Source organism: Stegostoma tigrinum, chromosome 47 (genome assembly GCF_030684315.1).
Source record: "Stegostoma tigrinum isolate sSteTig4 chromosome 47, sSteTig4.hap1, whole genome shotgun sequence".
Lineage (NCBI taxonomy): Eukaryota > Metazoa > Chordata > Chondrichthyes > Orectolobiformes > Stegostomatidae > Stegostoma > Stegostoma tigrinum.
In genome coordinates, this window is record NC_081400.1 from 2,176,987 (window position 1) to 2,294,184 (window position 117,198).

Sequence of the window (117,198 nt, forward strand, 5' to 3'; positions counted from 1 at the left end):
ATGGCAGGGGGTTATGAGCTGGTTTAACTTGTTGGTTAGACCTCCATTTGGAGTACTGCATACAGCTGTGGGTAACAGATGATAGGAACGATGTGAATGAATTGGAAAGGGTTTACAATGGTGCATACTCAGTAGTATGAAATAATACTGGAGGTAAAATTGAACACTACTTTTTTCTTGAAAAAGACAGCTACGAGGACATTTGATAGTTCTGAAAATCATGAAGTCTGGATAGGGAAAACCTGTTCCCATTTGCAACAGACTGAGGATTAGTGTAACAAGGTGTAGAGCTGGACAAACACAGCAGGCCAAGCAGCAGGAAAGCTGACGTTACGGGTCTAGACCCTTTTCTGAGGGTCTAGGTCCGAAACGTCAGCTTTCCTGCTCCTCTGATGCTGCTTTAGCCTGCTGTGTTCATCAAGTTCTACAACTTGCTATCTTTGATTCTCCAGCATCTGTAGCTCCTATTATCTCTGAGGACTAGGGTACTTGCTTTTACAAAAGCAAAAGCAAGGCGAGGAAACTCCCACCCCTCCCCCCCCCCCCACCGCCGTAGATGCGGTGGTGGTATACGAGATGACAAAGTGTGAAGCTGAATGAACACAGCAGGCCGAGCAGGAGCTCAGGAGCTGACATTTCGGGCCTAGACCCTTCATCAGAGCCTGCTGTGTTCATCCAGCTTCACAGTTTGTCATCTTGGATTCTCCAGCATCTGCAGTCCCCATTATCTCTGATCACAATTTTAACAAAGTGTGGGGCTGGATGAACACAGCAGGCCAAGCAGCGTTATAGGAGCACAATGACGTTTCGGGCCTAGACCCTTCATCAGAAAAATCCTTTATGCGTGGTCGAGGCAGGTTCGATCGTGGTATTGCAGAGGACATCGGATAGTTGCCTTCCACCTTCTCTCCCCCACCCCACCACCCCCAAAAAAATAACTTGGGCGGTTACGGGAGGGATCGGCGGCAAAATAAGGTAGAAACAGGGCCCCAATCGTCGTCACGGTCTCAGTCAGTCCTTCGGCTCGCCAAATAAAGTCTGGATATTTCTAAGTCAGTTATAAGATTATAGTCTCTCAACTTCCGTCTTTTGGGGTTGGGGGGGAGGGGAGCTACAGCTTGGTAAATACCGCCTCGCGTCTTCCCTTCCCTAACCCCCGAAGACACCCTCGATGTATGGACCAGCCTTGCCTTGATCAAAGATGGCCGCTGCACATCTTTCAAGAAAGTTTCAACGCGGACGGGTACATTATGCAATTTCCGGTTCGGCCTCCGGCGGTGATGGAGGGTGAGGGTGGGGGAGGGGAGGAGCGAGCGGCGGAGGCGGGGAGGGTAGAAGGAAGGAAAGTGGGGGGAGGGGAGGTTGTTGTCATTTGAAGGCAGAACACAATAGGAGAAGGTGGTGTGTACATGAGAGATTTGGGAGGGAGAAGGTCTTTTATTTAAGCTAATGTCCGAACATTTGAATCTGTACGTTTGAAGCGGGGGGGAGAAAATAAACGAACAGGAAACGGGAGCAGAATGGAGGCGCCACCTCGACGATGCGGAGCGTAGGTAAGGAGCTTGAGGGCGGGAAGAGGAGGAGGGAAAAAGCCGAGGCCTAGCCGGTCACTGTGTCTCTCTGTCTCTCACGCTCGCTCATTGACACTGACACACAAGTCAGTTAGTCGGTCACCGCGCCGCCGAACACTCCGCCTCGCACGCGATGGCGGTCGCCGCTTCGCTGTGAAAGCCGGTTGATCGGAGGTGAGGAGGCGCGTTTCAAACCGGTGGCCTTACCTGAGGAGACGGAGGAGGTTTCATCCTTCAGGAGCCGTCAGCCCGCCCGCGAGGCCAACCGTCACTGGGACGCGGGGTCGCCCGGCGCGAGCGAAGCAGGAGGGGTTGGGGTGGGCGCATTGCTTGGGGTTGGGGGGGGGGTGCCCCCGGGAGTCAGGGTCAAGAGGTGCCCGGAACGGGGTACGTTGATTTTTTTTGGGGGGGGGGAATGGGCTAAGTTGATATTTGTGGGGAGAAGGGATCCCCGGTAGTGAGGGTCAATAGGTGCCGGGAGGGGGGGTTGGTACATTGATATTGTGGGGGTGGGGGGGGAGATACCGGGTAGTGAGGGTCAATAGGTGCCGGGAGGGGGGGGGTTGGTACATTGATAGTGTGGGGGTGGGGGGGGAGATACCGGGTAGTGAGGGTCAATAGGTGCCGGGAGGGGGGGGGTTGGTACATTGATATTGTGGGGGTGGGGGGGGGAGATACCGGGTAGTGAGGGTCAATAGGTGCCGGGAGGGGGGGTTGGTACATTGATACTGTGGGGGTGGGGGGTGGGATACCGGGTAGTGAGGGTCAATAGGTGTCGGGAGGGGGGGGGGTTGGTACATTGATAGTGTGGGGGTGGGGGGGGATCCCCGGTAGTGAGGGTCAATAGGTGCCGGGAGGGGGGGGGTTGGTACATTGATAGTGTGGGGGTGGGGGGGGATCCCCGGTAGTGAGGGTCAATAGGTGCCGGGAGGGGCGGGGGTTGGTACATTGATATCGTGGGGGTGGGGGTGGGATACCGGGTAGTGAGGGTCAATAGGTGCCGGGAGGGGGGGGTTGGTACATTGATATCGTGGGGGTGGGGGGGGAGATACCGGGTAGTGAGGGTCAATAGGTGCCGGGAGGGGGGGGTTGGTACATTGATATCGTGGGGGTGGGGGTGGGATACCGGGTAGTGAGGGTCAATAGGTGCCGGGAGGGGGGGGTTGGTACATTGATATCGTGGGGGTGGGGGGGGGGATACCGGGTAGTGAGGGTCAATAGGTGCCGGGAGGGGGGGGTTGGTACATTGATATCGTGGGGGTGGGGGGGGAGATACCGGGTAGTGAGGGTCAATAGGTGCCGGGAGGGGGGGGTTGGTACATTGATATCGTGGGGGTGGGGGGGGGAGATACCGGGTAGTGAGGGTCAATAGGTGCCGGGAAGCCCGGGGGGGGCCTCTCCGGCACTGAGGTATCTGGGGGTGGGTGCATCGTGGACGGGGGGGGATGGGAGGCGGAATTGCCGGTAGTGAGGATCAGCAGGTCCCGGGAGCGGCGGGGGGGGTGCTCTAGGTACATTGTGCGATATTGTCGGGGTGGTCCCCGGGAGGGTCAGTAGGTGCCGGCTGGGAGCTAGGGCACATTGTGTGATATTTTGGTTGGGGGGCGGTGGTGGTCACACTGTGTGTGTATTCATATCCGTGAGGTGGGGGTGGGGGTGGGGAGGGGGAAGGAAATGGCAGCGTGGAGCCGGCCGCATCGTGGTTATGCCTCGTGTTTTGGAACCGGTGGTTTTTTTTTGGTGAACGCTTTATCTTTCACGTGTCCGTCCACATGGCGCTTCGGGAGTATAATTTCTTTTCCTCACTGTAAACATAACATACTCGAGTAAAATGTAACAGAATTGCGGGTGCTGGAGATCTGAAACGAAAGAAAAACAGAAATTGCTGGAGAGGGAAAACGCTGGGTCACTTTTCACAGATACTCTTAGAATTCCCTAATAATGTGAAAGTAAGCTATTCAGCCCATCAGGTAGGCAACGACCGCCCCCCCCCCCCCCCCCGCAAACAGCATCCCACCCAGAACCCCCCCCCCTTCTCAATCCCTGTAACTCTGCGTTTCCCATGGCCAAAACCCTAATCTGCACATCTTTGGACTGTGGGAGGAAACCCACCCAGACGTGGGGAGGCATTCACATTCACCTGAGGGTGAGATCAAACCCAGTTCCCTGGCGTTGAGGCCAGCAGTGCTAACCACTGAGCCATCATACCGCCCCTACTTCCAGACCTGTTGTGTTTCTCCTGCAATCTGTGTTTGCTTATGATATATTCAAGCCTTCTTTTTGTCATTGCCTTCTGTTGTACTAATCAGAGTTGGCAAGGTCAGAGGTGAGGAATATTGCAGCGCCTAACTCATCTCCAGACTCCCCAGAGCCTGTTCACCACTTACAAGGTACAAGTTAGGAGTGTGATGGAATACTCCCCACTTGCCTGGATGGGTGTAGCCCCAACAACAGTCAAGCTTATTGTCCCAGGACAAAGCAATTTGCTTGATTGGCACCATATCCACAGATATCCTGTTCATCCACCACTGATGCTCAGTAGCAGCATTGTGCACCATATCCACCTTCAATCACTCGCATACAATCTGCAATATGCTCTGCAGAAATTCACTAAAGACCTTTAGACAGCACCTTCCAAATGCGTGACCACTTGTATCTAAAATGATAAAGGCAGCAGATATGTGGGAACACCAACGCTTGCAAATTTCCCTCCAAGCCTCTCACTGCCCTGACTTGGAATTATATTGGTATTCCTTCAGTGTCACAGAGTCAAAATTCTGGAATTCCTTCCCTAATGGCATTATGAGTCCGTCTGAAGCACGTACCGCAGCAGCTCAAGAAGGTAGCTCATCGTCATCTTCTCAAAAGGTGGCTTCTTCTTGGGGATTGGTTAATTTCCTCATGAAGACATTTTGCAAAGCAAACCATTGGGTGATTGTGGCTGCTACGAGTTTTCATTTTGCAAAGCAGGCAATGTTTTGCACACTGGCAGGATGCTTCTTCACAACCCCCCAAAAAACTCTGGAGTTGCTGATCACTAATGGTTCTAGGGTAACTAGCCAAATCCCCCATGCATTGTTTTGCAGCTAAGCTGAAGATGTTGAGCAATTGTGCTGTTGATGTGGACAGGTTCAAGAATGGTATTATTCTGTTGCTAAGGAGGATGAATTAAGAAACGTTATCATACGAAAAAGAAACATGACTATGCCGTTTAGCCCCTCAAACCTATTCCAGCACTCGCACTTCCACTTTCCTGCCCTTTTCCCCATAACACTTGGTTCCATTACTGATCAAGGATCTGTCTCTCTTAGCCATAAATATACACAAGGACTCTTCCCCACAGCTCTCTGTGGCAAGGAGTTCCAAAGACTCGCAACTTTCACAAGAAATTTGTCCTCATCACAGTCTAAAGCCTTAAATTGGCACCCCATATTATATTGCTGAGTTGGGACACGTTAACATGTGGTACAGATCTGCTGCCCAGGAGGACATGCTATGGAGTAGAATTTGCTGTTCAGGTGGAGGAGCTAAGGAACAATATTCTGCAGACCTGCACAGATAAAAAGGCCTCTATAATTCTGCTCAAGTGAACATATTGAGTGATTTTATTCTGCCCAGATGGCCATATCAAGAAGCAGTGGTTCAACAAAGCAACTCGCCACTACCCAGTCAAGGAGTAGTTTGGGATGGATAATAAGTGCTGATCCAGCCAACGATGCCCATGTCCCATGAACAAATTTTAAAAATCTATTCTGCGATGGATGCATTAAGGAACAGTAGTATTCAACTGCTCAGGTGGATGTAGGGACAGCATTATGCTGCTAAGATGGACATCAGTGCTATTCTGCTGCTGCTTGGACACTTTACAGAGTGGTATTGTTTTGCTGATGGGGTGGATACTTAAAGGAGTTGTGTTTCTCCACTGGCGAAGCAATCAAGTTGAGGAGCAGTATTATTCAACTGCTTGTGATGTACTCATGTGTTAGACTGGTATAACAGCATTGTATCTTTTCCTGCAGGGATGTATTATCCACAGCTGAGGTAGAACTGTTGTGGCAGAATATGTACTGCTGCTGTTGTGGAACATAATGTATCTGCTAAAATTGAACAGAGTTGTGTTCAGGATATTATGCTATAAAGGTGGAGCTGTTAGACCTCTATTATTACCTGTGGCATTGATGTTTATTCTGGTGCTGTGGTGATGCAATATTATTCTGCCAAGTAGATATACTCCACATAGTCCTTTTATAAGGCTTCAGAAACAAGATTCTGAAGCCAACTTCCATTCTATGGAAGTTTGACTTGGGTGACTGCTTGTAAATTCCATTCCAGAGAGGAACCAGCGTCAACTAGTTGACTGACGTGAAACAAGAAAATGCCAGGAAACTCGGCAGTCTGGCAGCACCTGTAGAGTGAGAAACAAAGTTAACTTTGCTTTGTTAAGATAATAAAATGTGAGGCTGGATGAACACAGCAGGCCAAGCAGCATCTCAGGAGCACAAAAGCTGACGTTTCGGGCCTAGACCCTTCATCAGAGAGGGGGTTGGGGTGAGGGTTCTGGAATAAATAGGGAGAGAGGGGGAGGCGGACCGAAGATGGAGAGAAAAGAAGATAGGTAGGGAGGGGATAGGTCAGTCCAAGGAAGACGGACAGGCCAAGGAGGTGGGATGAGGTTAGTAGGTAGGAAATGGAGGTGCAGCTTGGGGTGGGAGGAAGGGATGGGTGAGGAAGAACAGGTTAGGGAGGCAGAGACGGGTTGGACTGGTTTTGGGATGCAGTGGGTGGAGGGGAAGAGCTGGGCTGGTTTAGGGATGCGGTGGGGGAAGGGGAGATTTTGAATCTGGTGAAGTCCACATTGATACCATTAGACTGCAGGGTTCCCAGGCGGAATATGAGTTGCTGTTCCTGCAACCATTGGGTGGCATCATTGTGGCAGTGCAGGAGGCCCATGATGGACATGTCATCTAAAGAATGGGAGGGGGAGTGGAAATGGTTTGCGACTGGGAGGTGCAGTTGTTTGTTGCGAACTGAGCGGAGGTGTTCTGCAAAGCGGTCCCCAAGCCTCCGCTTGGTTTCCCCAATGTAGAGAAAGCCACACCGGGTACAGTGGATGCAGTAGACCACATTGGCAGATGTGCAGGTGAACCTCTGCTTAATGTGGAATGTCATCTTGGGGCCTGGGATAGGGGTCATGATCGAGGGGGCGGTAGGAGGTGGTGTCGGAGAGTTGGTGTCTGGCCTCGGTGATGTAGAGGTCAGTGCGCCATACAACCACTGCGCCACCCTTGTCTGCGGGTTTGATACCCCACACCCGAGCACCAAACCATCATCTCCAACACCATTCATAACCTCATCACCTCAGGGCACCTCCCACCCACAGCCGCCAGCCTCATTGTTCCCCAACCCCGCACGGCCCGTTTCTATCTCCTTCCCAAAATCCACAAACCTGCCTGCCCTGGTCGACCCATCGTCTCAGCCTGCTCCTGCCCCACCGAACTCATCTCCACCTACCTGGACTCCATTTTCTCCCCTTTGGTCCAGGATCTCCCTACCTACGTCCGTGACACCACCCACGCCCTCCACCTCCTCCAGGACTTCCAATTCCCTGGCCCCCAACACCTCATCTTCACCATGGACGTCCAGTCCCTATACACCTGCATTCCGCATGCAGATGGCCTCAAGGCCCTCCGCTTCTTCCTGTCCCGCAGGCCCAACCAGTCCTCCTCCACCGACACCCTAATCCGCCTAGCCGAACTCATCCTCACCCTCAACAACTTCTCTTTTGACTCCTCCCACTTCCTACAGACTAAGTGGGTGGCCATGGGCACCCGCATGGGCCCCAGCTATGCCTGCCTCTTTGTAGATTACGTGGAACAGTCCCTCTTCCGCACCTACACAGGCCCCAAACCCCACCTCTTCCTCCGGTACATTGATGACTGTATCGGCGCCGCCTCTTGCTCCCCAGAGGAGCTCGAACAGTTCATCCACTTCACCAACACCTTCCACCCTAACCTTCAGTTCACCTGGGCCATCTCCAGCACATCCCTCACCTTCCTGGACCTCTCAGTCTCCATCTCAGGCAACCAGCTTGTAACTGATGTCCATTTCAAGCCCACCGACTCCCACAGCTACCTGGAATACACCTCCTCCCACCCACCCTCCTGCAAAAATTCCAACCCCTATTCCCAATTCCTCTGCCTCCGCCGCATCTGCTCCCACGATAAGACATTCCACTCCCGCACATCCCAGATGTCCAAGTTCTTCAAGGACCGCAACTTTCCCCCCACAGTGATCGAGAACGCCCTTGACCGCGTCTCCCACATTTCCCGCAACACATCCCTCACACCCCGCCCCCGCCACAACCGCCCTAAGAGGATCCCCCTCGTTCTCACACACCACCCCACCAACCTCCGGATACAATGCATCATCCTCCGACACTTCCGCCATCTACAAGCCGACCCCACAACCGAAGACATTTTTCCATCCCCACCCCTGTCTGCTTTCCGGAGAGACCACCCTCTCCGTGACTCCCTTGTTCGCTCCACACTGCCCTCCAACCCCACCACACCCGGCACCTTCCCCTGCTACCGCAGGAAATGCTACACTTGCCCCCACACCTCCTCCCTCACCCCTATCCCAGGCCCCAAGATGACATTCCACATTAAGCAGAGGTTCACCTGCACATCTGCCAATGTGGTATACTGCATCCACTGTACCCAGTGCGGCTTCCTCTACATTGGGGAAACCAAGCGGAGGCTTGGGGACCGCTTTGCAGAACACCTCCGCTCAGTTCGCAACAAACAACTGCACCTCCCAGTCGCAAACCATTTCCACTCCCCCTCCCATTCTTTAGATGACATGTCCATCATGGGCCTCCTGCAGTGCCACAATGATGCCACCCAAAGGTTGCAGGAACAGCAACTCATATTCCGCCTGGGAACCCTGCAGCCTAATGGTATCAATGTGGACTTCACCAGTTTCAAAATCTCCCCTTCCCCCACTGCATCCCTAAACCAGCCCAGTTCGTCCCCACCCCCCACTGCACCACACAACCAGCCCAGCTCTTCCCCTCCACCCACTGCATCCCAAAACCAGTCCAACCCGTCTCTGCCTCCCTAACCTGTTCTTCCTCACCCATCCCTTCCTCCCACCCCAAGCTGCACCTCCATTTCCTACCTACTAACCTCATCCCACCTCCTTGACATGTCCGTCTTCCTTGGACTGACCTATACTCTCCCCACCTATCTTCTTTTCTCGCCATCTTCAGTCCGCCTCCCCCTCTCTCCCTATTTATTCCAGAACCCTCACCCCAACCCCCTCTCTGATGAAGGGTCTAGGCCCGAAACGTCAGCTTTTGTGCTCCTGAGATGCTGCTTGGCTGCTGTGTTCATCCAGCCTCACATTTTATTATCTTGGATTCTCCAGCATCTGCAGTTCCAATTATCTCTTAACTTTGCTTTGGGTTCCTAAACAAAATAGATAGAAGTGATGTTTTGACACAGCCAGCTCAGCTGTTGAGTGGTGGAGCAGATCCTACTCTTGCTCCTCAGTACTATGTCTTTGTGACTGGTCAGGAAAGAAAGTGTAATTTGTAATTCTGGATCTTGTAGGAAACGTGTTGTTAGTTGTATTAAATGATAAGAAATTCTTTATTTTGAAACACTTAAATTCTTTATAATAGTTCCCTTGTGCCCTTTTATTTCATTTTATAGTTAATGTAAAATAATTAAACCGTGGGTGTATTCTTCGGTGAATATATTCTGATTTTAAACTCCAGGACACTCGCTTCTGTATATATTTGCTTGTTTCTTTTAATTCTAAATAGATTTATATGACTGCACTTCTGGGTGTCTCAACACCAACAGCAGTTTTCTTTTTATGCATTTAAATGCTAGAGCTAATTTTGAATGTTTTCAATTATGAATCACAGGTATTGCAGTACCTCACCAGTGTTGTGCATTTCTCTCTTTTCTATTTCTATAAATCACATGCGTTAATATTTGCTGTTCTGGGCTGTCGTATGCACTGGAAGCTATACTTGCTACTTTGGGAAAAAAATGTGCCAACTTTTTCTTTTTATTTTTGAGACTCGCAGTTTTTTTTTAAACTTCATTTAATGGATTTTTATTTTGATTATAGTTGGGCTGTGGATGATGCTGGCTAAGTGTTTTATCATTTGTTTGGTCAGAAAAGGTTTTGAGTCAGATTGATTGTCAGCTAGTCTGTGGGGCGGCAGAAGAATCCTTGATCTGAAATGCATCAATGTGTTTGGTTTTAGTGAACTGGTGGTTAGTTTATAAAACTCCTAAGTTTTTTAAAGTAGGACGTAGCAAATCAGGGGTTACATAATTATGTAAAATTATGTGCTGCGTGGCTGTCCATGTTTCTGTGTCAATTATAAGCCAATTGGTGTCTTGTTGAGAACTATTCAAGGACGTATGTTTGGTTTGTGTGTGAAGGGGCCTGAGCTGGAGCGACAGCTAGGGTAGCATTTGACCTCCCATCCCAATATGAGAGATATGGACCAAGGCTTCTGTTTTTCTGTTCACTATCCTGTGATGTGCAGGCCAGAGATTATGTGCAGTGTCATTGCATACTAGGAGGATTAGGTGCTAGTGCGACAGTACATCCAACATTTCTTCCTCTCCAATGGTTAGCCTTTGCACATAATCACTTGGCTGTGATCCTGTTGTGTGCCTTGTGTCTGTATTTGACCCTGGCGACATCACGAGGTAAAGGGAGAGACGCAAAAAACTGTCAGGTGTAACATCAAAAATTTGCATTTTGTACAGTTCCTCCTTATCTCACTACACACCCTCTCAAAGCACTTCAAGTACTATGAATTCAAAATGTGCAATTGCGGTTTTATTGGCAAAGTGGCTATTTGTAGGACAGCACGGATCCAGAAACAGGACTGAGAAATGTCAGCTAATCTATTGTTATCAGAATTTTTTTTCTTCTTGTTCTCTTTTCACAACTAATCTCAAATTCGCTGATGTAACAAGAGCAAAATGCAGCAGATAACAGAACCCTGAAATAAATAGATGGGTCCTGATTTCTGAATGGGGAATATGGGAACAAGATCCCATATTATTATTAATTTTAAGGATCTGACCTGCAAATGCATATTCGTAATTACAAATGGATACTTCATACAATACTGTATTGTGTTCCACTTTGCACACAAATTGACTTAAGAACGTACTGTGGAATGGAACCCATTTGTAACCTGGAGACAGACTGTACAGGAAATGCTGAAATTACTCTGTACGTCTGTGGAAATAGCAACAGTTTCATGTTGAGGATCTATTTTGCTGTGTACCTAATCCTGTGCTAGGAATGTTTGATGGAAGATAGTGAATGGGAGGCTTTACTTACAGCTTGAAGGAGTAGAGGAAGCTTTGCTCTTTCTTTATTTAGCTCTGTGTTGTACCTGCCCTGGGGTATTTTGGATAGTGTAATATAGCGAGAGCGTTACAGCATATGATAGATATATAACGATTACTAAGTGATGGCACAACCAATGGATCAGATCTCCGTTCTGCAATCCGGCCACATCTTGGTCAAAGTCAAATAACACCAGATTATACCCAAAGGTTCATGTGAAATCATAAGCTTTTGGAGCACTGCTCTTTCATCAGGAAGTGAGCAGCTCTCCAAAAGCTTGTGATTTCAAATAAACATATTGGATTCTAACTTGGTGTTGTGTGAATTATGACTTTGTCCACTCCAGTCAAACAATGGCAGTGTCACATCTAGTCATCGGTGGTGGTGGGTAGAATTAAACAACCAATATGTTGAGGAGAGCGCTCCGGAAATTTTTCTACCCTCAGTGATGGGAGAGCCAGCACATTAGTGCAAAAGATGACACAGAAGCATCAGCAGTCATTTTTAGCGGCAAGTGGCAAGTACATAATCCATCTCTGCCTCCTCTGGAAGTCACCAACATTATTGATGCCGACCTTCAGGCAAATCAATTCATACCATGTGACATCAAGAATCAGTTGGAGGTGCTGCGTACGACTTAGGCTGTGGTCCTCACAACATTCCACCAACAGCAGGAATGAAGACATAATTTGGAAGTAGCTACGCCTCCTAAACAAGCTGCTGCAGTGCAGCTACACCTCTAGACGTGTTGGTCCAGCATAACTATAACACTGGCACCTACCTGACAATGTGGGAAATTGCCCAGGTATGTCCTGTACTGGAAAGCGGGGCAAATCCAAACTGGTGAATTACCATTACTCTACTCTGGGTCATCAGCAAAGTGATGGAAGGTGTCCTTGACAGTGCTACTAATCCTGCACTTACAGAACATAACCTGTTCGCGGGCTCTCGGTGTGGATTCCGCTATGGCTGCTGACCTCATTGTAGACTTTGATCACAAGGAAAAACAGCTTACCTCCAAAAGTGAAGTGAGTGTTACTGCCCTTTGATGTCAAGGCAGCATCTGAGTGACTACAAGGTAAAGGAACCGTAACAGAACTGGAGTCAATGGGAATTGATGGGCAAAGCATTCCACTAGTTGGAGTCAGTCGTGGCGCAAATGAATTTGGTGGCAGTCAGTCATCCCATTCCCAGGACATTACAGGAGTACCTCATAAGTGTAGTATCATAGACCCTACTATTTTTGGCCATTTTGTCAATGGCCTTCCTTCTATCGTGAAGCCAGGGGTAGGGACATTTGCTGATTATTGCAGCAGCATTTGCAACTTCTCAGATACAATATGTGCAGCAAGACCTGAACAATGTTTGGGTTTGGGATGTGCAGCAAATAACATTTCATGCCATGCAAGTAGCAAGCAATGACCATCTTCCCACAGAAGAGAATTTTCACTCTCTTCCCTTGAAATGACATTACCATTAGTTAAACGTCATAACCAACATTGTGGGGTTACCATACAACAGAAACTGACTTGGACCAGCCATGTTAACACATTGGCTGCAAGACCAGGTATGAAGGTCAGGATCTGCAGTAAGAAACTCCTCACCTGATTCTTGAAAGTCTGTCCACTATCTACAAGGTACAAGTCAGAAGAGTGATGGAATTCTCCTCACTTGCCTGGGTGGGTGCAACTTCAAACAACACAACGTGCTTGACACCACCCAAGATACAGCGCCCCACGTGAATGGCAACATATCTGTCACAGCAGTGTTCATTCCACTCATCACCTGAGGACCAATTGTAGCAGTGTGCCATCCATTAGGTGCATTACAGCAACTCACCCAGTCTCCTTTTGACAGCACCTTCCAAAACCATGACCTCAACCATCAAATAAGACAGGGTAGCAGTTACATTGGAGCAGCACAGTCACCTGCAGGCTTCCCTCCAATTTGCACATCCACCTATACTGGGTTTATATCAGAGATAATGGGAACTGCAGATGCTGGAGATTCCAAGATAATAAAATGTGAGGCTGGATGAACACAGCAGGCCAAGCAGCATCTCAGGAGCACAAAAGCTGACGTTTCGGGCCTAGACCCTTCATCAGAGAGGGGGATGGGGGGAGGGAACTGGAATAAATAGGGAGAGAGGGGGAGGCGGACCGAAGATGGAGAGTAAAGAAGATAGGTGGAGAGGGTGTAGGTAGGGAGGGGATAGGTCAGTCCAGGGAAGACGGACAGGTCAAGGAGGTGGGATGAGGTTAGTAGGTAGCTGGGGGTGCGGCTTGGGGTGGGAGGAAGGGATGGGTGAGAGGAAGAACCGGTTAGGGAGGCAGAGACAGGTTGGACTGGTTTTGGGATGCAGTGGGTGGGGGGGAAGAGCTGGGCTGGTTGTGTGGTGCAGTGGGGGGAGGGGATGAACTGGGCTGGTTTAGGGATGCAGTAGGGGAAGGGGAGATTTAGAAACTGGTGAAGTCCACATCGATACCATATGGCTGCAGGGTTCCCAGGCGGAATATGAGTTGCTGTTCCTGCAACCTTCGGGTGGCATCATTGTGGCAGTGCAGGAGGCCCATGATGGACATGCCATCAAGAGAATGGGAGGGGGAGTGGAAATGGTTTGCGACTGGGAGGTGCAGTTGTTTGTTGCGAACTGAGCGGAGGTGTTCTGCAAAGCGGTCCCCAAGCCTCCGCTTGGTTTCCCCAATGTAGAGGAAGCCGCACCGGGTACAGTGGATGCAGTATACCACATTGGCAGATGTGCAGGTGAACCTCTGCTTAATGTGGAATGTCATCTTGGGGCCTGGGATGGGGGTGAGGGAGGAGGTGTGGGGACAAGTGTAGCATTTCCTGCGGTTGCAGGGGAAGGTGCCGGGTGTGGTGGGGTTGGAGGGCAGTGTGGAGCGAACAAGGGAGTCACGTAGAGAGTGGTCTCTCCGGAAAGCAGACAGGGGAGGGGATGGAAAAATGTCTTGGGTGGTGGGGTCGGATTGTAAATGGCGGAAGTGTCGGAGGATAATGCGTTGTATCCGGAGGTTGGTAGGGTGGTGTGTGAGAACGAGGGGGATCCTCTTGGGGCGGTTGTGGCGGGGGCGGGGTGTGAGGGAAGTGTCGCAGGAAATGCGGGAGACGCGGTCAAGGGCGTTCTCGATCACTGTGGGGGGAAAGTTGCGGTCCTTAAAGAGCTTGGACATCTGGGATGTGCGGGAGTGGAATGTCTTATCGTGGGAGCAGATGCGGCGGAGGCGGAGGAATTGGGAATAGGGGATGGAATTTTTGCAGGAGGGTGGGTGGGAGGAGGTGTATTCTAGGTAGCTGTGGGAGTCGGTGGGCTTGAAATGGACATCAGTTACAACCATTTCCACTCCCCCTCCCATTCTCTTGATGACATGTCCATCATGGGCCTCCTGCACTGCCACAATGATGCCACCCGAAGGTTGCAGGAACAGCAACTCATATTCCGCCTGGGAACCCTGCAACCATATGGTATCAATGTGGACTTCACCAGTTTCTAAATCTCCGCTTCCCCTACTGCATCCCTAAACCAGCCCAGTTCATCCCCTCCCCCCACTGCACCACACAACCAGCCCAGCTCTTCCCCCCCCACCCACTGCATCCCAAAACCAGTCCAACCTGTCTCTGCCTCCCTAACCGGTTCTTCCTCTCACCCATCCCTTCCTCCCACCCCAAGCCGCACCCCCAGCTACCTACTAACCTCATCCCACCTCCTTGACCTGTCTGTCTTCCCTGGACTGACCTATCCCCTCCCTACCTCCCCACCTACACCCTCTGCACCTATCTTCTTTACTCTCCATCTTCGGTCCGCCTCCCCCTCTCTCCCTATTTATTCCAGTTCCCTCCCCCCATCCCCCTCTCTGATGAAGGGTCTAGGCCCGAAACGTCAGCTTTTGTGCTCCTGAGATGCTGCTTGGCCTGCTGTGTTCATCCAGCCTCATTTTATTATCTGGGTTTATATCATGTTCTTTCACTGCAGGCTCAAAATCTTGGAATTCTTCCTATCACACTCTCTCATATGAATTGCTGCTGTTGAAGAACATGGTTCACCCCTATCTTCAGAGACAAAAAGAGATACATGGCCATGCTGTCCACATTCCATGAGAGAATAGAGTCGTAGATTGGAAATAGCATGGAAACAGATCTTTTTGGGTCAAACTAGTCCACACTGCTCATGTTTCCAAATTAAACTCATCCCACTTGCTTGCATTTAGCCCATATCCCTCCAAACTTTTCCTGTTCATGTACTTAACCAAATATCTTTTAAATGTTGTAACTGTACCTGCACCCACCACTTCCCCTGGGAGTTCATTCCAGACATGAATCACTCTGTAGACAAAAAAAAATGCCGTACATGTCTGTCTTAATACTTTCTCCTCTCTTACTTGTCAGTTGTTCCTTTTAACTGTGAACAGTCTATGCCAATCAACTTTTGCAAGTTCTTGTCACATCCCATTAAAATTTGCTGTCCTTTAATAGAAAACTTTAATATTTATGGAAGGCTTATCTTTTCCTATAACTGTTAAAACGAATAGAATTATGATCACCAGTCCCAAAGTGTTTCCCTACTAACACTTCAGTCGCTTACCCTGCCTTATTTCCCAAGAGCAGGTCAAGTTTTGGTTCTCTAGTAGTTAAATTTACATATTGATAAAGAAAATTTTCTCCAACCCATTTAACAACTCCTCACCATCTAAGCCTTTAACACTATGGCAGTCCCAGTAAAGTTCCACAGTTTTGAAATTTCAAAAATTGAAATCTGCTATGATTACAACACGTCTGAGAGCTCAGTACGTATTTGCTCCTCAATTTCCCTCGGACTTTTGGGAGGCCTGTAGTACAAGCCCATCAAGGTGATCGTCCTTTCTTGTTTCTAATTACCCATATAGTTTCACTGGAAGATCCCTCAGAAATATCCTTGCTAATTACAATAGTAATGTTTTCCTTAATCAAAATTGCCACTCTTCCCTCCTCTCACCTCTCTCTTTCTAACCCTCCTATAGCATCTAAAACACACAACACTGAGCTGCCAGTCCTGTCCTTCCCTCAGCAAAGTTTCTATGATAGCTTTAATGTCTCAGTCACACATTCCTGTGCATGCCCTGAGTTCCTCAACTTTACCTGTAAGACCCCTTGCACTGAAATGTGGGTAGTTTAAATCTTTAGAGATACCTCATTCCCTGACTTTGTTGTGTGCCTTTTCTGAGCAATTTTTACTGATTTAGAATCATCCTTGTGTCATTCAATTTTTTTTCTGCCACCCACCCCATCTCTGAGTTTAAATTGTCCCAAAACAGTACTAGCAAATCTCCTGCAAGAATGTTTGTCCCTTTCAAATTTAAGGTGAGCCCCATCCTTTTTGAACAGGTCTTTTCTGTCTCTTCTGAGATTTCAATGATTCAAAAATCTGGATCTTAGTGCAATGTACAATCTCTTCAGCCATTAATTTATCTGCCCTATCTTTTTATTCCTACTCAGTAGAATGTATCGCTGGGAGTAAAACAGAGATTGCTACTTTTGAGGTTGTTCTTTTTAGTCTTTCTAACCTGTTATTATTTGCTCTGGAAAGCCTGAACCCTTTCCCTAACTATATCGTTTCTACCAACGTGTACAGCAACTTCTGGCTTCTTGCTCTTCCCTTTGACAGTATGCTTCAACTGCTTTAAGACATCTTTAATCCTGGCACCAGGAAGGCAGCATAATATCTGGGATTCTTGCTCATGGCTTTCAGAATCTCCTGTCTGTGCCCCTGATAGGAAAATACCCTTTAATAATTATTCTTTTAAATCTTGACAAACCCCACTGAACATAAGATTCATTCTTGGTACCCAAGATCTGACTGCCACTTATGTTTTCCTCTGAGAGATTGACCACTTTAAGATGGCGTATCTGTTTGAGAAATGAATAGCCACAGAAGATTTCTGAACTAGCTTCATGCCTTTCCTGACAGTCCCCTATTTATCTGACCTGATCCTACTGTGTAACCACCTTTGTAAATCTACTAACCATCACACTCTGTGTCTCTTTAAATGCCCTCAGTGACATTAAGCCGAGAAAGAAGTTCATAAATGCACCTTTTATATTTTGAAAAAAATCTTCCTTACCTGCAGATTTTAATCTTAAGCATGCAAAAGATTTTTAAAAAATTAAAATTTAAAATCTTAAAGAAAAATCAAGCACTTAGTTGAAACTCTCTCCATCCAAAAAGCAAGCCTCTATGTCAAGTCAATAGATTACTTTTTATCTGCTTGATAGGGACAGTGTAGAAGGAACCTTATTCTGCATCAAACCCCTTGGAGTATACCTAATGGCAGCATTGGCTGCCTGACTGGAAAAGCTGAAGTTTTAGCTGGGATTGAAATGCTTGGTTTGAGTATATGGTTAATAAAGCACAGAGCAGAGTGCTGCTTCTGCATCGCATGTCCCAGCGACAGTCTTTGACCTTGGAATGCCAGTATTGACGTCAAGTGTCAGAATCGGAAGAGGTGCCTGTTCATAAATGTCCAGGCAGTGCAGTGATTTGAGCTAGAACTTGCTACAGAGTGGTGGATTAAGCTCTCCTGTGTTACGGCATTCTAACCTGAGCCTGCTGTTCTGAGTCACTCAAGGTGAGTTTTGACCCTCCAAAACCCGAGGGCTGCTCGCTGCCTTTAAACACCACCCAGGAAAAAAAAACTGCACATGATATTTGTCTCAATGTTTGTAGGATCTTTGTGTGAAGCAGCTATAAAATGCACATATATTTCAGATAAATACCCCTGCTCGTCTCTATTTCAAAATCTGTATGCCCAATGTTTGTAACAAAAGTAGAGATTGCTGGAAATGCTCAGCGGGTCTGGTAGCATCTGTGGAGAGGAATCAGAGTTAACATTTTGGGTTGAGTGCCCCTTCGTCAGAATTGCCTAATGTTTGTACTTGGCAAATCTTTTGCATCAATGAGACTGTATAAATGCAGTTCATTCAGGTCATTACTTTTCCCTCGGAGGGGAAGTTTACATTTTCCCCACCCCTTCCATGCTACCTTCTCTCCTATTCCCCCAACTCAAAGTGGTATTGACACAGACCTAAAAAGATTGCAGGGTCCATTCTTCGTGATGGCAGTGGAAGAAGTGCTAATGATCAAGTATGAGGCAAATAATATCACTAATGGACATAAAATAATTCACCAAAATTATCAACAATTATTTCGACCTCAAGATACCCCTCCTGCCAACGTAACAGTTAAAAATATCCACTTTATTTTGTTACTTGGAAGCTTGTGTGCCTTCAGAATTCTCTACTACAGAGAGCTGTGGAAGCTCATTCTGAGGTATGTTCCAAGTAGAGTTTGATAGATTTCTGAGTGCAGTATGTATAGGGTTATGGGAAATGGATGGGTAAAAGTCATGGCCTTATTTGGTGTTGGGGGAGGCTCAGTGGGCTACTCCTGTCCCTATGTTTCCATCCTCTGGGACTGAAACGTACGGACCCAAATGTCCCAAACTTCTGTTATAATTGGAAAATCATGTAATTACTGCAAAGAGCACCTGGGACATTGCAATTAATGTTAGGGTTTAAAGAAAATTTAAATAAACCCCCAAATTCCTGCTGTCAGTAAAGTATATCTGCTAGCGCTTTGAGATGAATGGGGACTTTGTCTTGTCCGTGACTACTTCCCGTTCTTTCCTACCAACCTCTCCTTCCGAGATGCACCTACTAGAAAAGTACACATGTGTTGGTCACTTAGGGCCAGGCTGACCCTGAATCAAATAGTTTGTCAGTATTTGTTGTCTGAATTGCAACATGTGAGTGTTGGAGGTGTTAGAGAGAAGCTGGTGACTAAATCTGTGCTGTATTGTTATGTATTTTCTGAAGAGGAGTGAAAATTAGACAAGGTGATGGAGGAGTATGTAAATTGATTACTCAGATTTTGATCAGACGATCCTTGTGCTCATCAAGTGCGATTGGTCAATGTACGTAGGTAAGTAGTCAAAATAACTGTACGGCCTCAGCTGTTGTCAGGCTGTGACAGTGGGGGCAACGTGCAGCCCCTTGCCAAGTCTGTCACAGTCAAAAATCACAGTTGTGAGCGAAGAAATTTTGCTTTTGTTAATTTTTACTGGCTCATTTGTTACAGTCTTAACAACTCCACATGTAAATTCTTTACCATTGCCATTTTTATATCTATATGCCTTTTTTAAACATGTCTGACGTTCCCTTATCACACAATCAGAAGCAGTAAATGAATGCAATTGATTGACTTTGACTTTGCAAACTGTTTAGATAATTTCACTGCATTGATTCCATGATGTCCTTGTAACTTCTGTAATTTAATTGCTGGAAGCAATATGTCAGGAATGCAGCAAGCATTGCTAGATACTGACATTAAAAGTGTAATTTGGATACAGCAAAACCTATTATATTGGTCTGAGTCAGCCTGGTTGCTGCATTGCTTTTTCAAAGTAAATATGCGGAGGTGCTTGTCACCTCTCTCTGATGGGTTTGTTTTCTAGCGATAATTAAAACTTTAATGTTGTTAGTGGGCAGCTGAGAGAGTGGTGTTCAATCTGGAGGCCTGTAATTTTGGGGATGGTAAGAATGCCAGTAGGATTGGAGGCGCTTGCTCCTCTGGCACGTGCAGTCCATTATCTTGGAGATGATTCACCTCCTTTACTTTCTGTGATATCCTGCACACCTCATTCTCATGACAGAAAAGGATGTAAAGTGTCTTTTAAATACCTTGGTCGCCTCCCAGTGTTGGATCAGGTATGCTATGTTTCTAGGTCCTGATTTTGTCTGCTCGTGTTGAGACAAATATCGATGCTTTGAGTCTTTTGGTGGGGATGGTCTTGCGTGCAGGCTGAGAAAATTGCATGCCTGAAATAACAGCACAGGGGCTTTATCCCATCACCACATCACCCTTTATTTACTTGTGCACAGTACATTGGCAGCGGCCAGCCAGTTCAGAGTCGGTTCTCTGAACTGGGGAGATTCTAAATCCCCTGGTGTTTTTTTTTTGTGAAAATAACTTTATCAATGTGCAACTGCCAGGAAAAACACCCGTGTGACCAAAGAATCAGTATCAAGCAGAGCTCTGGGGCAAAGCCTACTTGAAAGAAAAAGTGAGGGTGGGGGCGACTCTAGGGATCGAATCAAACTGGAATTGGAAGGGGACATAAGGTTGTCCTCACCCTGCAGTGCCCACCTCTCCCAAAAGGCATAGAGAGTGCCAGTACACACCACATGCTCATTCTCCAGGGACACCCAGACTGCTGCGTGCAACATCTCTACCCGAGATCCCCAAGAGAAAGAAGGAGAAATCCTGTGTAGAGAGCCTGCTGCTGGGGATCCCCACCGTCCAGTGGCAAATGGGCACGCTAAGGTATGTCCAGGCAGCGGATGAAGGAAAAGAGTGGATAGTGTGCAGTAGTAGCAGTCTGGAAAGGGTCTGCTGTATCCCCTGTGTTTTTTTTGTCCTTTTTGTTTTTGTTTTTCCTCCCCCTAGTTATATTGGCCAGCCAGGGTTCCTGATTGGCCCAGGTTAATGACCCCAATCAAGGATCTCATCAACAAGATCCACCTGGTTCTAATCACTTCAATGCTGAACATCTTCCACTTTGATTTACTCTTTGCGGAGGAGATGACGGATCTGTCCGTTGTAATGCTTTAAATAAGAACCTGTGATATGTGAGCAATGCCTTATCCAAGTGAGCTTAAAACACTAAGTATGGAGCTGGAGGAACACAGCAGGCCAAGCAGCATCAGATGAGCAGGAAAGCTGACATTTCGGGTCCGGACCCTTCTTCAGAAAAAGGATCCTGACCCAAAACGTCAGCTTTCCTGCTCCGCTGCTGCCTGGCCAGCTCCACACTTTGCTGTGTCTGACTCCTGCATCCGCAGTTCTTGCTATCTCAAGCATGAAGTTGAGTTGCTGCGTATTAACTAGATGATCTGCTGAGTAATATCTGCTCAAGATCTTTTCTGTCTGGTAGAGACTGTGGTTAACTTAGATTGCTGTCCAGTAGCAGCGTGCAGAATTGAATTGTCTAGAGTGGAATTTTAGCCCGATATGACTGAAAGAAGGGATGCTGTCCAAGATTGATCTAGAAAGGAACATGTGGGTGTTGCACTTTTAATCCAAATCCTCCTCTTCTGTAAAAGTAACAAGCTTTGTTTCCAAATGTCAAATCTCCTTGAGGAGTGGGAACTTTATAAATCTTTTGATGGGTCTGGCTCTGGGTCTGTATATGCACAAGACAAATATTAATTACTCAGCACTACCGTCTCTTCTCCTCCCCCCACCCCCCGGCCGCTGCCGCCCAACACCTCCAGAGTGGGGATAATAAAATGTGAGGCTGGATGAACACAGCAGGCCAAGCAGCATCTCAGGAGCACAAAAGCTGACGTTTCGGGCCTAGACCCTTCATCAGAGAGGGGGATGGGGGGAGGGAACTGGAATAAATAGGGAGAGAGGGGGAGGCGGACCGAAGATGGAGAGTAAAGAAGATAGGTGGTCTCCACCTATCTTCTTTACTCTCCATCTTCGGTCCGCCTCCCCCTCTCTCCCTATTTATTCCAGTTCCCTCCCCCCATCCCCCTCTCTGATGAAGGGTCTAGGCCCGAAACGTCAGCTTTTGTGCTCCTGAGATGCTGCTTGGCCTGCTATGTTCATCCAGCCTCACATTTTATTATCTTGGAATTCTCCAGCATCTGCAGTTCCCATTACCTCCAGAGTGGGTATAACTTTGATCTGATCTGAAATGCCTGGACCAATTACATTACTGACTGCAGGAGGTAAATTTCAGTGACAGTTCTACATGCCATTTAGGGGCCTCATTTAATTCGAATTTGAATTGCAAGTGAAACTGCCTTTGTAAATCAGGATCAAAAGCAAAATCAGGTGACCTTTTAATGTCATTTGTTGTTGTACAGGGTATTATCCTACTGTCACACTCTCTCTTCTTCCCCAACGCCCCTGAGAGTAAAAGTGTGAAGGGCGCCACTTTTTGAGCAATAGGTAAGGTGTGGAAACAGGCTCTGATGAACTACTGTCAGTGATCTTCTGCGTCACACTCTAGCTATCTAGCCAGCTGCTATTTGGATAATTGTACAATTGTTACAGCCCAACTGGAGGCATTGTCTCCTCTATTCTGAATCTCTGCAGTGGCAATTCAATTTGTCCTGCTTTTCCAACCTTTGTAGCCCTGCAGGGTTTTCCTTTCCCTTTAGGTGCTTGTACCTGCTTTTGAAAGCCACAAGTGAGTATATACCTCACCCTACACTCACTCTCAACATTCCAGATCCTAACCATTTTCATCCTAAAAAGACTTTACCTGCTAGCGAGTTTTGAGAAGATTTGTAGCTCAAGTTGAGGTTCTGGATGTGAGTTTGCTCGCTGAGCTGGAAGGTTAGTTTTCAGACGTTTCGTCACCATTCTACGTAACAACATCAGTGAGCCTTCGACGAAGCGCTGGTGTTATGTCCCGGTTTCTATTTATCTGGTTAGGTTTCCTTGGGTTGGCGATGTCATTTCCTGTTCTTTTTCTCAGGGGATGGTAGATGGGCTCCAAGTCAATGTGTTTGTTGATGGAATTCCGGTTGGAACGCCATGCTTCTAGGAATTCTCATGCATGTCTCTGTTTGGCTTGGCCTAGGATGGATGTGTTGTCCCAATCAAAGTGGTGTCCTTCCTTATCTGTATGTAAGGATTCGAGTGATAGTGGGTCATGTCGTTTTGTGGCTAGTTGATGTTCATGTATCCTGGTGACTAGTTTCCTGCCAGCTTGTCCAATGTAGTGTTTGTCACAGTTCTTGCAAGGTATTTTGTAGATGACGTTCGCTTTATTGTTGTCTGTATAGGGTCTTTTAAGTTCATTAGCTGCTGTTTTAGTGTGTTGGTGGGTTTGTGGGCTACCCTGATGCCAAGGGGTCCGAGTAGTCAGGCAGTCATTTCGGAAATGTCTTTGATGTAGGGGAGAGCGGTTATGGTTTCTGATCCCGTTTTGTCTGTTTGTTTGGGTTTGTTGCTGCGAAATCGGCAGACTGTGTTCATAGGGTACCCATTCTTTTTGAATACGCTGTATAGGTGATTTTCCTCTGCTCTGCGTAGTTCCTCTGTGCTGCAGTGTGTGGTGGCTCGTTGGAATAAACCGTCCCAACACCCACAAACGAAGCTGCATTAGAACATTATTCCAAGGAGCCGCCACGCACTGCAGCACAAAGGAACTACGCAGAGCAGAGGAAAATCACCGATACAGCGTATTCAAAAAGAATGGGTACCCTATGAACACAGTCCGTCGATTTCTCAGCGACAAACCCAAACAAACAGACAAAACGGGCTCAGAAACCATAACCACTCTCCCCTACATCAAAGACATTTCCAAAATGACTGCCAGACTACTCGGACCCCTTGGCATCAGGGTAGCCCACAAACCCACCAACACACTAAAACAGCAGCTAATGAACTTAAAAGACCCTATACAGACAACAAATAAAGCGAACGTCATCTACAAAATACCTTGCAAGAACTGTGACAAACACTACATTGGACAAGCTGGCAGGAAGCTAGTCACCAGGATACATGAACATCAACTAGCCACAAAACGACATGACCCACTATCACTCGTATCCTTACATACAGATAAGGAAGGACACCACTTTGATTGGGACAACACATCCATCCTAGGACAAGCCAAACAGAGACATGCACGAGAATTCCTAGAAGCATGGCGTTCCAACCGGAATTCCATCAACAAACACATTGACTTGGAGCCCATCTATCATCCCCTGAGAAAAAGAACAGGAAATGACATCACCAATGCAGGAAATGACATCACCAACCCAAGAAAACCTAACCAGATAAATAGAAAGCGGGACATAACACCAGCGCTTCGTCGGAGGCTCACTGATGTTGTTACCTAGAATGGTGATGAAACGTCTGAAAACTAACCTTCCAGCTCAGCGAGCAAACTCACATCCAGAACTTTACCTGCTATTTCCATGGTTGTTTTACCATTTATCTTTATATCTGTGTCTTCTGATTCTTGACCATCCTACCAATAGGAACAGTTCTTTTCTTCCTCAGCTGTCATTGATCATCTCAATGAAAATCTTCTCTCTGATGTATTGAAGAGGAACAACCAGCTTCTCCAAACCTCCCTCCAGTCCCTGGAATCATTCTTGTGAATCTTTTCTGTGGCCTTTCTAAAGCCTGTTATCTTTCCTAAAGATCTGTGCCCAAACCTGGACACAGTACTGCTGCTGAGGCTAAACCAATGCTTTTATAAAAGCTTGTTGTAACTTCCTTGCTTGTGTTCTGTGCCTGGGATGTCTCATGCCTTTTTAATCAACCATCTCAACTTGCCTTGCCACGTTCAATGTGTGCATGTGTATACATTCCAGATCTGTCTTCCTAACTCCTTTTAGGGTTTTATTCAGGTTTGCCATGTGTAGATTTTTTTAAACCTTATTCAGCCTTTAATTCACCACTTGATAGTTTCAATTTTTCAACCATTTACCAGCATTGACCCTAGCCTTTATGTATTCCCTTTCATTCAATCACGTACTTTTTTAATTTTGTGGGCAGGGAATACTTAATTTATGCCTTTTGTTTTACAGGTGCTGGCTGATGGCTTTGTCTTTTGTATGTTTTCTCTTCCATTCAGATTCCAACTATTCATGAGGCTGCTGTCAATCTGGTTTGTGTAGATCTTCATTCTAGTTTTCACTCTTCATCTCTTTGCTCACTCGATTATGGCATCCTGCATATCTGTTACATCCTTTGCTCAGCCTTCAGTGGCCATGAAGCTAGCTGCTAATATTGAGCGCAACGGCTTACCAGCCTCTGAGTTCGAAAACTGGGGCCTGAGCACATCAATTCAGGCCAACACTGCAATGCAGTACTAAGTAGGTGCCTTTCTTTTTTGAGGTTCAACCAAGCTGCTGCCTATTCTGACAGATAAACGTGAGAGAAAGTACCACTTTCATCATTTTGAAGTTGAGGAGGTGAGTTCCTGCTTGCTTCTTGATTTTTGACATGTCTTGTGATTTGTTTTCAAAGTTCTACATCATTAGCACTTCTAAGCAAATGAAATTGGCATGTAGAGGCAGGGTAGCAAGGGGCTGCAGTGCTTGGACAGTGGGTAATGGTCAGATCTTGGAAAAGTGTGGTTTTGATTTGGCAGGGGGTGGGAGGAGTGAGCTGAAGCTGCAAAGAGTAGATAGGGAGCAGGTGCAGAGGCATTAAGAACTGGGATAAAGTCAGATTGATCAAGAAAGCTGGTTAAGTTCTGGTTAAATTCATTACCTGCAACTGGGGTGGTGGAGAGAATGAAACTCAGGAACATTGAGACTGTTATATTGGTTTGAAACTTCCTGTTTATAGGCATTGTTCTTGTTTTACTTAATTTAGAAGACAGGAAGTAAGGCTTTCCAATTTAATGTAAAAAAACTTTGGCCTTCCAATCAGCTGTATACATGGTGTAACGGTTACCTAAAGTAAAGGATAAGTTTGAAGTGTAATGGGCAAAAGTAGATGATGGACTGTTATTAGGAGAGTTACATGCATATGTTGGAAGTTGACCAAATATTACTGTTCACCCTGCACATACTGCTAATGTTTGTTGCAGTTGCCTTCATTGTGTTTTGAAATCTTCTCGATCTCCAAGTCTACACTTGATTACTGACTAAACTACTTTGTCTGTGTTATTATTGCAGTAATTTATGCTTGTGCATTAATTTGTTTTGAGTTGCAGAATTGTCAAGGCCATATTGGGGCTGGTGTTGTGCAGTGTTAGGTGGTTGAGTTCGGGACAAATGATTCCATTCTCTGAGATTTTGACAGCGGTGAGGTCATTCATAAATGGGTCTGCTGAATTGGCTGAGTAGAACAGTGGTGCACAGTTAGCAGTTTCCTTGGATGCCCTCAACTTGACATTGGAACCCATGAAGTCTCATAGCATTAGGTCAAAAATGCAATGAAACACCCTGCTGATTACCATTTAACCTCTCATTGCGAGCTAATGAATGAGTACTTTTCCACATTGAACATCACTTTGCCAACTTCTTCGGTATTTCCTGCAAAGGGACAGGATGCACTATACTTCAATGTCCATCACCAAGGGTGGCTCAGCAGTACTGCTACTGATTTTGAGCTGGTTGAGTTGTAAGGAACATAGCTGCTAAACTGGCTTCTTGTCAAGTGATGAAGGAATTGACAAAAGGGAAAAACATACTTGGACTTCATTCTCATAATAGTCCAACAATCGTACTGAAGACGTGCTCTGTGGAATTTGTAGTGCCCCTGTGCAAACTGTTCCAGTACGCCTACAACACTGGCATCTATCCAGCAGTATTGAAAATTGTTTGGGTATGTCCTGTCCCTGAGGAAAGCAAGACAAATTCAACAGGCCAATTGTGACCCCACCAGTCAATGCTCAAGCATCAGTGAAGTGATGGAAGGGCTTATCAACAGTACTATGTGTAATGCTTGTAATGAGGTCAGCCACTTCTCTAGTTCAGATTAACAGCCTCAATTGGGGAGCCCAGGCTGATCGATATAAACAGGAGTGTCAGAAGTTTGTTCTGACACTCTTGAGGGAGCTGGATCATTGTCAAAGACTCTCCACGTGTTAACGTGACTTGGTGATGGGATACTGTCCTCGTGGAGTGATTTTAGTATGGAACAGCACTCGATTAGTAAAGACCTGCTCAGTTTGAGATCCGCCAGGCCACTCGGTGGAGCTTGAGGTGACCCAGCAAAACTGGAAGCAATGGGAATGGGTTGGGGGAGGGGGGTGTTGGGTGAGTCCTTAGTTGTTTGCAGCCAGCCATACTTGGCATTTTAAAAAAAAGTTTGTGGAAGTCAGCCATCTTAGCTCCTGGGCGTCACTGCAGCAGTTCCTCAAGGTAATGTCCGTCTTCAGCTGCTGCGATCAATGTCCTTCTCTCCAGCATAAAGTCAGAAACATGGATGATTACACAATATTCTACAACATTTTCAATTCCTCAGACACTGAAGCAGTTCATCTCCAAATGCAGCAGGACTTGCACCCAGCCAGCAAACCCCACATTACTAAGTGAATTTTTTAAGTGTTCACTTTTCCTGTGTAAAGGACTTGTGCAAATATTGATGAATTCCCGTAGAATCTCCTGTTCTAGCTTTCAAAAGATGGCAATGTCAAGATATCGAGCAGAAAACAGTGCTTGTTGAAGAAAATGTTTCAGGAGAATCTGTGGGAACATAAATCATAGGTAAAAATTGTCCCAAAAATCCCAGTAATCTAAGGCAGCAGACACAGTCTTAAAACTCTCTTTGTATTCAGTTCTCCTTCTTTTGGGTTATTTTGCAAGGATTCATAATGCAGTAAGCTGGACGATAATATATTATCTGTTTCAAAATGCCAAAGCAGGTGGTGTTTGAAATGTAACCTTGTCCAAGAAGATGGTGGCCTCTAGAATTTCAACTTTGAGAGGCATAGAAGGGTCGGTGGCTTAAACTTTGCCAATGTTGGTGGTTACTGATAACCACATCACCTGCCAGTATTGTCTATTCCAGTGCCAAAGAAACAATGAAGTGAAGGGTCATGGACTTGGAAACATTAGCTCTCTTTCTCCTCACAGATACTGCCTGACTACTGTTTACTGTTTTTAGTTTATATCAGTCAACTGGAAGCTGTTTGCTACCTATGATGCATGGTGATAAATTTTAATTACCAAATTTAAATTCTTCCTTTAGCTCAGAAATGCAATCAACTATTCATAACTGTAGTTAGTTGGAATTTGAAGTAACTGGCAGAACTGCACCAGTATTTTCGAAATTTTCATTGTCTCATGGCTTGCTACCTCCTGGTGTAGTAGTTGAGACGGTGACATTGAGACAAAACACCAAGTCATCTTGACCCATCAGGTGTATGCTGGAGTTAATTCCACTGTGAGGGAGAAGGTGGAATGATAACAGGAGGAGGAGTGGTGGGTGTGTGTGTGTCTGTGTATACCAGAGTCACAGGATGGTATTCAGCAGCTGACTTGTGTTACTTTTGTACTGCTTTCTCTCTGTTCTCGGGCACTCGGACTGATCAGTTTCCCCATTGCTAATTTGTGCAGAGGCAGCAGAGACCCAGGAAACCAGCCTGGCCCCATGTAATTTCTGGGTCTTTAGTTACTCATGTTTCTGTCACCTGAGTAGTCGAAACTTAATTTACTTTTGAAATCTCACTGAAGGGATTGAGAAACTAGAGCTGTTCTCTGGTTTCTCACATTTTTAAATTCTCCTGCACATCTCAACAAAATAAACCTAGTTCCATACTGGTATGGTTTTCCATCCTACTCCCTTTTAGTTTGTTTTCAGTTTGAATTTGTGACGACACAGGTTTAAAGTAATTGGCAAAGGTGGCATGAGAAACTTTTTCACACAGTGAAAGGTTAGGATTTGGTCCATACTACCTGACACAGTGGTAGAAGCAGGTTCAGTTGAGGGATCCAAAGTGGAATGAGACTTATTTGAAAAGGAACGAAGTGAGGGAAGGCAATGGCTTAGTGGTATTGTCGCTGGATTGTTAATCCAGAGACCCAGATAATGTTATGGGGACCTGGATTTGAATCCTGTCCTGGCAGATGGTAGAATTTGAATTCAATAAATATCTGGAATTGAGAAACTAATGATGACAATGAATCCATTGTTGTTTGTCACGAAAAACCCATCTGGTTCACTAATGTCCTTTAGGGAAGGAAACTGCCATCCTTACCTGGTCTGGCCTACATGTGACTCCAGACCCATGGCAATTAGGGATGGGCAATAAATACTACCTTAGCCAGCGATACCCTCATCCCTTGAATGAATAAAGAAGAAGGAATGAATGAAGGGTTATGGGGAGAAGGCAGGAGAGAAGCATGAAGTGAACTCCTCAGAGGCTGAAGGGCAACCTGAGAAACATAAAGAAATCATGAAAAACACGGATAAGGGAGATAATTGGAGTCTTTTCTTCCCCAGGGTGACAATGTCAAATATCAGGAGGCATTGGTTTAATGTGAGATGGGAAATCTTTAAACAAAATATGAGGCAAGAGGATGGTAGGTGCCTGAAACCCTCTGCCAGGGAGATGTTAGAAACAGATATGATAGCAATGTTTTAATAGCTTTTCTGGACCAGAAATAGAAGGAAGGGGCCACGTGCAGACAGATGGGATTAGTTTAGAATGGAATCATGGTCAACAGGTCAAAGGGCCTGTTCCTATGTTGTACTGTTCTTTATTCTATTCAAAGTGTCAGTGCAGACATAACAGTCTAAAAGGCCTCCTTTTGTGGTGATAATTCTGTGACTTTATGTACTGTACTCCTGAGCTGTAGAGGAATTTCCATGCTCAATAAGGTCACTATGTTATTGAGTAAACTGTGTTTTGTAAGTCATGTGGTACTTAGCAGTTTTTACATTTGGGATCCTTCATAGCATATGGTGCTGCTCCTTGGGAATCTGAATAATATTAAACAGGGTCATTCCTTGGCTAGGTACACAATTTATGCTTGAGGGCAGTGGTTTTGGGGAGTGTTCCTAGGCATGTGATAGTAATTGACCTGTGTGGGAGTCTTGCAAATTGGAAGTGTAAAGGATCTTGTTGGGTCACTCGCACTCTTTAGTTCCAGCAAATTGGTGTGCCAGTGAAAATGAAATGTGAAATGATCTAGTGTGTTCCAAAATAAACAACCATCTGCTTTGCACATGTAAACTGCAGTAAGTTTGAGAAGTTGTCTGGAGCTTTAATTCAGGATGCTGAAAAAATTATCATATCGATCCAAACAGTAAATAGCCTGCAATTTGTATTCATTGCTGTCACATGCTGTTATTCTAGCACGTTTCAGGCCTCGTCCATGCATCAACAGTTACTTTTTTAAAGAAAGGAGCAATTTATATGCAACACAGCTTTTATTTTGACTATGTTCACATAAGAGTGGAAAGACACTAAGTTAAGTTAGTTAGATGTTTAGCAGCCATGAACATGTATGCAGGGTGTTGAGCTGGGTTATTTGCCCTGTTTGATTTGAGAAGGACTATATATGACGGGGAAAACCAGAATCTTAATATAGCTTGGACTGTGAGGAAAGAAATTAAAACTGGAAAATACAAACTGAACAGAGCAAACTTCTCCACTGGGAACCAACCCAATTACCACTTCATCTGTGTTTTCTGTATTTGAAACCAGGAGAGACCCAGTACAATTTCAAACAGTCACTTGGTATTAAGGAACTTGAGCATTGCTTAAAAGAAAGACATACTGAAGGAGAAATGGGCACTGATTGACCCTAAAATGTAGGAGTAGATGTAGGCCATTCAGCCCATTGTGTCTGGTCTGCCATTCGATGTGATCACAGCTGTTCTGATCATCTTCACCTCCAATTTCCTGCCTTATCCCCATACCCTTTGGAGCCTTTACTGACTTAAAAGGCCATCTATCTCAGCCTTGAATACACTTAACAAACCAACCTCAATTCCTCTGCAGTGAACACTTCCACAGATTGACTGACTACCTCTGTCTTTAAATGTGCAAACCCTTACTGAGATTATGCCCTCTGCTCCTAGATTCTGTAAGAGCAAGTGACCACTCCATGTCAATCTTACATGCTCAGCTAGCAAGTGAAATTTCATTGGCTGAGATATTGCCATGGAGAAAATAACTGGGGAACGCAAGATCTCTAAGCTCCCAAGTGATTCAACAAAAGTGTGAAGCATGAACATCTTCCTTTGGTGAAAACAGGTCTCTTTGTATAAACATGTATTGCTTTCAACATGCTTATGTTTAAGCTTTGAGCTTGTTGAATTTCCCAGTAAAGTAGAGAGCCTGTAGTCCACTGTCTTCTCTGTGGCAATACATAGTCAATCAAAGTTGAGTTGCCAGCCAGTCAGGCCCCTTTTACTCTTGCAGTTGAAGTTGTTATGATTTGAAATCTGACAATCTTGCATGTTGTCTTGTCGGTAAGGTGTTTCTCATCTCAGCCAGATTCGAGATTGACGTTAGATGTCCTTCAACTGCCAACAAAATTTACATACTAAACATCAATCATGTTGCCTTATTACCAAAGGTTGCAGAATTTTTGATTCAATTCTCACACTCTTTTGCGTGCAGGCTCTTTCGCTCTGCCCAAGGCCACTGTGTTCTGTATATCAGTCGCCACTTTAAAAATAATGATTTTCCAACTTCTGAGTTGGCTGCTGTCAGTGGTTAGGGCTTGGTGCTCTGTAGTGGGGATGGAAGAATAGCTTTATTATTATCTTAACCTTTAGCACGTGGGTTAAATCAGTAGCTGTATTTCACTTATGTCCCTTAACCAAACTAGTGCTTAGGCCACTCCTTATTAATGCAGTGCTGTTTATACCTGCCATGGGATCAGGGTGCCAGCCTTTGGGTTTGAAACCCTGCTCATGCTACCTTGGCACCAGCTTTGTGCAAACTTAATGTTACAGCTGTGGCAAAACACAGCAGAACAGAATTAATGCTCTTGATTCATCCTGTCAAATTGCTTTCACTGCTACTGTTTGAGATGTTAATGGGTTAACATCCCACCACTAGTGACTGACCAGTAACCACCACGCTTATTCACCTTATGTAACATACATCAAATTCTCCAGGCACCAACCACTCTTGTTTAGGAGCGTCGATTCTAAGTGTACCGCTGAATGTTTTTCAAACTCGAGTGGACGGTGTGTTTGAATATCACATTCCTTGCCGTACTACCCACCACATTAACAGACCATCAAGGAGAAAATAAAGCCTGTGGTTGAATCTCTGATCACAAAATTACTGCTGCCTGTGCATTCCCATCTATTCATTGGTATATTGGCTGTGTATAAAAATTCTCCTAAATTTATTCTGTATTCTGAGCAATACTGGTGCTCGTGTATAGTATCCAACCTCCAGTTTCAAGATATGCCTTTTCTGTTTATTTTCACCCACAAGCAAAAGCTCATGAGTATTTCAAGACCAGTAGAGAATGCCAAAGTGACTGATTATTGAGGCAATAAAGAGTGGAGCTGGATGAACACAGCAGGCAAGCAGCATCTCTGGAGCACAAAAGCTGACATTTCGGGCCTAGACCCTTCTTCAGAGAGGGGGATGGGGTGAGGGTTCTGGAATGAATAGGGAGAGAGGGGGAGGCGGACCAAAGATGGATAGAGGAGAAGATAAGTGGAGAGGAGAGTATAGGTGGGGAGGGGATAGGTCAGTCCAGGGAAGACGGACAGGTCGATGAGGTTAGTAGGTAGGAAATGGAGGTGCGGCTTGGGGTGGGAGGAAGGGATGGGTGAGAGGAAGAAGAACAGGTTAAGGAGGCAGAGACAGGCTGGGCTGGTTTTGGGATGCAGTGGGGGGGAGGGGACGAACTGGGCTGGTTTTGGGATGCATAGAACATTACAGCACAGTACAGGCCCTTTGGCCCTCGATGTTGTGCCGACCTGTCATACCGATCTTAAGCCCATCTAACCTACACTATTCCATGTACGTCCATATGCTTGTCCAATGACAACATAAATGTACCTAAAGTTGGCGAATCTACTACCATTGCAGGCAAAGCGTTCCATTCCCTTACTACTCTGAGTAAAGAAACTACCTCTGACATCTGTCCTATATCTTTCATCCCTCAATTTAAAGCTATGCCTGCTCGTGCTCGCCGTCACCATCCTAGGAAAAAGGCTCTCCCAATCCACCCTATCTAACCCTCTGATTATTTTATATGTTTCAATTAAGTCACTTCTCAACCACCGTCTCTCTAATGAAAACAGCCTCAAGTCCCTCAGCCTTTCCTCGTAAGACCTTCCCTCCATACCAGGCAACATCCTAGTAAATCTCCTCTGCACCCTTTCCAAAGCTTCCACATCCTTCTTATAATGCGGTGACCAGAAATGTACACAATACTCCAAGTGCGGCCGCACCAGAGTTTTGTACAGCTTCACCACAACCTCTCGGTTCCGGAACTCGATCCCTCTATTAATAAAAGCTAAAACACTGTATGCCTTCTTAACAGCCCTGTCAACCTGGGTGGCAACTTTCAAGGCATTAGCCCTGTACTTTGCATTCCGGTTACTCCTACCAAAGTGCATCACCTCACACTTGTCTGCATTAAACTCCATTTGCCACCTCTCAGCCCAGCTCTGCAGCTTATCTATGTCTCTCTGCAACCTACAGCATCCTTTGTCACTATCCACAACTCCACCGACCTTAGTGTCGTCTGCAAATTTACTAACCAATCCTTTTACGCCCTCATCCAGGTCATTTATAAAAATGGCAAACAGAGGTGGACCCAACACCGACCCTTGCGGTACACCACTAGTAACTGGTCTCTAGGATGAACATTTCCCATCAACTACCACCCTCTGTCTTCTTTCAGCAAGCCAGTTTCCAATCCAAACTGCTATATCTCCCACAATCCCATTCCTCCGCATTTTGTACAATAGCCTATGTAGGGAACCTTATCGAACGCCTTGCTGAAATCCATATACACCACATCAACCGGTTTACTCTCATCTACCTGTTTGGTCACCTCCTCAAAGAACTCAGTAAGGTTTGTGAGGCACGACCTTCCCTTCACAAAACCGTGCTGACTATCCATAATCAATTTATTATTTTCCAGATGATTATAAATCCTATCCCTTATAACCTTTTCCAACACTTTACCAACAACTGATGCAGTGGGGGAAGGGGAGATTTTGAAGCTGGTGAAGTCCACATTGATACCATTGGGCTGCAGGGTTCCCAAGCGGAATATGAGTTGCTGTTCCTGCAACCTTTGGGTGGCATCATTGTGGCACTGCAGGAGGCCCATGATGGACATGTCATCTAAAGAATGGGAGGGGGAGTTGAAATGGTTCGCGACTGGGAGGTGCAGTTGTTTATTGCGAACCGAGCAGAGGTGTTCTGCAAAGCGGTCCTCAAGCCTCTGCTTGGTTTCCCCAATGGAGAGGAAGCCACACCGGGTACAATGGATACAGTATACCACATTGGCAGATGTGCAGGTGAACCTCTGCTTAATATGGAAAGTCATCTTGGGGCCTGGGATGGTGGTGTGGGGGCAAGTGTAGCATTTCCTGCGGTTGCAGGGAAAGGTGCTGGATGTGGTGGGGTTGGAGGGCAGTGTTGGGCGAACAAGGGAGTCACAGAGAGTGGTCTCTCCAGATAGCAGACAAGGGTGGGGATGGAAAAATGTCTTGGGTGGTGGGGTCGGATTGTAGATGGCGAAGTGTCGGAGGATGATGCATTGTATCCGGAGGTTGGTGGGGTGGTGTGTGAGAATGAGGGGGATCCTCTTTAGGCGGTTGTGGCGGGGGCGGGGTGTGAGGGATGTGTTGCGGGAGACGCGGTCAAGGGCGTTCTCGACCACTGTGGGGGGGAAGTTTGCGGTCCTTGAAGAACTTGGACATCTGGGATGTGCGGGAGTGGAATGCCTCATCGTGGGAGCAGATGTGGCAGAGGCGGAGGAATTGGGACTAGGGAATGGAATTTTTGCAGGAGGGTGGGTGGGAGGAGGTGTATTCCAGGTAGCTGTGGGAGTCGGTGGGCTTGAAATGGACATCAGTTACAAGCTGGTTGCCTGAGATGGCGACTGGGAGATCCAGGAAGGTGAGGGATGTGCTGGAGATGGCCCAGGTGAACTGAAGGTTGGGGTGGAAGGTGTTGGTGAAGTGGATGAACTGTTCGAGCTCGTCTGGGGAGCAAGAGGCGGTGCTGATACAGTCATCAATGTAACTGAGGAAGAGGTGGGGTTTGGGGCCTGTGTAGGTGCGGAAGAGGGACTGTTCCACGTAACCTACGAAGAGGCAGGCATAGCTGGGGCCCCTGCGGGTGCCCATGCCCTCCCATTCTTTAGATGACATGTCCATCATGGGCCTCCTGCAGTGCCACAATGATGCCACCCGAAGGTTGCAGGAACAGCAACTCCTATTCTGCTTGGGAACCCTGCAGTCTAATGGTATCAATGTGGACTTCACCCGCTTCAAAATCTCCCCTCTCCCCCCCCCCCCCCATCCCAAAACCAGCCCAGCCTGTCTCTGCCTCCCCAACCTGTTCTTCCTCCCACCCATCCCTTCCTCCCACCTCAAGCCGCACCCCCATCTCCTACCTACTAACCTCATCCCGCCTCCTTGACCTGTTCGTCTTCCCTGGACTGACCTACCCCCTCCCTACCTCCCCACCTACTCTCCTCTCCACCTATCTTCTTTTCTCTCCACCTTCAGTCCGCCTCTCTCCCTACTTCTTTCAGAACCCTCCCCCCATCCCCTTCTCTGATGCAGGGTCTAGGCCCGAAACGTCAGCTTTTGTGCTCCTGAGATGCTGCTTGGCCTGCTGTGTTCATCCAGCCTCACATTTTATTATCTTGGATTCTCCAGCATCTGCAGTTCCCATTATCTCTGATTATTGAGGCAACCTTTTGAGTGCTCAGGAAAATTTTCATCTTGGAGGAAAGGCAACAAGTCCTCTAACTGACGTTCTTTGTCGTTTTCCTGTACCTCCCTCCCTAAATGACATAGAATTCACAAATGATTTGTGGCAGCCTTCACGCCCCACACACGTCCCCTCTTTGAACATTCTCTTGAATTGTTCTTAATCCATTCCTGGATGTGTCTAAGAATCTTAACTCGTCAGTTCGTACCCTTTTGCTCAAGGTGCCAGTTTTTCTGTGACTGGCGTGACACACTTTGTAGAAAGGGTGTTATTAAACTGGAAAACGTGCAAAAAAAGTTTACGAGGATGTTACTGAGACTGGAAAGTTCTGAGCTATAGGCAGAGGCTGGATAGGCTTGGGCTGTTTTTGCCTGGAGGAACCCACGCATACGCGGTGAGACTATGTAAACGCCACACAGATAAGTCGCCCGACGATGGAATGGAACCTGGGTCCCCGGTGCTGTGAGGCAGCTGTGGCATCCACCGTGCCTGAAATGCTCACACCATTGCTGTATTGTCATCGATCAAATGTGTGGACCTGCAGCTGGGACACTTTATGTTGATTCTGCAACAGACCAGTGAGGGTTGCCTGTCCATTGCACTGCAGTTAAGTGCCATTTTGAAAAAAAATCTGTCCACCGGTAGCGATCAACCTGTTAAATTAAAACTTGTGCAAAGTTTGGAGAGACCGAAGGCACGAGTGTGGCTTCAGAGTGAGCGCGCGGACAGAAAATGTTGACTAGCTACTTGCTATCTTCTTGGGTGTGCTGAATGTTGCAGGCGAGTCTTGAGCCGCTGAACCGAATGTGTTCTCTTTTTCAGGAAACGAAAGTGAAACTCGCCCGGACGGGTTTTATGGATAGGGGAGGTGGGGCTTCTTTTTAATCAGTCAGCCAGTGTCCGGGGATGTTTGTAAATCCCCACCCGGGAGAGCAAACCACTCTGTCCATTGTGACCAAACAGGGCGGATCAGAAACAAAACTGAAACTGGGGCCTTGCTGTAGGGACGGTTCAGAACAGCATCCAGCGCCGAGCAACTGCAGCTTATTCTGCTTAAAAGCAAGTAGGATTCTTCTTGTGAAAACTGTGCTAGTTAGACTTTTAACTGATCAATTCAAAAGATAAGTGACTTGCCCATGAGAGATGAGTTACTTGTTTGGGGCTTGTTCCTTAGTGGAATGAACTGGACAGTGTGGGGCTTCTGGAATATCCTGTTCTGGGGATCAAGTTTTGAAATCTTGGTGTGCTCTGCCTTGTTCAGTAAATTTTAGGCTCCCAAAAGTTCCAAGTCAGGATTCACCTGACTTTCATTAGCTAGGAATCTGGAATCTTGCTAATTTCCAGCAAGGAGACTCAAAAACCTGCTACTCCCAACACAGATCCTCCCACCTCTGAAAAGGTTCTGCTGTTCCAGGAGCATATTCGATCGCAGGTACTCCTCAACTTTTGAAGCATGTTTGTTTTGTAACTTGCAGTTCATTCGGCGCTGATGCATTTTGTTAAAACCTTCTGAGCTGTTTGTTCTTGATTTGTTTCACTAAATCTCTGATCATCTAAATCTGTGCCTGGTCACAGTGTTTTAGATATTTTCTAATCAACCTGTTCAGGGATGTTATTAAACACCTCTGGAACAGGTGGGACTTGAACCCAAAGAACATCACGTCATTTTCTGAGATAACAAGGTGTAGAGCTGGATGAACACAGCAAGCCGAGCAGGAAGACTGACGTTTCGGGCCTAGTCCCTTCTTCAGAAATGGAGGAGGGGAAGCGACTGGGAGGTGCAATTGTTAAGTGCGAACTGAGCCATTTCAACTCCCCCTCCCATTTCTCAGACGACCTGTTCATCCTGGGCCTCCTGCAGTGCCACAAGGATGCTACCTGAAGGTTGCAGGAACAGCAACTCCTATTCCACTTGGGAACCCTGCCAATGGTATCAATGTGGACTTCACAAGCTTCAAAATCTCTCCTCCCCCTACCGCATCCAAAACCAGCCCATATCCCTAACCTGTCCTTCCTCTCACCTATCCCCTCCCCCCAAGCCCCACCCCCATCTCCTACCTACTAACCTCGTCCTGTCCCCTTGACCTGTCCATCCTCCCTGGACTGACCTATCCCCTCCCTACCTCCCCACCTACACTCACCTCTACTGGCTCCATCACCGCCTCTTTGACCTGTCTGTCTCATCTCCTCCTCCTATCTTCTCCTCTATCCACTTTCTATCCGCCTCCCCATCTCTTCCCTATTTATTTCAGAACCCCCTTCCCCTCCGCCATTTCTGAAGAAGGGTCTAGGCCCGAAACGTCAGCTTTCCTGCTCCTCTGATGCTGCTTGGCCTGCTGTGTTCATCCAGTTCTACACCTTGTTATCTCCGATTCACCAGCATCTGCAGTTCCTGGTAGCTCTGAAACAATTTTAACCTCTTTCTGCTTGGGAACCCTGCAGCTTTCTGGCTTTCATATGGACTTCAATAACTTCAGGGCTTAAGCTCTCCCATGTCCTTAACTCAACTCTCTCACATCTCGGCCTTGTTATCAAAAAATCTGCTATTACACACAACCCGTTGTTAGCCACTAACGGTTCCCAGTAATAGCTGTTGACTCTCCTAGCAAGATCATTATTCACTCCTTTGCCTGTCCAAGTGTTCTCTCTCTTTAGGCTCTATCTCTACCTAAGGTTGACTTCTTATCCCCTCCCTCAACCCTATTTTCTGTATATAAACCAATATTTCCCAGCTACCATCAATTCTCAGGGTCACTCAACTCAAAATGTTAAATCTGATTACTCTCCACAGATGCTGCCAGACTTGCTGACCTTTGCCAGCAATTTGTTTTTGAACCTGAGCCTTTTGACTCAGAGGTAGAGACACTGCCATGGCACCACAAGACCCCTCAAGCTGTTTTATTCTGTTTCACTGTTGGCTTGTACTTGCTGTGGCAACACGCAAGCAAAAATTGACATGATACCGAGAAGCTTCCTGGCACGAAACCACATAATTTTTTAAAAAATGTCAGGAACATGAAGCCAGCCAGTCTACCTTTCTTCTGTGCGTTGGCTTTGGATAATTATTGTAGAATATATACAGTGTGACCAACCATTTGGCCCAGCTGATCTGATGCTGGTGTTTATGACCACCTGATGTGTGCCCTATTTCATCTTGTACAAAAATGAAGCAAAATAGTGTGTGGATGCTGTACATCTGAAGCAGTCGTAAAATGTTGGAGAAGTTCAACAGGTCTGGCAGCATCTTTGGAGAGAGAAACAGCGTTAATGCTCTGAGTCTGGTATCATGACACTTCAAAACTTATTAAAAAAATTACACCTAGGTAGAAGCGAGGCAAAGGAAATCGACGGTGTGGAGGCCCAGTGCAAAAGCTTAATAATACTAAAAAGAGGAAGAGTGGTGTAAAATGGGTGTAAATTAAGGTGTGAAAGGGAGAGAATGGGCCTGCTGTAGTGAGATCAAAGAGCTATTTCAATTCTCCTTAGAATGCCCCCCCTTAAAGACATGTATTCTGTTAGCCTCAGAAACTGCCTTTGGTAATACCATTCTCTGAGAAAAAGAGTTTCTTCCTAATATCTGAGATAACAAGGCATGGAGCTGGATGAACACAGCAGGCTGAGCAGCAGGAAAGCTGACGTTTCGAGCCTAGACCCTCCTTCAGTAAAATCATTTCCTGAAGAAGGGTCTAGGCCCAAAACATTAGCTTTGCTGCTTGGCCTGCTGTGTTCATCCATCTCTACACCTTGTTATCTCAGATTGTCCAGCGTTTGCAGTTCCTACTATTTCTTCCTAATATCTTTGTGGATTAATTAGGGCCTTCAAGCCCCTGGCTTTGAATTTACCTCACCGCATGGAGAGAGCGCATTGAGGTACTAGCTCACTGGCCCACCCGATTAAATGAGCTTGAGTGTGATATTTCAGCAATATTGAAATGGTTTCAGCATAGAATCAATGCTGTAGCAGTCAAGAATACTGCATGGGAATAGGAGCGTGGTGATTCTGTCTCTGGAACTGGGAACAGGGGCTAAAATCCTCAAACAGCAGCTGGAAAGTTAACCGAGTCCAGGATTGAAAAAGGCCACGGTGACCCACATAACTACTGATTTCCCTTAAAAAAAGAATCAGTCTGGTTTACTAATGATTCTCTTAAAATAAACCTATTGTCCTCATCAATACTCAACTCTAGACTCTCAACAATGAAAATTTTGTTCAAGGCATTCGGACGTTTAAAAGGTGAGTCACTGCCAGCGATCTGTCAAGGCTGAATAACGACTGGCAGTTAAATGTTGGACTTAATCAACACGCTTGTATCCATTAATTAAAAAAAACATACTGGAGCTAACAGCCTACAGAGTGTGAAGTGACATGCATTCTTATATTTAAAAATAAAATTACAGGATAAATTTTATTTCCAAGTTCTTTAATTCCCACAGTCTCCTCTTGACATACAGTTAAGATGAGTCCAGTGCTGTAACAGTTAATACTTGGTGTGCTGAAATTACTGCTGATGTCCAGTTAGAACATACAGTCATTCTTTCCACCAGCACCACTCACTAGTTACCTGACTTGAAGAAAAATGAATTCTTGCATTGTTGGGGTTGTGTTGCCTTCTTTGCTTTCCATGGCACTGTTTTTAGAAATTTTAATTGTTTTGTTCTCTGGAGGGTTGTGGAGACTGGTAATTGAAGCAGTAGGTTTAAATACATTTTCTTAATTAAAATATAATTGTGCAGCAGATAACTTGCAACAGTCGTTTTGTTCTCTATGGTCTTGCAGCTCTGAGTTTACTACCTCTTGCTATTTGCCTGAGAGCGTAGTTGATGGCTTAGCACCAACACACACCAGGTGAAGCTGGTTACCTCTACGAGAAAAGATGTTATGGAAAAATATGTTGGTGGGGTGAGGCATAAGCACCGGCCTGGTCTGCTTGGGCTGTATTCTGTGTGCAAAGCAGTTATGAATGTGCTGCAAAATACTAGGGGATTGTGCAGAATGAATAGTGCAATGAAAAGATTTGTAGAACAGTGTGGTCAGGAATCATTTAGTGGCTTACACCAGCTGGCAGGTGGAAGCTCCACTGACCAAAAGCAAGCTTCTTACTTAGTTTGTCATGTTTGTTTCCCTAATGGATCATTGGTATGATGTGCCATGGAGGACTGAGGTCCTGTTTACTGCTGGTTACTGCCAAACTAAAAGGACAAGCTCTTAGAATTTCTTAGCATCCTGGACTGAATTGTACTGGGAGCTGTGGATAGTGGTAGCACAAAATATAGACTTCTCATTTCTCATTTCTCTCTCTCTCTCTCTCTCTCTCTCTCTCTCTCTCTCTCTCTCTCTCTCTCTCTCTCTCTCTCTCTCTCTCTCTCTTTCTTTCTTTTTCCTTTTCTCTCTCTCTCTCTCTTTCTTTCTCCTTTTCTCTCTCTTTCTTTCTCCTTTTCTCTCTCTTTCTTTCTCCTTTTCTCTCTCTTTCTTTCTCCTTTTCTCTTTCTTTCTCCTTTTCTCTCTCTCTTTCTCCTTTTCTCTCTTTCTTTCTCCTTTTCTCTCTTTCTTTCTCCTTTTCTCTCTCTCTTTCTCCTTTTCTCTCTCTCTCTCTTTCTCCTTTTCTCTCTCTCTCTCTCTCTCTCTCTCTCTCTCTCTCTCTCTCTCTCTCTCTCTCTCTCTCTCTCTCTCCTTTTCTCTCTCTTTCTCCTTTCTCTCTCTTTCTCCTTTCTCTTCCTCTCTCCTCTCTCCTCTCTCCCTCTCTCTCGCAATTGTGGAACTCGTTCCATGTTGTGCTTTATGCAGGGTTTTGTTCCACCTTCGATGGTATTGAGCTTACAATGCTGCTTTGCAGGCACCAGCAATCCTTCAGTCCCTTGTCCTAATGACTGTTCTAGCCGATGAGCATTTGGGGCAGGGATCATAAGTTTTCCAGTCAACACTCCCAAATCCTCTGTGCTTGTTTTCCAGCAAGAGTTGCCAGTGGCCATCGGTTCTGGCAATCCTGGCTTATTTTACGCTGCATATATTTTCTATTAGTATAATTTTAATTTTCTCTTTTTGTTTCAGGTGTACAGAGGTGATTCGATCTATTGGACCAACGTCCCAGTTCAATCTGCATGCCCTTTAGTGTGTCAACAAAGGCAAGCAAATCCCACAGCTCGTATTAAAGAGCTATGAGCAGAGGTAGTGGCGGTGATAAAAGAGCACATAGAGGAAAAGCTAAAGGTTCTTATCGATATAGCCACCCTCACGATCAGTACAGCTACAGTCATCTGACTTTTAACCCCTCAATTCAGGGAACGGGAATAGATCATTTTCGAAGCCAGCAGATCCGGTTCCTCACGGGGCAGATCCCACAGGCACCTGCCTTTGTGTATCAGCAGCCATACAGGAGCCAGGTGTCAAACCAGCAGAAGCCGCGGGTTTTCCGTCCACCAGCCAAGAACTGGAACAACAACTTCAACCAGCAGCTGGTTAGACATCCCCAGCCCCAAGCTCCCCCTGTCCAGAAAGTGAAGAAAGACCCCAAGACTGAGCCGGAATTAGAGCACCTATTCTCAAGGTTTGAGAATATCTCACTTGGTGGCAACACTCGCCAAGATATCCTGTCTATTTTGGGAAAACTTAGACCAACAGAAAGACTACCAGCACGTCAGATAGCCAGGCAGCTCTGCATTCAGAAAAAAGTAGTCAATCGCATCTTGTACGGCCTGCTGAAGGAAAACCTGGTGCAGAAGGAAGGTGCATCGACCCCTCTCTGGCGCGTTGTGGGCCAAACAGAAACCAGAGAACAGGCTCCTGAAAGCCAGCGGTCATCACCCGAGGGCATAGCTTTACCTTTGCCACCCAAGGAAGAGCAGCAAGCTTCTGACGACGAAGAAAGCACTGACAGTAACATGACTGACCACTCCAACATGGGAGATGGTGAAACCCAAAAGAACAAAATCTTCTCCTTCCTCTTGGAGAAGGAGAAGGCTACTGCCCTTGAGATTGCCAAAAACATTGGACTGAAGTCAGCTCGGCAAATCAATCCCACCCTTCACTTGTTTGAAAATCAAGGTGATCTCTACAAGGAGTCTGCATTTCCACCAATTTGGACCCTTTCAGACAGAAAGAAAGAAGTACTGCTAAGGAAGAAAAAGCTGCTTGAATTGGGTGAGCCCAGAATTGAAACTTTGGAGAGAATACCTGTGACCGTTCAAGATGAAAGTGATGGTTCTCAAGAAGTCATTGAAGAGGTCAAAGTCAAGGAAGAGGGGAATGTAGGCAATGGCCAGGCAGTTGCTCTTCAAGGGGAAGCAAATGATTTGCATTCCCTCTCCACTTCTGCTCCGCTGCTTCTCGATGTTAAGGTGGAGACCCATAAGGCCAATCATTCCGAGGCAGCCTACTACGACAGCACCACAGGCAACGGCCAGTGGGCGTCTGATGATATCCCTGATGACCTGAACATCATCAACCGTGTGAGTGAGGCTGGGGAGACGGTTGGTCTGCCGCAGGGTGTGTTGGCGGGCAAGCCTGGTGCTGATCAACACCCAGCACTTTCACCAACCGATCGGCTTCGTGCCTGCTTGACGAAAAACCCAGTTAGTGGCCTCATGGAATATTCACAGGGCTCAGCATTGCAGTGTGAATTCATCCTACTCGCCCAGACAGGGCCATCCCATGACCCGCGGTAAGAGAACTCTTTTTTTTAATATGCTTAGTGCGCTGACTCAGTTGATTGTGTCCTTTCTTCCCTGAGGAATGTGATTACGTGGAGGAAGGGCGCAAGCTGCTAGCTATGCGCTCTCAGCTGGTTTTCCTTGGTCCTAGAGGTGGGCAGGGTCCAAGGTGTCTAGGAAGCATGACAGCTGTGGTGGATGGGTGGCATAGGATGTTACTTGGCTTTCGTTACTTGTCACTGTTCCATTGTGCCGTAAGTACCAAATTCTTTATAGTTTGTCTCCTGCCATGCCGCAAGGAACTTTTGCTTCATTGTTCCGATATCTGTCCCTCTGCCAGGAAATAGACGTTAACTGGGGTCACCACGAGAACCACTGGATAGGACTTGAAGTGAGAGCCTGTAGATCCAGAGACAGTGTCAAAAAGGCCTCCTTTTCACTGCTGAAGTAGAAGTTAAGGCCCTACTGGCAAGCAAGGTCCGAATTACCTCAACTTTCAAACCCTTGCCTCTGATGAAATAGGCCACTGGGACTTGATTTTGACACTGTGCCGAAAAACCACTTGAATGGAGTGAACATTAGAACATGAGGCATTCAGCCCCTTCAGCTTGCACTGTCGGTCAGTTAAACTGCAGCTGATCAGCATTTCAACTCCATCTACCAGTTTTCATAACCCCATACACTTGATTATGACATTTTCACTCAACCCCACCTCTTTAAAAAAGAGATGAAAATTCCGGTTTTTCCACCACCCATACTGAAGAGGAGTACTTTTTAACATCACAAATGCATCATCTGACTGTGTTTCTCTAAGATTGTGTCCTTTGTGCTGAACCATTCCAGCTGAGAAAACTGTTTACAATCAGTTTGCCCCCTCCCTTGATCGCAGACATGTCAGTTAAATGACCATGGATCTCAGAAGGAGCTGTCTAAAATTAGGAAACCTGAGCATATGAAGGAGATGTTTGCAACTGGATGGCCTTGCCAATTGGCAAGAGAGGGGCCTTTGTTCTAGAGCTTGATTCTAAACTCAACTTGCTGTCAGCTGCTTGAAAATCTGAACTGGGAAAATTATACTGACAGTATATATCAATACCTGAAATAGAGAATGTTTGGTGCAGACTTCTTCCTTCACAGCTTTATGTAATTTTAACATCCACAAATGGCACAGTTCTCCTTTGCAGTTTTGGTTGTTCCACTGCCATACAGTTAATTGAAACCTGACCTGTACTTCCCCTCTCTTAACCCATTCTACTGTACTTCACTCAACACTCCTACCCAACTAAAATTCATTTTCATCCATTTGAGTTTTGAAGGCTTCAGTTAACCTATCCCACTCACTACACAGGAGAAGAGAGTGATTTTTCACATTTGTAAAAGAAGCCACTGGTCATTGGATTCATTTGCAATGCTGTACTTGAGGCCACATTATTGAATTATTCATCATTCAGTATTAATTACTGCAAAATTGACACTTCCTCCTTCAAATAAGATGGACATTGGTAGTAGGTTGTATCGTCGAAGTCTGTAGAAAGAGATTTTCTGTAAGTCTGAAGATGCTATTGTGTCTAATCTGTGGTTTGCTTTGAGAGGGGAACAACATTTCTATTTCAAAATTGCTGGAGAAACTCAGCAAAGCTGGCAGCATCTGTGGAGAGAAAGCAGTGAAGGAGGGTCATTGGACTCAAAATGTTAACCCTTCTTTCCAGCTTCAGATGCTGCCAGCCTTGCTAAGTTTCTCTAGCAATTTCAGTTTTTGTTTTACAAATGCAGTTCTCTGTTTTATTTATAACACTTTAACCACGTTGATTTTGTATATCACAGAATCGTTGTGTTCTTATGTAGCTGCTTCTCTCAGAAACTGGATAAGTTTGAAGAATTATGTAACCTGTGTGGTTTAGCGCCACACTTTGGTGCATTGAGCCATAAGACATAGGAGTGGAAGTAAGGCCATTCGGCCCATCAAGTCTCCTCCACCATTTAAATCATGGCTGATGGGCATTTCAACTCCACTTCCCTGCACTCTCCCCGTCGCCCTTGATTCCGTGAGTTCAAGAATTTGGCGATCTCTGCCTTGAAGGCATCTAACATCCCAAGAAACATTGACTTTTTTCTTCACGTGAGAAGTTTGTTACTGGGTACCTGTTACTGCAAATGCATGTTTAAATCAAGCTGTGAGAAACATGCCTGATTCAGAACCCCTGTAAATGTTCGGCCAATACTTTAAGGCTGCCCAAGATAATGTTATGAAGTAGGGACGACACCTCCTCTGATAATTAAAATTGAAACACCCAGAGGAGCTCGCCTCACCTTGTAATCTGTTAAAGCAAGTGTGAAAAGTGGTATAACCTGCGTCTCACCACCACCCCCCCCCCCCCCAAGCTGTTATAAAGAAATAGTTAAATTAGAAAAATCCCTGATACTCACTTTATAGTCAACAAGTAACACTTTTATTTGTCAAACTCTAACAGTAGATAAATTAATAGAACTACTACAAACTGAATAATTCCCCCTTAACTACTAACTACTCCCAAATGAAACAAAATTCTAATGGTATGCTTTCCAGTAAATATAAGTCCCACTTATACAAACGAAATTAAATAAAAATTAAATTAAAACTTAATGTCTCAAAATTACATCCAGGAGAAAACTACCAGAATGTTGTTTGCCTTCTTGTTGTTCTTCAATCAGGAATGTATTCCTCCATTGGATTCATGTGCCAGGAATGTTATTTGAATGCCGTAGTACCTTTATTTAGATGGTGCTTACTCCGAGAGCTTAGAGATTTGTGAGAGCCAGCAAGGTTTCTCTTCAGATGGCAGTTTGCTCTCACATTGATTTTATTTTAAATGCCTGTCTTCTTTTATACCCTTGACCTATTAATTTCTTACAATAGCATTGGTTCTAGGTTGTCAGAACTCAGATTTAAATTAAATTGCAATTTGGAATCTAGGGCCTGGTTTAAATTAGTTGGCTGCGTTCAAAAACCTGTTGTCTTGGTAAAAATGTTGCTTTGCCTGCTAACAGTATAGCCTTTTGATACTGTTTCATTTTCAAGGACTCTGCTGCTGCCTACTGAGTTTTTTTTAAAAAAAATCTCCAAGCCTTAAAAAAAACTCATCTTTTAAAGGGATCACATATTCTTACCCCTATCATTTTACAAACAAATTCTTAAGCCCTGCCTTCTAATTCACAAATACTATACCCAACTTTGCAACACCACCCCCCTCTCCTGAAGAAAAAATCCCCAGCATGGTGAAAAGATGGCTTTTTTCTAGATCTTAACGCTATTCTTATTCAATACATAGGCCATTAGCCTAAAGTTACACATTTCGTACTACTTCTATATACATTGGATACTACTGTTTCTATCTTGTATACATATTTTCTTTTAAATCTGTGATAATACATCTACAATAACATTTTTATGACCCACAACATGTACATTCTGCGAATGAAATGCTTCTAACATAAGACTCCAATGAAATTGTCTGGTATTCTTATCATTAAATCTTTCCAAAAATGTCAAAAGGTTGTGATCAATTTATGCAACCATCTCTGATTCATTTGTTTACAACATAAACATTAAGATGTTGTAAGCCTGGTACCAAACTCAACAACCCTTTATCAACTGTTGAATATTTTTCTGGTGGATATTGAATTTTTTTTTTCGAAAAATAACCAATTGGCCTTTAAATTCCACAATCATCCTCCTGTAACAACATTGCTCCAACCTCTTCGTCACTTGTGCCAGTGGTAAAGAGTTTTGAGAAATTTGACGTAGCTAAAACTAGTGCAGTGGTTAAAACTGCTTTTAAGTCTCATTCCTGCTGACATTGGTCTGTCCACTGGAATTTCATGTTCTTCTTTAACAAATTCTTCAGCAGTGCTACCATGCTACTAACGTTTCATACAAATTTTCCATAGAATTTGCACAGTCCCAAAAATCATAGCACTTCTTTCTTCAAGGATAGTCTGGGAAATTCCTCGATGGCCTTCATCTTCTTGTTCCTCAGTGTCATCCTTCCACATCCAATGTTGTGTCCTAAGAACATCACATCTGCCTTCGTGAATTCTGTCTTTGCCAATTTTATGACCAACTTTGCCTTCCGTAATCCCTCACTCTGCCAGATGCGACGTGACCTGTCAACAGACAGCTAAAGATCACTAAGTGATCCGTATCAATGGCACAGTTAGTCAATCCTACAACAACTCTCTTCATATTTCTTTCAAATCTGGCTGGTATATTCTTCATTCCAAAGGGCATTACTTTAAATTGATACAGGCCATTTGGGGCCACAAATACGGAAACTACTTTTGCTCTCTTCGACAAATCTACTTGCCAGTAACCATGAGATAATCCAACTTTGTGATAGAAGTGGCTTGTCCAACTTCTTCCACACAGCCCTTCAGCCTTGGAATTGGGTGTGAATCTGATTTAATCACAGTGTTTATCTTCCTATAAATCTACACCATCATTGAATACCGTCAGATTTGGGAACGTTCTAGGCCCGAAACGTCAGCTCTTGTGCTCCTGAGATGTTGCTTGTCTGCCGTGTTCATCCAGCTTCACACTTTATTATCTTGGATTCTCCAGCATCTCCAGTTCCCATTATCTCAGATTTGGGAACCAATGCGTTTTGCGGACTCCACATGCTTTGCCTCAGCTTTTGATGTCTTCTTGGAGCATTGCTTCCACTTCCATCTGTACCTGTGCTGCTTTGAGGGGATTAACCCTTTAGGATTTTTTTTTCTGGAACGGCATTCCCTGCGTTAACCTCATGTACAGTTGTGTTAGTGCTCCCCATTCTGTTTCTACATGTCTTTATAGTGCTGCAACAAGCCTTTCAATTCAGTACTCGGTTCCTGTGACAGAACTTACAACCTTATCCCAATCTTTAAGGAATTCCTCATTATTTAATTTATGCTGAGGCACATGCATATCTAAATTATCTGGATTTTATTTCTTAAGTGGCAGTAGCTAATACTTGTTTCTCCAGTTCCCTTTCCCTGTCATAGTAAGGTTTCATCATTTTCACATGACGATAAATTTTGTTTTCCTGTCTGGCATCTTTACCAGATAATTCACCTGAAATAACTTCCTCTCAATCTGATAGGGACCACTAAAACTTGCTTTGAAGGGATCTCCTATCACTGGTAATAACACCAATACTTTATCCCCATGGCCAGAGTATAAATTTTATATTTCTTATCTGCTTTTTGCCTTATTATGTACTATGCCACCTTGAAATGTTGTCTCGCTAGTTCGCCTACTCTGTTTAATCTTTCTCTCATCTCAGATACATAATCCAACAGTGAGATCTCTACTTCAGACCAGTCAACTTTTCTTAATTAATTTTAAGGGCTCTCTTACTTTGTGTCTGAATTTCAATTCAAATAGAGTAAACAGAGTCGATTCATTTGGAGCATCCAAAAACAAACAATATAAATGCGATACCTTTATCCCAATCATTTGGGTAATCCTGGCAATAAGCCCTCAGCATTGCCTTTAGGGCCTGATGCCACCTTCCCAGTGCTCCCTGGGATTCAGTTAGATATGCACTTAATGTAAAGTATTGGTTGCCTAAACTATCTATGACCATCTCAAATAGTTTTGTCAGTAAAATTGGATCCTTGGTTTGACTGAATGACCCTAGGTGGTACATAATGGGGAAAGAAAGCAAGCAATTCCTTCACAGAGATAATGGGAACTGCAGATGCTGGAGATTCCAAGATAATAAAATGTGAGGCTGGATGAACACAGCAGGCCAAGCAGCATCTCAGGAGCACAAAAGCTGACGTTTCGGGCCTAGACCCTTCATCAGAGAGGGGGATGGGGGGGAGGGAACTGGAATAACCAGCCCAGTTCATCCCCTCCCCCCACTGCACCACACAACCAGCCCAGCTCTTCCCCCCCCACCCACTGCATCCCAAAACCAGTCCAACCTGTCTCTGCCTCCCTAACCGGTTCTTCCTCTCCTGAACTGGGCTGGTTATTCCAGTTCCCTCCCCCCATCCCCCTCTCTGATGAAGGGTCTAGGCCCGAAACGTCAGCTTTTGTGCTCCTGAGATGCTGCTTGGCCTGCTGTGTTCATCCAGCCTCACATTTAATTCCTTCACAGCCCTTCTTGCCTTGACATTCGATAATGGAATTGCCTCCAGAAATCTGGTAGATACATGCATTACGGATAGCAAATGATGGTTCCCACTTTCGGTTTTAGGGAAGGCATCTACACAATCAATCATAACCCGTGTAAAAAGTTCTTCAAATGTGGGAATTGGCACCAAAGGTTTTATTACTGCCTGTGGCTTTCCTACCATCTGACATGTATGAACGGTACAGTAAAATTCAACCACATCCTTATGTAATCCAGGCCAATAAAAATGCCTCTGTATCTTAGCCTGAGTCTTCCTCACTCCTAGTTGACCTCCTACAGGAAATTTGTGTGCTACCCACAATACTGCTTGTCTGTATGCTACCACTAACTCAGTCTGGTGAACATGCGCCCATTTCTGTTCCACACTAACCTGCCAAGGTCTACGTTTCCTCCTTAAGATTTTATCTTTGAGGTAATAACATTCTGGAATACACTCTGATTCCATTTCCAAACAGGTTTTATGATATAAATCCTTTACCGCCTCATTCTTCTGTTGTATTTTTATAAATCTTTCAGAACTAAACACCTCTGCCTGATCCTCTACCTGCTTGGGTTCTTCCTTTACCATTTCATCAAACAGAGTGTCAGCTAACTGGACCTCAACTCCTTAGTCTTTCTCTTTAAAGACTTTAAGATTTTAAAGACTTTGCTTTAACTTAGGACTTTGGGATCTTGTCATCACACAGTCCAGAAAAATTCCAGGGTATTTTTCTTTTAACTGCTCATTTCCCTGGTTTTCTTTCGGCTTCTCTGCTACAACGGGCATCACTCCCACCTGTGATCCAGCTATATCATTCCCAAGAACAAACTGTATTCATGGAATAGACAATCTTTCAATCACTCCCACTAACACTTCCCCAGTCTTGATTGGACTTTCCAGCCTTATCTTACACAGGGGATTGCTAAATTCTTTCCATTTTTTTCCACCAAAATTCACTCTTTCAGGTAACATTTCAGAAGGATTGTAAATACTTTTGTCTCTTAACATTAGAGACTGATCAGCTCCCTTGCCTGTCAATATTTTAACTTGTTTACCATCTTCCCTTGTCCTTGCTGAGTAAACTGTACCCACAGAGGTAAGTCTTTGAAGAGATTGGGCACTGTCTCACTCTCCATCTCTTACTAGGGTGTGCACTCTCTTGCACTCCTTGACTTCTCTTGGGATTTTGCTCACTTGCTCAACTAATCTCACTGGTTTAGCCTCCTTTAACACACCTGTTCCCCAGTGCATTTCTTAAGCCACCAGCACTGTGACTTTCTGTGTCCCCCTCTATTACAGTGGAAACACCTGAGGCCTTTCACCTCTTTTCCACCCTCTTGGGTTCCTATTTTTCACATATGGTCAACAGTTCCCAGTGTGATCTACTTTTTGTTTACACTGAAGGATCTCCCCTTTTCCCCCAATTTCTATCACTCACGGAATGAAACTGCTGTTGGAAGCTTGATTTCAACTTACGCACTAATGTGTACTCACCACTATCCCTGCAGCTGTCTTGTTGTTTTAACTTTCTGTTCCTCATTATGAGTTCTTATCACTTATGGAAGTGAATTTTTGAACTCCTCCAGCAGAATAATCTCTCTAAGATCCTCTCGTATCTTTTCCACATTTCATGCTCTTACCCATTTATCGAATTTGCTCTGTTTAATTCTTTCAAAACTTGACATGAATCTGACCTGGTTCCTTCCTTAATTCTGAACCATTGTCTATATGTTTCTGCTACCAATTCATATGCACTCAAACTAGCCCGTTTTACTACTTCATATTCTCCTGACAGCACTGCAAACACCTCAGTAGCCATGACTACCAGCTTGGTCTGAATTAACATTACCCGCACAGTCTCTCGCCAGTTCATCTGTTTAGTCAGTTTCTGAAAGGAAATAAAAAGTGCCTCTACATCTTTTGCATCAAATTTTGGTAATGTTAGGACATATTTGTTTATATTCCCTACCAGGCTGTTAACTACGATGAGTTTGTTCATTCTTGCTTCTATCTAATACTTTTACTTCTGCCACTTGAAGTCTTATTGCTTTAAGTTCCAACTTCATCTTTTCCAACTAGAACATTCTTTTCCTTTCTTCTGCCCTGGCCCTCCTTCCCTTCATCTTTTAACTCCAATTATCTAATTTTCTGTTTAATGTTTAGTAACTCCGGTGCATTTTCCTGTTCCTCTTGTATACCTAAATGCCTGACCACCTCCTTTACAATTTCATCTTTTCTCTTCTCCCTTGTTAAAAGCAAATCTAACCTGTTAGCTAAGTCTAAAAAATACCCTTCCACTGTTTCTAAACTTGCCCGGCAAACTTGGGAAGCATCCTCAAACCCCAGAACCCCTTCAGCAATCTTAAGAGCCATTTTCCCCCAAGTTTGATTTAACCAACCATAAGTCACCGAAATTAAACAGATTCCCACTTAAGTTTTATTTAAAGATCTAGAGCACTAATTTCCAAGTCTGTTTCGTTCTGCTAGAATCTTTTGTATCCCAAATCCATTCAAATCTGGCCAAACCCATTCAGATGTATTCAGATCCTATACACTAACCGGCTAGATCCTGGACAAGCCCCTGATCTGTTACGAAGCAGGGGGCAGCACCTCTTTGATAAATAAAACTGAAACACCGAGAAGCTCGCCTCACTTCATAATTTGTTGAAGCAAGTGTGAAAAGCGGTATAACCTGTCTGTTACCACTCTTCCCCACCCCCCCCAATCTGTCATAAAGGAGTAGTTAAATGAAAGAAATCCTGATACTCACTTTATAATCAACAAGTAATATTTTATTTATTAAACTCTAACAGTAAAGAAACTAGCAGAACTACTAACAAACCAAACCATTCCCCCTTAAATATTAACTACTCGTGAATAAAACAAAATTCTAATGATATGCCGTTCCAATAAATATAAGTCCCACTTACATAAACCAAATTAAATAAAAATTAAATTAAACTTAATCTCTTGAAATTACAGCTAGGATAAGGATACCAGAGTGTTGTTTGCCTTCTCAGGTCAGGAACACTTTCCTCCATTGAATTCTTGTATCAGGAATATTAGCAAAGAGTGCTGTAGTACCTTTTAATTTAGAAGGTGCTTACTCTGAGAGCTTAGAGATTTCTGTGAGAACCAGTGAGTTTCCAGATGGCAGTTTGCGCACTCGCCGATTTTTAAATGTCCGGCCTTTGTTATACTGTCAATGATCTTATTAATTTTTTACAATAGGATTAATGTTTTTGACACCTAGAACCAGATTTAAATTTAATTGGGTTTTGATTTCTAGGGCCTGGTTTAAATTAATTGGCTAAATTCTAAAACCTGCTGCCTCGGTAAAAATCTTGCTTTGCCTGCTAATGGTATAGCCTGTTGATAGTGTTTCAGTTTCAAGAACTCTGTGCACCTGCTGCTGCCTGCAGGCATGTTTTTAATCTCCAAGGCTTAAAAGCCTCATCTTTTAAAGGGACCATGCACTCTTCCTCCTATCATTTTACAAACAAATTCTAAAGTCCTGCCCTCCAATCCTTAAATACTGCACCTAACTTTGCAACTATAACTACCAGGGCTAATGCCTTGTCTTGTCAGACCTCATCCCCGTCCAACATCTGGAAGTCACAGCGTAAAGATCTTAGAAAGTTAAGTGGCACTCGGGGTTAGGATCTAGGTCAGATCAGAACCAGTAAGGTATAAGCCAAGTGCTGCACGTGTTGGAGATCTGGGATAAAGACAGAAAGTGCAGGAGAAACCTAACAGATATGGCAGCATTAATGTTGACAGAAACAGTCAACATCTCGAGTCCGGTATGACTGTTCTCCGGGAGTTGCGATCCTTGAAAAACGAGGACATCGGAGATGTACGGGAGTGGAATGCCTCAGCCTGGGAGAAGATGCGGTAGAATTGGGAATAGGGGATGGAATTTTTGTGGGAAGGTGGGTGGGAGGAGGTGTATTCTAGGTAGCTGTGGGGAGTCGGTGAGCTTGAAATGGATATCAGTTTCTAGGTGGTTGCCTGAGATGGAAACAGAGGTCCAGGAAGGTGAGGGATGTGTTGGAAATGTTTCAGGTGAACTTGAGGTTGGGGTGGAAGGTATTAGTGAAGTGGATGAACTGTTCTCACATGCACAACCCCCCCCGCACACACGCCACCCCCCCCCCCCCCCCCCACACACTGCAGTGGCCAAGAATGCCCTTGACCGTGACTCCTGCATTTCCCGCAACTCATCCCTCACACCCTGCCCCCGCAATAACTGCCAAGAGAGAATCCCCCTCATCCTCTCTCACCGCCCCATCTACCTCCGATACAACGCATCATCTTCCGACACTCCCATCTACAATCCGACCCCGCCACCAAAGACATTTTTCCATCCCCACCGTTGTCCGCTTTCCGGAGGGACCACTCTCTCCTTGACTCACTTGTCCGCTCCACACTCCCCTCCAATCCCACCACTCCTGACACCTTCCTCTGCAACCACAGGAAGTGCTACACTTGCCCCCACACCACCTCCCTCACCCCCATCCCAGACCTGCCCATCTGCCAATGTGGTATGCTGTACCTGCTGTGGTCTCCTCTACATTGGGGAAACCAAGCGGAGGTTTGGGGACCGCTTTGCAGAGCACCTACACTCGGTTCGCAATAAACAACTGCACCTCCCAGTCGCAAACCATTTCAACTCCTTAGACGACATGTCCATCCTGGACCTTCTGCAGTACCACAACGATGCCACCCGAAGGTTGCAGGAACAGCAACTCCTATTCCGCTTGGGAACCCTGCAGCCCAATGGTATCAATGTAGACTTGACAAGCTTCAAATTCTCCCCTTCCCCCACCGCATCCAAAACCAGCCCAGCTCGTCCCCCCCCCCCCTCCCTAACCTGTTCTTCCTCTCACCTATTCCCTCCCCCCACCTCAAGCCACACCCCCATCTCCTACCTACTAACCTCATCCCGCCCCCTTGGCCTGTCTGTCCTTCCCAGACTGATCTATCCTCTCCCTACCTCCCCACCTACACTCACATCTACTGGCTCCATCCCCACCTCTTTAACTTGTCTGTCTCCTCTCCACCTCTCGTCTCCGCTTTCCATGTTCTATCCACCTCCCCCCTCTCCCTATTTATTTCAGAACTCTCTCCCTCCCCCTTTTCTGATGAAGGATCTAGGCCCGAAACGTCAGCTTTTGTGCTGCTAAGATGCTGCTTGGCTGCCGTGTTCTTCCAGCTCCACACGTTGTTGTCTCGGATTCTCCAGAATCTGCAGTTCCTGTTGTCTCTTGCGTGTTGCTGTTGTATCCGCCTCCCAACGTCACCTCTGGCAGCACATTTCAGGCACTTCTCATCCTCTGTGTAAAAACATTTGCCTCATATCTCCTTTAAATTTGCCCCTTTTTATCTTCAACTTGTGCCCCTGTGTCATTGACATCTCTACCCTGGGGGAAAGGACTTCATTGCTCTATACCTTTTGACTACAGGAGTTGGGACATTATGTTGAGGTTGTGCAGGATGTTGGTGAGGCCTCTTCTGGAGTAGTGTGTCCAGTTCTGGTCTCCCTGTTATAGAAATGATATTATTAAGATTGAGAGTATCCAGAAGAGATTTACCAGGATGTTGCTGAGCTCTGGAGGGTTTGAGTTATGGGGATTGGCAGGATATGCTGGCAATTTTTTCACTGGAATGTAGGAGGTTGACTTACATAAGTTTATAAAATCATGAGGGGCATAGATAAGGTGAATGGCAGATGCCATTTCCATAGGATGGGGGATTTCAAGAGTAGAGGGTGTATTTTAGGGTGAGAGGAGAAAGATTTTAAAAAAGACATGAGGGGCCTTTTTTTTAAATACACCATGAGTGGTTCATGAGTAGAATGAAGCTGTAGAGGAAGTGTTGGATGTGAGTACATTTACACCATTTAAAAGATGTTTAGATAAGTACATGAATAAGAAGAGATATGGGCCCAGTGCAAATAGGCGGGACTAGTTTTATTTAAGATTATGGTCAGCATGGACTGGTTGAATGGAAGGGTCCATTTCTGTCCTGTATGACTCAATGATTCCGACTGCCCATCATAATGCCTGGAAGTTTGGTGAAGCACTGTGTAAAGCCATGTTGCTTTAACTGACAACCTCTTGTTTCCCTTGTGATTTAAAGGTTCAGAATGCAAGCTGCTATAGATGGCAGGAGATTCCCTCCAGCTGAAGCTAACAGCAAGAAGACAGCCAAGAAGGACGCAGCAACCAATGCCCTGAAAGTACTGCTGAAAGAGATTCTGGGCGAAGACATAGAGATTCCTCCATCCTCTCCCCAACCCGAGCCTCCGGTCACAAGCGAGGTTGGTATAGATTGGGCTTTGGTGTACGCCCCACCCTTTTGTAGTCCTTTTGTAAACACCGATTTCAGAAAGGCTTTGGCACAAATCTCTGCAGTGAGTTAGATTCCAGGAACCAACAAAGGATTTTTTTGTTAAATTTTAATTAATTTTTAATTTCAAGCTCCTGCTCCTTGAAGGTGATTGTCCTAGAAACCACTGCATTTCGCTGATTTGTGGAATTACTGTATTTAAGCCAATATGAGTGATCCTCTGACATCTTGAACCATCTCCAGAGGGGAGACAATCTTTCAACTGTGTCCACTTATTCTGCTGTAATAAAATGTCATTAGTTTTTTGAACGCTTGTCATGTAAGTAATTGTCAGGCAGAAAAAGGCCACTGGTCCATCACTCAGCTAAATGCTGCTTCCTGCCATCTTTCCACCTTACAACAACACTCTCAAATGTGTAATCGTTCGGCGAAAATATGCTCTGAGTAATTCCTGTCCCTCAGAGGATGGAAGCAAGTCCAGGACACCACACCTGCTTTCTGTGCTGTGCAGTCTCTGCTGCAGTCAGGGACTGGTCCAGCTCTCTTGAAAGGGAGCAGAGTACCAGCATTCATTGCACTAGGCAGCAGTGTAATCCAGGCAATTATTAGCACTTGAGAAATGGTTAATCACCTAACATCCGGTCTTACCTACTCTTCCAGATTTTGCACCTGTGCTCCCTGATCCTTGCCCATCAACAGGCACATTAACCAACCCCTTTCATTGTTTTTTAGATTTTAGTCAGGTCACCTGCATGTCTATGCTGCCCAAGAATCAGTAAACCATGGCTGTTGTATTAAAGCAACTGTTTCTGTTCCAACCTTTCTCATTTTTTTTAAGCCTTTGTCAGTGGGCAGGACTGGCTTCTCGGGTAACCAAAGCAACCCGGCAGGCTTTGATTGCTGTGTTACCGAGGACGGTGGTGATTCTCTGTGCTGCTGGTGTGAAATGAGCAGACTGCTTTACTCCTTCAACAATGATAACCTGGCAACCTCTTACCTCCATATGAGTGAAGATTTGTGTTGTGATTATTATTTCTAAAATCACTTGTCAAATGTCCCACGAGCAAGCAATCAATGGGCGCCTACTGAGCTGAGAGAAAAGGGGAACTTCTCCGCAGGCAAACTTTTCTGTAGGTCTGCGTGAAAGGAATTTGCATATCAGGGTTAGTGGCATGTTGGGATCTTCAATGCTGGATTAAGTCTGAGATGGACATGTTGTCAGGATAAAATAAGCTGGACTGGGACGAGACTGTGTGGACTGGCATACACACGGCATCAAGCCAAATAGGCTCTTGCAGTGTCCTGTGTTCTATAAATCTATGATTGTATGTCTCTGAAATATAAACCTGTTATTGTATCTCTCCACCCCGCCCCCTTCCCAGTGTACAGCTCTTGCAAGTGAAATTAAGACTGAACCGTGTACCGGGTCTCAACCCACGCTGCCTGTAGGGAAAAATCCAGTCTGCATGTTAATGGAATATGCACAGAAGTCAGGCAATGCATGTGAATTTCAGCTGGTTTCACAGAGTGGCCCTCCCCATGATCCTAGGTACGTGACTTCAGAAACGTGAGCTCCAAGGCTCCAGAAATATCTTTTTAAGGAAGATGGGTTTTTTTTAGAAAATAAAATTCTGGTTGTTTTACTTTCTGGGGGTTTGAAATGCTGATAAAGGGAACTTTGCCAATCTCAGGCTGTAGCCTTTTAAGTGTAAGATGTGAATAACAAGGTGTGGTTATATTTTTGGACTTGTTGGTAATTCTAGGACTAAACATAGAAACATCGAAAATTGGAGCAGGAGTCGGCTTGTTCAGGCCTTGGGCCTGCTTCACAGTTCAATATCATTATTCCTGATCATCCAATTCAGTACCGTGTTTCTGCTTCCTCCTCATACCCTTTAGCCTCAGAACTATATCTCCTTAAAAAGAGTCAATATTTTGGCCTCAACTGCTTTTGAATTGCACAGGCTCTGGGTGAAGCATTTTCTTCTCATGGCTTTGGACTCCCCAGTCAACGGGACCGTCATTCCTGACTTTGACCTGTCTTGTTTTGTCAAGAATTTTAGAAGTTTCTATACGAGCACCATCCCACCCCACTGCCTCACTGTTCTAAACTCCTAATGACTCACTGTGTGAAAGCACTTTCACAAGTGGGAACAATTTCTCCCTATCTCCAGGGCTTCCCAAACTGTGGGTCACGACCCCCAGGAAGGGTCAGGAGTCAAGATTTTGGGTGACAAGCTTCACAAACCAGCAATGACTGCTGTGGAACTCAGACTGCTTCCCAAACAGCTGTGTGGCCCCTTTAACAAAACTCAGCACTTTTTCTACTGGAGACTGTAAGCTAATTGATTGACTGCGGGCCAAACCTTGAATCTTGCGCGAGAGACTGTACTTAAGGGTAGGTGTTCACTTTGCCTTTTCACCAACTGTCTTAGAAGGACAATGGGAGGATGTTAGGGGTGTAGGAAGGGAAGCTGGCAGCATGAGGTGAGTGGTGATTGATCAAGGCATGCTCAATAAGTGAAAACTACTCCTAACTACATTCAACAATGTTTGGAACCCCTAAATTTTCACCCAGGTTCCCTGGGTGAGAAGTGCTGTTGGTTTGAACAACACTGCCCAATCTGCTATGACCAGATCCTTCATGGCTTGAATACCGTTGTCACATTACCTCACAGTCACAATTTCTCCAAGGAAATTCTCCAGTCTTTTTGTAATAATCCTGGATCATTCTTGTAAATGATTCATTCTTGATTCATTCAAATGAATCATTCTTGTGCAGCCTCTTCATTGCTTTCACATCTCGCTAGGATGTGGTGCCTACAACTGGGCACAACACTCCAGCCAAGAGTGAACTAGTGTCTTATACAAGTCCCAATGTAACCTTCCCATCGAGTGTTCCCATGACGGGGATAGCACAGGGTTAGATACAGAGTAAGGCAGCCTCTGCACTGTCCCCATTAAACCCTGCCAGGACAGGGATAGCACAGGGTTAAATACAGAGTGAAATGCATATGTACTGAGAATGCTATTTGTGTTTTACATCCGGAGGGGGAAAAAATTAGGCAGACATGGACATACCATAACCTTTGTAGTCGCTAGAGATTTCTACACAGTGGTTACCTGAGTCTTGTTGAATTTAGGTGTGAGAAATTGAGCTATATCACTTAAGGTTGCTCTCTCTGTAGGCTAGAGTTATTTTCTTAGTTGCAAATATGCACACTGGAATGTGCATTCCCTCATGTCTCTAGAATGGAAACCGGAGTTCTGTTTGGTGTTAGCTCAAACTAGAATGGGTTTATTTAGCTTGAGATGAATTTTCAAAGCAAGGGTATAGTTAGATACTAGAAAGCATAAGGAACCATTCTATAGCATGCAGAAACTAGGTTGAGTATAGTTATTGTACTTTAAAGCTTGTGTCCTCGCCACTCCTTTAAGACTGGTTGTTACAATGAGACAACTTCTTTCAATCCATCTTCCAACCCCTTTAAGATCAGTGTCTCTGACTGGGCATTGGCTAAAAATAACTGAAGCAAGGGCACTTCCTGTATATCTGCCTTTATTTCCTTTTAAATACGAGAACTTGACTTCCACAGTGCCTTTTGCAAGCTCAGGACATTTCCAAAGCACTTTGCAGTCATTTGAAATAGTTCTGAAGCATAGTCACTGGAACCTGAAATAACATGGCAACTAGTTTGTTCCCAACATGTTCCCACAAACATAGGGAGATGTAAGGGGAGATGATGGCTTAGTGGTGTCGCTGGACTGTTAATCCAGAGACCCAGGGAGTGTTCTGCAGAATTGGTTTCAAATCCTGTCATGGCAGATTTGGAATTTGAATTCAATAATAAAAAAAATCTGGAATTAAATGTCTAATGACTGTGAATCCATTGTTGATTGTTGGAAAAACCCATCTGGTTTACTAAATAAAAACCGAAAGAACTGCGGATGCTATAAATCAGGAACAAAAACACAAGTTTGCTGGAAGAGCTGAGCAAGTGTGGCAGCATCTGTGAAGGAAAAAAAATTAAAGTTAATGTTTCAGGTCCAGTGACCCTTTTCTCAGAACTGATACTGGCTGGGAAAATGTCTGTTTATATACAGAAAAAAGGGATGGGGTGGGGATTGGGTTGTGAATCTATTCTAGAGTCTACAGAGAGAGGAGCCGAAACTCTCCCATGTCCCAGGCCTTGTTACCACATAGCTTGCCATTACAGGCCACCGTTGTTAGTCAGTAATAGTCCCCATTAACAACTGTTCACCCTCCCAGCCTGATCGTTAGCAACTCTTTGTCCAAATGCTCTTCTTTCTCTCTCTCTCTCTCTCTGTCTCTGTCTCTGTCTCTGTCTCTGTCTCTCTGTAGACTTTATCCTATCATTTACTACCTACCCCACCCCCCTCCCTTTTTATCTACATATAAACTGATGTTTTCCCAAGCCGCCACCAGTTTTGAGGAAGGGTCACCAGACCTGAAACGTTAACTCTGTTTTTTTCCTTCACAGAAACTGGCAGACCTGCTGAGCTTTTCCAGCAACTTTTTTTTTGTTCCATTTGGTTTACCAATGTCCCTTAGGGAAGGTCTAACCTACGTGTGACTCCAGACCCACAGCAATGTGGTTGATGCTTAACTGCCCCTGGGCAATTAGGAATGGGCAATAAATGCTGCCGAGCTCTCACTGCACCCCGCCGTACAGCACAGAAACGGACCCTTCAGTCCAATTAGCCCGTGTCAAACATGATTCCAAACTAAACTAGTCCCACTCGCCTGTGTCCCTACAAACTCTTCCTATTCAAACACAGCCGAGGAAGGGTCACCGGACCCGAAACATTAACCCTGTTTTCCCCTTCACATATGCTGCCAGACCTGCTGAGCTTTTCCAGCAACTTTGTTTTTTTTCTTCCTCTTCAAATATCGATCCAAATGCCTTTTAAACGTTGTAATTATACCCACATTCACCACTTCCTCAGGAAGTTCATTCCACATGCAAACCAACTTCTGTAAAAGATTTTGCCGCACATGAGAAGATTTTGTGAGGTTTGCACAACTCTCGGCACCATTCATTGCTCCTCAGATACTGAAACTATGTTCCAATGTAACAAGATCTGCGCAATATCCAGCCTTGTGCTGACAAATAACAAGTAACATTCGTGCCACACTAATGCCAGGCAATGACCATTTCCGACAAGAGGCAATCCAACTAGCGCTGAATCACGCACTAACCAACATCCTGAAGGTTACCATTGTCAAGAAACTGAACTGATTTACCATTTAAATACAGTGGCTAGAAGAGCACGTCAGATGCTAGGAATCCTGCAGTGAGTAACTCCCTTTCTGACATCCCAAAGTTTGTCTGGCATTAACAAGGCACAAGTCAGGAGTATATTGGAATATTTCCCACTTGCCGGGATGGCTCCAGCTCCAACACACTCAAGCTTGACCATTCAACACAAAGCAGCCACTTGTTTGGCTTCAACAAACATTCATTCTTCCTGCCGATACTCAATCAGTGTGTACCAACTACAAGATGCACTGCAGAAATTCATCAAGGCTCCTTAGACAGCGCCTTGCAATCCACTTCCATCTTGAAGAACTAGGGCAACAGATGCATGGGAACATCACCTTGCAAGTTCCTCTCCAAGCTGCTTATCATCCTAACATGGAAATATTTCACTCTTCCTTCAGTGACGATGGGTCAAAATCTTGGAATTCCCTACCTACAGCATTAACTGTAATGGTTCAAGACAGCAGTTCGCCACCACCATCTCGAGGCCAGCTGGACAGGGCAATAAATGCTGGCCAGCCAGCAACACCCATTTTCCATGAACGGATCTTTTAAAAAATTAGCTTGTGGGTAGATAGAGCCTTTGGTTAAAGTCTTATCCAAAAGACAACTACTGCAATCATGCAACACTCCCTCAATACAACACCGAGTGTCATCCTGGATTTGTGTTTGAGCCTCCGAACAGGGACTGTACCACAGCCTTCTAGCTCGTTGTGAAAGAGAGCTCTTACTTTACTGTGGAGCTGATGAATGAACTGATGTGGCACCAGACTAGTTGTTAATCACATACCTATTAACATACTCTTGTGAATTTAACTCCTGACATTTAAATGATTGGGTATGTGGCTTCTAACCTCCAGGAAAATCCAATTACTTCTTTATACTAAATCATAAAGGGATATTTGGGACCCTACAGATTATTGATACCTTGGCGTGTATTGTAACGCTCTTGAAAATAAGCCATTTGTTTACAGTATGACCTGTTTTGCTGCATTCTGTAGTCAGTCATGACATTCTGCTTTTAACCCCTCTATAGATTCACCATCATGGTTAAACTGGGGAATGAGACCTTCCCGACAGCTACAGCTAACAGCAAGAAGCTGGCCAAGATGTTAGCAGCAAAGGCTGCTGTCGTCAATCTCTTGGGAAATTCTCCTCCCTTTCCTTCAAAGGTAGGCTGTGGATCAATGTGGCTGTGGTGTTGTTTATTCTGCCACCAATGATTATAGTGTGGGTGTGGGCTGAGGGGGTCAAAGAGAAGCACGTGGAGTACAGAAGTGACCAGTTACCAGCGTAACATCCACGTATTCAGTTTGCTCTTCCCAGTCTAGAATTTCACAAGGCTGCTGTAGTACAGGTAGTTCTCCTATAATATGATAGTTGTGTTCTTGTGTGACCTTGTACAATAGAAAATCACGTTGTAGGGAAACCGCTGTAGAAAATCACTATAGCTGTACAGCAGAAAGTTTGTGTTATCCAAATAGTATCCCCAATCCACTACATTACAGCTAACTCATGTTAACGAAACACGCATTGTAGCAGAAATATCTGTACTGAGCTGTCGGCAATGTTGCACACTGACTGTCAAGCAGTCTTGAGGCTTCAGGCATTTGACCTGCTGAAGGGCCAACACCAGAAGCTAACGTTCTCCTTCAGTAATCCTCACGCTGTCTTTTTCTGAAATTCCTCCTCCCCGTGCTCCCCTTTCTAAAGTGGTTACTTCAATGCTTGTATGAGAATATGTCATGTTGCCACTGTGCATTGATCCTCTGTTGAGGAGAAGGGCAACCTGCAGGCTTGTCCTTTCACAGGAACCTTTACTTGGGCAGAACAGCTTTCTGTGTTATGTAGCTGCCTGCGCATTGTCTGAGTTTGGAATGATTCTACCTCTTGGCGAAATTAAGAAATCAAGCTGCATCCCAACCTAATCTGTCGTTAACCTGAGGTCCTACAAATTCATTCAGTTATGTCTTCAAGATCTCATCATCTTGTTTGAATAGAGATCCCCTCAAAAATGTATTTGACTGAAACGCTGAAGACACAGAGCTTTAGAATTTTTGTCCCTCATTTCTGTTTGTCTTTCGGGTTCCCACCTTTTTTCCATTGTATTGTACTGATTAGCCTCACTGGTGGTAACATTTTTTCCCCTGTCTTGTAGCCCTCAGACACAAACATGGAGAATTCTGTTGCTCAAGGTTCTGTTCTGTCCCTGTCATCCATGGACTTGGAGGCTGCCCATGCAGCTGGCCTGGGAGAGCTGATCACCTACCTGAACAAGAACCCCATTGGAGGGCTCCTGGAATACGCGCGCTCAAAGGGATTTGCAGCCGAGCTCAAGATGATAGACCAATCAGGGCCGCCACATGATCCCAGGTTGGTGTCTACCCCTTTTTCAAAGTGACTATTGAATTTGCTGCTCCACCTGCTTTCAGGCAGAGTACAGAGCACTCTGAATCATAGTAACTCACTGCGTTTTTAACACATCTATTACATCTCTGTGGAACCTTCTCTGCTCTGAGTATAACATTCCCAGTTTCTGCAGCCACTTCTTCATGATTAAAATCTTACCACCCCAGTACCATTCCCATAAACGTCTTCTACACTGGCTGCAACTGTTAGCTCTCCACTGAGTTTTCATTGAAATGGCCCACAGCCTCTGGAATTTGTGTTTTGATGAACTAGATTTGTTTTTAAAACAAAAGCACCCCAAGCATTTGTAAATTCTGTCCTTCAGAAATTGGATTGTGCCTGGGAGAGAGCTTTTAAACTATACCACACCTGCAGTGAAATAATGGCAGGCCTGCTTATGTGTGAGGGGAGCATTTTAAGGTGATAAATTTAAGAACATCGCACATTGCTGACGTCTGAGAGCTTACTAACCCAATAGTGTGCATGTACGAAATGAGCGACATGATCAAACTGCTTGATACCTTATGCCACATGGCGTGGCTGGGAACAAAAGCTGAATTTGGTACTATTTCTGTTAACATGTCAGCATATTAAGACTAACCTCAAGGTGTTTGTGGGTGTGTGGTAGTGGGGATTTGGCAGCAAAAAGAATCTACACTCTTAAAATTGCTGTTTGGCAAACCCAAGGTTGCTTCTCTTTCCATATTGTCTTGAGTTTTTGTCAGTTAGAGTCACAGAAACCTGGATCACAGGAGGAGCTGATTTTTCTAGGTCTTTGAAGGGCAACCAGTTGAATGCCACACCTCAGTTTTACTTCCTATAACCAACCTGAATCTACTTTGCAAGCAATGCGTTCTATATCTCAGTAGTCCTCTGTGTGAAAGATCTTGGGGAAATATAAAGCATTTGCAATTTCTGCAGACTGCCTTCTCAGTTCATTTCATGATACTATTAAAATGATCTCCCATTCCTTTCCTGTCATTCATTTATATAGCTATCTCTTTGTTGCATTTCTGCTTTCCCTTCAGCCACTCCTTCCACAATCTCAGCACTTCTCAATTATTGGATAGAACATTGGTGAGCAGGTTGTTGGAGGGGATCCTGAGGGACAGGTTTTACATGTATTTGGAAAGGCAAGGACTAGTTAGGGATAGTCAACATGGCTTTGTGCATAAGAGATTTTGTCTCACTAATTTGATTGAGTGTTTTGAAGTAGGGAAGAGGATTGATGAAGGCAGAGCAGTGGACATGATCTGTATGGACTTCAGAAAGGCATTTGACAAAGTTCCTCATGATAGACTGGTTAGCAAGGTTAGATCTCCATGAATTGAGGGAGAACTAGCCTTTTGGATACAGAACTGCCTTGAAGGTGGAGGGTGGTGGCGGAGGGTTGCTTTTCAGACAGGAGGCCTGTGAACAACAGTGTACCACAAGGATCTGTGCTGAGTCCACTGCTTTTTGTCACTTGTATAAACTATTTAAATGTAAACATAGGAGGTGCGGTTTGTAAGTTTGCAGATGGCACTAAAATTGGAGGGGGTAGTAGACAGCGAAGAGCGCTACCTCCAGAGTACAATGGGATGTTGATCAGTTTGGCCAATGGGTTGGTGAATGACAGATGGAGTTTGATTTAGATAAATGTGAGGTGCTGCATTTTGGAAAGGCAAGCCAGGGCAGGACTTATACACTTAATGTTAAGGTCTTGGGGAGTGTTGCTGAACAAAGAGACTTTGGAGTGCCAGTTCATAGGTTTGTTGGAAATGGAATAGCAGGTAGATAGGAGAGTGAAAAAGGCATTTGGTATGCTTGCCTTTACTGGCCATTGCATAGAGTCTCAGAGTTCAGAGGACATGTTGCAGCTGTACAGGACATTGGTTAGACCATTTTTGGAATACTGCATGCAATTTTGGTCTCCCTACTATAGGAAAGATGTTGTGAAACTTGAAAGGGTTCAGAAAAGATTTACAATGATGTCTGGTTTGGAGAGCTGAAGCGCTTGGTAGAGTCTGAATAGACTGCAGCTATTTTCCCTGGAGATTCAGAGGCTGAGGGGTGGCCTTAGAGAGGTTTATAAAATTATGAGGGACATGGATAGGGTGATTAGCTGAGATCTTTTCCCAGGGGTGGGGGCCTCCAAAATTAGAGGGGCTCAGGTTTAAGATGAGAGGGGAAAGATTTAAAAGGGACATAAGGGACAATTTTTTCACTCGGGTGGTGTGTGTATGGAATGAGTTGCCAAAGGAAGTGGTGGAGGCTGGTACAATTACAATATTTGAAAGGCATCAGGATGGGTACATGAATAAGAAGGGTATAGAAGGATTAGGGCCACATGCTGGCAAATGGGACTGGATTAGTTTCGGATATCTGGTCGGCATAACCAAGTTGGACTGAAGGGTGTTTCCGTGCTGTATAACTGTTATGGTTTGAATTTATGACCGATCCCGGTGCACTTGTGACTCCAATTCTGGTTTCAGTCACAGGTGCAAATACCTTCTTTACCTTCACCCTGTCAAACCTTCTAGTCTTCTGTCCAATCATTCCTCAATCTTCTCCTTTCTAGGGGAAAAGGACTCCAACCTGCTCAGTCTTTCCTGGATGTTACAGTTTTTCAGTTTTTTGATTGATTGAGTTTGCAATCACCCGTGCAACCATAGGGTCAGAGAGGTCTACAGCATAGAAGATGGCACTTCAGCCCACCATGTCTGCGCCAGTCAAAAAACAACCCCTATCCTAATCCCATTTTCCTGCACTAGGCCCACAGCCTTGAATGTCTTAGCATTGCAAGTGCACATCTAAATATTACTTAAACGTTACAAGGGTTCTGTTTCTGCCAACCTTACAGTGAGTTCTCGATTCCTCTGCCCTGTGAGTGGAAAAAGTTTTTGCTCACACCCCTCTCAACTTCCTGCCCCTCACCTTTAATGACCAGTGGGTATAGATTAATCACTTCTTCAAGGGGTAGCCTTCCTTCCTGTCTACCCCATATATGCTCCCCCCCCCTCATTCTCCAAGTTAAACAACCCTGGTCTATTCAATCTCCCTGAAATTCTGCAGCCCACGGCAACATCCTGATATATCTCCTCTGCACCTTCTCTAGTGCAATCATGTCTCCTACGTCGATCCCAGAAAGTACATCATGCTCTAGTTGTGACCTAACCAACATTATGTCCAGTGCAGCCTAACTTCCCTGCTCTTGATTAGGGACCGTCCTCATGCCTCCATTAACCATGTCAACCTCACACACAAGTTGCCAAATGCCTGTGGCGATGGTGCTTGAGCAGAAAGCTAGGAGAAAAGTAGGTGCTATCATTTTGATGGCGCTCTCAATATTCTGTGGTGAATTCAGAAAGACTGTCATTATTTTGCCTGCTTATATATCGCTGCAGGTTTACCTACCAGGCAAAGGTTGGTGGTCGTTGGTTCCCTCCGGTGAGCTCCAGCAGCAAAAAACAGGCGAAACAGGAAGCAGCGGATGCTGCTCTCCGCGTCCTCATTGGTGAGGGTGAGAAGGCAGCTCGGACAGGAGAGTTTCCTTCGGAGGTAAGACCTTTAGAGGTTCAGACATGTAGTTCTTTGCAAGTTGAGTTATAGGTAGACAGGCTAGTTAAGAAGGTGTTTGGAACAGTTGCCTCATTGCTCAAACCTTTGATTTAGGAGTTGGGATGTTGTGTTGAGGTTATCCGTGACATTGATGAGGCCACTTATGGAGCACTGCACTGTTCTGTTCTCCCTATCATAGGAAGGATGTTATTAAATTGGAGAGTGTTCAGAAAAGATTTACCAGGGTGTTGCCAGGATTGGATGGTTTGAGTTATAACGAGAGGCTGGGACTTTTTTCACAGGAGGTTGAGGGGTGACCCTAGAAAGGTTTATGAAATCATGAGGGATGTAAATAAGGTGAATAGCAATGGTCTTTTCCGGAGGATGGGGTGTGCAAATTTGGGGGCATATTTTTAAAGTGAGGAAGAAAATTTAAAAGGGACCTGAGGGGCAACCTTTTCTCACAGTGGGTGGCACGTATATGGAATGAGCTGCCAGATGCAGGTTCTGTTACACCATTTAAAAGACATTTGGACAGGTACATGAACAGGAAAGGTTTAGAGGAATATGGGACAAAAGGCGGTAAGTGAGACTAGTTTAGTTTGGGAAACTTGGTCGGAATGGACTAGTTAGGTGACCAGGGAGTCTGTTTCTATACTATGTGACTTTATGACACAGGATGTTGAGGGTAGAATTGTGTAGTTGGTTGCAGACTATGTAGCTGTAGCTGGAGAGACAATATTTTCAGCCTCTGAGAAACTCAGCTTATTATTCCTGATCAGATCCTGCAAACCCCTGCACAGGCATATCTAAGAGAGAGAACTTAACCCAGGGCTAGCATTATGTACTACGGTGCTCGCTGTCGTCTTGCAACCACTCAAAATAACATGGATGACATTGACTGGGCAGTCTCCTTTCACTACTTAAACCTATGACACCCATTCCCCCCCCCCCCCCCCTTCAACCACCACCTGAAACGGTAGGAGCAACAGATGCAACGGAGATACAATTACCTCCAGATTCCCCTCCCAAGCCCTACACACATCAGCCTGACCTGGGCATGTGTTGAGCCATTGCTTTTGTTATGTTTTGGGCCAAAATTCCCGACTGACATCGACGTCGGGAGCACCGTGGCGCCAGTTGCAAGGACTTCAAAAGGATGCCTCGCCACCAGCACCTCAAAGGCATGAGCAATAAATGCCAGCCTTACCAGTGACACCCCGATCCCTAGAGTGAACTGAATAAAAACTGCACTCTGGCCTGAGTCAGCAGCCTCAGCTGAAGAGAGAGAAAACTGTGGGCGGGAGAGTTCAACATTGTAACGTGGGAAATGTTTGGCTGCTGAGTGGAGTTGTTTTTGCAGAATATAGTTTGCCTTTGCTGCCATGGCAACTAGGGGTACCTTGTGGAGGCGATGGACTATGTCAGTGGAAATGGTGCTATATTTCAGTACAATAAGCAAGAAAGGAACAACATTTGCTGACACTGTAACTGAGGGTTAAATTACCTGTGAAGAGATGAGCTGTGTGCAGGCTGTGCTTAGTCTCAGCAGTCTCCTGCTCCCACTGTGTGAGTAATTTTTGTTTCTTTCTCACTCTCTCTCCCTCCCTCGCTGTCTCTCTTGCGCTCTCTCCCACTCCTACCTTTTTCTCACTCACTGTCTCTGCGCTCACACTCTCTCTCCTACTCCTACTATTTCCTCGCTCGCTTGCGCTTTCTCCCACTCCTACCTTTTTCTCGCTCGCTTGCGCTCACGCTCTCTCCTACTCCTGCCTTTTTCTTGCTCACTTGCTCTCACGTTCTGTCCATCTCTCTCGCTGTTTCTTGTGCTCGCACTTCCTCCCACTCCAACCTTTTTCTCGCTCGCTTGCGCTCTCTTACGCTCACGCTCTCTCTCCTACCCCTACCTTTTTCTCACTCGTGCGCTCACACTCTGTCCATCTCTCTCGCACTCTCTCCCACTCCTACCTTCTTCTCACTCACTCGCTCTCTTGTGCTCACGCTCTGTCCATCTCTCTCGCTCACTCTCTCTTGCGCTGTCTCTGACTCCTGCCTTTTTCTCACTCGCTCGCTCTCTCTTGCGCTCACACTCTCTGTCCATCTCACTCACGCTCGCTCTCTCTGGCGGTCTCTCTCTCATTTATGCAGCTGCCTGTGTCCGGGGGTACAATGCACGATCAGATTGCCATGCTCAGCCATCAGTGCTTCAACAATTTGACTGCACGTATCCAGCACAGCCTGTTGGGTCGAAAGATCCTGGCAGCCATCATCATGAAAAAAGGCGATGATGATTTGGGGACTACTATCAGCCTGGGTACAGGTATGCATCATGGGATTTGGGTGAGTATGGGCCTGTTGTTGCAGGTCACAAGGGCCTACCATGTGGAGTTTCCCCACAGGATTGCAAGCATATGATTTAGGAGCAAGATTAAGCCATTTGGCCCCTCCCGTCTGCTCTGCTGTTCAATAAGATAATGGCTGCTCTTCAACCTACAACTCTATATTCCTTCTCACCCCGCATACTCCATTCACCTTGCATCCCCCTTTGCTTAGTGAGAGTCTATCCACCTCTGTCTTCAGAATATTCAGAGAGACAGCATCCCACTGTCTTCTGGGGAGGGACTCCCAAAGACTTGCTACCCTCAACAAGTAAACACATGTCTTGTTTCTGTCTTAAATGACTGACCCCTTAGTTTTAAACAGTGATCTTTAGTTGTAGATTCACCCGAGGAGAGAGCCTTTTTTGTCCCCCATCTCCACACTGTCAAAGCCCTTCAGGATTTTTATATGTTTCAACCATGTCGCTGCTTATTTCTGTAAACTCTGGTAGATACGTGCCCAGCCTGTCCATCATCTCCTTATAAGACAACCTGGCCATTCCAGTTATTAGTCTAAGCTCACTCCATTATATTTACATCCTTGCTTAAATGAGGAGACCAGACCACATGCTGCGCTTCAGATGCAGCTTCATCAATGCCCTGTATTTATTGAAGGATAAGCTCTCTACTTTTGTTTTCATTAATGTGGGGGGAATTGAATACCATTTTCACTTTTCCTAATTACTAACAGTGTGACCAACAAGTGGTCGAGGCAGGTACATTAACAACATTTAAAAGGCATTTGGATGAATGCATGGATAGGAAAGGTTTAGAAGGATAAGGGCCAAGTACAGGGAAATGGGGCTAGCGTGGATAGACATTTTGGTCAGCAGGGACCAGTTTGGGCCAAAGGGCCTGTCTCTGCGCTGTAGGACTCTATAACTCTAAATATTGTAATTGTGCCATCCTCCACCACTTCTTCTAGCAGTTCATTCCATACACACAGCACTCTCCGCCTGAAAATGTTACCCCTGGAGTCCCTTTTTAAATCTTGCCCCTCTTACCTTCAACCTCTGCCCCTCTAGGTTTAGACTCCCCTACCCTGAGGAAGAGGCCTTGGCTGTTCATCCTATCTATCCCCCTCATGATTTTATGAACCTCACAGGATTGAAGCCACCTCTCGGCATCTGATGGTCAGGGAAAATAACCGCATCCTATTCAACCTGTTTCTGTAGCTCAAACCCTCCAACCCTGGCAACGTCCTTGTAAATCTTTTCCGAATCCTTCCGACTTACGCAACACATTTTCTATAGCTTGTCTAGATTGTCACTAAATTCATCTATTTGATTCAGTTCAACCAATCCCTGTGCTAGTGAGCTCCAAGTTGTTAACGCTGTCTGGCTAAACACACTTCTTTGGAATTCCATATTGGATTTATTGGTGTCTTATTTCCATAGCCTGTATTTATATTCTTCTTTGCTTTATGCTCTACTGGAAACTTACATGATTTCAAATACCTCCACTTGGTCTCCCTTCAGCTTTTTAGTCCAACAGAAAAGAGGCTCAGCCAGTCAGCCCTCTCCAGATATGGATACCCACATATTCCTGGCATCATCCTTGTAAATCTTCTCTTCGCCCTGCTCTGTGTCTATGTATCCAAAACCTCCTGAAACACTCTAACTAAGGTTTGGTATAGGTTCAGCATAACCTCCCTAGTTTTCAGTTCTGTCCTTGTAGAAATAAAAGCAAATGTTTGGTTTGCTTTGTTTGTGGCCTTGCTGACCGCAGGTTTACTATTGCAGTGATTGGCGTATTTTTTTCTCTGTAGTCCCTTTCTTCGTACTCCCCACCCCAGACTTGTACCTTCCAAGCCCAAAGTGACCTCACTCTATCTGGTACCTAAATGTGTTACCTTGCCACACCACTCTGTGGTAACAAGTCACGGAAGGGGTAAAAAGATGTGACCGTCTCTTTTGAAATAGCTCCCTCTTTAAAAATGCCATGATAAGAGTGCAAGGTTGCAAAAATGGTCATTGTTTTGCATAAATCTATGTCTTTTGAACTCAACACCAGAAAAAAAGCCATCAAAACATACAGATTAGATTGACCAGGCTGATGCTAGAGATGTGGGAAAACAAAACTTGTGATAGTGAAATTGTTTCTACTGAAGCAGAGTAGGCAAAATGAGATTAAATTGAAATTTTTAAAGTAATGAAGTGTCTTGAAAGAAGTCAGCAGAAACTGTTCCCTATGGTTGTAAGGTCAGAGACAAGGTGTTTAATTTCATATCCTCATTAAAACTGAGGGGAAAATGTGCAAAGATTTCTTATCCCAGATTTGCTCAAGCATGGTGTGCGTTATCATAGACAGTGGCAGAGGCACAGGCCGTTGCTTCTTTTAACATGTGAAGAGGACACTTGGTGGAATGTGTATCCCTGCCACACTGTTGGAACTGCACATTCTTACAATTACACAACTCTTCCTGAAGAAATTTCCCTGCCCCATAATTACACAACTGGGAGAATAACACAATCTTTTTAACAGCTTCCATCTCAGTTCAGAATGGCTTCGGGCCATTTCCATATCCAATGACCTACTGTGAAAACTCTGCTCTGATTGTGAGAACTGTGACCGTGGCAGCTGAGAGAATGCAAACTGTTCTGGCAGCTTGTCCCATTTCCCAATGTTAACAGATCCCTGATCCAGATAATAACCTTTACAAGAAACCATCAGTTCTTCTGTGGGCTATATCATATTGTTTGTTGTACCAAGCTTTTCAGGAAGCCATCAGTTTGCTGTTACAATATATTTTACACACCAGATTAATAAACCAGGGTGAAACCATTACTGCCACGCACCTCAGTGACAGATGTAATGAAAAATTGAATGCATATTTGAAGAGGAAGAAGATAGAGGGATATGAGAAAAAGCAGAGCAATGAAGATGTGTGTTTTTGACTGTGCTATTAAGATCAGCACCGTCATGATGGGCTGAATTTCTTCTGTAACTTGTTACTCATTTTGTTCTGTGTATTTGCTGTATCTAATGTAATTTTTTAAAGAGGCTTATCTGCAACTAAATAAATGTGAAAGCAATTCAACTTCTGCTAGGAAGGCCTGTGGCATACATGGTTTGATAGGTGTGGATCCTGGAGGTTGGTGCAATATTTATACATGCATTTGGAGTCTACTTGTTACAGAACCTTCTTGGGAAGGTTGTTGAGGCTGCTGCCAGCTTGCTGAAAGATGGATTTTATTTTTCTTTCAAAAGAACCAAAAGCCAAAACATCAATCTTAAGCAAACTGCAAGAGAAAATAAGATGCACATTTCTTGTGAGGTTGTTGACTTGCTTGCTGAGCTGGCTTGTTTTCATTCAGCTGTTTCGTCACCATGCTAATTAACATCATCAGTGAGGCCTCCGATGAAGTGATATTGTTCCAGCCACTTGGAATTTATACAGTCCGGTCCATTATGGTGGCCTCACTGACGTTACCTATCATGGTGATGAAATGTCGGTGAACAAGTCAACGACCTCACCCACAACCAGAGCTACAAATCTTTGCTAAAACCTTAAATGTACGTTTCTTGTGTTTATGATCAAAGTCCCTTCTAAATCTACTGTTCTTTATAACCCTTCAATTGCCGTTCAAATTGTGGAGTTCTGATGCTGTTTATTGGATTACTTTCAATTTTAAGCATCAGCTCTTGCAGGACATCTTGGAAGTGTTTTTGTGTATCCCTGTCCATGCATTCTCTGATAGTGATATGGTTGGAAAGAGTAGCCTACCTTCGCTATTTTCTGCTAAGATTACTGCAGGCTATATAAAAATTGCCTCTGAATTCTGTGCCACGGAAAGTAGTTGAGACCAATTGAGCGTTTTCAGGAAGGAGTCATACGCAGTTCTTTTGGGCTAAAGGGAATAAAGGGTATGGGGAGAAAGTGGGAGCAGGGTAAGGAGTAGGATGATCCTATTGAATGGTAGAGCAGGATCGAATGGCCGCCTCCTGTTTGTATTTTCTATGTTCCTAAGTCTAAGAGGCCCATGCCCATTAGGAACTGGGCTCAAGTTGAAATTAATTTGAGTGGGTGTATTAGTTGCGTGGCTTCTTTTGAAAACCCACCTTGGAGTATTAACAGTGCTGCCTTGCATGATTGCCTTTTTATTGTGAGACTGTATTTTCCCTCCCCTATTTGTATGATGATGTGGGGGTGCTGGTGTTAGACTGGGGTGGACAAAGTCAGAAATCACACGACACCAGGTTTATAGTTCCAACAGCTGCGACAAAGGAGCTGCACTGTGAAAACTAGTGTGATTCCAAATAAACCTGGTGTCATGTGACTTCTGACATTGTCTTTGTAAGATGTTTCAGGCTGACCAGTGTCTCCCAGGCATCAGCAGTAAAATGAGAGGCTGAAACTGTTAAGTTGCAGGTTTCTGAAAGTTAATTACAGTTAGACCCATTGTGAAAAATGTCGCTTGGTTTGTCTTCCCTTCCTCAGGATGATAAAGGATGCAAAGTGGCACTTGTGAATCAGGATTAAAACATTGGAGTTACTGGGGCTAACCAAATAGATTGCAGATTCCAGCAAGTTAAATATTGCAAGCAAGGTGTTTTAACTGCTGGAGATACACGCATTGCAGATTGTGCCCTCCATTGTCTTCTCTGTACCCCCACTCCACACCACCCCCCAAATCCTGTGCAGTGTCAAGTTGTACTTTCCAACTTGCAAAAGCTATGGACCACCTTCTCCATAATCTCCATTCTTCAGCCGTGTGGTGTTAACTTGTACAGGAGGAAACCTTGAGTTTTAGTATTGATTTAATGCAAGGAATCCTGTTAGCAAAGCTGGGAATAATGAAGTAAATCCAAATGTAAATACTAACCAATCCTTCAAGAATGCCTGTACTACAGAAACAGCCAAGGTTCTTTTTAAAAGTTTGCACTTTTAAACAACAAATCATTCCTGTAGTCTGTGGATTGTAAGTAACTCTTTTTAATGTGAAATGGATTTAACTGCTTTTCACTGTTAAGCTCTGACAGCATCATGTGGCCCAGTGTGATCACCGACCTTGTGCACGCCTGCTGAGGACTGGATTATTATCTATGCCAGAGCAATAAGGATTTATTGAATTGCAAATCGCCAGAAAACAAAACTATTCCTTTAGGCTTTTAATTCTGGTTTTTATTTTCTGTAATCTATCTCTGAACTGTGCTTTCATTTGGGGGGGGGTAGACAATGGCCCCTTGGTATTAATGCTGGACAGTTAATCCAGAGATCTAGACATGTGACTTTGAAAGAGAAGCTGGGGAGGAACAAGGTTTGTTCTGATCTGTGACCTCAGTTAGAGAGGGAAATCATCTAGGGACCCCAATCCTGATCATTGGTTCAGTAAGCCCTGTGTTCGAAAGAGAGCGATAGAGAGGCAGGGAAAATCAACCAGGATTCCCAATCCTGGTTACTGCCCAGTAAGCCTCAGTTTGAGCGAACAAGCAGAAATCAGCCGGGGTTCCTGTTCCTAATTACTGTCTGACTTCTTCTGAAAAGAGTGTGTGTGTGTGTATGACAGCCTCATATTTGGCTGTTGTAAGCTCCATAGTCTAATAGCCTGTTCAGTCATGAAGGATGGTGCTTTGGTCAAATAAGGGAAGGTCAGTTTAACTTTACATAGAACGTAGAGCATAGAACATTAGAGCACAGTACAGGCCGTTCGGCCCTCGATGTTGTGCCGACCTGTCATACCGATCTCAAGCCCATCTAACCTACACTATTCCATGTACGTCCATATGCTTGTCCAATGACGACTTAAATGTACCTAAAGTTGGTGAATCTACTACCGTTGCAGGCAAAGCGTTCCATTCCCTTGCTACTCTCTCTGAGTAAAGAAACTACCTCTGACGTCTGCCCTATATCTTTCACCCCTCAATTTAAAGCTATGCCCGCTCGTGCTCGCCGTCACCATCCTAGGAAAAAGGCTCTCCCTATCCACCCTATCTAACCCTCTGATTATTTTATATGTTTCAATTAAGTCACCTCAACTTTCTCTCTAATGAAAACAGCCTCAAGTCCCTCAGCCTTTCCTCGTAAGACCTTCTCTCCATACCAGGCAACATCCTAGAAAATCTCCTCTGCACCCTTTCCAAAGCTTCCACATCCTTCTTATAATGCGGTGACCAGAACTGTACACAATACTCCAAGTGCGGCCACACCAGAGTTTTGTACAGCTTCACCACAACCTCTCGGTTCCGGAACTCGATCCCTCTATTAATAAAAGCTAAAACACTGTATGCCTTCTTAACAGCCTTGTCAACCTGGGTGGCAACTTTCAAGGATCTGTGTACATGGACACCGAGATCTCTCTGCTCATCTACACCACTAAGAATCTTACTATTAGCCCTGTACTTTGCCTTCTGGTTACTCCTACCAAAGTGCATCACCTCACATTTGTCTGCATTAAACTCCATTTGCCACCTCTCAGCCCAGCTCTGCAGCTTATCTATGTCTCTCTGCAACCTACAGCATCCTTTGTCACTATCCACAACTCCACCGACCTTCGTGTCATCTGCAAATTTACTAACCCATCCTTCTACGCCCTCATCCAGGTCATTTATAAAAATGGCAACAGCAGTGGACCCAACATCGACCCTTGCGGTACACCACTAGTAACCGGTCTCTAGGATGAACATTTCCCATCACCTACCACCCTCTATCTTCTTTCAGCAAGCCAATTTCCAATCCAAACTGCTATATCTCCCACAATCCCATTCCTCCGCATTTTGTACAATAGCCTATTGTGGGGAAACTTATCGAACGCCTTGCTGAAATCCATATACACCACATCAACTGGTTTACTCTCATCTGCCTGTTTGGTTACCTTCTGAAAGAACTCAGTAAGGTTTGTGAGGCACGACCTTCCCTTCACAAAACCATGCTGACTATCCCTAATCAATTTATTCTTTTCTAGATGATTATAAATCCTATCCCTTATAACCTTTTCCAACACTGAAGTAAGGCTCACTGGTCTATAATTACCAGGGTTGTCTCTACTCCCCTTCTTGAACAGGGGAACCACATTTGCTATCCTCCAGTCGTCTGGCACTATTCCTATAGACAATGACGAGTTAAAGATCAATGCCAAAGGCTCGGCAATCTCCTCCCTGGCTTCCCAGAGGATCGAGGATAAATCCCATCCGGCCCAGGGGACTTATCTATCTTCACCCTCTGAAGGATTTCTAATACCTCTTCCTTGTGAACCTCAATCCCTCCTAGTCTAGTAGCCTATATCTCCGTATTCTCCTCGACAACATTTGTCGTTTTCTACAGTGAATACGGTTGAAAAATATTCATTTAGTGCTTCCCCTATCTCATCTGACTCCACATACAACTTACCACTACTATCCCTGATTTGGTCTAATCTTACTTTCGTCATTCTTTTATTCCTTAAATACCTATAGAAAGCCTTAGGGTTTACCCTGATCCTATCCGCCAACAACTTCTCATGTCTCCTCCTGGCTCTTCTGAGCTCTCTCTTTAGGTCTTTCCTGGCTACCTCGTAGCCCTCAAGCGCCCTAACTGAGCCTTCACATCTCATCCTAACACAAGCCACTGCCTTCCTCTTGACCAGAGATTCCACCTCCTTCGTAAACCATGGCTACAGCTTCCTCCCTGCCTGACAGGTACATACTTATCGAGGACACACAGGTGCTTTTCCTTGAATAGGCTCCACATTTCTAATGTGCCCATCCCCTGCAGTTTCCTTCCCCATCCTATGCTCCCTAAATCTTGCCTAATCTCATAGTAATTGCCTTTCCCCCAGCTATAACTCTTGCCCAGTGGTATACACCTATCCCTTTCCATCACTAAAGTAAACATAACAGAATTGTGATCGCTATCACCAAAGTGCTCGCCTACTTCCAAATCTAACACCTGGCCAGGCTCATTACCCAGTACCAAATCTAATGTGGCTTCGCCCCTTGTTGGCCTATCTACATACTGAGACAGGAAGCCCTCCTGCACGCACTGGACAAAAACTGTCCCTGCTATAGTCCTCGAACTATAGTGTTCCCAGTCAATATTTGGAAAGTTGAAGTCCCCCATGACAACTACCCTGTGTCTCTCACTCCTATCGAGAATCATCTTTGCTATCCTTTCCTCTACATCTCTGGAACTATTCGGAGGCCTATAGGAAACTCCCATTAGGGTGACCACTCCTTTCCTGTTTCTAACCTCAGCCCATACTACCTAAGTTGACAAGTCCCCAAGCATCCGTTCTTACCTTAGGAATGTCAGGAGAAAGCACTAAAGAATGCATAGAAAACATTATCTCTTTAAGGATATTACCTGAAAGATTGACTTCTCCTTTCCTCCGGATGCTTCCTGGTTTCCTGTGTTTTTCTAGCCTCCAGTTCATCTACCTTGGATTCTTAAAGTTGAATAATTTGTCACTGTTACTAAGAGTGGAGGTGGTTTTTGACACTCACTCTAGTTACGGCTATTTAGTATGGTCAGAGTTGATGCCTTTGCTGTCTGACTCCAGGATGAGAAAGCATAATGACTGATACATTTTAATCAGTTTCAGGGTTCAGTTGATATTGATTTTTAGGAGAACCTTCGGAAACTGCTGTTGGAGATGTTAAGGTTTGCTGAGACTGCGCTGATGTACTTTCTCCTGCTTCCTTACAGGTAATCGATGTGTTAAAGGAGAAGAGCTCAGCCTTAAAGGGGAAACCGTTAATGACTGTCACGCAGAAATCATCTCCCGGAGGTGCTTCATAAGGTAAAGGAGTTTTTGGGGTCAGGGAGAAGAACTGAGAGGTTTAACGTAGCAGGGAATGGGCTTGGTGCCGTGATACTTTGCTACAGAAACCGTGAAGATCCCGGTTTTGATTGCAGATCTGTACTCGGTTGGTTGGAAAACTAGAAACCATTGGCAAACGAGGCTGAGTTGCCTGTGGGCAGTGTTGCACACTCCCCGAGCTGTGTGTTTTTTATTTTAAATCTTGTTGGCTTTGTTGCTTAAAAAGAAAAGGTGGTGGAGTTGCATTACTGGTTAAAGAGGATATTAATGCAACGGCGAGTAAGGATATTAGCTGTGATGATGTGAAATCTGTGTGGTAAAGCTGAGAAAGACCAATGGGCATAAATCATTCAAGAAGTTGTATATGTAACGTCATACTGTGGGCGTGATCTTGGGAGTAGCATTAAGCAGAAAATTAGATTCACGTGCAATAAAGAAACATCTGTAATTATGGGTAACTTTTTAATTTTGTTTATTTATTCGTTGTGTGTAGATCTTGCTGGCTCGGGTAGCATTTATTGTTCATTCCTTATTGCCCAGAGGGCAGTTGAGAGCCAACCACAATAGATGAATAAAGATATTGAGATTCTAGTCAAGAATAAAAAAGAATCATGTATTAAATATGAACAACGGCGTTCCACTGAATCTCTTGGACAGTATAGAGAATGTAAGGGCATTCTTAAGAGTGAGACCAGGAAGGCGAATAAGATAAACAGTGGCATGATTGGACACAGAGAACGTGGATTTACGAAAGGGAAATCTTGCTTGGTGAATCTGTTTAATCCTTTTGAGGATGATGAAGAGAAACTAGTGAATGTGATTTATTTAGACTTTCAGAAGGCTTTCAAGAAAGTCCCACATAAGAGCTTAGTGTGTTAGATTAAAATGCATGGGATTGGCTAGTGAATTAGGATGGTTGACAAACAGGATACAAAGGGCAGTAATAAATGGATTTTTTTCTTCTGAAGGGTGGGCAGTGATAGTGGGATAGCATAGAGATCAGTCCTAGGAACCCTGCTAATTTACCATGCACATTAATGATCTGAATGAGGGACCTAAACATCATGTATCAATTTGTGAATGACACAAAGCTCGATGGAAGGGAGAGCTGTGAGGAGGAGGCAGAGTTACTCCAGTAGAATTTGGACAAGCTGAGTGAGTGGGCAGATGCAGTGTAATGTGGATGAATATGAGTTATTCATTTTGATAGCAAAAACAGGAAGGCAGATCATTAGTTAGAAATCGGAAGAGGGGAATGTGCATTGAGGCCTGGGTGCCCTTGTTTCAGTAATAAATGTAAGTGTGCAGGTGCAGCAGGGAGTAAGGATGGCAAACTGTATGTTGACCTTCACAGCGAGAGGATTCAAGTACAGGAGCAGGGACGTCTTGTTGCAATTGTACAGAGCCTTGCTGAGACGACATCTAGAATATTGTGTGCAGTTATGGTCTCATTATCTGAGGAAGATTGTCCTGGCTATGAAGGGAGAGCAACAAAGGTTTACCAGTCTGATTCCTGGGATGGCAGGACTGACACATGAGGAGAGGTCGATTCGGTTAGGACTATATTCACTGGAGTTCAGAAGAATAATGGGGGATCTCGGAGAAACCTATAAAATTCTAACGGGACTACACAGGCTAGATGTAAAAAGTATGTTCCTGATGGTTGGGGAGTCGCAGTCTAAGGATATGGGGTAAACCATTTAGAATTGAGACGAGGAGCATTTTCTTCCCCCAGAGAATGAGGCCCTATAGAATTTGCTAGCACAGAAATCAGCCGAGACCAAAACATTGTATGATTTCAAGAAGTGGGATAAGCACTTGAGGCTAGGTGGGGAGAGCAGGAGCAGGAGCATACATTGACTTGGATGATCAGCCATGATCGTAATGAATGTTGGAGCAGGTCGAAGGGCTGAATGGCCCACCCTTGTTTTCTCTGTTCCTATGAGCTTGACGTACTTAATTTAGTGACAATAAGGCGGAGCCTGTTGGGATTCTGCCTGCTTCAGGTGATGCCCTTGCTGTCACTATCCTCGTTGATATGGTGGAAATGATGTGGTTAGAAAACAATGCCAGCAAGCAAGGATCTGATGTATGATTCAGCAAAGTACACTGGGCCAAAGGAAAAGATTCCTTGCTGCATGACTGAGCCTCTTAACAAAATGTGCTCTGACTGTCAGCGATGGCTGGTTCTTTTACTCGCTTCTTCACATCACCACACCATACCTCCTCGCACTGCACCCCCCCAAACCCAACCCAATGGCATGTAATTAAAGTTGAACTCGTCGCAGCAGGGACGATACTGTCCAGATTCCTGCAGATTCTTATTTTTAATTCTACCGACCAGGATGCTGCAGCATTAAATTCCATCTGTGGCATGGTTAACCTTCACTCGCCTTCATGGGCTATCAAAGTTATGTACAGTAGCCCCCTAACTGAGTTGAAACAGAAATGTTAAACAACGTTTTCAGGTTATTTTCCCTCCAATATTACACTAACAATGAATTTGCAGCCTCATGAAGAGTTTGGAGGTGGATATGAGGAACCAGACCATCTCCCTGGAACAGATGGTTTGCAGACTGCTTGTGCCACGTGGATAGGAGCAGCATCACAAGGGGCTGATTCTGACAGCTTTGTAAGGACTTTGTTCAGGAGTAGGATTTAATAGGTTGAATTGTAACAGAGACAGGTTATAAGCCACTGCTGTACAGAATTAAGTTTTTTTTTAAAATGAATGCAACCAAATAAAACCCTGTAATTAAGATGAGCTGATCTACTATTTAACAGCTCAGTTCAGTTTTTTTGGTTAATCCTTTGAGAGCTGCAGTCTGTACAGGCTTAAATATCCAAATTACTGTTTTCTTTCACCTTCATACTCTCCTCTCAAACACGTTTTTTTTTCCACTGATTCTACACCCAGGATGTGCAGTCTTGTTTTCAGCCCCCCAAATAAAAAGTGTGTTTTGATTTGCAGTAGTGTTTTCCCTTCTCTATCTCAACATGGACACAGAAAATCCCTGCAGATGCGGTGTACCTTCTGGTTCCAGTCCACATTTCCTTTGTAGCTATTGACACTCAGAAGATTCAGCCTCACAGTCCCAGGACAGCTGCTTCCCTGCTGTTTTCAGACTATTGATTGGTCCTGTCAAGTGTTAATTCTGATCTCTTTCTGTCTGCACCTTCTCTACAGCTGTAATCCTGTATTCTCTACTCTCTTCCATTACCCTGATGCACTTTGTATGATGCGATCTGCCTGTATAGCATGCAAAATAACACTTTTCACTGTATCTCAGTACATATGACAAAAATAGATTAATCAGTAGGGATTGACATAATGCTTGTACTTTGACAAATGACCATGTTTCAATATGTCCTGCCAGGGCTGCCTTCTACAAAATCATGACAGGGTGGATAGCAAGAAGCGTTTTCCCAGAGTGGAGGCTCAATTACTAGGGGTCATGAGTTCAAAGTGAGAGGACAAAAGTTTATGGGAGATATGCATGGAAAGTTCTTTACGCAGAGGGTGGTGGGTGCCCAGATCGCATTGCCATCAGAGGTGATGGACGCAGACATAATAGTGTCCTTTAAGATGTATCTGGACAGGTACATGGATGGGCAGGGAGCAAAGGGATACAGACCCTTAGAAAATAGATGACAGGTCGGGAAGCCGGTGAGTCACTGTTTTTGAATCTTTAAAAAGCTTACCTCGTGAACATGCGGAGGTACGCTGAGCAGGAGCGGACACGGGACTGGTGAGTGAGTGAGGTAATATATTTGTGTGGTTGTGTTACCCGAAACACTACCCACGTAGTGTCTCCCACTCATCCTCCTCCGCTAACCAAAAAAAAGGTTCTGTGTGCCTGATTGGTAAGGTAAGTAGTTTATTTTTCATTCTTTATTTTTTAAGTCTTGGGAATTTAGAATAATGGGAACGGAGGTCAGGGCAGTTGAATGTTCCTCCTGCAGAATGTGGGATGTAAGGGTTACCACTAGTGTCCCTGCTGACTACATCTGCGGGAAGTGCACTCAACTCCAGCTCCTTGAAAACCGCGTTAGGAAGCTGGAGCTGGATGAACTTCGGATCATTCGGGAGGCAGAGGGGGTTATTGAGAGGAGTTACAGGGAGATAGTCACTCCTCAGATACAGGAAAAAGGCAGATGGGTTACAGTCAGGGGACGGAAAGGGAACCGGCAGGCAGTGCAGGAATCCCCTGTGGCCATTCCCCTCAACAATAAGTATACCGTTTTGGATACTGTTGGTGGGGACGACTTACCAGGGGAAAGCAGTGGGGCACAGGTCTCTGGCACAGAGTCTGTCCCTGCTGCTCAGAAGGGAAGGGGGAAGAGGAACAGAATATTAGTCATTGGGGACTCCATAGTTAGGGGGACAGATAGGAGGTTCTGTGGGGACGAGAGAGACTCACGGTTGGTGTGTTGCCTCCCAGGTGCCAGGGTGCGTGATGTCTCTGATGGTGTTTTTGGGATCCTTAAGGGGGAGGGGGAGCAGCCCCAAGTCGTGGTCCACATTGGCACCAACGACATAGGTAGGAAGAGAGATGGGGATTTAAGGCAGAAATTCAGGGAGCTAGGATGGAAGCTGAGAGCTAGGACGAACAGAGTTGTTGTCTCTGGTTTGTTGCCCGTGCCACGTGCGAGTGAAGTGTGGAATAGGGAGAGAGAGGAGTTGAACACGTGGCTACAGGGATGGTGCAGGAGGGAGGGTTTTGGATTCTTGGATAATTGGGGCTCTTTCTGGGGTAGGTGGGACCTCTACAAGCAAGATGGTCTTCACCTGAACCAGAGGGGTACCAATACCCTGGGGGGGAAATTTGCTGAGGCTATTCGGGTTGGTTTAAACTAATTCAGCAGGGGGATGGGAAGCAAAATTGTAGTTCGTGTATAGAGAAGGTTGAGAGTAGGGAGGTCCGAAATAAAGTTTCAGGGACGCAAGATGGCACCGGCAAGAAGTTGGTTTGAAGTGTGTCTGCTTCAATGCCAGGAGCGTCCGGAATAAGGTGGGTGAACTTGCAGCATGGGTTGGTACCTGGGACTTTGATGTTGTGGCCATTTCGGAGACATGGATCGAGCAGGGACAGGAATGGTTGTTGCAGGTTCTGGGATTTAGATGTTTCAGTAAGAACAGAGGAAATGGTAAAAGTGGGGGAGGTGTGGCATTGTTGGTCAAGGACAGTATTACAGTTGCAGAAAAGATGCTTGGGGACTCGTCAGCTGAGGTTAGAAATAGGAAAGGAGAGGTGACCCTGTTGGGAGTTTTCTATAGGCCTCCGAATAGTTCCAGAGATGTAGTGGAAAGGATAGCAAAGATGATTCTCGATAGGAATGAGAGAGACAGGGTAGTTGTCATCGGGGACTTCAACATTGCAAATATTGACTGGGAACACTATAGTTCGAGGACTATAGCAGGGACAGTTTTTGTCCAGTGTGTGCGGGAGGGCTTCCTGACACAGTATGTAGATAGGCCAACAAGGGGCGAAGCCACATTAGATTTGGTACTGGGTAATGAGCCTGGCCAGGTGTTAGATTTGGAAGTAGGCGAGCACTTTGGTGATAGCGATCACAATTCTGTTATGTTTACTTTAGTGATGGAAAGGGATAGGTGTATACCACTGGGCAAGAGTTATAGCTGGGGGAAAGGCAATTACTATGAGATTAGGCAAGATTTAGGGAGCATAGGATGGGGAAGGAAACTGCAGGGGATGGGCACATTAGAAATGTGGAGCCTATTCAAGGAAAAGCTCCTGTGTGTCCTCGATAAGTATGTACCTGTCAGGCAGGGAGGAAGCTGTAGAGTGCGGGAGCCATGGTTTACGAAGGAGGTGGAATCTCTGGGCAAGAGGAAGAAGGCGGCTTATGTTAGGATGAGATGTGAAGGCTCAGTTAGGGCACTTGAGGCTACGAGGTAGCCAGGAAAGACCTAAAGAGAGAGCTCAGAAAAGAGCCAGGAGGAGACATGAGAAGTTGTTGGCAGATAGGATCAGGGTAAACCCTAAGGCTTTCCATAGGTATTTAAGGAATAAAAGAATGACGAGAGTAAGATTAGGCCCAATCAAGGATAGTAGTGGTAAGTTGTATGTGGAGTCAGATGAGATAGGGGAAGCGCTGCATGAATATTTTTCAAACATATTCACTCTAGAAAACGACAAATGTTGTCGAGGAGAATACTGAGATACAGGCTACTAGACTAGGTGGGATTGAGGTTCACAAGGAAGAGGTATTAGAAATCCTTCAGAGGGTGAAGATAGATAAGTCCCCTGGGCCGGATGGGATTTATCCTCGGATCCTCTGGGAAGCCAGGGAGGAGATTGCCGAGCCTTTGGCATTGATCTTTAACTCGTCATTGTCTATAGGAATATTGCCAGACGACTGGAGGATAGCAAATGTGGTTCCCCTGTTCAAGAAGGGGAGTAGAGACAACCCTGGTAATTATAGACCAGTGAGCCTTACTTCAGTTGTTGGTAAAGTGTTGGAAAAGGTTATAAGGGATAGGATTTATAATCATCTAGAAAAGGATAAATTGATTAGGAATAGTCAGCATGGTTTTGTGAAGGGAAGGTCGTGCCTCACAAACCTTATTGAGTTCTTTGAGAATGTGACCAAACAGGTAGATGAGAGTAAACCAGTTGATGTGGTTTATATGGATTTCAGCAAGACGTTCGATAAGGTTCCCCACAGTAGGCTATTGTACAAAATGCGGAGGAATGGGATTGTGGGATATATAGCAGTTTGGATTGGAAATTGGCTTGCTGAAAGAAGACAGAGGGTGGTAGTTGATGGGAAATGTTCATCCTGGAGACCAGTTACTAGTGGTGTACCGCAAGGGTTGGTGTTGGGTCCACCTCTGTTTGCCATTTTTATAAATGACCTGGATGAGGGCTTAGAAGGATGGGTTAGTAAATTTGCAGATGACACTAAGGTCGGTGGAGTTGTGGATAGTGACAAAGGATGCTGTAGGTTGCAGAGAGACATAGATAAGCTGCAGAGCTGGGCTGAGAGGTGGCAAATGGAGTTTAATGCAGACAAATGTGAGGCGATGCACTTTGGTAGGAGTAACTGGAAGGCAAAGTACAGGGCTAATAGTAAGATTCTTAGTAGTGTAGATGAGCAGAGAAATCTCGGTGTCCATGTACACAGATCCTTGAAAGTTTCCACCCAGGTTGACAGGGCTGTTAAGAAGGCATACAGTGTTTTAGCTTTTATTAATAGAGGGATCGAGTTCCGGAACCGAGAGGTTATGGTGAAGCTGTACAAAACTCTGGTGCGGCCGCACTTGGAGTATTGTGTACAGTTCTGGTCACCGCATTATAAGAAGGATGTGGAAGCTTTGGAAAGGGTGCAGAGGAGGTTTACTAGGATGTTGCCTGGTATGGAGGGAAGGTCTTACGAGGAAAGGCTGAGGGACTTGAGGCTGTTTTCATTAGAGAGAACAAGGTTGAGAGGTGACTTAATTGAAACATATAAAATAATCAGAGGGTTAGATAGGGTGGATAGGGAGAGCCTTTTTCCTAGGATGGTGACGGCGAGCACGAGGAGGCATAGCTTTAAATTGAGGGGTGGAAGATATAGGACAGACGTCAGAGGTAGTTTCTTTTCTCGAAGAGTAGTAGGGGAATGGAACGCTTTGCCTGCAACGGTTGTAGATTCACCAACTTTGGGTACATGTAAGTTGTCACTGGATGAACGTATGGACATACATGGAATAGTGTAGGTTAGATGGGCTTGAGATCAGTATGACAGGTCGGCACAACATCGAGGGCCGAACGGCCTGTACTGTGCTGTAATGTTCTATGTTCTAGGTTCTAGGTTTAGACAGAGGATCTTGATCGGCACAGGCTTGGAGGGCCGATGGACCTGTTCCTGTGCTGTAATTTTCTTTGTTCTTTGGCCTTGTTCTTCTTTTGCCTCCTTGGTGCTTGTAACTCCTTTAGTGGTACATTAGGCCACTCTGTCGCCCTGACCATGGTGATATTACAGTGCCCCGATCAGAGGTATGACACCACGGAGGGACATATCAGACATTAGGATATTTCAAGCATTAAGGTGAATAGGTTGATCTTCAACTCTTCACTGCAGGTTTGGGCAGGAAAGGAGTCAAGAAATCATTCAGTACTGCAATAAAAGCAGGAATACACATCCAGTTCTATAGTATCTGTGTAAAGAGTACTGTAGTTAAGGTTACAGCTTGAGGGATCTGTTGTGCTTTTTAATATTTGCGCCATTGTGCCTTCTCATCACATCAGCTTGCTGTTTCGTTTGCAGGTTCCTGTACAATGAGCTATTGAAGTATAACCCTGCTTCTCCAGATGACAGCCTTTTTACTCCAGCTCACGACAAGCGGTTACAGATTAAGCCGGGAATAACATTTCACCTCTACATCAGGTGAGTTTAAACTTCCTTTCTGTGTGGTCTAATGTGGTGTTCACCATGACAGACAGGGAGTGATATTTGTTTGTTCTGTTCAAGGGCTCACTTGCATAAAGACCTCCAGTTAAAACGAGGAAGACAATCTTTTCTGGAATGGGTCGAGCAGATTGACCCAGTGTTCACTGGAGGTCACTGAGGGGTGATCTGAATGATAAGGTTTCAGTTTTAAGGAAAGGCTGGATAGGCTGGGACGTTTTTGACTGGAGGAGGAGAGTGAGAGGTGATCTTTATTGAGGTTTATAAAATCGTGAGGGGTATAGATAAGGTCAGTAGCAGGTGTCTTTTCCCTAGGATGGAGGATTTCGAGAATAGGGGACACAGTTTTAAGGTAAAAGGAGAAAGATTTAAAGAAGACGGGGCAATTTTTTTTAGACAGAGAATGGTATGTGTGTGTGGAATGAACTTCCAGGTGAAATGGTGAATGTGGGTACAGTTACAACATTTAAAAGACTTGTTTAGACAAGTACGCAAATAAGAAAGGTTTGGAGGGATATGGGCCAAGCACAGGCAAGTGGGACTAGTTTAGTTTGGGATTATGGTCGGTATGGACTGGTTTGACCAAAGAGTCTGTTTCTGTGCTGTCTGACTCTATAACTCTTAGAATCCCTACAGTGTGGAAACAGGCCCTTCGACCCAACAAGTCCACATCGAACCTCAGAACATCCCACCCAGACCCATCCCCCTGTAACCCATCTAATCTACACCTCCCTGAACACTATGGCCAATTTTGCATGGCCAATCCACCTACCCTGCACATCTTTGGGAGGAAACAAGAGCACCCGGAGGAAACCTGCAGACACTGGAAGAATGTGCAAACTCCACACAGACAGTTTCCCAAGGCTGGAATCGAACCTGGGTCCCTGGTGCTGTGAGGCAGCAGTGCGAACCACTGAGCCACCGAGCTGCCCTGAAATTGAGACCTATAAATTCTGAGGAGGCTTGATGGAAGTTGGGGACCTTCAAAAAAGAGGTTTTCCCTATTAAGGTGGAATGACAGGGAACTTCTTTATTCAGGGGCTTTTGGTGTTGGCAGCACTCTTCATGGGGAGAGGATGAGGCTAAGATTGGGTTAGATTGAATTCTCCTGGACAACAGATTGGAAGGTTAATGACAGAGGCAGGGAGAATTGGGACTGTTGAGGTCCAGGCCAACTTGATTAGCCATGACCACATGTGGCTGGTGGAGCAAGCTCACAGGGCCAAGTGACCTCCCTTTTATTTATGGTCTCTTTCATGATCTCCGAATACCCGAATGTTGTCGCTTTTACACCCACTGGACTGTAGTGGTCTGTTTGTACACAGGAAGATCCCATCAACAGCAGTGTGATAATGGTTAGGCTATCCATGGTATTGCTTGAGGAATAAGGATTGACCCCTACACAGAGCAAAGAATTCCCTGCCCTGCCGTTCCATTAATGCCACAGGATCCTTTGCATACAACTGAGAGCTCCTGTTTTAATGTCTTTTTCGATGCATGGCACCTTCGATAGTACATCACTCCGTCTTTCTAAGTTGTGGGGATTCACAGAATCACTACAATACAGGAGACCCTTGTGCTCATCGAGTCTGTACCAACAAAAATACTACTCTATATCTATGCTATTCCCACTTCCCAGCACCTGGCCTGTGGGGCCTTGAATGTTAGCACATTTCCGCTGCTTATTCAGCTACTTGAAGGTTGTGTGGCTTCCTGCCTCAACTACCCTCCCTTTTAGCACATTCTAGCTTCCCCGCACCACTGAGTGAAAAGAATTTCCCTCCAACCCCCTCTCAACCTCCTGGCTTTCACTGTAAAATGAGGCCCCCTCCTCCCTGTTATTTACCCTGTAATTAAGGGGGGGCAACAGTTTCTTATTGACCCTGGCCACGCCTCTGCTCTCTTTTGTACGGGAACCCCTCTCAACCTTCTCCGCTCTAAAGAAAACAATCTGAGCTTCTCCAGCCAACCTTCATTGCTAACACGTTCCATCCCAGGCAGCATCCTGTTCTGAGGAGGGGTCACTGGACCCGAAACATTAACTCTGTTTTTTCCTTCACAAGATGCTGTCAGGCCTGCTGAGCTTTTCCAGCATCTTTGTTTTTGTAGTGTCCTGTCCAGTTCAGTCACATTGAGCAGAACTATGCGCAGTACTCCAGCTGTCAAAGTCCTGTACAGCTTCACATAGCCTTCCTTCTGTTATAATCTACAGCTAATAAAGGCAAGTGTCCCGTATGCTATCCTAACCACTCTGTAACCAGTCTTGCTGCCATGAGAGATCTTTATTTAGATTCTGGTTAAATCTTTGTGTATTCAAGCCCAATGCCAATCTCCTGCCACAGGAGAGAGAGTGTGCATCCTACTGAACCATGGCGAACAGAAGCTGAGAGCAAGAAAAGAATTGAAGATATTTCTTATCCGAAGGATAATTGACCTTCTGAAGTGATGATTTGACTTTAAAGATAGGACTGTACCTATTAGCAGCAAAGGGGCATTGTGTCTGTTTTACTCAATGGTAATGAATGTCTCCATAAGTGCATTTAGATATAGGAGCAGAATTAAACCATTCAGCCCATTGAGTCCATTTGATTGAGAGACTTGGCGATTTTCGTTCTGAACCTTTTTTTTAAACTGTACCTTCCCCAGCACTGCTCCGTGTGGTGATGGAGCCCTGTTTGATAAGTCGTGCAGTGAACCTCCCACTAAAGAAGGGGACGACACACATCACCCCCTATTTGAGAACATGAAGCAAGGCAAACTACGCACCAAGGTGGAAAACGGTGAGTGACGGACCGTCCTGTAACATATGACTGAATGGATTCAACTAAACCAGTCAAGTACTCAACTGTAGTCATTTGTGACATTTAACCGGGCATAAGGTCTGCATTAAACTCTAGAATCCAAGCTCCAAACTAGACTGAAATGAAAGAGAAAATATAGAGTGGATGTGTGCTGTTCAAATGGTAAGATCAGGTAAGGTGTTTGGGATAAAACACTATTAGATCAGACAAATGTCACTTTTACTCCATATCTAACCTCATGCTGCCCATGTCTTGGGATTGTTTAATGAGGACAGTGTAGAGGGAGCTCTACTCTGTATCTAACCCTGTGCTGCCCCAGTCCTGGGAGTGTTTGGTGGGGGACAGTGTAGAATTACTGTATCTAACGCATGCTGTGTAACACCCGTGTGCTTGTTGGTGACACTGGGTACCAAAAAAATGAAAGTTCCAAATCGGTTACATCTCTAGGTGCAAGTTTAGCAGAGCTGAACGCTGCCCATGGTCTTGTCTGCACCAATCCATTAACTTCAGATAAGTTACAGGTGGAACCTCAACAAGATGACAGTGAATGTTTTGCACTTTCTTGCTCCCTGTATCTTTAAAAGCACTGCACAAGTCTCCAGTATCTCCCTTAGATGCAGTGCTTCCTCCCTCTACCATTTGATCTTGGTATGATCTGTAGTCTCCCAGGTGGAAAGAAAGCCTTGCATTTATCGAGGCCCAATCACAGTTCACAGCCTCATGTAGTTTTATGGTGTAATGTGAGAATGTAACATTGTGATTCTGCTGGCTAATTTATTCCCCAGAGCTGAGCTCATGTGCTTCATCTCATCTTATAATTCTTGTGTTTTTGCTGGGGTGATGTTTGAGAAGCTACATACAGCCTCCATTGCCCCTGATCTTTGAGTATCTGGAGACTGTTGTTTATACTCCTGTCAGCTATTGAATGAACTGTCAGTCTCGTTCTTGTAGGGATGCCGTAAAAGGGCATGGTTAGCCGAGGGAACGATGGATCTGTCAACCTGAGAATTAGCTACCTGGCTGCGCTGACGGTCTGGTTTTGTCTCCGGTGAATCTCTCAATGAGGCAATAATGTGGCCCCTCTAACCTTGCTTCTTGCTTTAACTGTGAACGGGACTATTGTGCGTTTGAATGACATGTTCTGATCTGTAGGTGAAGGCACCATCCCAGTGGAGTCGAGCGATATTGTCCCAACATGGGATGGAATTCAGCATGGGGAGAGACTCCGTACCATGTCCTGTAGCGACAAGATCCTCCGCTGGAACGTGCTGGGTCTTCAGGGGGCTCTGCTCTCCCACTTCATCCACCCTGTCTATCTCAGCTCCATTACCTTGGGTGAGCTTCCAGCTTCACTTGCTGGCCTTTCTTCCCTGAAATGTGATAACATGGGAGTTAGGGTCTGGTTAGGTTTGGAATCGGTGTTGTCATGTAAGGAAGAAGACTTTTTCTTGTACCTACCACACCCACTAACAAAGATCCTTCACACTTCACCCCAATTCATTAATTTAAATAGAGTCCACTGGTTTGCATAGACAAACACAGAATTGCATAGAAATTACAACAGTGCAGGGATAGAGCCAGAAGCTGTTGTGGGAGATGTTCTGTGTACCATTGTATGGGTAAAAGTGGGATTAAAGGAGGGCAGCCCCACCATGATGGTTGGAGGAGAATCATGTCTTCATCCAGAAGGCCAGTGAGAAAGTAATTCTATCGTGTTACTTGTGACTTGGAGTGCTCCAGAAGTGCCAGTAAATTGAGTGTGTTCAATTGTTACAGTTTAGTAAAGCTGTACAAGCCCTGCAACTGCGTCTCTGACAGTGCGTTAAGTGCCGTGATTTCTGTGCTCAGCTTCCTGGAGTTGGATCTGGAGGCCTTGTCCTTTCTAACTTGGGAGTTGAGGTCGACCCCACTGGCATTACAGACTGCTCACAGCCACAGAGTCTGCACTTGGATAGTGGCTGACATTGGATCGGAGAGATTCAAACCTGGAGATGTGCAGAAAAAGACTGATGGATTCTGGGAGGCCATGTCACTGGAGTAGTAATCCAGAGCTCCCAGGCTAACGTTCTGGGGGAATGGGTTCAAATCCTGGCATGACAGTTGATGAACTTTGAATCCCAGTAAAATTCTGGTGGGAGAGAAAATAAGCTATTCTAATGTCTTAGACCACGCAACTACCATCAATTGTGTAAAAAACCATCGGGTTCGCATATGCCCTTTACAACAGGAAATCTGCCATCCCTAGTTGGCCTGCAGACTTAAAGCAATGTTGCTGAGTCTTGACTACCCTGTGGACAATTAGGAATGGACACTAAAGGCTGTCTAAGTGGAGCTGCCTTCATTACACAACGAGTAACAAAACCAAGCGGTTGGAAATGGTGTTTTAAATGGACGGTGGGTCTCTTTTTTGTTCTGGAGGAAGCGGGTGATGAGTGCAGTGTTTAAAATAGATGTTGGGAAGAGGGTGAACAGTCTCTGAATCGACCATTCTGTATGGAACGGTACTCTGTGCTTCCTTGTGCCGTACCCCGGGACAGTTTGAGTGATTGTTGACCTGAGGGTTTTCTCTCCCCTTAGCGTGGGTCTCTTTTAATGCTACTCTGAGTAAACTTATTTCCTCCTCCAACCTGCAGGTTACCTGTACAGCCATGGGCACCTAGCTCGAGCGGTCTGCTGTCGCATGTCTCGGGATGGGGAAGAGTTTCAAAAGAGTCTACCTTACCCTTACGTACTGAATCATCCACAGGTAAAAGGAAAAGTTCTGAATCTCTCAAAATGGTGGTTGAGAGGGTCAGTAGAGGAGCAGAATGGTGCCATTCAGCTTACTTGATGATCCAGTGATGATGATGAGAGGTTGATACTGGGTCAAGTTGGGTTGCTGCTAAACTCCCTGAATACACTGGCTGAAGGTCTTCAGGGGCCCCAGCATTTAGCAGCTCTGAAATGTTGCATTCACAAAGGTGGCTTATTCTAAATGTAAGCTTGATATTGGAAGTTACCCCACGTGTTTTGGAATCAATGCATCATTCTTCTTCCAAGGAGTATGGCTCAGGGTGTGACACACTGCTGTGCCCCTTAAATAAGCGCGCAGCTCCTTTGGAGAACGGACAGCCATAAAGGCTGGCGAATGGCTAAACCAGCTCAAAATTCACAGAGGAGAGAAAAGCCTTGGCGCTGCAGGGAGAATGAGTCAGGGAATAGGATATGTTGGTTTGTGTATGTCTCGAGCTCTCTCGCTCGCTCTTTCTTACCCACATATTGGATTGAGGGGACACTTTTTGCTTGCAGATTGGCCGTGTCAGTGTCTATGACTCAACAAGACAGACTGGGAAAACAAAGGAGTCGAGTGTCAATTGGTCCTTGGCGGATGGGACAGAAGTGGAAATTTTGGACGGAACCAAAGGGAAAGTTGATGGGTAATTTAAACACACCGCCTCTGGCCTTGTTGAAACATTAGGCAGTGTGACATCGCAGGTTGGAACCGGGAAGCAATTGCCTCGTCTTGCTGGGCTGTTAATCCAGAGACCCTGATAATTTTCTGGGGGCCCAGGTTCGAATCCTGCCATGGCAGATGGTCAAATTTGAATTCAGTTCAGGAAAAAATCTGGAATAACTGTGAATCCATTGCCAATTGCCAGGAAAAAAATACCCATCTAGTTCAGTACTGTCCTTTTTAGGGAAGGAAGCTGCAGTCATGACCTGGTCTGGCCGATGTGTGACCTCAGACTTAAAGCCATGTGGTTGACTCTCAACTGCCCTCTGGCTGGTTGGGGATGGGCAATAAATGCTGCCTGGCCAGCCGTGCCCTCATCCTGTGAATGTAGGTTAAAAAAATAAGTTCCATCTTCCGGTGGAATTAGTTCAAGTGCAGCCAGGGCTCAGCCGCTCTGCTCACAGCTAAATAGAGACCCAGGGCCAGTGATTCTGCAATTGCTAAAAAGGACAGCTAAGAAACTGTGGAGCATAACCTGTATATGCAGAGACTACTCCTTTCGTGCTGGCCATTAGCGTTTCATCCTGGGCTGTGTGCTCAGAGGCCACTCGAGACCCTGACTCAATGGCGCAAGACTTTGTGCCCACTAAGACTGTGCCTGAGATCACCCAATCAGAGTTAAATCCACCAGTGGGGGCCATCTTGATGGGCCAGGGCGTTAGATCCTGCCATTCAAACTGCCTGTAAATTGGACTGCATAGAACCAGAAAATCTGCATGGTATGGAAGCAGGCCATTCGGACCGCCGAGTACACACTAACCCACCCAGTCCCTGTAACTCTGCATTCACCTAGCCTGCACATCCCTAGGCACGATGGGTATTTCACCACAGCCAGTCCACCCTAACTTTTGGTCTGTAGGAGGAAACTGGAGCACCCAGAGGAAGCCACACAGACACACGGGGAGAATGTGGAAACTCCACACAGACAGTCACCCGAGGGTAGGATTGAACTCCGGTCCCTGGCGCTGTGAGGCTGCAGTGCGAACCACTGAGCCAGTGTGGCATATTGATTTTTTTTTTTATATTATTATCTCCTCTCCCACCCCCTCAGGCCTCAGCTGGATGTGTCCCGGGTCTCCAAGATCAACCTGTACGATCTCTTCCGGCAACTTTGCAAGAAGAACGAGCGGCAGGATCTGCTGGCGATGGCCTCCTACTCTGATGCCAAAGCAGCAGCTGCAGACTTCCAGAATGCACGCACCCTGTTCTTCAAAGCGTTGGAGCAGATGAACTATGGTAACTGGATCCAGAAACCTCTGGAGGAGAAGAGCTTCATGAACAGTGAAGCGTAGTTTCCTGCCTCAGGGGTTGGTAGGGGAGAGGGTGGGGGGTGGTGGGTGTGGGGTCTATGGGTTTACAGGTGGGGCAGCAATTCTGTACAGCTGTTGTAGAGATTTAAAAAAAAAACTCAAAACCTTTTAAAAAAAAAATTACCATATAATTCCCGACATTCCTTTATAAATCTGTCGAATGTTTATAATCGAATGTAGTTTAAAAAAATAATGTAGAATTGATTTTAAAAAAAAACAAAGTCTTTTAAGCTAAGGAGTAGAGAGATTCTTGAGGGAGGGCTTCTTTCACACAGAGGCCTCCACAAAGCCCAAGGGGTTCAACATTCCTCTCGGGAAGGAGGTAGGAGACCCAGTCTTGGCATGGCACTGTCATAACTCAATCCCTTTATGTTATTGGACCAACTGCATGACTCTGGGAAAAGAGGATGGGAGGTAAATCAGTTTGAAGCAAAGCCTTTGCCAGCAGACTGTGGTCATGTCCGCTGGCCATTTGGAGCTGGCTTCCTCCTCTGTTTCTGCCCCTTGTCCCCCGAGACCCTGCTTGCATGCCTAGCAGCTTCGAGAGTCTGGTTACATAACCCTTGCTAATGTTCAGGTTACGGAGCTAACAGAGCTCCACCAAGACCCACTTTCCGACCCATCTCTGATATGGGTAAGATGATACCCGTGCTCGCCTCCTGTTTTTTTGGAGAGTGATCCATGCAATGTTGGCACGCGCCACCTGTTTTTTTTTCTTAACCTGCATTACGTTTCCGCACCTGAGGAACTGAAATGCTCTCCAGCTCAGGTTTCAAGAGTCTGCCCTCCTCCCTGGTTGCAGGATTGACTGTGTTCCTGGGATAAGCCAGGAGTAGTCCACCCAGTGGGCAGGACAGAATTTGTGTGCTTGTGCCACTTGGGCACAAGTCCAGGTCTGTCTTTGAAAATGAATAACAACTAATAAAGGAAGAGTAGGCTACCTGTCTTCCCCCAAAAGCCATACTTCTGTAAGGGCGACCTACATCTCCAGGAAAGGCTGGATGCTGTTCTTTTGCAGAGGAGGTGGGGGAACAGTGTGCGACAGTTAACAGTATGGGAATATGTTGAGGAGCCAACTAGCTGGGAGTCATCATTTGACCTACCTCTCCTTGAGCTGGTTGCAGACAGCCTGACATGCAGCCCTGTGTGCTCTGCGAACGTGTGATCTTTCTGCCAGGTTTTGGGGTTACAGGTGGGAGGGGCTGCAGCTGGAGACTGGAACTCCAGCTACAGATGGGACCGTGAGCTCAGTGGGTTCAAAAGAGTCTCAATAACCTGTGTGCACAAGTGAAACCACAGCGGCCCTGTTGGTGTTGCATGTTTTTTTTATTGTTCATTATTAAAAGACTGACCAGGAATTGTGTGGAACTTTTAAAAACAAAACAAAACAACTTATTAGAAGCTGCACAGAGCTTACACTCTGTTAAACCTGTCTCTGTCTCTCTCGCTCTCAGAATGACTGTTTGTTTCAGTGACCAATGATACCTTGTCTCCAGGCCACTTTGGGGAACATGACAACAGGGCACCAACCTCTCCTGCAGGGCAGGGCTGGGGGAGATGAACGTGGTTGAGCCTGGAGCACATGTGCTCACCCTGATTCTTGAGGGCATCGAATTTCTTGCAGTCTCCTCCCTACCCCCTCACCCACCTCAGGCTTTTGTCCCCTGACAGCAGAAAGATAGTTGTGGCACTTTGCAGTTACCTGCTTGTTCACCAATACAGGTAGCTTCCTGTATAACATCAGGGTACCATACCTGTCTGTCGCTGTGTAACACTGGGGGACAGTACCGGTGGGGGACGGGTCTGTCGCTGTATAACACCGGGGTACAGTACCGGTGGGGACGTGTCTGTCGCTGTATAACACTGGGGTACGGTACCGGTGGGGGACGGGGTCTGTCGCTGTATGACACTGGGGTACGGTACCGGTGGGGACAGGGTCTGTCGCTGTATAACACTGGGGTACAGTACCGGTGGGGGACGGGGTCTGTCGCTGTATAACACTGGGGTACAGTACCGGTGGGGGACGGGGTCTGTCGCTGTATAACACTGGGGTACTGTACTGGTGCGGGACAGGTCTGTCGCTGTATGACACTGGGGTACGGTACCGGTGGGGACGGGGTCTGTCGCTGTATGACACTGGGGCACAGTACTGGTGCGGGACAGGTCTGTCGCTGTATGACACTGGGGTACGGTACCGGTGGCGTACAGGCCTGTCGCTGTATAACACTGGGGTACAGTACCGGTGGGGGATGGGGTCTGTCGCTGAATGACACTGGGGTACGGTACCGGTGGGGGACGGGTCTGTCGCTGTATAACACTGGGGTACAGTACCGGTGGGGACGGGTCTGTCGCTGTATAACACTGGGGTACGGTACCGGTGGGGACGGGTCTGTCGCTCTATGACACTGGGGTACGGTGCCGGTGGGGACGGGTCTGTCGCTGTATAACACTGGGGTACGGTACCGGTGGGGACGGGTCTGTCGCTGTATAACACTGGGGTACGGTACCGGTGGGGACGGGTCTGTCGCTGTATAACACTGGGGTACGTTACCGGTGGGGACAGGTCTGTCGCTGTATAACACTGGGGTACAGTACCGGTGGGGAAAGGTCAGTCAGTGAGATAACCATGTACGAAATTGGTTTGTGCTCCTGATCTATTTGGTGTTTCATTTGCCATTTAGTCAGTTGGTAACAATGGGAACGGTATGTCTTGCGAAACAGTGAAGATGGAGATTATAGGGAGGTTTTGGCCTGATAATTTTCACCCTGTAATGGTAAGTTTTGGGAATTATGAAGAACAAACTGATCTTGTGTTCTAGATGAAAGCACCAGAGAGTGTTGCATAGTGAGGTTGATTTGATCGTCTCCATTTCCTGTCTTGATGCCCTTACTGATCAAAAACCTGCCTGTCAGCCTTGAATATACTGATTGACCCAGCTTCGAGAGCCCTCCGCAGTAAAGAATTCCTCAGATTCACTCCCCTTGAAGAAATTCCACCTCATCTCTGTCTTCAATGAGTAACCCCTTACTCAGAGATGATGCCCCTCTGAGCCTAGACTCTCCCTCAAGGGGAAACCACCTCTCCGCATCGCCGCTGTCAAGTCCCCAGAGAATCTTGTATGTTTCAATAAGGTCTGCTCTCATCCTTTTAAACTCCAGTGAGTACAGGCCCAATCTACTCAACCTCTCCTCATAAGACAGTCACTGCCTTCCTGGGATCAGCCAAGCGAACCTTCTCTAGACTGCTTCCAATGGCGATATATCTTCCATTATGTCCTGGCCGAGCAATAACTGCTGGGAGCTAACGAAGCCTATGTCCCAAGAATGCAAAAAAAGGCCTCAAAATTATTCACAGTATTCCAGCTCAGATCGGACTAGTGCCTTGTACAGTTTTAGCAAAGTTTGTTTTATAACCCTTTCCCTCTGAAATAAAGGCCAACATTCTGTTTGCCTTCTGTCTGACCTGCTGAACTTGGATTTGTGATTCAAGCAATAGTAAAATCTGTCGTTTTAGCTTAAACCTCATTCCAGTTTAATTTTACAAACAACACAATTTTTCTTTAATTTGACACCAAAGCACAGTTGAGGTGTCAGTGAATCACGTCTGTGTGCACTCTGCCCCCAGCCCCTCTGCCTGAAAGATGTGTGACAGAAGCCAGCCTGAGTCACACGTAGCTCACCTACAACAGGCATCAACTGGTAACTTGTAGCATGGAGACTGGCAGATGTATCTCAGGTCAAATCAAGGGCCTTGCTGTGTCACCTGGGGTAGATCACCCTACAGGCCAGCCTCCCCCTTCATGGGGGTAGATTGCATTGTATGGGATGGCCTCCCAGGGGGTAAATCAGAACATGTGGGCCCCTCTCCCCGAGGGGTGAATTGCATGGTGGAGCCTCTCTCTCCCAGGTGTGGGGTAAATTGCATTGTGTGAGGCTCACCCCCTAACCAGGGCAAACCGCACTTTCCAGTGTTCCCCCACTCCCCAGGTTCACATTTGCAATGCAAAAGATCACAGTGCCACTCTGTCACCCTCTCAAACACCAGCCTTCCCCACCAACTCTCCTTGGCTTCCAGTTCCTCCTTTCGCTGTGGTGCCCAGTGTGGGGGCCTGGGTGAGTCATTCTCATTCAGGGGGCAATACCAAGGAGAAACTGTGGGTGGCAAAGCTGAGCCACAATCTGATTTCAGGGGTGGAACAGGCATTGGGCTGAATAAGTTGTTGGCTTAATTTTGAGAATGTTGCAGAACATTTTTCAGATGAAATTTGCAGCAAGTGTGAGGTTAAATATTGAGAGAAATGCTCTCTTGTAGCAGGGATGGGTACAAGGTAACCTTCGAGCAAGTGTGAACAAGAACAAAGAAAATTACAGCACAGGAACAGGCCCTTTGGCCCTCCGAGCCTGTGCTGATCCAGATCCTCTATCTAAACCTGTTGCCTGTTTTCCAAGGATCTGTATCCTGCTGCTCCCTGTCCATTCATGTTTGTGAGTAGATACATCTTAAATGATGCTATCGTGCCCACCTCTACCACCTCCACTGGCAATGCGTTCCAGCCACCCACCACCCTCTGCGTAAGGAGCTTTCCACGCATATCTATCTAAAACGTTTCCCCTCTCACTTTGAAATTGTGACCTCTAGTAATTGAGTTCCCCCACTCTGGGGGGGAGAAAGCTTCTTGCTATCCATCCTGTCTATACCCATCATGATTTTGTAGACCTCAATCAGTTCCCCCTCAACCTCCATCTTTCTAATGAAAATAATCCTAATCTACTCAACCTCTCTTCATAGCTAGCGTGCTCCATACCAGGTAACATCCTGGTGAACCTTGTCTGCACGCTCTCCAAAGCATCCACATCCTTTTGGTAATGTGGCGACCAGAACTGTACACAGTACTCCAAATGTGGCTGAACCAAAGTCCTATACAATTGCAACATGACCTGCCAACTCTTGTACTCGATCCCCCGCCCAATGAAGGAAAGCATGCCATATGCCTTCTTGACCACCCTATTGACCTGCGTTGTCACCTTCAGGGAATAATGGACCTGAACACCCAGATCTCTCTGCATCAATTTTCCCCAAGACTTTTCCATTTACTGTATCGTTCGCTCTTGAATTAGATCTCCAAAATGCATCACCTCGCATTTGCCCGGATTGAACTCCATCTGCCAAGTATCTGCCCAACTCTCCAGTCTATCTATATTCTGCTGCGTTCTCCGACAGTCCCCTTCACTGTCTGCTACTCCACCAATCTTAGTGTCATCAGCAAACTTGCTGATCAGACCATCTGTAACTTCCTCCAGATCATTTATGTATATCACAAACAAACTATAAATGTCAGACAAGAGTGAGCTGTACAGAAATGCTAAAGAATGTATTCCAACAAATTTACATTGAACGCTCACAGCACAGAGTTACGAACAGAGTAAAGCTCTCTCTACACTGGCACCCTGCCTCCATCAAACCCTCCCAGGACAGGGATAGATACAGAGTGAAGCTCCCTTTACACTGTCGCCATCAAACACTCCCAGGAAAGAGACAGCAAATGATTACATGGAGTAGAGCGCTCTCTCTCTACACTGCCCCAGGTAATTTTGCAGAAGCATGTGATTTTCCCTGCACATGGGACTTTCCTGAGTGAGCTCAGTCTCAGGATGGAAGCAGTGTAGGGTTTCCCCTGCAGTGAGCCATATACAAACCCTTCAGCCTCCTACTCCTGCTTCATTGGATAAAGCCCAGGGCTTTTATTTCATGTTATGGTGGGGGGGGGTTGTGTTCAATATGCCTGCACTTTAACCAGATTTGATGGGAACTTTACTGAATATCTAAATGAGATGAGGACTGCATCTGCGTTTGGCACCCCAATCTATCCTATTGTTGAGTGGGAGTCTGGCTGATATTTAATTTCTCATTCCCTCCTCTTCCCTTCTTTCCTGCCTGTCTTGTAAGCCATTGTTGTGGTGAGCCCTGACCCCCTGTTCTGGAGGGCAGTGCCATTCAGCAGTCGGAGGGAGGGCACAAGGGGCAAGTGATTTTCAGTAGAGGAGTGGTGCAGTGAGCGAGACCTGGATCTTACTGCTGTTCTGGAATGCTGAGCGGGAGTAATTCTTGAGCTGGAAGAGCAGCTGCAGGAGGTATTGCGGTGGTCTCCGGGGAAGAGGTGATCAGTCACCATGATGATGCATTTCCAGTCCTCCAGCATCTAGAAACCAGGGTGTTTGTAAAGGCCCACTCACCATCTCAGAGCATTCCCAGCAAGTTTTACTGAAGCCAAGCTGTAACGAGACAATGACCTCGCCCATGTCTTGTTGTTTGAGGGGTGCGCATGTTCTGAAAGAGAATCTCTCCTGCTCTTTGATGCACTGGTCAAGTGACTCAGGTTCTAATGGCTCATCAGAGAGAGAGTAGCGTTCCTTCAGAACTACTGAGATTGGAGTTGGATAGGGTTTGTTCTGAGTTTTCTGGAACTAGTTGCAGGCTCAAGACCTCCAGACTTTGCCAAGGGAGGGTGGATGATGCTGAACCACAGTTAAAGACCACTTTACAGATGCTTTGACTGGTCACATTCCCCATCTCCTGCACAATGGGTTCTGAATAACTACTGAAGTTTAGTAGTTTCACTGTTTACATTCCTCCAATTTCAGTTTCCTGTGCCCCTGAGCTTTGCTTCCTAGCCCTGGGCCAAGCTCCCTTTAACAGATCTGTACCAATACACCATGTTCTGTGGCAGACTCTCCTGGCCGTGTAGAATGTCCATATACACAGCATCTGGTAGGATGTCTTTTTGTCCATCAGCTTCCTCTGAAACCCCTTTTTAGATTTGTCTGCAGTCATTTCTCTTCTACAAATCCATGCACGTTTAGCAGCACCTGATCTTGTTATCCTCACTCACTTACTGCAGAAACCGTCCTTTCATTTCAGTACTATTCTCCTCCATAACCCGCTGCCTTCTGAAAATCAAGACAGCAATTCCCAGTCTCCTGGCTGACAGAGCTGTTGCTATTCCCCTGGACAAGAGTGTGATGAGGCAGCAAAAAGGACCTGTTCGTGTTTCAGTCTGCTGTACACATCTAGCCAGGGGCACCAAGACTTGAGTTATAGCGCTGTACAGCACAGAAACAGACCCTTTGTCCAACTCGTCTGTGCTGACCAGATTTCCTAAATTAATCCAGTCCCATTTGCCAGCATTTGGCCCATATCCCTCTATACCCTTCCTAGTCAGGTACCCATACAGATGCATTTTAAAAAAAACTGGGGAAGAGCACAGTTTGATTAGAAATAGTATGCCTTTGTGAGGGGCATGTCATGCCTCACAAGCCTTGTTGATTTTTTTTGAGGATGTGACAAAACACATGGATAAAAGGCAGAGCAGTGGATGTGGTGCATATGGATTTTAGCAAGGCATTTGATAAGGTTCCGCATGGTAGGCTCATTCAGAAAGTAAGGAGGCATGGGATTCAGGGAAATTTGGCTGTCTGGATACAAAACTGGCTGTCCAGTAAAAGAGGGTGGTAGTAGAGGGAAAGTATTCAGCCTGGAGCCCAGTGACCTGTGGTGTTCTGCAAAGAAGTGGCAGATGGAATTCAACCCAGAAAATTGTGAAGTGATTTGTTTTGGAAGGTCAAATTTGAATGTAGAATACAGGGTTAAAGACAGGATTCTTGGCAGTGTGGAGAAACAGAGATCTTGGGGTCCACATCCATAGATCCCTCGAAATTGTGACCCAAGTTGATAGGGTTGTCAAGAAGGCATATGGTGTGTTCGCTTTCATTGGCAGGGGAATTGAGCTTGAGCCGTGAGGTTATGCTGCAGCTCTATAAAACCCTGGTTAGACCACACTTGGAATATTGTGTTCAGTATTGGTCACCTCATTATAGGAAGATTGTGGAAGCTTTAGAGGTTGCAGAGGAGATTTACCAGGATGCTGCCTGGTCTGGAGGGCAGGTCTTATGAGGAAAGGTTGAGGGAGCTAGGGCCTTTTTCATTGGAGTGGCGAACAATGGGAGGTGACTTGATAGAGGTGTACAAAATGGTGAAGAGGCACAGATAGTCTCTGGCTATCCACTCTTTCTCCCAGGACAGAAATGACTCTTACTGGGGGGCATAATTTTAAGGTGATTGTAGGAAGGTATATGGGAGATGACAGAGGTAGGTTCTTCACACAGGAGTGGTGGGCCTGTGGAATGTACTGCCAGCTGTGGTAGTGGAGTCAGATACTTTAGAGGCATTTAAGCGACTCCTGGATTGGCATGTGGATGATAGTATAATGTAGGGTGTGCAGAGTAGTTTGATCTTAGTAGGATGACAGGCCGGCACAACATTGTGGGCCAAAGGGCCTGTACTGTGCTGGACTGTTCTGTTTAAATGTTGTAATTGTGCCCACCAATTCCTCTGGCAGCTCATTCCATACACGCACCACCCTCTGCGTGAAAAAGTTGGGTCCCTTTTAACTCTTTCCCCTCTTACCTTAAACCTATGCCCCTCTAGTTTTGGGCCCCACCCCCACCCTGGGAACAGACCTTGGCTATTCACGCTATCCACACCCCTCATGATTTTATAAACCTCTGTAAGGTCACCCCCTCAGCCTCTGAAGCTTGAGGATAAAAATGCTCCAGCCCATTCAGCCTCTCCTGATAACTCAAAACTTGTAATCCCAGCAACATGCTTCTGAAGAAGGGCTCCGACCCGAAACATCAACTTGCTTGCTGTTCTGATGCTTCCTGACCTGCTGTGTTCCTCCAGCTCCTCACTGTGTTGTCTCTGACTCCAGCATGTGCAGTTCTTGCCATCTCCAGCATCCATGTGAATCTTTTCTGAAGCTTTATTCAAGTTTAACAGCTTTCCTATAGCAGGGAGACCAGAACTAAATGTAGCATTCCAAAAGCAGTCTCATCGCGGACAGCACCTCCAGGGAAGGCGGTGGCTCAATCTTGGAGATGAAGAGCAGGAAGAGGCCCAGGGTCACCTTCTCCCCACAGTCTGAGGGTTGGTAGAGAATGGCTGAGGAGGTGATTAGTGTGCAGAGGACGATGAGGTTGATGGTGTAGAAGAGATGCTTCCTCTGGATGATGAAGTCATACTTCACATCCACATGGGTGTGGTCTCGTTACACTGGCCCAGTAGGACCACGATGTCCCACTCAGTACAAAGTCATCCAGGCTAGCCACACTCGAGTGCAACACTAGGTCCCCCTCTGTCTGACTACAGGACCAGGAGCAGATCTTGAGGATGCAGTTATGCTGGTCGAAGGGGAAGTGCTCGACCTCGATCCTGCGGCTGCTTCTGGAGGTGGTGGGGAGTAACCAGGAGATGCAGCCATCACACGAGACCACGGCATTGGAGTAAAATGACACCTCATCAGCAAGGGTGGGACAAGAGGCAAGACCAGGCACCTGTGGCAGCAAAGACCCGAGGCTAGGAGAGTGGGGAAGGTCGGATCTCATAAACCTATAAAATTCCAACAAGGACTAGACAGGGATCAAGAATGTTCCTGACGACCAGGGTAGGAGAGACCAGAACGGAGGGTGGGGGAAACACTCTGAAGGAGGACCAAGATGAGAAGAAATATCTTCACCCAGAGGGTGGAGAGTGTGTTGGATTCTCTGCTTCAGAAAGTGACTGGTGCCAAAGTATTCAAGAAGGAATTAGACATAGATCTAAAGGGATCAAAAGACCTGGCCCCATCTGGTTATAAATAAATTTAGATAGTGAGTTGTGGAGGGGTCATCTCTGCTAACTGTCTACCCCTCTACCACAATTACAGTCATCATTTGAGAGGGAAGCCTGCAGTGTCCCTTTAGAGAGGGGTGGGCATTGTAGGAGATACAGTGCTTTATTTTCCCTTCCATATCCATTTTCACTTAGCCCCCTTCCCCTCTCCCTATCTCCTCCCTTACTTATGATGTTTTGCATTCCTCATAAAAGGCTTTGATTGTAAATATCAAATTGGCTGGAAGTGTGTTCTTACAGGTGGTGGTCAGTAATTGTTTCTAAAAAGTGAAAAAAAATCACGATGATTGTGGTGGATGGTCGCTGAGTTGTGGATGATAATATTTGTGTTTGGAGGAAAACGGAGAAATCAGGAACAGGGGACAGAGTTGGATAATCAGCTGTGATAGTATTGAATGCTGGTGCAGAGTCACGGGGCTTTCTTTTCTATATTTCTACACAGCTGTGTGACCACTGGATGTCCCAGAGTGTTTCACAGGCAACTTTTTGTTTTTGTTTTTAATGTTTGGTCCCAAGAAATGCTAACAGGTGTATTCTGCGTAGCAAGACTTCAGGAGTCTCGGGGGAGAGGGAGAGAGAGAGAGACTTGAGGTGTGTTGGCACCTGGCTAATGCCAAGTCTCGATGAATGCCCATCTCCATAAGGAGATGTCTCTGCTATCTACAGAAGGAGGCCACTTTATGAATACTGCATATAATTTTGTTTTCCTTTCTATGGGAAGGATCTTGTTAAACTTGAAAAGGTTCAGAGAAGATTGACGAGGATGTGGCCAGGTTTGGAGGGTGTGAGGGATGGGGAAAGGCTGATTAGACTGGGGCTATTTTTCCTGGAGCAGCAGAGCCTGAGGGGTGACCTTTATAGAGGTTTATAAACTCATGAGGGGCATGGAGAGGGTGAGTAGTCAAGGTCCTTTCACCAGGGTAGTGGAGTCTAAAACTAGGGTGGCATAGGTTTAAGGTGAGAGGGGAAAGATTTAAAAGGGACCTGAGGGGCAACATTTTCACACAGTGAGCAGTGTGTGTATGGAACAAGCTGCCAGAGGAAGTGGGTGGGGGCTGGTACAGTTACAGCATTTAAAAGGCATCTGGATGGGGACCTGAATAGGAAGGGTTTAGAGGGATATGAGCCAAATGCTGGCAAATGGGACTAGATTTATTTAGGATATCTGGGTGGTATGGATCTCCAGGTGTGTGTGTGAGAGAGAGAGATTGCCCACAAGCTGTCAATGATTTTTACAAAAGTGGGGTGGCAATAGAGAAAATATAACAGAATGGTGGACAGTGGAAATCTGAAACCAACCAAAACAGAAATTGCTGGAGAAACTCAGCAGGTCTATGCAGTACCTCTGGAGATAGAAACAGCAGGAATGGTTCGAGATCAGTGAACTTTCTTCAGATCTGATTCTGAAGAGAGATTTTTTTAAAAAGTTTAGATTTTAAAGGCGTCAAGGGCTTCAGAAAATAAGGCATTGAGGTGGATTATTGGCCGTGATCCCAGTGACTAGTGGAACAGACAGTAAGGACTGAATGGTCCACTCCTGCTCCTGGTTTCTTTGCCTCTTGATGTGGCACAGAAGTGACTCTGTCAAACCCACTGTTCCATGGGTGGGCAGTGCCCTTGGGCTCTCAGCAAGAGCCTTCTGGATTAGGTGGAAGGTGAGAGTGAATTGATTAGGGAGACGGCAGCCAATCTTCCCAGGTCTTCCCTTCAACTCTTCGCTTAGAAGGCCAATGTTTTGCAGTTCAGTTCCCTCTGCTCCTGCCTTGTAAAAGAAGCTGCAGGCAAGAAGAAAGCTGCTACCTGCGCATTGTACAGAAGCACATCCGGCAGCCAGCTGTGCATGGATGGCAGCTGGACTTTGTGATCCCATCATATTCAGTTTGGTTCCGGAAGAGTTGGTAATCAGTCCATTCCTGTAGAAAGATCACCAACATGTTAGGGCTTGGGCCAGGCAGAATGGTTGAAAGTGGTAGGATCTGTGAAAACCAAGGCAGACCATTTACGCGGTAGGACAGACCACTTCAAACACTCCCAGGACAGGGACAGCATGGGGTTAGATTCAGAGTAAAACCTCCCTTTGGAGGGGGTGACATGTTTTTACTGACCACTGTTAGTCAGACATTAGGGATCATTATCTGTTCCCACACATGCTCGGACTGATGATAGTACACCATGGTTTTAAGGCCACTGAGAAATTGTCTGTCTGTCTGTCTGATCCGATTGAAGACTTGTGGAGCTATTTATCCATGCATCAGGTGGGGCACCAGAGGAGAGACTGAACCAAGTTCTCTGCAATCCATTATTGCTCCCCCAGCATCACCCTGTTTCTCTGTCTGCCAAACCTCTGTCTCCCTCACTTTTCTGTTTCTGCACATGTTCACTGTCTCATTCTCACTCTCTGTCACATTCTCTCACACTCTCTCTCATTCTCACACTGACTCTCACTCGTTCTCATTCTCACGCACAGTCTATCCCACACTGACCCTGTTTCTCAGTCTCTCCCACTCTGTCTCTCTTTCCCTCTGTATCCACCAACTATCATCTACGCACTCTCTCCTATTCTCACTCACTCTGTATATCTTTCTCTCTCTATCCATTCCCTTCCCTCTCTCCCATCCCCTGAATATGAATCATACTCACCTCACTGGCAGGTTGCTTGAAAGACATCATCAGTTGCACCAGCTCCAGTTACAAGCTGCTGGGTGGATCAGTTTGATGTTATGTGCTGGTTCAGCAGATGGATCATCAACCTTTCCTCTGTGGAGAGCGACAGGCTACCTGACATCGACACAAGGTGCAAATTCTGTTCAGAACAAGATCCCCCACGCTGTGTTCCCACCAGGTCCTCTCCCGAAGGTGCTGACCCTCACTGGGGTACGGGCTCCCCCCTCCTGAAGATGCTGACCCTCACTGGGGTACGGGCTCCCGCCTCCTGAAGATGCTGACCCACTCTGGGGTACGGGGTCCCCCTCCTGAAGGTGCTGACCCTCACTGGGGTACGAGCCCCCCCCTCCTGAAGATGCTGACCCTCTCTGGGGTATGGGGTCCCCCTCCTGAAGGTGCTGACCCTCACTGGGGTACGGGGTCCCCCCTCCTCAGGGTGCTGACCCTCACTGGGGTATGGGGTGCCCTCTCCTGCAGGTTCAGCTATAATAATGGGTGTAACACGATGGTTATCAAACAGACTAGCGTTGGTAGCAAGAACTGCGGATACTAGAGTCTGAGATAACACAGTGTGGAGCTGGAGGAACACAGCAGGGTGGGCAGCATCAGAGGAGCAGGAAAGCTGACATTTCAGGTTGGGACCCTTCTTCAGAAAATGTGGGAGGGGAAAGGGGCTCTGAAAGAAATACAGAGAGGGAGGAACTGCCATCAAGGGTCCCAACCTGAAATGTCAGCTTCCCGCTCCCCTGCTGCTGCCTGACCTGCTGTGTTCCTCCAGCTCCTCACTGTGTTATTCCCGCTCCAGCTCCACACTGTGTTATTCCCGCTCCCCTGCTGCTGCCTGACCTGCTGTGTTCCTTCAGCTCCTCACTGTGTTATTCCCGCTCCCGCTCCACACTGTGTTATTCCCGCTCCCCTGCTGCTGCCTGACCTGCTGTGTTCCTCCAGCTCCTCACTGTGTTATTCCTGCTGCAGCCCCACACTGTGTTATTCCCGCTCCCCTGCTGCTGCCTGACCTGCTGTGTTCCTCCAGCTCCACACTGTGTTATTCCCGCTCCCCTGCTGCTGCCTGACCTGCTGTGTTCCTCCAGCTCTACACTGTGTTATTCCCACTCCTCTGCTGCTGCCTGACCTACTGTGTTCCTCCAGCTCCACACTGTGTTATTCCCGCTCCAGCTCCACACTGTGTTATTCCCGCTCCCCTGATGCTGCCTGACCTGCCGTGTTCCTCCAGCTCCACACTGTGTTATTCCCGCTCCAGCTCCACACTGTGTTATTCCCGCTCCCCTGCTGCTGCCTGACCTGCTGTGTTCCTCCAGCTCCTCACTGTGTTATTCCCGCTCCAGCTCCACACTGTGTTATTCCCGCTCCCCTGCTGCTGCCTGACCTGCTGTGTTCCTTCAGCTCCTCACTGTGTTATTCCCGCTCCAGCTCCACACTGTGTTATTCCCGCTCCCCTGCTGCTGCCTGACATGCTGTGTTCCTCAAGCTCCACACTGTGTTATTCCCGCTCCCCTCATGCTGCCTGACCTGCTGTGTTCCTCCAGCTCCACACTGTGTTATTCCCGCTCCAGCTCCACACTGTGTTATTCCCGCTCCCCTGATGCTGCCTGACCTGCCGTGTTCCTCCAGCTCCACACTGTGTTATTCCCGCTCCCCTGCTGCTGCCTGACCTGCTGTGTTCCTTCAGCTCCTCACTGTGTCATTCCCGCTCCAGCTCCACACTGTGTTATTCCCGCTCCAGCTCCACACTGTGTTATCCCGTTCCCCTGCTGCTGTCTGACCTGCTGTGTTCCTTCAGCTCCTCACTGTGTTATTCCCGCTCCAGCTCCACACTGTTATTCCCGCTCCCCTGCTGCTGTCTGACCTGCTGTGTTCCTCCAGCTCCATACTGTGTTATTCCCGCTCCCCTGATGCTGCCTGACCTACTGTGTTCCTCCAGCTCCACACTGTGTTATTCCTGCTCCAGCTCCACACTGTGTTATTCCCGCTCCCCTGATGCTGCCTGACCTGCTGTGTTCCTCCAGCTCCACACTGTGTTATTCCCGCTCCAGCTCCACACTGTGTTATTCACACTCCCCTGCTGCTGCCTGACCTGCTGTGTTCCTCCAGCTCCTCACTGTGTTATTCCCACTCCAGCTCCACACTGTGTTATTCCCTGCTCCAGCCCCACGCTGTGTTATTCCCACTCCCCTGCTGCTGTCTGACCTGCTGTGTTCTCCAGCCCGACACTGTGTTATTCCTGCTCCCGCTCCACACTGTGTTATTCCCACTCCCCGGCTGCTGCCTGACCTGCTGTGTTCCTCCAGCTCCACACTGTTATGCCCGCTCCAGCCCCACACTGTGTTATTCCTGCTGCAGCCCCACACTGTGTTATTCCCGCTCCCCTGCTGCTGTCTGACCTGCTGTGTTCCTCCAGCACCACACTGTGTTATTCCCGCTCCCCTGCTGCTGTCTGACCTGCTGTGTTCCTCCAGCTCCACACTGTGTTATTCCCACTCCCCTGCTGCTGCCTGGCCTGCTGTGTTCCTCCAGCTCCACGCTGTGTTATTCCCGCTCCCCTGATGCTGTCTGACCTGCTGTGTTCCTCCAGCTCCACACTGTGTTATTCCCGCTCCAGCTCCACACTGTGCTATTCCCGCTCCCCTGCTGCTGCCTGACCTGCTGTGTTCCTCCAGCTCCACACTGTGTTATTCCCACTCCCCTGATGCTGCCTGACCTGCTGTGTACCTCCAGCTCCACACTGTGTTATTCCCGCTCCCCTGCTGCTGCCTGACCTGCTGTGTTCCTCCAGCTCTACACTGTGTTATTCCCGCTCCCCTGATGCTGCCTGACCTGCTGTGTTCCTCCAGCTCCACGCTGTGTTATTCCCGCCCCAGCTCCACACTGTGTTATTCCCGCTCCCCTGCTGCTGCCTGACCTGCTGTGTACCTCCAGCTCCACACTGTGTTATTCCCTGCTCCCCTGCTGCTGCCTGGCCTGCTTTGTTCCTCCAGCTCCACGCTGTGTTATTCCCGCTCCCCTGATGCTGTCTGACCTGCTGTGTTCCTCCAGCTCCACACTGTGTTATTCCCGCTCCAGCTCCACACTGTGCTATTCCCGCTCCCCTGCTGCTGCCTGACCTGCTGTGTTCCTCCAGCTCCACACTGTGTTATTCCCACTCCCCTGATGCTGCCTGACCTGCTGTGTACCTCCAGCTCCACACTGTGTTATTCCCGCTCCCCTGCTGCTGCCTGACCTGCTGTGTTCCTCCAGCTCTACACTGTGTTATTCCCGCTCCCCTGATGCTGCCTGACCTGCTGTGTTCCTCCAGCTCCACGCTGTGTTATTCCCGCCCCAGCTCCACACTGTGTTATTCCCGCTCCCCTGCTGCTGCCTGACCTGCTGTGTTCCTCCAGCACCACACTGTGTTATTCCTGCTCCCCTGCTGCTGCCTGACCTGCTGTGTTCCTCCAGCTCCACGCTGTGTTATTCCCGCTCCAGCTCCACACTGTGTTATTCCCGCTCCCCTGCTGCTGCCTGACCTGCTGTGTTCCTCCAGCTCTACACTGTGTTATTCCCGCTCCCCTGATGCTGCCTGACCTGCTGTGTTCCTCCAGCTCCACGCTGTGTTATTCCCGCCCCAGCTCCACACTGTGTTATTCCTGCTCCCCTGCTGCTGCCTGACCTGCTGTGTTCCTCCAGCTCCACACTGTGTTATTCCCGCTCCAGCTCCACACTGTGTTATTCCCGCCCCAGCTCCACACTGTGTTATTCCCGCTCCCCTGCTGCTGCCTGACCTGCTGTGTTCCTCCAGCTCCACACTGTGTTATTCCTGCTCCCCTGCTGCTGCCTGACCTGCTGTGTTCCTCCAGCTCCACACTGTGTTATTCACACTCCCCTGCTGCTGCCTGACCTGCTGTGTTCCTCCAGCTCCACGCTGTGTTATTCCCACTCCCCTGCTGCTGCCTGACCTGCTGTGTTCCTCCAGCTCCACACTGTGTTATTCCCGCTCCCCTGCTGCTTCCTGACCTGCTGTGTTCCTCCAGCTCCACAGTGTGTTATTCCCACTCCCCTGCTGCTGCCTGTCCTGCTGTGTTCCTCCAGCTCCTCACTGTGTTCCTCCAGCTCCTCACTGTGTTATTCCCGCTCCAGCCCCACACTGTGTTATTCCCACTCCCCTGCTGCTGTCTGACCTGCTGTGTTCCTCCAGCCCCACGCTGTGTTATTCCCGCTCCAGCCCCACACTGTGTTATTCCCGCTCCAGCCCCACACTGTGTTATTCCTGCTCCAGCTCCACACTGTGTTATTCCCGCTCCAGCCCCACGCTGTGTTATTCCCGCTCCGGCCCCACGCTGTGTTATTCCCGCTCCGGCCCCACGCTGTGTTATTCCCGCTCCAGCTCCACACTGTGTTATTCCCGCTCTGGCCCCACACTGTGCTGCACTAGCAATGATAATGTGTAGCTGCTGACACGATAGCGATTGAACCAACACCCCTCCAGGTGAAGGTGTCAGTGTGCTTGAGGGCTCAGCACATCTTGCGAGCACACACTCATGAGTCACCCTGTCTCTGCCTCCGTGGCCAGGACACTGAGTCACATCTTGTTGGATTGGTCCCCATTCATTGCCTCAGCAGAACAACAAACAACAAAGAAAATTACAGCACAGGAACAGGCCCTTCGGCCCTCCAAGCCTGCACTGATCAAGATCCTCTGTCTAACCTGCCATCTATTTTCTAACGGTCTGTGTCCATTTGCTCCCCGCCCATCCATGTACCTGTCCAAATATATCTTAAAAGACGCTAACGTGTCTGGCAACGCATTCCAGACACCCACCACCCTCTGTGTAAAGAACGTTCCACGCATATCTCCCTTAAACTTTCCTCCTCTCACTTTGAACTCAAGACCCCTAGTAATTGAGTCCCCCACTCTGGGAAAAATCTTCTTTCTATCCACCCTGTCTATACCCCTCATGATTTTGTAGACCTCAATCAGGTCCCCCTCAACCTCCATCTTTCTAATGAAAATAATCCTAATCTATTCAACCTCTCTTCATAGCTAGCACCCTCCATACCAGGCAACATCCTGGTGAACCTCCTCTGCACCCTCTCCAAAGCATCCACATCCTTTTGGTAAATTGGCGACCAGAACTGTACACAGTACTCCAAATGTGGCTGATCCAAAGTCCTATACAACTGCAACATGATCTGCCAACTCTTGTACTCAATACCCTGCCCAATGAAGGAAAGCATGCCATGTGCCTCCTTGACCACCCTATTGACCTGCATTGTCACCTTCAGGGAACAATGGACCTGAACACCCAGATCTCTCTGCAACAATTTTCCCTTGGACTTTTCCATTTACTGTATCGTTCACTCTTGAATTAGATCTCCAAAATGCATCACCTCGCATTTGCCCAGATTGAACTCAATCTGCCAAGTATCTGCCCAACTCTCCAGTCTTTCTATATTCTGCTGCATTCTCCGACAGTCCCCTTCACTGTCTGCTACTCCACCAATCTTAGTGTCATCAGCAAACTTGCTGATCAGACCACCTACACCTTCCTCCAGATCATTTACATATATCACAAACAACAGTGGTCCCAGCACAGATCCCTGTGGAACACCACTGGTTACAGGTCTCCAATTTGAGAAACTCCCTTCTACTACTACTCTCTGCCAGTTTTTTATCCATCTAGCTCGCATGCCCTGGACCCCATGTGACTTCACTTTCTCCATCAGCCTGCCACGGGGAACCTTATCAAATGCCTTACTGAAGTCCATGTATATGACATCTACAGCCCTTCCCTCATCTATCAACTTTGTCACGTCTTCAAAGAATTCTATTAAGTTGGTAAGACATGACCTTCCCTGCACAAAACCATGCTGCCTATCACTGATAAGCCCATTTTCTTCCAAATGGGAATACATCCTATCCCTCAGTATCTTCTCCAGTAGCTTCCCTACCACTGACGTCAGTCTCACCGGTCGATAATTACCTGGATTATCCCTGCTACCCTTTTTAAACAAGGGGACAACATTAGCAAGTCTCTAGTCCTCTGGACCTCACCCGTGTCTAAGGATGCCGCAAAGATATCTGTTAAGGCCCCGGCTATTTCCTCTCTCGCTTCCCTCAATAACATGGGATAGATCCCATCCAGACCTGAAGACGTGTCCACCTTAATGTCTTTTAGGATACCCAACACTTGCTCTCTCCTTATGCCGACATGGCCTAGAGTAAGCAAACATCTATCCCTCACCTCAACATCTGTCATGTCCCTCTCCTCAGTGAAGACCGATGCAAAGTACTCGTTAAGAATGTCACCCATTTTCCTTCTTTGTCCCTAAGTGGGCCAATCCTTTCTCTAGTTACCCTCTTGCCCTTTATATATGAATAAAAGGCTTTGGGATTTTCCATAACCATGTTTGCTAACAATATCTCGTATCGCCTCTTAATTCCTTGTTCCAGATTCACCCTACATTCCCGATATTCTTCCAGAACTTCGTCTGTCTTCAGTCGCCCAGACCTTATGTATGCTTCCTTTTTCTTCTTAGCTTGTCTCACAATTTCACCTGTCATCCATAGTTCCCTAATATTGCCATTTCTGGATGTGAGTTTGCTCGCTGAGCTGGAAGGTTAGTTTTCAGATGTTTCGTCACCATTCTAGGTAACAACATCAGTGAGCCTCCGACGAAGCGCTGGTGTTATGTCCCGCTTTCTATTTATCTGGTTAGGTTTCCTTGGGTTGGTGATGTCATTTCCTGCGTTGGTGATGTCATTTCCTGTTCTTTTTCTCAGGCGATGGTAGATTGGCTCCAAGTCAATGTGTTTGTTGATGGAATTCCGGTTGGAATGCCATGCTTCTAGGAATTCTCGTGCGTGTCTCTGTTAGGCTTGTCCTAGGACGGATGTGTTGTCCCAATCAAAGTGGTGTCCTTCCTTATCTGTATGTAAGGATACGAGTGATAGTGGGTCATGTCGTTTTGTGGCTAGTTGATGTTCATGTATCCTGGTGGCTAGCTTTCTGTCAGTTTGTCCAATGTAGTGTTTGTCACAGTGCTTGCAAGGTATTTTGTAGATGATGTTCGCTTTATTTGTTGTCTGTTTAGGGTCTTTTAAGTTCATTAGCTGCTGTTTTAGTGTGTTGGTGGGTTTGTGGGCTACCCTGATGCCAAAGGGTCCGAGTAGCCTGGCAGTCATTTCGGAAATGTCTTTGATGTAGGGGAGAGGGGTTATGGTTTCTGAGCCCGTTTTGTCTGTTTGTTTGGGTTTGTCGCTGAGAAATCGGCGGACTGTGTTCATAGGGTACCCATTCTTTTTGAATACGCTGTATCGGTGATTTTCCTCTGCTCTGCGTAGTTCCTCTGTGCTGCAGTGTGTGGTGGCTCGTTGGAATAATGTTCTAATGCAGCTTCGTTTGTGGGTGTTGGGATGGTTTATTCCAACGAGCTACCACACACTGCAGCACAAAGGAACTACGCAGAGCAGAGGAAAATCACCTATACAGCGTATTCAAAAAGAATGGGTACCCTATGAACACAGTCTGCCGATTTCTCAGCGACAAACCCAAACAAACAGACAAAACGGGATCAGAAACCATAACCGCTCTCCCCTACATCAAAGACATTTCCAAAATGACTGCCAGACTACTCGGACCCCTTGGCATCAGGGTAGCCCACAAACCCACCAACACACTAAAACAGCAGCTAATGAACTTAAAAGACCCTATACAGACAACAAATAAAGCGAACGTCATCTACAAAATACCTTGCAAGAACTGTGACAAATACTACATTGGACAAACTGGCAGGAAACTAGTCACCAGGATACATGAACATCAACTAGCCACAAAACGACATGACCCACTATCACTCGTATCCTTACATACAGATAAGGAAGGACACCACTTTGATTGGGACAACACATCCATCCTAGGACAAGCCAAACAGAGACACGCACGAGAATTCCTAGAAGCATGGCATTCCAACCGGAACTCCATCAAACACATTGGCTCCAAGTCAATCTACCATCGCCTGAGAAAAAGAACAGGAAATGACATCACCAACCCAAGGAAACCTAACCAGATAAATAGAAACCGGGACATAACACCAGCGCTTCATCGAAGGCTCACTGATGATGTTACCTAGAATGGTGATGAAACGTCTGAAAACTAACCTTCCAGCTCAGCGAGCAAACTCACATCCAGAACCTCAACCTGAGCTACAAATCTTCTCAAAACTCACTATTGCCATTTCTATTCCTCATTTTCACAGGAACATGTCTCTCCTGCGCGCTAATCAACAGCTCTTTAAAAGCCTCCCACATATCAAATGTGGATTTACCTTCAAACAGTTTCTCCCAATCTACATTCCCCAGATCCTAGACAGGGAGTGAGTGAGTGAGATGCTGGTTTAGAAAGGAAAATAAAAATTATTCTGCCTCTTTGGAGCATCTTTCCCATCATGATCTTCCACAGCCTACTAAGCCTAAAATCCTCTTGGGATGAATGCAAGTGCTTTTCTTGCAACTTTAGACATCTTCATTCACAGGAAACAGAATTCTTCCCTTTTGTCCCATCTCCCAGGATTCAGCTGTCTTCTCCTGCATCTTGTATAATTCTGGGGGCTACCATTGACTAGAAACTGGGCTGGACCCATGGCATAAACACAGTGGCTACAGGAGTTGGTCAAAGGCTAAGAATCTCCCCCACCCCCCCCCCCCACCCCCCACAAAGCCTGTCCCACAATCAACAAGGCATAAGTCAGGAGTGGGATGGGATATTCCCCATTTGCCTGGATGGGGGCAGCCCCAGCAACACTAAAGAAGCTCGACACCATCCAGGACAAAGCAGTTCCTGCTGGGATTGGCACCACATCCATTCCTTCCACCACTGAATAGCAGCAGTGTGTACCCTCTGTAAGATGAGCTGCAGTGACTCACCACAGATCCTTAGACAGCACCCTCCAAACCCAGGATCACTTCCATGTAGAAGGGCAAAGGCAGCAGATACATGGGAACACCCACTCTCTAAATATTCCCTCTCAGACACTCAGCATCCTGACTCAGGAATACATCACCATCTCTTCACTGTCTCAAAATCCCATCCCATATGGACTGCATTGGTCTAAGAAGGTATCTCACCCCCACCATCTCAAGGGGCATTTAGGGATGTGTAAGAAGTGCTGATCTATCCAGTAACACTCACATCTGATGAGAGAATGAAAATTATCAACATGTACTTCTGAATAAACTCTCAAAACTCGGGGAAGCAGGATTTTCAACCATGTGTGGCTGCACATTGGTGTCATATTTTCTGTCAGGAGACAAAATTACCCATTACCCTGCAGTCCCACTCCATTAGTCTGTGGGAGAGGGGATGTCACCAGGCCAATTATTTCAAATTACTGTCTCTGAGTTTCTGAGCCATTGTTTGATCACATACTGGCCCTGCAATGCATACCTGTCCTTTAGACAATACCTGAGCTCCAGTTAGGCTAGTGGTGGATCACAGTGGCATGTGAATGGTTAAACAGGCCTCGCTCAAGCATCGCCAGTTTGGGATTGTGCTCTGCAGGAAGTGACTCCCTTCCCAGAATAAAAGCAGTCAGTGAGCCCCAGTTTCATGGCAAACTCAGTGGCCTCAGTAGTAGAACAAGAATCCGTTCATTGTCTTTCAAAAGGCACATGAGGTGAGTTGAAGAGATGTACTAGCCCAAATCCCCTAGTCTCAGGAGATCAAGCATGGCCTCACTGACTGAGGACACTGAGGAATGTTTAAGGCATCAACTGTTTCCTTCACACAATATCATCAGCTGCTTGTGGAGCTAAGCTCTGGAATTCCCTCCTGAAACCCATTCTCAGTCAAATGGCCAGCGCTGAGGGAGCAGGCACTGCCAGAGGGTCAGTACTGAGGGAGCAGGCACTGCCAGAAGGTCAGTGCTGAGGGAGCACTGCATTGTTGGAGGATCAGTGCTGAGGGAGCGAGCACTGCCAGAGGGTCAGTGCTGAGGGAGAGGACACTGCCAGAGGGTCAGTGCTGAGGGAGCGGGCACTGCCAGAGGGTCAGTGCTGAGGGAGCGGGCACTGTTGGAGGGTCAGTACTGAGGGTGTGGGCACTGTCGGAGGGTCAGTGCTGAGGGAGTGGGCACTGTTGGAGGGTCAGTGCTGAGAGAGTGCCATGCTGTCAGAGGGTCGGCGCTGAGGGAGCGCTGCTCTGTCGGAGGGTCAGGGCTGAGGGACTGCCATGCTGTTGGAAGGTCAGCGCTGAGGGAGTGGGCACATTTGGAGGGTCAGTGCTGAGGGAGTGGGCACATTTGGAGGGTCAGTGCCGAGGGAAGGCTGCACTGTCTAAAGTGTCATTGTCTTAGTTAAGGTCAAACCAGGGAGTGTACTCCCACCGAAACCCCTCTAGCTGCACCAGAGCCTCTACCCACCCACCCCCACTCACTCCCTCTGTCTCTGTCTCTGTCACTGGGTAGCTATCTGAGTGGCCAGCCTCTGCAGTTTCACTGTTTATTTCTGACGCTCTGGGTGAACGTTGTCTCCTCCAGCAGCAGAACTTCGTAGAGGAGCTCTAATGTTGCAGAGTGAGTGAGAGAGACAGAGAGCTAGCAACTGAGGATGTAAATAGCGCGGGGTGGAGCCCAGCGATGTAAGGACACTTACCAACCAGTCCAGCACTGAACCTGCAGCAGAACACCTCTATTTCTTATGTTATACTGACGTTGTGCATGTAATAAACACAGAGATAACAAGGTGTAAAGCTGGATGAACACTCCCAAGCATCGGCAGTTCCCACTATCTCTAATAAACATGGAGATTCTTCTGCTCTGGAACGTCTGTCTACTGCCTTCTCCATTTCACATTCCCTGGGAGGGTCACCGGACCCCGAACGTTAACTCTGTGTTTTATTTCTTCACAGATGCTGCCAGACCTGCTGAGCTTTTCCAGC

The 117,198-nt window shown here is 46.1% G+C and overlaps 1 protein-coding gene across 4 annotated transcripts; it reads left to right on the forward strand.

The window, feature by feature from the left end:
- The first annotated feature begins 1,348 nt into the window (after positions 1 to 1,348).
- adar (adenosine deaminase RNA specific) lies at positions 1,349 to 93,878 on the forward strand. Of its 4 annotated transcripts, XM_048525540.2 has the most exons (16): positions 1,349 to 1,553; positions 24,877 to 24,953; positions 41,424 to 43,032; positions 55,301 to 55,481; positions 56,893 to 57,059; positions 61,829 to 61,964; positions 62,951 to 63,165; positions 66,588 to 66,741; positions 68,890 to 69,061; positions 77,743 to 77,836; positions 86,132 to 86,251; positions 88,919 to 89,052; positions 90,226 to 90,408; positions 91,707 to 91,819; positions 92,362 to 92,489; positions 93,618 to 93,878. In XM_048525540.2, exons 3-16 carry the CDS (start codon positions 41,531 to 41,533, stop codon positions 93,856 to 93,858), a joined length of 3,540 nt encoding a protein of 1,179 aa, XP_048381497.1. In that variant the 5' UTR covers positions 1,349 to 1,553; positions 24,877 to 24,953; positions 41,424 to 41,530; the 3' UTR covers positions 93,859 to 93,878. The 4 variants fall into 4 exon arrangements, with proteins under 4 accessions (XP_048381497.1, XP_048381495.1, XP_048381498.1 ...); XM_048525538.2 differs by lacking the exon at positions 24,877 to 24,953; XM_048525541.2 differs by lacking the exons at positions 1,349 to 1,553; positions 24,877 to 24,953 and adding an exon at positions 1,653 to 1,745.
- The last annotated feature ends 23,320 nt before the right edge of the window (positions 93,879 to 117,198 follow it).

Excerpts from the sequence above, each read along its gene's own strand:
- adar (XM_048525540.2), top strand. The coding sequence starts at position 41,531 with ATGAGCAGAGGTAGTGGCGGTGATAAAAGAGCACATAGAGGAAAAGCT. Across the intron at positions 61,965-62,950 it reads CTCCTCCCTTTCCTTCAAAG|CCCTCAGACACAAACATGGA; the intron begins GTAGGCTGTGGA and ends CCTGTCTTGTAG. Across the intron at positions 66,742-68,889 it reads CAGGAGAGTTTCCTTCGGAG|CTGCCTGTGTCCGGGGGTAC; the intron begins GTAAGACCTTTA and ends TCATTTATGCAG.